The following is a 144,179-nucleotide window of genomic DNA, read 5'->3' as shown; positions in this document are numbered from 1 at the left end:
TGAGATGAGCCACAAGATGCTCTGCTTTTGCTGGTCATGTTGTCATCTGGACATCTCTGCTCTATCCTGATGCTCTCATTTCTCTTGAGACTGTGGAACCCATTCCCCGCATAGCTAGTGTAAAGTCATCCCCACTGTTTTAGCAAGCTCATTTGCAAAGACATTCCAGCCCTGCTTTGTCAGACTTATCCCACCCCTGCTTGCTCCTCAAAAAGGGTCCTGTAGTCAACAGATGCCAAAATCTTGCCTGCAAAACAGCCATGCAGCAAGTTGCTGACCCACCTGATAAGCCCACTTCTATGCAAGCATTTTATTTTTTTTTTTGCTGGCAGCATCAAAGGAACATTAGCTGGGCCCTTCACATTTGTCCCCAGAACTTTCTAATCACTCTAGGTACCCTCCAAGACTTCCTTGGCATTGATGTACACATTGAAAGGTAGCAAGATAATAGTCTGAAGGCCAAGCCAGCCTTAGCAAGCTCTCTGTGACATCCTGGATCCTGGCCTCCAGCAGACACAGTCTCAAGGTATCAGGTCAGGTCAATAGATAGGTGCCTCCATACCCTACAGGAGGAAGCCTCCCATCACTGCTGCTTGCCTTTCCCCTTTTGGCAGACACAAGGTGCAGTCTCACCTGGTTCTGATGCATCCTCTTGTTGAGTGTCCTCACCAGTGCCAGGGCACCATGCCTGCTCTGCAGATCTATGGGTGCAGCAGAAGCCTTCCCACTACTGCTAAAAGCCAGGGCACTTACACTGCTGGTGGCAGAGGTCATGCCTTTGCACAACACAGATCTTCATATTGCAGCCTCCGAACAGCCCCGTATCATCTCCAGCAGCACACCCATGCCCCTCTGCACACTGCAGCCCTACAGCAACCACCAACACCAGATGCTGGTGCCATGCTTGTGGGGCCTGGCCCTCCCTCACTGGGAGGCACATACCTCAGAACCAAAGTCCAGCTATCAGCAAAGGCGTTTCCATGAACTCTTCTAGAGGGATACAGGCAGAACAGATGATGTAGCAACATGCTAACAGGAGCTGCTGGGGTGTCCGAAGCCAGGAACACAAGAGAAAGACCATCGGACTCATTAATTTCTCCATTAACAGCATCCATCAGTGCTACAGCTGAACTTGCTAGCCCCACTGAAGGCTCAGCTCTGGCTAAACAGTCACCAGCAATATGTCAGCAGCCTTGTACTAATGCTTCTTTCCACATTTGAAATGCTAGGAAGATATAAACTTTGTAATCCTAAAATTATTTGGATTAGTCTGTGGAAAGATGACTTGAAATCCTTTACTTGTCATTCCAAGCTCTCATTTCTTCTACGCAGGAAAGAAAAGTGACATGCTATAGATGTTACCCACAGCTTACATTGATGACTGTGAGATTGGGGCATGTGCTGTGCAGTTCAGTTCAACCCCCACAGGACAGGAAAGAAGTTAGAATTAAGTCTTCCCAAAAAATTACACTATGCCTTTTGAGACTTTCTAGAAAACTCTCTATTACTTCATTTGCAAGAACCTTTGTGGTGACGTCTCATATACTTTTAGATTAAGGTTCAAGCTACTTCTTCGAATACCTTTTGAATCCACACAGAATGGCAAAAAATTCAGATCTTCTCAGAAAAATCTGTTCCTGTATTGAATTTAATTCCACAGGCTGCAGAGAAGTGCCTGCTGCACCATGGTTACCTCCAAAAGTGGCAGGTAATTACCTGCCCCACCATGGTTTCTCCATGGACTGCAAGAGTCTCTGCTTCAATGCCTAGAGCACCTCTTCCCCTTCTTCTCTGACCTTGGTGTTCACAGGGCTGTTTCTCACAAGTTTTTCCTCACTCCTCACACTGCTGTGTGATGTTTTGCCCTTCCTTAAATATATATTCATAGATGTGTCACCACCTTGGCTGATGGGCTCGGCTGTGTCCTGCAGTGGAGCCGGCTGGAACCACCTGTGTCCTTTTCTCACAGAGGCCACCCCAGCAGCCCCCCTCTGCCAAAACTTGGACACCCAATACCACAGAAAATATCAGAAGTTTTGCACAAAAGCCCGAATCAAAACCACTTTTTTTTAGTGCTGCAACATAGAAGGAAAGTGCAAACCTTCAAAAACACAGCCATGCTTGTGGCTTTCTCACTGTCTCTGCCATAAGCAAACACAGCTATGCCTTCTGCTTTTGAAAAATAACAGCTACCACAAGATGGTAGCACAGATAGCATTAATCAGCAGCAGGTATGTAACGTCATCTCCATAATGAAAGGCACATTACAGGGCACTTACGTAGCTACTGCTCAAAACTGTCTACTACCAATTTTATAGGAGCTTACTGGATTGACAGCACCTCATCTGACAGACCTCCTTTCAGTCTTTGGACCTAGAACAACAGCTGTACATTGCTTTCATAAAAGCACCATAAGTTCAATTATTTTCATGTGTTTAGTTTAAAAAAAAAGTCAGTTGTTTTATTAGGAAGTGGTCTTGTTACTAAAAATAACATAATCATTCCAAGTGTCTGGCATTATTAGGAAGCATCCTAAATATCACTCACCTGTTTTATGCCTGTGTCCTGGAAGAGAGGGAAGTTGGTTATTTGAAAAAAGCATGGAATGCATCCGGGGGAAATCTCAATTAAATAGGTAAATTCAGAGTAAGTTTGCCAGTCATATTGGGAATTTTTAGAGAGCTTGACTCCAGTTTAAATTTTGTAAATATATTGTAAAAATACATTGTAAATGTAGTTGCAATGAAGTTCCAGTGTCCCTAAGAGCTCTGGAAGAGTGGGTGACAGCAAGAAGCTTCATACAAGGCTTTGGTGGCTACCTTTAAAACATTGAGTAATTGCCAGATGTTTGTTAGTTCTTCTGACTGGTAATTTAAATAATGTCTTTTCCTGGTTGCTAAGATCTTGTCCTATCACAACAGTACAACTAATAGGGCTTGTGGAAATCAGGGAAGTTTTCCTCTGTGCCAAATTAACATCTTCTTAGGAAGAGATTTTAAAAAAAGGTTACACTAGGGCCATCACATCCCATTGCATAATGCTAGTAAATATATTTTGCTTCAGCTTTTGTAGAAAGTGACTGGTAACCTGTCAGAATTTATGTGCAAGTCATACTGTGGATGACAGTACTCAATATAGACAACGATGTTCATATGCTGGATCAACATCCCAAGCATGCAGGACATTTCTCAACCACAGAAAATGTTGATGATTCTCAACGCACATTTTTCAGTCTGAAGAAATATGAAGACAGACATCATAGGACAGCAGATGACAAAATATGGAAGAAGCTCCTGGCAAGAAAGCATGTTATTTATAAATTCTTGGGCTTTGCTCAATATTAAAAACATAAATTTCATCCTCATAGTACCAGTAGCTAAATCCTCTCAGCTTTTACAGCCATTTCTACTAGTGTATCCGAGTCTTCCTAATCAGATGAGAATTTCCATCTTCAGATACAGCCAAATAAAATCTGGTAAAAAAGTACGAGTCCATGATATCTTTTATTTTGTCTCCTGCAAATATGGGCTGCTTGAAGGATTTAAATAATCAAAGACTGACCTGGACAAATAAACTCTTTCAGAGAGAGGGACAGACATAAGATTTTAGATTGTCTAGGTTTCCAAGCACACAAATCACACACAAACTGTAGCACTGATCATTTTTTTAGAAGTTGCTTGCCAGCTGCCTCTCATTTTTGTAACTTATTATAGTAGCGAATTCAAGTAGATAGCAATACCACTGTATGGTTTATTATCCCTACAAAGGTAAGAATGTGCCACAACTTTTAACCTCAATCAATTCACCTGAGCACTTACGGGAATGAGTCTTCTACTTCAATAGCCCAAACTTTTCTTTCCCTCTATTCCTGGTAATTTCAAAAGAATTTGCTTTCATGAATGGCATATTTCTATTAATTACAGATTCAATCTGGACTCTAAATAGTTGTCTTCAGAAAAAAACTGAAGATCAGATCTTTTAGATTCATACAAAAACAGTTTGTGCGAAGCATATGCTTATAATATCAGCAAGGTTTAATCTTGACATGTAACTGAATTCTATTACAAGAGAAAATACAATCAGGTTATTATTATTCTGCTTTTTCTCAACTTTATTTTATAGCAGTAAAACTGAAGATGCAGAATATATAGAGATGCAAGCGAATTTAACAGTAGTAGAGCAATTTAGCTGTATTTCTGAAATACCTATATACTTACACAAAGGAGAAAAAGGAAAACAAAGTGCCTGATCAAGGTGATGGAGAGAAAGTATACATTCGGAAGTGGATGACCAATGCATGGACAAACACCAGTTGAAGTGTGAAAGGAAGTGGGAAAGTAGGGAACAGAAACTTGCACCAGCTGTGCAGAACAGCTCTCCATTACAGAGGCATTCTTCTCCCTGGCCATTTTAGCCAAGGGCTGCAGAGACAGTGAGCAACTTGAAAGCATGAGATAGGTGACAAAACCATTCTCGTGACAACACTCCAACTTCTTCTCTTATCCCTGTGCTAAGCAGCATCAGGATACAATACTTCTGGACCTGGAGCAGCCCCCAGCCAGACTCAAGACTGGCAGCACAAAGCTCAAGTAGCTGGAAGCTGAACCAGTTTGCATCCCCACTGGGTACTGGCTAGCAGCAAGACCAGGCTGCTCAGCAGGGAAGCCAGGAGCCTGGGCACAGAGAACAACCGGAGGGGCTGAGGCGGCTCCTAAGCAATGGGGAGGGCCCCAGCACGGCCCCTGGCACCTCTGCTTGCAGCAGCCTGACCCCAGGCTACCCTGCTGGATAGAGCCACCAGCACAGGCAGGAAAGCCCCAGGGAGAGGGCTAGAATGGGGTGCTCTCAGGGCCCTGACATTAACTTCACATGATCCACATTCTGCCCATATTGCCCTATCTGGTCAGATATTCAGATGTTCAGGGCACATACAGAAAAAAAGGAAGATGCTAAACGGAGAAAAGGGTGAAGAAAGAAGAGAAGGAGTGGAGGAGAAATGTCAGCTCTAGAGCCATCATGCACTTTGCAGAGAAGTTAATCACTGATGAATTTTATGATTCATGAGCTTCTTTATGTTATCTCAACAGGAAGATGTTCCATGCAACATCTCTGCTGTCCCTTCAGGAACACCTTCGCTAAGTGTAAACAAATGCATCTATGTAACTGCATGCAGATTTTACCAAATACTGTTTTTTGAATATCAAGTGGTATGACCGCCTTGCTGACATATGTTTGGAAGGAGAAAACTAGACATTCTTCTTTCTCCAAGGCTGTATTCACCACAGCACAAAAAACCCAGAGCGGACTGGTGCAAAGAGGGTCTCAGGCTGTGGGTGACACTGGGTATTTGCAACATTGCTGCTGCTGTGCAAACTGCTGCCCAGTCCAGGGGAGCATGGTCTGCCCATCAGGAAGCATGCATAGTTGAGACTGGATGCAACATCAGCTCTGGTAGGGTCACAACAGCATGTCATCTAGCAGAAGGAAGCTGATTCTTCCTGGTGCCAGTGAAGACAATCCTACAGCCTGGGACAGTGGCTGGATGGATAGATGTGTCACACAGCCTGAATCATGACTTTCATAGAAAAGAAATCTGTCAAATGCTATCAAAAACAAGCAGTCCAGGAGCGGTGCTGTACATACAACAGTTATTCAGCTATTTGTATTTTTTAACTCTGGCTGGGGATGCCCTTGTGCTGCAGATGCCCAGAATACCATAAACTTCTGTCATTCTTGCATTACCCCCAGCTAACAATTCTGTGTAAGTATCCATGGTAACTAAGCAACCTCTTTTGGAAACTGTCAAAGCTTAGATTATGAAGTGTTTTATGTTTTTAAGATTGCCATTAAGCACTCTTAAATATGTTGACCTTGCAGCAGAGCCTATGATCTCCTGGCAAGAAGCAGGGCTTTGCTGCTGGTCCCCATTCTTTATCCCAGACTCTAGAATGCAGAAAGATGGCTTCACACTCCTGAACTGTAATGACTCACTACTTGTGATGAAGGAGCCCATATCTTCCAAGGTACGTATATAACTTCCACTCAGCTGAAGGTCTAGAGACCTATATGCATCCAGGATCACACTAAACAGCACAATATTCATGTGTTGAACACTCAAACAGGGAAATGGGCCAAGGCATTCAGTTAAACATGAAGCCACCATTCATCCTATATCCACTTACGAAACCTTGGCTCTCAGACCACATTTTTAGGAAGTAAAGGTACCTAAATTAGTCTCCTTGTCCCATGCTGTGCATAAGGAAAGAAACGTTCCTTCCTACATCTACTATATATGGTCTCCTATATATCCACACATGATCCAAATTCACTTCGGACAAGACAATGTTCAAGATTAAAAATCCAGCAGCCTAAGGACATGGGGCAAAAAGGAAGCACGCCCTGAAAGTATGCTAAAGATGGCATGCATCTCATTAAGCACAATTACTCAGAACTTGTCACAGCACTATCAAAACTAGGTGGCTACAACAATGCTTTTACCATCACATACCAGGTTAACTTCAATAAGTAGATCCCGGACCTTACCCTGGCACAGCCACCAGTCGCCCACAAGGTTTCAAAAGTTCATCTACTATCCGTGCTATTTCTTCATCCTCTTCAGGCCAGTCCATGCTGCTTCTTGCCTCTGCTGCATCCAGATTCTTCCTCCTCCTGGCTCCTCTTCCAGCCAGTCTCTCCTCATCCAGACCCCCTTCTTCTCTCTGCTTCTCCTAGGGCCTCTCCTACATCCAGGGATGCTCTCTCTCCTCCCTCTGCTTCTTCCAGGTCTCTCTTCATCCAGCACTCCTCTTCATACAATCCCTTTCTTCTATACCCCTTAGAGCTATTTAACTACTTAGCAAGAACCAGCCACAGCTGTACCTTATCCACATCAGCCAACCCACCGCCCCTGAAGCCAGCCCACAGCTGTATGTTATTAATGTTAATTAACCCAGCTTCAGTCCTCTACAATTCCCCCCTTTTTTCTTTTTTCTTTTCTTTTTATTCTTAACATTTCATACCTTATATATTTAACAATCATCACAACCTTTTCACAAACTTTTCATATAGTCCAGATAACTTGTCCCTGAACTTATACACATATTCCTTCTTCACTTTTATCTTGGGCTTTTCAGCTTCTGGGAACTGATCACCTTTCTTCTCACCTGCTTTCTTGACATCTTGGATATTTTTTTCTTCAGAGGGAGGTTCTGATGAGCCTACAGTACCTCATCCTTTCATCTCCTGGGCCACACCGGACAATAACCTGAGTGAGCTTTCAGCAGCAGCAGATCTAGAATACAGCACTAACACATCATTCCGTGTCCTGAAAAACTTCTTAACATCCTTGTGGTCGCCCATTTCTTCTATGAGTGGAGACACCTTCAACGAGCACATAACCGCTGGGAAGAATAACACCAGGCCGAGCAGCAGCAGCAACGGTGGGAGCTGCCCGCAGCACCGCGCTGCTCCCGCGCCTTCCCCCAGCACAGCCATCACTGCTGCCTGGCCAGACCCCCTCTGGACCTGCCACCGCTGCAGGCTGCTGCCATGTCTGGCCGTGTACTCTGCTGCTGTCCCCCGTTACCCTCAGCCTCTTAGATCCATGGTGGTCAGGCTTCCTTCTTTTTGATCCCAACAGCTCACCTTTACCCGTGTCTGTTTAGGCTCTCCCCACCTATCTCAGTGTGATCTGGATCACAGGCTATCCCCACCTGTCCCCGCTACATTGGGCACTGCCGTCACCGCTCAAAACTTCAAATGTCCCCCAGCACAGCCATCACTGCTGTTGCTGCTCATTACACTCAGTCTCATAATCTGAGGGTCCTGAGGCTGAGCCTCACACAGGGCACCAACTGTCGCAGCAAGAACTGAGTTGCTATCAGCAACTCAGAGCACAGGCATAGGCAAAGGCTGACCTTCATTTTCTAAATAAATTAATATCACTGGAGGAATTAGATAAGGAAGTGGCACTGATAATGATAACTTCTAATTGGTGACAACGAGGCATTGTTATAAGAACGTATCTCACAGTAGTGGTTACAGCACAGGTAATGTGCTGCATAGTATTTCAACATGTCTGTTCAGTGCTGTGTCAGAAATGGCATCATTATTCACCTGTTTCACCTATAGGACATGGTATGGACATTTTGTGACATCGGTTTGTTCTTTGGCAATCTTCACTGTGGTGTCAGCTATTAGCATTTGAATAAGGCTATTTTCATAGGTATTGTACACCAGTGTTGTTTTCTGCCATTGCGCTGTAGTAATCAATAATCCTATACAAAAAGAGAAAAACACTGCTATTAACTTCTGACAATAGTATAAATTCTGGCTTATTTAAACAAGGATTATTAATATTCCCAGGGACAATCACCCTAACCTAATTTAGCCAACCACAAAGTACAATAAAATACAGCCATGTAAATCTGATAGCAAATATTAAAGCTCACATAAAGCAATAGAAAATTTGGAATGAAAATACAATAAATTGATGGTCTTTAATCATTCTTCAAAGTGCTGGAATTCTTGCATTATTTTTCAAGCTAGCAACAATACCTAGTGTGTAATGATGATTGCAATCTCTCACACTCTAAAATTGAGATGCCAGCACAAAAGACCTTGCCATCAAACAACATGAGGCTCTGCTTTGTGGCTGAACTCTTTTATCTTCATAGCTCTATTTTCCCCCTTTTTTTTGGCCAGAAGGGACAATTTAGTCTGTTTATTTTGATGCACTCCATAGCAAAAAACAAAGAGCCTTACTGGGTTATTTCTGCATCAAACCTATAACTTCCCACAAAACACGAACTGTAGAGATTTTCCCTATTGTTCTTACAAAAAATAAAGAACACAAAGGGACTGATAAAATCTGTTTCCACTCATTAATGCCTAAGCCCAAAATTACTGGTTTCTTCTGCAATGATCCTAGTAATGTGGTCTGAAGTATAGCTGGCCCCCATGAAAAAAAAAAACCCACTGGGGCAAGGGGGCTGGAACTAGATGATCTTTAAGTTCTCATTTGACTCAAACCATTCTATGATTCTATGACCTACGGCTACAGGTAAGGCAGTAGAGATCACGTGTATAGTACTAGAACACAGCCCGATCACTAACTTGTGATGATCCATTGTATTTAATTATATGTATGAGTCATGCAGAGTTTTCACATAGGCCAATTCAAGCAGGAATGCTGGAAATTACCAGTCACAAAGGAGCACCACCTGAGAACAAGGACCAAAAAGACAAACAGTTCAATACAAGCCTCACAATGACTGGTTATTTTGAGATCCAGCAGGCTGCTGCCTGGTCCACGCAGGAAAATGACAAATGAATGGTGTTTAACATTTTGCTTGAAAAGTTTTTCCTTTCAGAAAATTATTTGCAATACAATAATGAGAAAAGCAGAGCTGTGAAGAGAAGCATTTTATAAGGCTGATTACCTTTCTAGGGCATAACGTCTGGTACACAGTTTGTTTATCCAGAGTGAATTCAGTGGTTGAAAAGATTAATTGAACCTATTCTATGTTACTTGTACATGCTTTCACAAAGGAAGCGACTCAAGCTTTTTCTTATTGACTCATGCACAAGAGCCTGCAATATACCAGCAACACCAAAATGACTTTTCTAAATTTAGCAGTTCATAAATCTTAGAAGACACGAGCCCATCTAGCGGGGTTTTTTCTCCTTCTTTCTTTCAGATCATTCTCATATGTCCAAAAAACATAAATGTGCATGCAGAAGATGCACAGCATCGGCCTCTGTTTTTCTGTTCTGCACTTCCAAAGTACAATAGGCATCTGACAACTCACTCATACTCTCTCACTCCCTCCCCATAAACACATAATGTGTGCAAGTGTGCAAGCACATACAGACATACCTACACACATATGTACATTTTTTCTGCTTCAGCTAATGGAAGAGAAGAAATTGCTATGATTTCAAGGCACAAATCCCTGTGGTTTGACGGAGTCACGTGATCTTGGTCACGTAGGTGGCTAAGAATCAAACTGTTATTACCCCAACTACACTCACCAGGTGAATGATCTTAAAGTTATTCCACAGCTCTGCATCTCTTTGTCCCTATGCGCTTAATTTTCATCTCAATGCTTTGGACAGCAGCTTGTCACTTAGTTGAGGCTCATTCTGCATGTAGCATACTGGATACACAATCTCTAAAGGGCTACAGGTTTTCAAAAGATAAATGGTAATATTACCACACATACTGGTTCACATGTTTTTGATGAGTGGCCAGCTATATTATTCAACAGAATTGAAGACTAACCTAGTTGTATGCTGGTTCACTCTACCCCTCAAGCAAACAATTTCCTAGACCTAAGCATTTAACAGCATCCCAAGGAAGAGGGCTTTTCCTCTACTTTCCATCAGCCTTTTCTAATCCAGAATATTAGTTTCAGCTAATTTAGTTCTCCTTTTGGAGACCACTGAATATGTGCCTAAATGAGCAGATTACCTAGCTATGCTCGGGTCATTTCCAGGTCTCTGTGACTCCACAGCAAAGGCTGTGAAACTGACTGAACTGCAGACAGCCCCAACTTACTGGAAAGTGAAACTTGAAACTTCTTGAAACCGAGGCACTGAGCATCTCTGACACTGCCAATGATTGATCTACCAGTTAAATGTTCAACAGATATGCATGCTAGCAGCACTGGTCAGCCTTTGGATGCCAGTCCAGTTTGGAGGCAGGAATGTACACTGAAACATGACTCTTCCCCACAGAGTTTCTCTACAATGAGATGAACTACTACGTACCCATGGAATATCCCTTGGTCTTCAAGTACTCATTTGAAGCACAGCATGTGAATGCTGAAGAGGGAGATCCCTTTGCAGTGCAGCCTGGATTGTTATTGATTCATCACAGGATGGTCCTCAGACAAGATCCCAGTCCTGTATTGACAGGCTCTGCATGCATGCAGAGCAAGAGACACCTTCAGGGGATTTATCTGCCAACATACCTCTCCTAAGATTCAAGATGCCCCAGGTCTGGCAAATAAGACATCTTCTTCCTCAAAAGGCACCTGGAAGCCAGGCAGAGTATCCAGTGAATCGCAAAGGCACCAGGTAATGATGTGTGGGCCACTAAATTCAGCACCATTGCCTGTAGAATTCTTCTGATGTACAAAATTACAAAACCTACAGTTATACCAGGTGAACACTGGAAGAGGTGTAACAGGTCTCATTTCTACCCAGAGAAAATAAATGCAGCTTGGTTCCCTTCAGCAGAAGTAGGTTGCTTAATAGCAGCTGATGTCATGAATCAGCTTGCTTGTTATTCCCACTTTGCAGGTGGGCGCAGCAAGCGTGATGAACTGGTTTACCCGAAGCAGCACTGGAAAGCCATGGCTGCCTGTGGCAGACTTCTGATTTCCTAAGCTGAGCTCACTGCCCTTGACAGAGAAAACAATCCTTTGCATTTTAATGTCAATTTCCTAACAATGCATGTTATGAAAAACAACCAAAGTTTCCCACAGTGTAAACGTCTCTTTGAAATATTAATGCTTTTGAGAGTTTGCTCTTTTCTAGTATTTGTAGTCCATGCCATGCAGCATGCAGCTCCCTGCATCACTGAGCTGTGCAGGGCACCCTCACTGCTAGCAGCAGAGTACTGAGTGTGCAAGGCCTCCTGCCTGGGGCTGTTCAGCCTTGCTGTGCCACAGAGCAGGGCTTTCTCTGGGATTACCTACCAAAAACACTGGTAGATGCAGCTCTGTTTTTACACAGAGAGCAGCGTCAAGCCATGGTGCTACATACTGAGGCCATACGGAGCAGCATGAGTTGACAGAGGTGCAAAGCCCTGAAATGTGGGGGCAGAGGACAAGGAGTGGAGGTGGCCAGGCCTGGGGTGACAAGTGATGGGGTGTAGGCATGGCTCTGGAGACCCCCTGGCAGCAAACGCCTCCCGCAGGACAAGCTGCCAAGATGCAGCCCTGGAGTTGAGCAGAATTTACTCTCAGGGGAGAAGCGAAGAAACAACATCTGGGCTACCTGGAAGGAGCTGTCAGCATTAACAGCGCACCTCCTGCGCAGCAAAGGGCTTTGTGTTCATGCCCCAGCTCCCTCCAGATGATCCCATCTACCCTAGGCTGCAGTGGACACCGGAGGGGAAAGGTGAATGCAGCACCAAAGGCAGACCGGAAGGAGACAGCAATGCCATCCAGACCAAAAGAGACACCAAGACTTCTGTAGTTTTTATTCTTTGTTTTCTTTCTCTAGTAAGCAGATTGAGGCAAGTTGGAAAGCCTCCTGGCGTGCCTTGGCCCCTGCTTCACCAGCCCCTGGGACACCTGCCTACTGCCGCCAGCAGGGCTGCCTCTTGCAGGGCTGGGGAGAGGCCTGGGGGTCGGTGGCCCTCCTCTTTGCGGGGTGCTGGGGCTCCCCCAGTGAGCAGTCCCTGCCCTGGCCAGGAGCGGAGAGGAGCTGCAGCTGCAGCCCTGGGCAGAGACCAGCCACCACCGCTGTCTGCCCTGGCTCCTCCTGGGTCTGCTGCCGCTCTGCAGGGCGAGGAGCAGATGGGAGGTGGCCAGAACCCCTGCAGAGGATGGCCTCCAACATGCGCATGGCTTCCTCCTCCCCATTGGAGCCTGCAGGGCTGGCCCAGCTGGAGTCGGGAGTCCCCTCCCAGGAGTGATGGGGCTGGGGCTGGCTGCAGGGCTGTTGTCCATCTCCCCAGCAGCACAGGGGTCCTGCTGGTCCAGGTGCCTGTGGACGTCCCTGCCACACAAGCGCACAGCAGCAGTGATGAGCTGGTGGATGAATGTCCTCGTGTGTTCTTGCAGGCTGCTGCATCTACACCTCCTCATCCTGCCCGTACAGGCATGGGTGGGCCTGACGTATGGAATTAGACTCTATAACTCAAAAGTTATAAAGTAGGTATGTTTATTGCACGCAGATGCACGGGGGATCGCTCCACCACAAGCGTGCATGCCCAAAGTGATGAACCATCTCATATCTATACAATAAAACAAATGAATGTTCAACTAATGCCCATACATATTCGTTACCTAAACCCCGCCTACTCTTGCTTCGTATGTTAATTAGCTTATCAGTCCTTTGCCTGGAATGTGGTGGTCTTGCAGGTTTGCAGCTAATTCATGTCCTTGTCGGCCATCTAGCTTTCTTTAGCGAGGAGATCTCTAGATAACATTAGAATGTTTCTCATCATTTTTATAAATAGCCCCTTTGTTAGAGGAAGAAGAGTAGGTATTTCCTTAAAACTATACGGTTATGTGACCAATCACCATACCTACACTCCTTGAGCAGACATATACAATCACAATCGATGTTTATTGTCCCTATTTTGCACTATTTCTCCATATCAGGCCACAGTAATGCCCTTCACCACAGCCAGCTCCCACCATTGGCCTTCAGTGAGGACCCTGAGCTGCCGTCACAGCCACAGCTGAAGAGGCCTGATGTTATTTGGGTGGCTTTTGAGAAAGTCCCTCCAGACTTCAGGAGGGAAGCTGCCCATCTGAGGTCTAGGCACTGGCTCCACATCTCCTTGCTTATCCTGGAGGTCTTCAGCCAGAGGCTCTATGGCACCTAGGATGTCAAATGTCAAATAATCATCAGACCACACCGAGAACAAGATGACTTTCATCCCTGACCTGCACAGGGGACAGTTTACTTTATGCCATGCCCAGCACAGAGCACAGGCCTATGTAAAATTCGTGGAGACAGGGTGACACGTAGGTGATATCCTCTTGATTGTCATGGCAGATGGGGCAGCTCTACTTGCTGTCAGTAGCCATACTCTGTGTGCTGCAGCAAGCTGGGGAGTGCTGAGGACAGAGGACTTGCTCCCTCTTGCTGGCACCACAGCAGTGGGTACTGCACACTGCAGAATAGAGGCCATGGTCATTCACTGTCCCTGGGGAAGGGAGGAAGAAATGCCAAGGCCCCTGGAGAAGGACATTGTCCCAGCTCCCTGAGCCTCATCACCCACCCCATGGACACCCTGAGGGGACGTTTGCCCACACAGCTCTCCTGTGCTGCTGCAAATGAGCTCCATGGTGCCCAGCTGCCTGATCCAGGCAGTGTCTGGGCAACACAGGTGATGGCTCTGGGATGGGCACCAAGAGCTGCCGGTAGCAGCTGCTGAAGGACCACCCAGCACCAGGAGATGCCTCACTTCACCCTTCAGACCTCATAGGCATGCTCGGCAGGAGGCCAGGCCCAGGCTCTGCCAGCACCTCAAGATAAGCAGCTAGGGATGTGAAGTGACATATTACTCAGTGACATCAGAGCCCACTGCTCAGTGACATCACCATCCACTACAGAGTAACATCTGCCACCCCAGAGCTCCCCCAGGCAGTAGTCTGGCTGGCTTTCAGGGAAGAACTGTTCTCACTGTAAAAAATTTCTTCCTTGTGTCAAGATAAATCCTCTCCCACTGCAACTGGTACCCATTGCCCTTTGTCTTCTCCATATGGCTCCTTGTGAAGAGAGAAAATGAATAGTATAGTATAGAATAGTATAGAACAGAGCAGAACAGAATATTATGTTCAAGTTGGAAGGGACCTACAATGATCATCCAGTCCAACTGTGATATGGAGAAATAGTGAAAAATAGGGACAATAAACATCGATTGTGATTGTATATGTCTGCTCAAGGAGTGTAGGTATGGTGATTGGTCACATAACTGTATAGTTTTAAGGAAATACCTACTCTTCTTCCTCTAACAAAGGGGCTATTTATAAAAATGATGAGAAACATTCTAATGTTATCTAGAGATCTCCTCGCTAAAGAAAGCTAGATGGCCGACAAGGACATGAATTAGCTGCAAACCTGCAAGACCACCACATTCCAGGCAAAGGACTGATAAGCTAATTAACATACGAAGCAAGAGTAGGCGGGGTTTAGGTAACGAATATGTATAGGCATCAATTGAACATTCATTTGTTTTATTGTATAGATATGAGATGGTTCGTCACTTTGGGCATGCACGCTTGTGGTGGAGCGATCCCCCGTGCATCTGCGTGCAATAAACATACCTACTTTATAACTTTTGAGTTATAGAGTTTAATTCCGTACGTCAACTGCTTGACCCCACTAGGGCTGACCAAAAGTCAAAGCATGTTATTCAGGGCATTGTCCAAATGCCTCTTAAACGCTGACAGGCACAGAGAATCAACTGCCTCTCTAGGAAGTCTGTTCCAGTGTTTGACTACCTTCTTGGTAAAGAAATGCTTCCTACTGCCAAGTCTGAACTTACCCTGCACATGTTTGAACTACTCTCATACATTCTATCACCAGATACCAGGGAAAAGAGAGCAGCACCTCCCTCTCCACATTACCTCCTCAGGAAGCTGTAAAGAGCCATGAGATCACCCCTCAGCCTCCTTTTCTCCAAACCAAACAAACCTAAAGTCCTTATCTGCTTGTCACAGGGCATTCCTTCCAGCCCTTTCAACCAGCTTTGTTGACTTCCTCTGGACACATTCAAATACCTTCACATCCTTCTTAAATTGTGGGGCCCAGAACTATACACAGTCCTCAAGGTGTGGCCCCACCCACGCTGAATACAGCGGGATAATGACCTCTTTTGATGGGCTGGTTATGCCATGTTTGATGCACCCCAGGGTGCGGTTTGCCCTCTTGGCTGCCAGGGCACCCTGCTGACACCTGCTGAGCCAGCATGCTTGTGGGTACACTGTTCAGCTCAGCAGGAACTGTTATGCCATTTCAGAGGGGACCTTTCTTTTAAAGGGATGAGGAGGAGCTCGGGTTTGAAGAGCAAAGCCAAAATTCTAGGGAGGAAGCAGTAACAAAAAAAAGGGTAACTGGTTTCCCCTGATATCTGTTCTCAGGCCTTCAAGTGATCTAGTCCAACAGAGCCAAGACAGGCTCTGAAGAAGGTGAAGCTGCTTCTGTGCAAATGGAAGATCCCCTGAGCTCCACTTTGGCTGGCTTGGCACCTCACATACAGGCAGGGAAAGGGAAAAAGCAGAGAGCAATGCATTTGGGGACATCAGTAGATATGAACCTGCTGCCCCAGAGCATCCCAGAATCGGCCCTCTGTGTCAAGCTGTGGGATAACATCAACTAACAGTGCTGAAGTTTCTTTGTCTTTCTGAATCTTCTGTCTCCAGCACAAAATCAGATCTGAATTTAGACCAACAGCACCAGCACACAGCCCTAGTACAGAGGCTGCAGGGTGTGAACTCTTTCCTGCTATCTCTGGGTCTGCTAAGAGGACACTAAGGAGGGGACCACAGCAGAGGGACCAGGTAGAGACCTGTCAGACAGCCAGTCAGTCACCTTGTTCAGGATGGACACAGGGTTCAGGATGTCCAGGCTATTCTCCTCGGCAGTGGTGGAAAGGCTGGCGTATCACAAAGTGCTGCTTTACGGGCATATGATGACACTCTCTGTTGTTGCTTTTGGTCCAGCCTTGTACCTGCACAGAAGTCCCTGTCAGCTTTACATCCCAAGGACAGGCAGCTGTCCCTGTCTCTCAGCCTGAAGCACAAAGGCTATAGAATTGTACCAGAGGGGCTTCTTGGGGCATTTAATTTCAGTCACATCCTGGGAGTGGGGCATTTCACAGCCCACCAATTAACAAGGACTAAAAAGTGATCTCATGGGTGACTGGGAAGGAGGAAGCACACTGCTGCTCTGCCCCTCAGCTTCTCATCCTGGTCAGACCTGGAAGCCAGCCTTGAAGGAGTGGCTGGAAGGCTCAGCCCTCAGCAACCCCTCCTGCCCTGCCTGGGGGATCACTGGTGCTGCCTGCTCCCAAAATCTTTTGGGCTGCTGAAGCTTCTCAAAGTCTTCTGGAGCAGAACTGGGCACCTCTGTGCCTCTAGCTCCAGGGAGCAGCTGCCCCTGGTTTACTGGGGCAGCAGAATTTGATAATGATGGGGCACAGTGCCCCATTTTCTCAAAGAAACATGTCTCTTTCCTTGAAAAGTCATCCTCCTCTTCCTCCACTTGCCTGTCACTGGGATAAAGTTGCTCAGAGAGCCAGAACTAATTATTGTCTTCCCTAGGGATAGGTAGAAGGGTGGGCTGCAGCTCTGACACTCATTGCTCCTACTTGTAGCTACACAGCTGCAACCCCCAGAAGCACTTGCCTTTGGTTGACCTGGTGATGACTTTGAATGTTAATGTGTTGATGGCTTTACTGAGGCACTCACAAACGCTTCAGTGATGGGGCTCTTGTCCCATTCACACATTTCGCATCCCATTTAAATTCAGGAGTGGAGCACACTCTCCGGGATTAGCAGGAGGGTACACACACATCCACAATCCAGAGGGGAAAGCAGTGCAGACAGGCAACAGCAAACTGTCCAGCTCTTTCCCAGGCCCCAGGGGACCTGACTTCGATGGTCTCCTGGCTGTGTCCTGGTGGTGGGATTGCTGTCCAAAGAGTGCTTTCCCTACAGCTGCTGTTCTATGGGCAGGCTCTCACAAGCAGGCATGAGGTCCTGAAAAAAATCATGTTTGCTTCAGTCTTTCACTAGTCTGTCCTGATCCTTGGATCTAGGACATCTTCCTGCAGCTGTCACCCAGAGGGATACCTAGTCTCATACAAACAACCTGAACTTCTGTCTTACTAAGAACAATTGATGGAGGCAGAAAAGCAGCATGTGCAGAGCACAAGGGAAACCAGAGGAAACACTCGCACACCCTTGGGTGCAATCCCACTCACACCCACCCTGGTGTGCAGGTCTTCAGCTGGCAGGACAGAGGCTCGGGAGGGATGAGGTTCCCAAAGCAGGAGTGGTTATCCAAGCAGACACCTTTTGCTCTGCTGGGCCACCAGCCTGCTTTCCTGCTGGAAGCTGCTGGGCGCTCAGGCCAGTTGTCCTCTTTACTCAAATAGCCAAGGTGAAAATGAAGTATGTAGGAGGCAAAAAGATGCAGAGTGGTGAAATAACTTTTTTTTTAAGATCATTCACCTGGCAAGTGTAGTTGCAATAACAATAGCCTGTTCCATGGCCACCTACCTGAACATGCCAAGCTTCCTGCCTGGGATGTGTAAATCCCTCTTCCAGGGCTGGGGAGGCAGGGTGGTGGCCACTCCCCACCCTAGGCCAGGCCTTGCTCCCTCCTCCTCCATCATGCTTGGGAAGCTATAAAGCTCACCTCAGTCCCTCCAGCAGCACACCGGCTGTCTAGGAGGACAGCATCTCCTCCATAACCCTGGCAAGGTCCCTGATGGTGGAAGCTCAGGTCTGGGTACCAGAAGTTTCCCCTCCCTCGGGTGTCGTGCCTCCAGTTCTGTGATCAGTGGTCAGTAACACTGGACAGACAGACCTTGGCAATACAGAGCTCTGTATACACCAGTAACGGTCTCCTCTCCTACCAGCCCCAAAGACTGATCTTCCACACCAGCCTGACCCTCTGTGAGAACACTCATTCTCATACGAATCCTTCCATCTCTCTGCCATTGCAGCAACTGACTCAACAAGCTCTCGAAAAATATCCCATGCTCCAGGGAGAACAGCACCCTTGGAAGTGAGGAAAACCTTAGAAGGTGTGTATGTCACCTCATTAATCCAGAACAGTTATGAAATCACCACCAACTGCAGGTAACAAAGGAGACTGCAACACATGTTCAGTAGCTTGCTGAACTGACTTGATTTGGGATTTAGATAGTGAGTCTCCAGTGCTGTCAGATGTGCTCATCACTATCTCTGCACAATCAACTAACAGCTGACACATGGGATCAACATCTGTTAAACCAGAGCGTACTGGGTTTACAAGGTTTTGGTAGCAGGGAGTGCTGCCGGGTGGCCTCTGAACCCCATGCCAGACAGAGACAGTTCCAGCTGGATCCAAACCAGACCCACTGTGGGACACAGCTGAGCCCATCAGCCGTGCTGGTGCTGCCTTTGTGAAAACATATTTAAGAAAAGGAGCTGGGAGTGAGAAAAACAAGAGAGAAACAGCCCTGCAGGTCAGAGAAGATGGAGAGGAGAAGGCATTCCAGATAGCAGAGCAGATTCCCCTGCAGCCCCTGGAGAAGACCATGGTGAAGCAGGCTGTCTCCCTGCGGCCCATGGAGGACCACAGTGGGAGCAGATATCCACACTGCAGCCTGTTGAAGACCCCACACCAGAGCAGATGGAGCTACAGACCATGGGGTCCCCATACAGGAGCAGGCTCCTGGCAGGAGCTGCAGCCTTCGTTTAGGAGCCCACACAGGAGCAGGTTTTCTGGCAGGACCTGTGACCCTGTGGGGGGATCACACTGAAGCAGTCTGTTCCTGAAGGACTGCACCCTGTAGAAAGGACCCATGCTAGAACAGAGGCACAGTGTAAGAAGAAAGGAGCAGCAGAGACATGAGTATTACAGAGTGACAACAACTCCCATTCCCTATGCCCCTGCACTGCTGGAGAGGAGAAGTAGAAGAATTAGGAATGGAGGAGTGAAGCTAAGCTTGAGAAGAAGGGAGGGGAAGGTGATTTTAGTTTTGTCTTTGTTTCTCATCATCATACTCAATTTTTAATTGACAATAAATTAAATTCATTGTCCTTGAGTCCATTTGGCCTGTGATGGTAATCATTAAGTGACGTCCCTGTCCTTACCTCAATCCACAAGCTTTCCCATCTTATTTTCTCCCCAATCCTGTGAAGGAGTGGAAGTGACAGAGCACCTTGGTGGGTATCTGGTAGGCAACCAGCCAAGGCCAAACCCAGCAGACAGAGGCAGTAATACAGGAGAGACCAAAGACAACTTCCTGGTTCTGCCCTGAGAGCTACTGCTGTGCACGCAGCGAAGGCCCAGATCTGGAGAACAAGACCTTGCCTCAGCCCTGTGCCTTGCACATACATGCAGCAGGACATCTAGTATGAGCTGAGCTGAGTAAATGTTGTCTAAAGCAAGGAAGTCAGGAGGAGCTGTTCTACTGACAAAGCTACAGAGAAAACAAATGTCTTCAAGTATTTAGTGGTACACCATACAGAAGAGGAAAACAGGCCCCTCAAGAGCTGCACAGCAATAGGATGCAAGGTAGAAGACACAGACTGCAACAACAGAAAGACATTCGGAAAAGAAATGTTTCCCCCGGGAATACACAAACATTAGAAGAGGTAGCACAGAGACGCCATCCAGCTTTGGGAAAACTCAAAACTGAACAGGTCAGTTCAGTGATCACAGTAACCTGAGCAAAGTTGTTCCTGCTTTCAGTGAAGGCTGGGACCTGATTACCTCCAGATGTCCTTTTCAACCGGGAGTACTCCTGACAGCACAAACAACAATGGTCTGTACTGGTAAGACACCCAAAACTGAAAGATAAATTTTCTGTTTGAAAAGTACACAGTCCACAAGGTACAGTGTCCACACTTACGAATTCATTTAGAAAACAGTCTTATTGCTTTATTCAGATTTTGACATAGCACACTTTCACATTACTGGAAGTCCTTTTGAAGATCTTTATAGAAATCGCTGGATTTCACCAGAGATCAGCTTAAACCAAATAGATTAAAATAACAACAGAATTCAGCCTAAATAATTTCTTATGAACTAAACACCTTTTCCTAAGATAAGCAATCCCCATAAAATGCACTTTCTAGCTTTTGGTTTGGGCTCCTTTTTTGTTGTTTGTTTTAAACAAAACTTTGAAATACTCTGTGGATATATTTTACCTACTACAAGAATACAGGATGGCTTTATGAAATTAAAACTTGCAAATATTCTTCTTAGAAACTTTAAGACTTATCTAATGTACTATCCATATTCTATCTTCTTTGACTTAAAAGTGCATACAGATTTGTAAGTTTTACACATTTCCCAGACATATTCTACAATACAGGAACGACATCAGGTATTTTTGTTCTCAAGGTTAAAAAAGAAATTAAAACAACTTCACAATTTTAAGAAGTGTTCCATGGAAAGTGTGCTACATTTTTTCTTTTGGAAAATCAAACCAAGAGGATCTGTTGACAAGTCTCTTTGGCAGTCTTAGTATCAATGGTTGTCTCTCTGGACGCTCTAGGAAGGAAGTCCTAGGGGAAGGCAGCTGACCAGAAGGTGCTGCTGGTGCTTCTTGAAAGTAGCTGGTTACAGTTTCCCTGTGAGGAGTGTTACTGCTGGTATCCACTATCGTAAGATTCTGATCAGCTACTGTGTCTCGAAGTTCAACATCAGCATTTTTAATGTCACCATCTAAACCTCCCCTTCTGGTAGGAATACTGCATTTTTTGGCTGCTCCTCCAGTTCCCTCACCAACTCTGTAAATATCTTCACATCCTGTCCTTCCCAGAAAAGAAGATGGAGACTCGTTTTCCCTCTCATTTATCTGAGTTGTGCCGGTCCAGGTAACACTGCTGTCACATTCAGTACTTTCTGGCTCCTTGCTACTATCACTATCAATTGTAATCACTACTGGAGAAGAATGTGCCGTGTTACTCATGTGATGTTTTCGGTGTTTCTTCTTATGCTTTTTCTTTTTCTTTTTAAGATGTCTTGTGTGTGTTGCTTTTCCTTCATAGACTATCTCCACACTTGGACTCCTCATCTTTTTTTTCTTTTTCTTATGCTTTGTCTCGCTGCTTCCTCGATTGTCTGAAAGGCTATCTTCATTTTTGTAACAGTCACTGAATTTTGAGAAAGTTTTCTTAGGGTCATTTTCTCTTTCTAGACTTGTGCTCTCCACGAATGCATTCTCCAGGTGGCGAGTTTTGTACTTCCTTTTTCCACCAGGCTTTTCACTTTTCATTCTGTCAGTTCCTCCAGAAGGAGTCCTTGACCTGTTGCTTGATCGACTCCTTGACCTGCATCTTTCATAACAGTAGTAGTGTCTCTCATGGAGTCCCCTCTGGGTATGTGGATCTCTCTTTTCAATAAATGATCGTATCCTGTATTCTGGACTAGAAGATTGCCTTGAGTAGAGGTTATTAGACTGAGTCCTCCTCCTGCTGGAGGACTCATAGCCATCACCAAGTGTCTTTCGACTACAGAAAGCATAACTCCACTGGTATCTACTTTTATAATTGTGTCTTACATAATAACGATCACTGTCTCTGCTTCTTGATCTCCTTTTGCTGTGGCCTTTGCTACGTGATCGTGATCTGCTTGCTTCTCTGGATGGCGTGCTCTCACGACTTAGGGAGTCTCTCTGGCTTTTTAGAGAGATTCTGGTGTCATGAGCCCTTGACCTCCTGCTGCTTCTTTTGCTCCTGTGTTTGCTACTATCTCTGCTTCTTGATCGTTTCCGTTTAGATTGGCTTTTGCTACGACGCTCCCTCCTAGACTGATGGTCATGACTACCTCGATTGTTCCGTGAACACGATTGTGGGCTCCTGGACTTCCTCTTTCTGGACCATCTGTGATTCCAAGGGGAGCATACTGTGTCACTCCCTGGAGAGGGGCTCCAGCTTAAGTTCTGTGGAGACAGATCTTTTACCTTGTATTTGTTGTCAACATCTTTTGACTCTGTCTTCTCAACTGCAGGAGATAAACAGCTTCTGCCACTACCGATACCCTCCTTATATGTGGGGGAACATGGTGAGAAACTCCTGCTTGGTTCACTATCACTCCAGCTGCCACACTGGATTGGCTGCTGTTTCTTCACATCTTCCCTCTTCTCTTCCCTGATAGATTCCTCAGAGTCCGAGGACAGCTCGACCACTTCTGGTGTCCTCTCAGCTAATGGCTTAACATACCGAACAATAACACAATTGTCTGAGGAAGAGTCACTATTATTTGAGTCAGCGTTAGCTTGTAACTGAGTTTGCAGTTTGGTTCCTCGATTCTTTGTAGCAGAGTCCCCATCAGAACTTTCTGACATCTCCAGAGGAGAAGCCATGGTTGCACGAACCTCTTCTGAAATGGAATAGGAAGGCCCCGGAGTTTCATCATCCCAGGGGGCCTGACCAAGACCAGTCACAGCAGACAAATTATTATCTGGCCCTTGAGAATATGCCATATCTGGAGATATTGTAATAATTGATGAGTCTGAGTGGCTTCCTTCATCATATGATGGTGCAGGACAGTCATAATTGGCATGTTGATCGTATGCTTCTAAGTTAAAAGGACAACGGGCAAAACTGATGAATTCATGTAAGAAGTGTTCAGTCCGATTCAGCAAAAATGGCTTTAAGTCGTCAGCAAAGGCCTGACTTTCCAGATCATACCTAGTCACATTACTCATGATAATGTGCTGTACAATATTAACCAAAGATCCATGGGCACCAAAAAGGACTGTAAGTTCTCGCTTCAACCAAGGAACCAGCCTGTGAAGGCAAGCAGGGTTGCGGCGGAAAAACTCTGCTGAAATGTCTCGATAGCGGCCACCATCCTGAATACTACGAATACGCACACCAGTACGGTACAGAGCTCTGCGGAAGTTGATCATGTCCTCCTCCTCAATCTGCCGCATAGATCTGCCCTCTGCACTAGCCTGCCTCCTTGAGGCCAGCCTCCTTATCATCTGCTGAATCTCTCCATCTCTCTGCCGCACTGGTTCACTTGACAATCCTTCAAACAATATCCCATTATCTGGAGGGGACAGTGTCCTTCGGAAAGCAGAACCGCCAGTGCGGCGTTCCCCTGTCATGGTGGTACGGTAACGAAATCTCTGGCCATCAGGGCTGGCAAAAGAGTTATTTTCTGAAGGGCTGAGTATGTACTCTTTAAAGTCATCTTCAGCACGAATTGTATGGAAAATGGAAAAAAAGGGTTGCTTGCAGAGGGGGCACTCTGCTTTGTTTTTTGACCACTCCTGGACACAGCGGAAACAGAACCTATGCAAGCAGCGATCTAAATATGCAACATTGTCAAATGTATCCAAGCAGATGGGGCATTTAGAGTCAGGAGACGCATCTGTTGGCAGCTTGCTGGTGCTGGCTTTTGGTGAAAAGCCGCTCTCTTCTGAAAAATCCTTATCTGCTGAAGTCATGTTCTACAGAAGAAAGAGACAAAAGACTATTCTAGTCTCAGACAAGACACTGAAACCCAGAACAGTCACCTTTCTGGTTGCAAAACCCAGCATCAGCACTGACAGAACACCAAACAAAGAGGCAGCACGACCTAACTACCTTGCTTGGCTTCTCTTCACACTGAGATCTAGTTCTTCAGTGTTGCAAGTTTTAAACAGAGCTTGAATCACACTGGCGCATACGAAGGTAACAACAGGCAGGACTCTCTCTTCATCCCCACTCATAAATAACTGCTTTGATGTGGTCAGTAGTTTATAATTAACATGGTACCCTCCAAAACATACTTCCAAAAGAGACCAGTTTTCACATATGAAAAATAAGAGAACTGTTAATTCTGTCCTTTAGGAACCAAAGTAAAAACAAGTAACTGCACTTGAACTAAACTACCAGTTTCCAAGTTCTGCTGGACCTGTCCCGTTCCTGCACCCGCTGCCCCTGTTTTGCTGCGCACTCATGCTGGACCACACTTGGCTTGCTGGACTAGAGAACCCCCAGGGATGTCTTCCAGCCTAAATTATTGTTTGGTTTTATGACTGAAGCAGGAGCCACCAGGTGTCATTCCTACATTCATCCTCAGGTACACGCTGCCTTTGTGTCTAGTCAGGCTGTCAGGCGTGGTTAGTAATAAATCCATCTATCTTAAAGTTATTTTAGGTACCACCGTTACCGTTAGACATTATAATTCGGTGTAAACAAGTTACCGTGCTACTTCAGAACTCATCACCCCACCTCCCAGCAGGCCCAGACGCAGGTCGTAGCCACCTGCGGGACACCGGGCACGAAGCCTGTCAGGCTGGCAAGCGGACACGCACGGACGCGGGGCACAAGCGCGGGGACGCGGCCGGCCGCGGCGGCCATCACAAGCCCAAACGCGGGACGCCACAAGGGCACGCACGCACCCACGGCGGGGACGGGCCACACGCCGCCCCGGTGCGGCACCACCTGCCCCACGCTGCGGGACGCCTCCCCGCCCCGCTCCCCTGCGCCGCGCCCCGGGCCGCCGGCCCGGCAGCCGCCAGCTCGCCCCCGGGAGGGCCCTGCGCCGCCCCGGCCCCACGGCCGCACTCACCGCTACCGGGCCCTCGATCCCCGCACGGGCTGGGGCCGCGTCCGCCCTCAGCCTGCGCCGCGTCCGGCAACGCCCGGAGCCCGCGGGCTCCCGCCGCTCCTCCCCGGGCGGGCGGCGGCGGCGGCGGCGGGCGCCCTCCACCAGGCGCCGTAACGGTTCTGCCATCCGCGGCGGCGGAAGCGGCGTTGCCAGGGGAACGGTTGCCCCCCGCCACCAGCAGCGGGGCAGCGCCGGGCCGCCGCGCTGCCTGCCGGGAGCGGAACGCGGGCGCTGCTTTATGGCGTCACTTCCGCTCGCTGTGGCGACATCTTACCGGCGGGCGGCGGCGCTGCGGAGCGGCGGCCGAGGAGGGGGCGAGGCTGGCATGGCTCCACCGGAGCGGCGGGACCCGCGTCCGCTCTGCCGCCTGGTGCGTGCCGGGGCCGGGAGCGCGGCCAGGGGGGCTGGCGGAGGGCGGGTTTGCTCCCTGGGGGAAGGGGGGAGCTGGGCTGGGTGTACCTCCGGGTGAGGGCAGCGGGCACCAGGACCTGGGGGATAACGGGCTGCAGACCTGCTGCCGCCGCCGCCAATGCGCAATGCACTTTGTTCCGCAGGTGCTGGCTGCTGTGGTGCTCCTTTCCTGGGGCTTCCTCGTCTACGGGGCACGGGTCGCTGCCCAGCGGCAGCTGGAGAGCGAGCTCCTGGCCCGGGGGCTGCCCTAGGCTATGGCGGAGCCCGTGAGTCACCACCAGGAAGGAGCTTGGCATTGGCTCCGAGGGTACGGAGGAATCCATCAGAAGGCTGGAGTAGCCCTGTGGTCAGTTTGGCGAACAAATGATAAGTAGCTTTTAGGAAAGCAAATAAAGCATAAACAGTTACTAGGAAAAAAAGCTCTCCTTACTGATCTGTACTAGCGCATATTTGCAAGAGACACATACCCATATGCGCAAAAAAAAAAAAAAAAAAAAAAAAGACATGTGGCCAGCTCTGCAGACTGTCACAGACAAGGTGCTGCGTTCTGTAGCACATCTATGTAGTACCACCACAATTTGCATAAAACGTGAGTGCAGCCAGCCATGTCCCTTTTCTCCTCTACAGCCAATAAGGATTGAAGTTCAGTAGTGAAAGCACACTTGGGTTCACAGATCCCCTGAGTACCAGCACAGCCCTTCTGTCCAGCTGATAACCCTGCCCCATATCCTGAGCCCTCTTAGTCCTACACAACAGCTGGTCCAGCTTTCTGCTCACAAGCAAAACACACATGTTCACTGACACATTTAGCCAACGGGCACTCCACACCCACAGATCTCACCAAATACCAGCACAGGCCTGTGCCTGATACCCTGCCTGGACCCAGGGACTCCTACTTGGCAGCTAGACCACCTTGAAGTTTGTTAACACCCTTACTCCCAGCACTTCCCCTTGGTGGCTGGGGGAGATGCAACTGCTTTGGATCCCCAGCAGGCAGCACCAGGCATGTGGGCTGTGACCTGCAGTCCTTAGCATGCTGGTGCCAAGACTCACTCACCTTACTCATCCTGGTTTCCCCAGTAGCTGCACCTGGGGTATACATACCGGTCCTGTCCCAGCAGCTGGAGCTGAGACCCTCACTGTCACCTGCACCCTTTGCTGGCATTAAGACCCTTACACACTCCTATCACTGGCACGAAGGTAAGAAGGATCTGTATCCCTAATAGTCCTTCCTACTCAGTTGACTTGGTAAGTGCAGTGTGCATGTGTCAGCTCTTAGGCAAGGTGGAGAGCCCTTGGAGACACTAGAAGAGTCCATATCTGAAACTCTCTGAGTTACCAAAATGGGAAGATCAAAGGTGCCCCAGGCTTTTCGTAGGGGGATTTTCATTTATGAGCTGAAAGAAGCAGCTGAAAGTTATATGGGTCTGTTTTGAGGTGCTGGTTTTCTACACAGCTGAGAATACCAGAAGTCTTGTGGCTCCCACAGCCTACACAGACCAGCAGCACCCCATCCCACCCACAGACCTCTTGAAGGCAGAGAAAAGCCTTCCCATGGGAGGCCTGGCCCTGCTTCCTGGGCCATTGAGTCCTCTGAGGTGCCTTGGCCAGCATCAGGGCGCTTCCTCACCAGCAGCTTTGTGGGAATGAGAGAGTCAAGGGGCCTTGGTCTCATGTCCTCCTGAGCAGCAGCCACAATACCAGCAGTGCCCAAGCCATTGACAGTGGGACCCACAGTCTATGGAGGGGGCAACCCCCAGCCCCTCTCTGGCTCACCCTGACATCAGGGATGATGCCCTCTTAGGCAGGGCAGCAACAGCTCCTCTGGGGAAGGAGGTCAGCAGAAGGCTCAGACTTGGATTCCTGGGGGTGGGGGGAACATTGGCATCACCCCACAAATACATGAAAGTTGTCACATATGGCAGCAGCGCCCCTACAAAGGTTTCTGTGCTAACAGAGCGGCTCTCCACCTCTCCATTTTTCTCTGAGCCAAAGTTGAGTGGCCAGATCATCCTTCGCTGTCCACACAATAAGAGCTCACCTTACGTGCACTGTTGCCCTCACCATGGTGCTCAAACAGTTGCCAGGTTTCTCCTTCCCTGGCCAGCTGAGCACCTCCAGCGGCATAGCGCCTAGAGCAGGAGTGACAGGCACGGGGCTGGCCGGCCATGCTAGAAACAGTCTCTGACATGACAGTTAGCTTCCCTGCCTTCGGTCAGGTGCCACCACTGGCATGCACCTGGAGCTGCACGTGGGCAGGTATCGGTCACTGCAGGAGTTTGGGTTGCTCCGCTACGCTGCAAACCTTCCAAGTGTCGTTTTGCAGCCACCGCGACTGAAATCGCCCATCCTGGCTTTATTTCTCCTGTGTAGCCAGTGTTTGCGACGGGTGGCCTGCCTTTGCCATCACGGCAACCATCAGGCTGGTTTACCTGCGAGCTGCCACGAGATGGCAAAATGCTCCCCCAGCATCGCTCCCATCCCGCTTGCCAGCACCGCAGGCTGCAGCCGCGCAGGGCTGCGGGGAAACCGCAGCATCGGCTGAATTTCTCCTCCCTTGGGTTAACTGCTGCTCTGCGTGTTCTGCGGGCCTTCTTTAACAGCCCCTCGAGGACCGGGACCCGCCCGTTGTCTCTGGTCCCCACAAAAGAGCCTACGGCTGCTCACAACAGAGATTAAATGCCCGAAAATGCTGCTGGCTAGGACCTTGCACAGTGACAGCAAGGAGGCAGAAAGCAAACTTCCTCTTTTTATGGCATGGTCCTTAACTAACAGAAAATCGTGGGATGTTTCTGCAGATACTAAGAGAACTTACAATCTGAAAAGCTTTTTCTTCTCTGCTCTGCCGTGACTGTTCTCCCTCTTCTCTCACCCGTGCTGCTCTTACGGCACCTTGCCAGAGTCAGTCTCAAGGGTCTAAGTAACATTCTCAGCCCCACATCCTTACATTTGACTGAAGCCATGTCAGGATGACAACAGCAGCAAGAAGCAACTTTTTTCTCTCAGGTAACATGGGAGTGGGATCAAAGCCCCACCAGAGGTTGGGAAATACCTCCTTCAAGTTTAGCGGGGAGGACACAGCTTGCAGCTTCTGTCTCTGCAGATCACCGAAAGGTGCTTGCCTCTGCTACTTGCCCAATAACAGCAGCTCGTTCAGGAAAGCAAGAATTAGAATTACGTCTATCCTAAGGTTTTGAAACTGCCACTTCAGCAACAAAAGTCTCTGTGTTGTGCCACTAAAATCATCATAAAACATACACAGTTCTATGTAATGACAGGAAGACCAGAAACTTGAGGTTTAAATTCAGCTCAGATTCCCACATTGGAGTAAATCTTCACTCTGATTCCTCTGCCTAGAAGTTAAGCATTGTCTTGAAGACAAGGATATAAGGTTCATTGTCCGTGATCAAGCTCCTGAGACATGGATTGAGAGTAATTTAAGATGATCTCTAGTAGATACCTAGTCATTAGAAATAAAGAGAATATAAGTCCAGCATATCACCACCAGCAGTATTAAAAATTTACTTCCTATGCAATTTTGATGCCAGTTGTCTCATTTCTTAATACACTGAGCTACCCCTCTCTGAAGAAGTTGTCTCTGAAGCTGCTCACTTAGAGTGTTACCACCTATGTTAAAGTTTCATCTCCCCCTCCCTTTCAAAATCTCTGTTCAGCTTGTGCTCATGTGCTTGTTCATGTAAGTCAAGAAGCACATGCAAATCTCCTCAGCTTGCTTCTGGGATGTCCTGAGAAAGGCTTGGACCCAGTGCTCAGCATCCCTCATCCTTTCCTTACCCACGAAGATGCAGCGCTGAGCAGAAATCATGTGTTTCCTGATACATTCAAAATGGTACAGCAAATAACTATGTTTAGGCAGCATTAACCATTCAGATGAGATCACTGGAGACGGCTAAAGGAATATATTCATAATGCTGATGAAATTCCCCTCAGATCTTTTTTTTTCTTTCTTTTTAATCCTTTTTAGTAAAGCATAGATGATTTATCAGAGCAAGACTGGTTTATTAGTCTTGAAGTGTTTTGTTTGGTTTTTTTTGGTTTCAGGGGGCTGTTTGGAAAAATTGTGATCAGCACACTTTTGATTAGCAATGCTAAGAGGACTTGTTAAATGAAATGATTAGTTGATTCAGCCAAGTATGCAGCCACACTAACAGCTGCTTTAACAGATACAAAAGATTCTCCTTCAAATACGACCTTGTCTCACCGTTATGAGGCTGTACCCATGGATACATGTTAATTATAAGGTTGATAAGAATATGTATGGATAGTTAATGTTGTAGCTGAGTTGTTTAATGAAGTCTATTGAAAACAGTCAAAAACAGAAACAAAATCATTACACAGGCAACTGTGGGCTAAATTCAGCTTTAAATCACTTTAACGTACTGACGATAATAAATTTCTCGCAAATTACACCAGCAAGGAAGCTGGAAAATAATTGTTTCACTCCTGCATTACATATTGTTTGAAAATGGAGGAATTATGCAAGTTCAAACTAGAGTTTAATAGAGCCCTCTGCCTGCTTAATAATAATTATATGCCTTCATTATCCTCTCTATTATTTATACACTACCACCTGTAACCTAAAAGCTGTATAAATACAATTTTTTGTAAATACATGCAAGTTCATGGTAAATGGAAACCTAACAATCTTTAAAATCCCAAAGGTGACCAGACATACATATAAACCTAAAGACAGTACTTCAAACTACAAGTAGTTCCCAGGTTACCAGAGACCAAGAAGCAAAAGCTACAAATTCCGTGGTGAAAGAGAAAAAAGATGTATGCATGGTAAGAGACAGAGAAGCATAAGGGTAAGAGACGCAGGAAAGCAGAGGACACCACTGATCCCAAAGGAGGGTCACGTGTCAGAGGACCCTGTCCAAGGACATTACCTGTGCTTTGTGATTAGCAACACTGAACAAACCTGGGACCAGTTTGTCTCGGTTGTGGTGCTGCCAAAAATCCCATGAGAGTTTGGACAGATGAGTTTCAGTTCCCTATCTGCAAATGCAGGCTGGGAGCTTTCTTGCTGATTGCCACTTTGGGCCTCCTATACTGTTCACTGCAGCCATGTGCCATGACACACATGACCTATCCCATGCTGTGACCACTTCAAACATTTCTGTGGAAAAGAACACATGTATTTGAACATAAAGTAATGCTACAGGACCTTGACTCACCATTGGAAGCTTGACAAAGCTGTGTAACACACGAATGTTAGCAACTAAAGTGAAGCAAAGCATACAAAACCTTTGCAAAAGCTAGAAGGCAGCAGTGACACAGGCTCTAAGGTACAGACGAGCTACTGCTTGTATTTTGCACAGTGGCCTCTAACTGTGGGTCCTCCATTTGCAGGAATCAGTTTTGGACCTCCTTTTTTGTCACCTGAAGAAAAAATTTTTTAGCATCTTTGAAATTTCAGCCTCAAGAACAACCACCACAAAAGAGGTACTTGGAGCTCATGGGGGAAAGCAACAGCCAGACTCAAGCAGAGCTCCCAAAGCGGAAAGAACACATCATTTTCCTTAATAGTACAAAGATGTTTTTCCCTCACCTAATTCATGTTTCCATGTCAGTAGATCATACAACTTAACAGTGACATACCACCAAATGAGCTTGTCACTAAAAGGAAGTTGCAGTTTTTGAAATGGCATTTTACATTCAAATGAGATTAACAGAGAGGTGGAGGGCTCTGCCACAGATACTGGAAGAGACAAATGGTTAAAAAGATAAAGACCTTCAAAGACCATATGTTGCCCCAAGCAGCCTTTAATGAATTTTATTGTGGTTCAGTGAGCATGGTTTGCTGTTAACGGTTCGTTTGGCAAGTTGTTGCTGCAGCCATTTCTAATAAAAATGTCACAATAATCTTTTAACTGGTACAGCTTTGTGACTATACAGGATTGCTCTAAAAGTGATTTCTGGACTTGGTAAGATGGAAAAACATATGCAGAAAGTACCTTTAGTTCTTTCTTCCATGTCACATATCACACTGAAGAACAGGAGGAAAAGAGTCACTCCAAGGAAACGCAGAAGGAATTCTTCACTCATGTGAGGATTATTTTGAAATTATAGCAGCTAGAGTGCAACATTGCCAGCAGATAGGGACAGCATTTACTTTACCCTTTGGTTGCTGTTGATTACAGTCAATGACAATATATTTTTACCCAACATAATAGTGTTTTGATAGCATTATCTTCCTAGTCCTCTCTTCCAATTTGACTCTATCCTTGTGCTGATTCAAGTAGAAAAGTAATAAAAATTAATAAAATAATGAAGTGATGAACTGTAATTAAAACTAAATATATATTTTTTATCATAAGCCAAAAGCTTAGTGCCAGCAATAGAGCCCAAAAGGACAAAAGATTTAAACTCAAACTATTGAAATAATTTGCTAGCTATGCAGCTTGATAACCATACCTTATGTTTTTTCATCAGATGTAGTCATTTTGCTGTCACTCCACATTTCTACAGAGGCTCTCAAACACAGCATAACACACTCTGTCTTCTCTGTTGTCATTTTTCAGATGTACCTGTGGGTGGACAACGTATTTTGTAGCAGGTAGAAATGCCTAATGCAAGAAGGAGAAACCTGTAGTGCAGGAAAAGGGAAAGGAATTGAAAAGGAAACTTCCCCTAGGAGATTAAATCCCGATCCACACAAACAACTCATCATGATTTTGGGCAAATAATCCTATCAAAGTCAATGAAAGCATGCAAATTAAAAAATAGTGCTTTGTGTAAACATCTGCAGTAGGCTTCAGATCATGGCAGAGAAGGAGCTTGCTACAACCTTGACAGTTGTTCCCAGTGACTTCGAGGGAACTATTCACATACAAAAGCACACGCTGAACTTCCAGAATCTGGATATAAAACCAATTAATTCAGCCTAGCATCAAACAAGCTCCCAAACAAGCTCCTGACTAAAATCCTTGCAGGGCTGCTGTTTATTAATCAGTATTTCTGTATCATTTGGTGGTACCCTCTAATCACTTATCTTAAATTCCCATACCATACCCTGTTTGCAGGATCAGACCACAGGGACGAGATGTACCCAAGTACTGTACCTCCCAGAAGGGGTCACACCTAGTGCACTGCACTGCAGGTAGCAGTGGGCCCCCAGGTCCTGATGGCCCACAGGGTTCAGCTGGTCTCTGCTTGCTCAGTATCTGTATTCCAAAGGCTTGAGGACCACATATTGTGTGAAATTTGCAGCTGAATTCGTCCATTACCATCCCATCACTGATTAAAAGAAGAAAGTCCATGACTTCATTTCAACAACCCCTACGTTTGTAATGCTGAGCACTATTTTCCATAGAGAAGCTGTTTGGGTATTTCTCCTCCACAGAACTAAACTAAGCCATGTTAACATTCCAGTCCTTGTTTCCATTTCTGTGCCAATAGACGGCACCTATTAGAAGTTACGCTTTGTTTCAGACATGTAGCATCCAGCCACAGCCTATAGATTTTACTGACTAAAACCAGGAGGGGTTTGCTTCAGTGGAGAACCAAGGAATTTGGTCTAGTGATAAAGGTGCCATCTTAATAATAAAGCCCTCGTCAAATAAGTGTAGATCATTAAGCATTTGATCCAAAGCACAGCAGCAAGTAACAACTTCAGGGAGGTCTGTCAGCACTGTTGTGTTGGTGGCATACATAATTGTAAGACTGAGATGCCCAGATTTTTGTGGGAGTGTGAAGAACAGCATACATCCCATGGAGTTTACAGTCTGATGTAGAATTGCTGCAAAAAGTGAAGGGGAATACAGTTTTGACTGCTTGCCTGAGTAGAAGGTGAGGAGAGAAGAGCTCATAAGAAAGCTGGCTGTGCTCACAAGCAGGCTGAGAGCTAGCAACTGACTGCAGTCTTCCTGACGGTCCCATGCCAGAGCATCTTTCCAGGCCACATAGGGTTTTAAAGAGCCTTTGAAAAAACAGCTAACATACACTTTTTACTAAAGCCTTCTGAAAGTCTGCTAAAACAGCCACAGCTGTGATGGGAACGCTGTGCTACAAATGGATGACAGCAGAGGGATGTAGAGATTAACAGAAAAAAATCCTGTAGTGTCACAGTGGACTGCCCAAATTGAAAGGCAATGAGTGATGTTTTAAAACCTGAGGCAATAGTTATTTGATGGCTACCATGGCAATAAACTGGAAGAGCAAAGAAATAAATTTGTTCCCTCAAAATCTGCAGTCATCTGCCTCTTTCTGCAGAAAAGCTCTTTGCATTATGTATGTCCAGGAGACAAATGCTCGTAATCATGCCATGCCGCCAACAGAAGTGGAGCAGGATCAGTTTATCACAGTTTATGTAGGTTTTGCTCCTGAACCAGCAGTCTGTAGCAGCAGAGTCACGCTGCTGTCCCAGGATCATCCTAACTGTTTTCTCAAACCCACTGACAGATTTTTCCTTTTCCTCAAGAGCTTCTTTGATAACAGCTGCTAGCTCACCTGAACTCACAGAGAAAGGAGCAAATTTCACCTTTTGCAAATATTTTTTCTGCATTGCTTTTAAGTTGTCTGTGAATTATTGATAGTCTGTGTTTATTACAGCCACTGACATTTCTGTCACTCTCTGGTCTCTCCAGGTGCTCTTTCTGCCCCCAGTGAGTCTTCTCCTCTAACATTTTCCTTGCCTTTCACTCCGAGCCTGGAGCATGCTGGAGAGCAAGGTGGACAGAGGGACAATCCCGGTCTGAGGGATAGGATAGGAGGGGAGATAACTATACCTGACAGGCAATGGCAAACTGCCTTCCCCAAGATGAAGCAGGTTGGCAGGGAGAGGTATTCTTCCATCCCCCGTAGGCTGCCCAGCACAAGTGACTGTGCGGGACCATCAGCTGCTCACAGATGATTGATTTGCATCTTTCCTTGCAGAGATTGTTTCTTTCTGAATGGTCCATTAAATCTTCCTTCTAGCAAAAAAAAAAAAAAAAAAAAAGGGGGGGGGGGAAGAAAAAAAAAGGAAAAAAAATAATATGCATGGTGATAAAAAGAAAGGTTTTACTCCAAATGTTAGCAGAGTGGAGAATTCAGAAACAACTATTTAATTACTTTTCCAGATATACCAAGGTATATTAACATGTAGTAGCACAAAGGTTATGTAAAAATATATTTTTTCATATGCTTTATAGAGTGTTGTATGTCAGATCACTAACTCTTCATTTGAATGTATGTATAATAAATATAATTTTCAATTTTCTCAAAATAGTAAAAGCTCAGAAAACCACAAATTCTTAACAGATATCAGTAGACTGATATAAACTTCTTATGGTGTTTTCTGTGCAAGATTCACTCACAGTTCGTCTGTGAATAAGTATATTGATTGCTCTGCCAATTTTTCTTTAGATAAATTCAGATAGACAGAAGTCTTTACCCAACAGGAAGATACATAACTACACCTCAAAACGACTTTGCTCATGCTACAATCTGTCATTGGCCAACATATCTCTCTCAGCCACATTAATATTGATAACAATTACTAACCAGCTCCCTCTGGGAAAAGAGTACCCAATATTCATTTGAAGAATGCATACTCATAGCTTGGGAAGCAATTTCAGAAATAGCTTAGTAGGAATCCTTTATTATTGCTTAATAAGCATATGTTCTTTTATTTGTTTGTTTGAGTTAAACATAGCTCACCTATGTTGAATTTTGCTGTTGAAGTCAGATAATGACACTAAGTGATGCTTTAGTAACCTGTATAAAGCTTCAGTACTGAATTAAATGGACAATGTTAAGTGCTTAATAAAAGTGAGTTACAATTAGTTTTAGAAGACAAGCTATGCCTGCAGCCAGCTGATAATTTACATTTTCACAATCATATTTTTCACTAAAAGAAATTATTCTTTCCCTGTTAGTGTTGAGCAAAAGGCCCAAATGAAGAAAGAGTAAGACTGATGATATGCATATGAATGTAGAGAACTGTCAGCTTTAAATCAGGCACATCTCCCAGTGCCTGCCAGGGGACAAAGTGCATCAGTAGAGGCTTCTGAAACAACTTGCCCCTGAGAAAATGAGGCCACCTCCACCAGCTAAAGTTTGACTGTCTTTCCTGACACGACCAGCTCAGCACACACAAAGTCATGCCTTTGAAAAGAATTAGAAAAAACCTCCTTACTGTGCTACATTTAGAAGTTTAAGCAAAACTTGCCACAAATTTAAATTTTAAAACTCAAATTGAAGTCAGGTTTTTGCTAAGTTCACACAATATTCTTTTCAAAATCGTAAAGCATAAGTTCTGAAAATCCAATAAGAAGGACAAAGGCCACAAAATCTTACTCTACAGTGTAGCAGCCTCATATTTAGCCTCACTTAACAGAGGTGATGATGTCTTTCACTGTTATTAGAAGCCTTGAATGAAGCATTCAAGCAGCATACAGAACTAACACAGCAATTAAAAGCCACAAGATAGTACCTATTTTACACTCCACGTTTACAAATCTTCAACTATTTAAAGACCTCATTCTCCTCTCACAACTCTGTGGATAAGCTCAGTTACTGTGGTGTGAAGCTGATGAGGCCAAGCTATGAGAACAAAGACAGGCAATGTGTCTTATCACATTAACACACCCAAGAGTTAAATATCTAGTTTAAATTAGCCAGCTAGGTTAATTAGTTAAATTAGCCACCATCCCAGGCCATCTAATTTTTGCTGAATGATATGGTGTCTTCGTTTTCACTCATGGGCCAACCTCAGCTGGCTTATGGCTGGCACCTCAATGAATTATTGCTTTCTTCTCTAATTTCTTGGGAGTGCCTGAAAAATGGGAGTCAGGCATAAATCATTTAGACCTGCATGAGAGCACAGACATCCAAGGGCAAGAGCTATAAGGCGATCTTGCTACACCAGAGCAATGTTAACTCCAAAATCTATCAGTGACTTCAGTTTAAGCAGGGGTGGGAAAATATGCATTAACCACTGTCTGAGTTTGGGACAGCACCTGCACTTTTTCTCCCTGAAACTGCCCAGCATTGCATGTACAGAAGCTTGCAAAGCAAGAGGGTTATATTGCAACAGGCAAAGATCATGGACTTCTCTTTGCACAGACTCAGTGTGGAGGTTTTATGTCTTCTGAAACAAAAGATTTTACCAAAAAAAATGATCAGAATTAATGAGTTTTTCAGAAGAAATTTAAGGCAAAGAGGTATTTCTGGGATGGGACAATTTCAAAACCAGAAATAGAAAGTGAGTTTCTGCTGAGCATCTCATCTGTTTGCAGCTCTTCTTTCCTTGGCTTCCAAGATGCATGAAACTAAATTAATTATCCTTAAATGATGTCATTTATTAAACAGAGCATGTGAAGAGGAAGAAGCCAACGCAGAATTTAACCTGTGCGTGGTGTGAGAGTATGGACACTCTTCCTGTTCACGTCTAATGCCTTTTGGTTTTGGTAACATTTGACATATGAAGTATAATTAGCAACTTAGCCCTCTAGTTTGCCTTCTTGACTTGCTCCTCCTGCCTCACCCTAAGAATTCTGCATCTGTCAATGATCTTTTCATCCTCCTATTGACCTTGAAAAGAGACAACCTGCAACAAAGCTGTGTAAATGCTGCAAAATCATCAGGTGAGCTTCACTGTTCAAAGACAAACCCCTCAATCACTTTATAACGATAAAGAAGGTAACAAAGATTCAGGAAGGTATTATTTTCTAACTAACCAAGCCCAACATATTCCAGCATGCTTAAGTACCTACACAGGCATGTTTTATATAAAATATGTTCAGTTTCCTGAAGTCTGAGCTGACAGTGCAAAAATCAACCCCCTTGCTTTTCTTAGCCTTTCATCAGGGTCTGCTGATGTAGTAGAACTGTAAGCTGAACAGAAAGGTATGTCCTTAACTTCTTCGTCTTATCTCACACCTCTCCTTCCCAACACAGACTGCAGATCCCTCCACTCCCAAATCCTCCTGTGCACACAAGAGGTGCCATGTTTGGCTTTTCCTGTGTGAGGACAGAGCTAGCATAAGAAGGAAATATCAGGAGTGCTTATCTAGGGTGAGTTGTATTTGGCACTAACCATTCACAAGGGACAGCTGGCATGTGAATTGTGTATCTCTAAATAAAACTTGTGAGGACACAGGAGTGAGGAGATAGGCAAACTCCATGTGAGGTGGGTTTTTCTACTGTTTTTTGACCTGGAGGAGACCAACGCTGTAACAAACTGATTTTTTTTTTTTTTTTTTTTTTTTTTTTTTGTCTCTTAAGACTGGGCAGCATCCCCTAACACCTTCAGGAATTAAAGAATGAATAGATTAGTATTTAAGCAGCAGGTATAATCATATCTCTGCCTAAGAGAAGGCGCTTTTCAATGGCCTTGCTTGCTGAGCTGATCTTCCAGGCTGCACCATCTGCCAGACCAGGCAGTCTGACTTCTAACAATGAGATCCAGTCATGCAGTGAAGACATTAATTCACATCAGTTATAAGTCCTATTGAAGCAACTCATTAAATCAGCCAGGTTGTGCCATCCAGCACACCTGATGGGCTTAATCTAATGTCTCATCCTGGCCCTGGGGTTATCAGCAGGCAGCTGAAGTATAAGTTATTGAAAAGACATTTTCCCAGGGGACCTTCTGTTTCCTGGAGCTCAGGCATCGCCAATTATTTTCCTTGTGTTGCCCATTCCAGTCTTTCCATCTCCTAGAGGGCCTATGCTGCCTTTTAGTGACTTGAAATCAAGATATGAAATCAGCAATATTCTGACTACAGGCAAGCTCTGAAGGCAACATATGTGGGCTTGTAACAGTACCATGTTAGCACTGTATCAATCTACAAATCTGGTAGTGCCTCTGCAAACACAGGAGATGATTCACCTAAGAGGTCAAATTTTGTTTCCCTATTCTTGTAAAGCCTTGAAGTGTGTTACACTTGGAAGATGTAAGGAATTTCAATAATTCCAAAGTATATATGCACACATTTTGCAGAAATTACAGACTTCTTTAAACATTAGTCTCTTCAAAGAAAATTGAGCCACCAGGTACACCTCTCTCAGATAACAGAAAGCAGCCAGCACCCAACACAATTTAAAATTACCATTTGGGTAGTCAGGTCATCGCTGCTGAGAAGCACCTTGGAGCATGAGTCACATCTTGGCCTGTGGAATGACAGGGTGAGTTTGCTCACTGAGACAAGGAGTCTTTCCAGGCAGAGAATACCATGTGTGCATCTTCCCTCTCTGTTCTTGGCACTTAGCCAAGGGTGCCCACAGGGTCTCAACCTTCAGGAGAAATTAGAGGGGCTTATTATTTTTGCTTTCCTTCAGTTTCCCTTCAGCCTCAAGGACTGGACTTGAACCACCATCTCATTCTGATGTTAGCTTCAGGCAGCTGTCAGATGGTAACATCGCTCACATGTCAATGGGAATTGAGTCAGCAACTTGGAAAGCAAAGGTTTAGCTCCCATAACTTCTTCTTTAAGCTGCCAGGTCCCTAGAATCTAGTAAGCTATTTTACCTTTAAAAATAAGTATGTTACTGGGGGAAAAGGGTAAATGGATTTAAAAATAGAATTGTTAACTTTAAAATTATTATTCTCTAAGCAAAACCACACAGGTTTGGTCTCCTGGGTGGAAAGGGCATATACAGTCTAAAACAGCGCCATAATCTAAAAGACAAGATGTGTACAGCATGCAGAGGGGACCAAAATTTTGCAAAATTACAAGCCGGCCTTGAGGAGTTCTCTGGATAACAACTGGAAAGGAAGATACAAATACCTTTCAGCATGATAGCATCTGCAGAGTTTTATTTCTGGACATGGAGTAATTTACTTAATGTTCCCTGGCACAGGCTCTCCTATGCAAAGCCTTCAGGTTCTGAGACCAGCTGCCTTCTACCAGTAAGTTGTAGATCCCCCCATCATTCCTCACACTGCTGCAGGGATGCACATGCAATGGCTGAACAGTGTCAGCATTAGCAACCTGCTGCCTTAAACATATTCAACACCTGCCCTTTGGGTGGCTGATGGCAGAGAAGCAAGATAAACTGGAAAGGTCAAGCGGAAATCACTGAACAGAGTGAGCCACATAGCAGACACCAAGTAAAGCATGCAATGAGTTCTCAAGCCCTGGAAAAACTGGGTCAAAAGGGTCTGAAACAGAAGATGCTAAGCAAAGTGAGAAACCAAGGTTGTTATTTCAAAGCTGCTCTATGAGACAATATTGCTCTGTGGCTGTGATGTGCTTTGCTTTTGGTTGTGCTCTGCTCAAGACTGAAGGCAGTTTTGAGTTGCAAGAAAGCAGGAGTTGTATAAAGTAGACACAATCCACACTGGGAGCAGCAGCCATTTACAAAAGCAGGAAGGCAAGGAGAAAAAAACCAAGAGCAACTATCCTGACAAGGCAGGGAAATTAAATCATATGCTTTCAAAGATAGGCAAGGACAGCAGTGAAAACCTCCCACACTCACTAATAGGTTTAAAAAAAAAAAAAAAAAAAAGAAAAAAAAAGGCATATAGAACTTTTCACGCATGCAAATTATCCTTTTAGGTGACAATATCTCCGTTTCCAGTCTACACACACACACTAACTGCCTAATGCCTCAAAAGGAGAGGAATAAAACCAGCAATGACTCCATCCTTCTTGGAGAGGGATGCTAGCAGGACAGTACTTACAAGGCTTTCTACAGTACCCTTTGGGAGGGAATTTGAAAGCTTACAAGGCATAACTTTGTGTGATCCAGGGCAGCAACAGGTGCTTGAATGCAATGTGTTCAGAGCACACAGCCCTAAATGCAGAAACACAGGACATTAGAATGGGGGCTGCATGGCACACCTGAACACTGATGAAATACCCATGCTTTCCCTGGTGGGGTGAAGTCAGAAAAAGCATCCCATCATCCCATCCCTAGGACTGAAGGAGCTGCGGTAAGATCCTGAGACAAGAGCAGAACTGTGCACTGAAGAATTTACCTGGAAATTTGTACAGAAATACAAACGGCACAATGATTTGACTAGAAGCCTTAGCCAGAGTCATCCTAAAATTATCTGTCCTTATGTCTTGGCTATCTTATGGGGAAAAAAAAGCAACCAACAACTGTGAAATACCTGTAAACAGAGATTGAAGTGACAGAAACACCCGTCAACGGAGACTGAAGTGACACTCTACTGTAATAAATCCTTACAAACAGGATGTGCCAGGTCCAGCAGAAACCACAAGGGAGAGGAAAAAACAAAGGTGTGTGGTCACTTGCATTCTGTCTTGCTTCCACGACAGCTGAGCTCTGTGCACAGCAGGGCTTTCAGGGCTATCCTCCTGCTTCTTGTGTGCAGTGGAAATGCAGATTTTGGGTATGTCACCTCATTACATTGCATCTGGAGAAAGAAAAAAAGAAACCCTTCTCTTACCCATCTGTGAACAGTTAGGCCATGACAGATATAAATCACAATAAATTATGAGGTCCCATTCCAACTGCAGTTCTCTATCAGCACAGGATATTTCCAAGTAAGCAGCGGAAATGTGCCAGCTGCCCAATTAATTATCTATCTATCTATCTATCTATCTATCTATCTATCTATCTATCTATCTATTAAAAAAAGGAAATATACTTTAGACATCTAAACAGCAAGTTTGGAACAGCCTGGTTTTGGGAGCCAGCATGCTCTGCAGCTGTGGTGAGTTCTCAGAGTCAGACTGATACTGCAAAGCATGACCTCTGTTAATCATATACATTTAAGTTATGTAAGCGACTCTCACTGAGGAATATCAAATGCCCAAATCTAGTTCTATGCCTTATGTTCTTCTGCTTCAGAGTTTGAACACCCAAGTGAAAAACTGCTGCAAAAAAATATTTTTTCAGGCATATCAGTACAATCCACATGCTTTCAGCCTTAAATGTTTGAGGACTTAAGGTGGCCTTTCATGCTGAAACATGGGGACTTGGGAAGGTTTCAAAGTCTGATTGTTATTTCATTTCAAATTTTAATTTTAGAATTCCTGGAGTTTGGAAAGTTAGGTGTCCAGCTGGATCCCACAGTGCTAGACTTTTTTTAACTCTTAGGCAAAATAACTTCTTTTGACATTCACAACAATGCAATTTACCCATAGCTTCGAAGCCCCATGTGCTTCCCATTGCAAGTGCTGGACCTTCAGTGCCTACAATGGATGTGATTTAACTGGCTGCTAGCACAATGGCTGGTTAAATGCTGAAAATGTTTGCAATTGCCCTTCAAAAAATCTACCCCCCAAAAAAATTATATGCCAACGTACTACATAAAAGGATATCATTATCACTGAGCAGAAAAGAAACCACGTGAAGTAAATGCAGTAAATATTTGCTTATCCAGCTGTTAAATGAGGAAAATGCAACTTAGATTGAGTCCCTTTTTATTTATGATGCAAACTATTATCAGACTCTTGCTTAAAAAAGCCATGTGAAAAAGACAAACTTACAATACACTGGGCAGGGAGCACAGGCATGTTCATGTTGTACCACATCAAATTCGTAAGCGTCACAATGCAAGTGATCTCACTTCTTGCAGCACTTGTGAAAGCAGAAGGAGAAAAAAGAGATGAGGGTGGGGGAAGAAGGGTATTTGAAATACAGAAACAGAACAAAACCCCATACTCTTCTTTAAATTTCCTGGCATACTCATTTGCATATGCATATCTGAAAACATGTTTCCTCCTACCCTTTTTAGACATGGTATTGTTAAAAATCTGGGACAGGGCCACAGTCTGAACAGACACAACCTGGAGTCCATCCACTTCTGAAGCTCTGGAAGACAGGACTTGGGCAGGGAGGCTGCAGCCGAAACCAGCACATAGTAGTGGGTCAGACCTCCTTGGCTTGGACCGAGGCGCCTGTAGTTCAGAGAAGGTAAAAAACAGTGGCATGTTTTTCAGAAAGCATCAGCCTTCTGTAGTGCTGCAGGTTAATGATATTCTGTTAAGGCCATATGGATCTGTGTCATGCAGGTGCTAATGAGAAAGGAGAAGAGGACAGGGAGATGAACAAACTGAGACAACAGAGTGGGAAAGCTGAGGAAGAGGACAAGGGGAGCTCTATCTCCACTAGCTCTTGTGACTATTGCACAGAGGCAGGAGGTCATCCCAAGAATGGCAATTTAATATCCGCACACCCTTGGCCCGGGGGGTAAGGCTGGTGCCAGTGTCTGCCCCTCACAGGGATTCCCTATCTGGCACATCGTGAAGAGCAAATTAAGCTCTGGCTGAGCAGCCCGTAAGCCAAAACTAAGCCCTCAGCAGCTCTTCTGGGGACCAGTCACCTTCAGGGGCCTGAGAGTTGCCAGCCCCTGGCATCAAACACAAGCACCAGCGTACTGTAGCACCAGCTTTTTACACCCCTTCTCCTCGGCAGAAGATGTCCCCGGTTGCTACCCCTGCTGGGGCAGGTGCTTGTGTGGGGAGGGGGCCAGCAGCCTCACAGCCCACCTTTGGTGAGATGCAGACCTGTATGGAGGCAATAGATAAGACCAGCACCTCAGCTCAGGTGAGGCACCCCCTCTAAAAGTTTTGAGGTTATGTACAAACCTTTGTCACCATTTATGCAGGCATCTAACAGTGAGGTGGACAGCTTGCGTGCTGGTTTTGGTTGAGGTAATTTTCTCTATAAGAGGTAGTACAGCGCTATGTTTTGGACTTGTGCTTGAAACAGTGTTGAAAATTCAGATGTTTTTATTACTGCTGAGCAGTGCTCGAAGCCCGGCTTTCCTGGAGCTGGCTGAGCCCCTGCCTGCCAATGGGAAGCGGTGAATGAATTCCTTGTTCTGCTGTGCTCGTGTGCAGAGCTTTTGCTTTGCCTGTTAAGGTGTCTTTATCTCAACTCATGAGTTTGTTTTACTTTCTGCTTTTACTTTTACATTTTTACTTTCACTTTTACCCTTCCGATTCTATTCCTCATCCCACTGGCCGGGAGTGAGCGAGTGGCTGTGTGGGGTTTAGTTTCTAGCTGGGGTTACACCACAACAGCATGTCATAGAGACCTGGTAAAAGTCGCAAGATGCTGAGGGGTCACCAGGTTGCCCCCATAGGGACAAACTTCCACGAGGCTCTGGGAGCTGGTGTGGACAGAAATCAAACCTCTGGATCAGGTGTGGAAGAGGAGTTGCAGAGCACTGAGGGCCAGCCTCCCTGCAAAGCAGGGTGAACAGGGAGCAGGGTGCCATAGAGGTGCAGGTGCGAGCAGGGACCTCACTAGCAGGTGCCAGGATGCAGAGCGGTAAGTGTGGGTCAGGTTGGCATCAGAGGCAGAGGTCTCAGTCAGAATCGGCATCAGGGAGGTACAAGACTGGGCAGAGATGTCTCTCACTGCAGCTGTGACGCAGTGTGGTGGGGGCCACCAGTACAGCTCAGCCCCAAAGCATCTCCCCTGGGAAAGGAGGTGCATGTCTTTGCTTCCAGCTTCCTTCACAGCTGCTGCTATCAGCAAAGGACCTGACCATGGATGCAGCCAGCCAGACTTCAGCTTGGTCAACTTGCCCCCTGGCAGGGAGATGTGCTTCTGGGTCTGAGAAGTGCTGGTCTCACACCTCTTGCATACTAAGGCAAAGCAGGAATGCAAAGAGCAAACAGACCACATCCCTAGCACCAAAAAATCAGAAATACTTTCACTTTGCAACATCATGGTACCCAAGTGCCATGCAGGTGCATTTATGAAGACAGGCAGATGAAGAAAAAGACAGTATGATTCCACTTTCTTATGTGAGGAACTCTGTTACACATGTGAAACAAAACCTGTTTTCCTAATGGCTTTAACTAGCTCTCTACCCCCTTGGTCAGTTGCTCCACATCATGCCTTGGAAGTTGTCATGGTTTAACCCCAGCCAGTAACTAAGCCCCACACAGTCACTCGCTCACTCCCACCACAGCGGGATGGGGAAGAGAACTGGAAGAGTAAAAGGGAGAAAACTCACAGATTGATATAGAGTCTTTCATAGGTAAAGCAAAAGCCACTCATATAAGAAAAACAAAACAAGGAATTAATTTGCCACTTCCCATGGACTGGCAGGTGTTCAGCCATCCTCAGGGAAGCAGGGCTCCATCACGTGTAGCGGTTACTTGGGAAGAGAAATACCATAATGTTGAATGTCCCCACCTTCCTTCTTCTCCCAGCTTATATATTCAGCATGACATTCTTTGGCATGGAATGTTTTTTTTATTTTAAATAACCATCTGATGTTGTAAACAAACTAATAAACATACCTTAGCCACATGTGCAGCATTTATAAATCAGTATAAGCAGCAGCGTTCCTCTGATACATTGGTGCGTATTGATTTCCATCTTCCACTGATCAGACCTGCCTGCATGAGAGTAATCCCTTGCAATTATATTGTCTTTGAAAAGTGAATTTGGCCTACTTCTTTGCAGGACTGGGTAGCTTTTAATAGGAAATGTCAATCCAGCATTCTGGGTGCTTTTGGACAATGGGTCATTCTTTGGCCAGTTTGGGTCAGCTGTCCTGATGCCCGCTCCCTGTTCACTGTGCCCCTCCAGCCCTCTCGCTGGCAGGGCCTGAGAAACTGGAAAGTCCTTGACTTAGTATAAACATCACCAACAACTAAAAACATCAGTGTCCTATCCACATTGTTCTCACACCAAATCCAAAACAAAGCATGGCACCAGCTACTAATAAGAGATTTAACTCTGTCCCAGCTGAAACCAGGACAGAAGCCAGCATGCTTGGAGGAAGCAATGTTTCAGGGCTGACAGGCTTTCCCCAGGAAGAATGTGTGCTGAATGTGTCCACCTCCAGACTGAGCTCAGATGAAATGTGAGTTGGCTGATACTGGCAGCACATGCAGGAACGGCAAGCTCTCCGGCTTTCTGGTGGCAGGGCACATGCCACCAATGTGGCTTCAGCCTGTGCTGTGGTCAGAGGATGTTAGTGTCACCATCGGAAGAGGGGTCTGGTAGGATGACAGCTACTCCTGCCAGCCAGGCAGGAAGGAAGCTGTAAACCAACACTGAGTGAGACTCTCGTGGACATCAGAGACACCAGCACAGGACACCCTGCACTGAACTTCTTCCCCCTCCCAGAACTGCCCCACCTGCCAAAGCCAGATTGACCCAGAAGCTGCTAGCTGAAATCCTGTCCTTTGAGCAATACAAGAAGGTGAACTGAGCCCTTCGTGGGCTGAAAGATAAATGCATCCACAGGCACAGAGGAGACAGAAGTGTGGATTATCCTGGCCTGCTGCAGCTCCACAAAACAAATTCTCCCCACTGCATCATGCAGACCTGGCTGCGTATGCTGGGGGTTGACACACACAACTGGAAATCCCACAGCATGTCAAAAAGGACCCCCAAAGGTCAAACAGCAAAGTACGTGGTAGAGAAACTCCCCCCTCTGATCCTTCTCATACTCAGCTTTATTTTTGTGAGAACCTCTGTCAATGCAGGCCTCCTGCCGTGAGCTACTGCTGCAGCAGTGCACAGGTCCCACCAGGCAGTCTGTGCAGCCTGGGGGTTACCTCTGGGCAGCACACTGCTTTTCAGCTGCTCAAACTATAACAGCAAGAGGCTGTGCCTTTCAACCCTGATGTTGGAACAGCCTCTCTACCACAGCAGTTATGATGGGGGCAAGCTTTCCAAAGCTGGAGAAGACCTGGAAAGCCCTCTATTCACAAGCTCTGAGCACTGATGCAACAGCTGGTCCCAGTCTGCCAACAAGCATCAGTGCGACGAGCGAGGGGAAGCACGCAGCCAACTCAATGTGAGTGATAAAGCAAGCTCCGATTTATTATGGCGCAATTATGATATTTATACATTTCCAGTTAATTATGCCTACTAGTCATTTGTTGATAGGCTAAGCCCTAACGGTTACGTCTTCGTACGGCCTCCTACTTGCGGTTTCTGCGGTTAACTTGTCACGTAGCTCGGCTCCGTGCTCTACGTGCCTTCCTCAGAGTTAGTTGCAACATCTTCTGCAAGCTCAGCATCGACCTTTTCCTTATCTTCCTTGTCCATTGTCCATTCTGCAAGCTCAGTAAATTTTTCTCTGCGGCCTACTCTGGTTCACTCCAAACTCATGTCAAGTGCTGTGTCGCACAGTCCTTCCATGGATCCGTGGCCGTTTTCTCTCATCCATTCTGCAACAATTCCCCCTTTTTCTTTTTGGACAAGGAAAGATTGAGTAACACGCTCAAACAATCTTCGAATACAAGAAAAAATACAAGGTAGCAAAAGCAATAACAAAACAATAAACAGCAATACAGATAAACCCTGTTTTAACAAGTCTCTTAACCATCCATTTATGCCCAAAGAAGCAAACCAAGAATCTATGCCTGATGAACCTTCTTTGACATGATGCATACGGTTTCTTAACTCCTCCAGCTGTCGATGAATACTTTGTGAATGATCAGAAAGATTTAGGCAACACATGCCTTCAAAATCCTGACATCCATGTCCATTTGCCAAAAGCAAAAAATCTATAGCAGCTCTATTTTGCAAAACTGCATGGCGTAAGCTATCAACATCAGTGGCAAGACCTGATAAAATGTCTGTCGTAGAATTAAATTGTTTCACTGCCCAACAAGCTAGAGTCTTTATTTTAGCCCAATTCGCAGCTGCTGCGCCACCGGGAAGAAAAAATGAAAGAGCTACAGTTCCAGCCACTGTACCAAGATTTACATTATCATTACAATCTGGCTTTAAATCATTAAGACTGCGTTTTGCTCTACTCTCATTCACCTGTCTTACCAAGTCACGCATGGCAGGTGCAAACATGGTTAGCTTGCCAATATAACAGGGTCCTCCCACAGGACGAAATGGTATGGCAGGCCACGCCCTGTCTCCACATATTAAAAAATATCCTTCTGGTAATAATTTTGCTGTAACACTTTCCACATCAAATTCACCAGCATATTTTGAGGTGTTCCAATGGTTAGAGTTCCCTGATACATTCTGATATCCTAAGTAAAATTGTATTACATTGTCACGGTGCATGATGCGTTTCCATTCTTCTCCAAACATGACAGCACCTGAGCCATTGATAGGTCGAAATAGGGGGCGAACTCTGGTACAACTGAGTTTTTGACTAACATTTACTAAAGGCCCAGCGGCTGGAAAAGAGCCCCATAGGTCTAATTCTTGCTGAGGTAAATGGATTGATTCATTTAACTGGTAAATCAACTGTTGTAAAAAATACGTATTTTTAATAAGTGTACTATTCCACCAGGTACAGTTATCACCAAAGCCAAAATTCATGTCATTATACTTCCAGTTTAACCAGGCTAAATATGATTGATTTATGGCTGTATAATTTACTCCCAAAGGTTCAAAATCAGGCCAATGTATATAAGGGTAACCAATTAGACACGTTCGAAAAGGATCACTTGCTTTCTGCAGGGAAAGACAAAAATCTGTAACTCCTGATTGATTTGCCCACGTAACCCACATATTCTGTCTAGGCTCTATACTATGTGAAGCAAAAACAAAGACAATATTCACTAGGCTAATTCCCAGAGACAATGCCATCATCCACGTTTACAATGATGCTGTATGATATGAGACTCAAAACTTTTCTTAATAATGCGAACCCAAAAGATAAATTCGTTACGTAATTCTGCCAAAAATAATTGTTCAAAAGCCTCATAAGATTGTAATGCTTTGTTGATAACTGTAAAACTAGGAGCAGGTGTTTCAGTCAAAAGGGAATTTCCACCAAAGCCAAAACGTAAAATGCTATTTTGACAGGGTGGGCATACCCAGGAACACAAGGTCTTTCGTCTAAACACTCCAACTCTTTTACAATATCCACAATAAAATATAATTTTTGAATTACAAACAGTTTTACATATAGGACAAAATTTTTCAATCTGTATTGGTCCTTGCCCAAAGAGGTCTTGCAAAGTATGCAAAATACGGGTAAAATGTAACAAAGACAATCTATCAGAGGGTAATTGATATTGTATCTCCCGAGGCAGTTGCCATAAAATGGGAAGAATAATATATGTTAACTTTTCTACAAGTCGTTTTTCTTCATCTGGTCATGGCAGCCGAAATAATCTGTCTCGATGCTGTGTCCATTTGACAATTTTTGCACCATAGGTGGCGCTCTCGACATTGACGACGTGTATGTCCAGGACGCCCACAACGAAAGCAAATAAAGTCTTTTCGAGGTGGTTTCTTACTTTGCCGTTCATCTGACGTCTTTAAAGGAGCGAGGGCTGCAAAAGCTTGTTGCTGAGTTTTAACTAAATTGTCTCCTACCTCTTTAAGCATTTCGACTAACAAAGCTTGAGGTCCTACAGGCACTCGGCTCATTCTTTCTAACATAGTTTCAACAGAAGCATCTAGAGGAAGGGTAACTAAAATGCCTTTTGTATAAGTGTTACAATTTTCTAATACACATTGCCTCAATAATGGTCCCTTCATAAAATCCGCTATATCTGCTCGATTGATCGCATCAGTGACTCTGTCTACAAAAGAGGCAAAAGACTCATCCCTGCCTTGTTTAACTGACATATATGAAGGTGTAGCAGGGGTTGTTCTTACTTTCTGCAAGGCTTCTCGCGCCAATTTCATAGATTCTAACAGTACATCAGGACCAGTTTGCATCTGCATTTCTATTGAGGCAAAAGGTCCAGACCCCATCAATTGTTCTACCGTTACTCCTGCTAATCGGTCACGCGACGCATGTACAGAGAGTTCACAAAGCCTTTGCCAATGAGCTTGCCACAACAATTGTTGTGATTGTTTCAAAATAAGTCTCATAATATTTTTTATATCTTCCGGACACAATATTCCACTTCCCCAAATATAGTTTAACATTTGTCGGGTAGGTTCACCATGTAAACCTGAGTCATTAACTGTACTTCGCAGTTGATTTAAAATTTTCCAATCTAAAGTATGATGTTCTCCTGTCATTACTCCTGCATTATCGATAGTGTAGATCACAGGATAAGCTTGACAATTAATTTGAGTTACAGCATCAAAATCTTTCTGTTCCATTGCCTCTCGGACTATTTTGTCCCAATCGACCCGAACTAACTGTGAATGCGGGGGTGAGTTAACCGGCTTACTAAATGTTTTATCTTTCAACTGTCCCCTTGTTGGTTTTCCCTCGAGCTCAATGAACTCCTCCTCTAAATTATCATTTTGTGCGCCATCCAGCACCTGATCTTGAGACGGTGCCGAAGGACAAACTTCTTTCTCTGTGTGAGGGGGAGGAGGTGGTTGATTTGAGGGCTGACGAACAACAGGGACAGGAATTCCTGAAGCAGGAGGACTGAAATAATCTCCTCCTGCTGTAAAACGCCCCGCTGTTGAATCAGTTTTTTCGAGCCGATTAGTGGCAGCTGCGGCCATTTGTTTTTCAACTTTGTAACGTTTTAAACAGTTAATGACCTCTCTCCAAGATTTCATTAACTTTTTAGCAACTTTATCATCGTCGATCACTAAATCCCATAAACAGTCCCCATAATTACGCCATTCTTCTATTTCAAACATACTTTCAGGATCTTTAAAGTAACCTTTTGCTTTGCCTAACGTAATTAGCCCAGCTAAATCTTTCAAAGGGCTTACCCCCCGCTTTTCTAAAAAGCGTTGTAAAAGAGCGAGTGCTACCTCTTTTTCCATAGCGCGCTTTTTTAAAGAATTCTTCCCTGATTAAGAGAATTCTTCTCCTTGATTAAGATGCAGCCTTTTTCCCCTGGGTAGCCTCTGACGGACGGCGAACCTTTCCCTTGATTAACGTGGTTCAAGCACGGATCGAGATACGATGCCAGCATCAGTCGATCTTTGCTCCCTGGTCGCTGCTACCAGTGCTTCTCCGTCCTCGCTGTCCGGTGAAGAACAGGGATTGGGGGTCCCTGTTCGGGCGCCACTTGCGACGAGCGAGGGGAAGCACGCAGCCAACTCAATGTGAGTGATAAAGCAAGCTCCGATTTATTATGGCGCAATTATGATATTTATACATTTCCAGTTAATTATGCCTACTAGTCATTTGTTGATAGGCTAAGCCCTAACGGTTACGTCTTCGTACGGCCTCCTACTTGCGGTTTCTGCGGTTAACTTGTCACGTAGCTCGGCTCCGTGCTCTACGTGCCTTCCTCAGAGTTAGTTGCAACATCTTCTGCAAGCTCAGCATCGACCTTTTCCTTATCTTCCTTGTCCATTGTCCATTCTGCAAGCTCAGTAAATTTTTCTCTGCGGCCTACTCTGGTTCACTCCAAACTCATGTCAAGTGCTGTGTCGCACAGTCCTTCCATGGATCCGTGGCCGTTTTCTCTCATCCATTCTGCAACACATCAGGCATGAGCACTGCAGCTGATTTTACAGACCACGGGAGTCGCATCAGATAATTACAGTTGAGAACTGGTGGTCATCAAAACATCATGCTGCTGCTGCAACAATCACACCAAGACCTGGCCAAAAAAGCAGAGGTGAAAACACTTTCAAAAGAAAAAGCAGAACAGGCACCACTACAGCTGTAGGCTTCCCATCTCCACTAAATCTCTGGGGTTTTACAACCCTCTTTCACTATTGGCGGAGAACAGCCAACACACTGATGTCATGGGTCTGTTAAGCAACCTGGATATAACTAATTATTTCAGTAGTGAGTGCCCTCTCTAGTATTCAGAACAGCGTGTGCCATGTGAGTAAAGCCTCCTGGTGTGTCCGACACCTCTGGCAACATGCCACCCTTTGCTCTGAAACCTTGCTCTCATATGGTGATTCAAGATCCAGAAGAAAATTTAACCTGCAGGACTTTCTCCTTCCTCCCATCTTCTCTTCTGAATGAGAAAGCCAGTAAAGAAGGATGAGCAAAACTAGCAGGACTAGGAAGACCATAATAAAAGTATGCATAACTGATGTGCATTTTTCTTGGAGGACTGCAAGCACTGAAATCATTTGGTCTTACCACAACAGAGTGATGTAAGGGAATCAGTTCACACACCACTGAGATGTATTCATCGTTGGGGGGAAGTACAACAGCTGTTCAGCCGTGTACAGTGGCAGCATGTAACAATTTTATGCTAAGAATGCCTGAATTAATTGGATATTTGGGAGAACCGAGAAAGGCAAAGTGTAATTACTTGAGCTGGAATCTATCCAGCCTGAAAAAAACAGCTTATTCCTGGAAAAAATTATTATGGGAACTTCCATAACGAAACGCATTGTCCAAAAGCACCCAGAATGCTGGATTGACATTTCCTATTAAAAGCTGCCCAGTCCTGCAAAGAAGTAGGCCAAATTCACTTTTCAAAGACAATATAATTGCAAGGGATTACTCTCATGCAGGCAGGTCTGATCAGTGGAAGATGGAAATCAATACACACCAATGTATCAGAGGAACGCTGCTGCTTATACTGATTTATAAATGCTGCACATGTGGCTAAGGTATGTTTATTAGCTTATTATAACATCAGGTGGTTATTTAAAATAAAAACAACAAGCATTAATTTTTTCATTCCTTTGGCAACCCTGAAGGCTGCTGTCATGTTATGGCTGCTCAGAAGCCTACTGAGAAGTGACCTACAGCTAATGTCAGACTGTGAGCTACTGAGCAGGCCCACATCTTAATCACCCAGCAAATTTTGCACCAGATGTGGTTGGTTTCTTATTTAAATTGAGCCAGTTAAAGAAATATTAAGGTAATGGATGAAGCTAAGCCCCTATTAGGCTGAAAGAATAATACTGTATAAAAATTTAACTAGTACAAACCAGGTAAGTGAAGCAAGATGAATTGATCCTGTTCTTGTGTTTAGACAATGAGAAATATGCCCAAACTCAGTCCTGAGACTTCCTTTTCAGTAGCAGGTTCTCTGCAGATGATTCATTTGAGGCACACGGTGTTTCAGTTATCTAGCTGTCTATGCAAACCTGTGTAAATCATGAGCTGTCTGAGCTTCACATACTGTTCAGCAGCTGATCAGCTGCCTAGCACATGCAGGTGAGATGGGCTGATGCTGATCCTCCTAGCAGAAGCCACCTGGGATCTGATGCAACTTGTGTAGTGCTGACCTACCAGCCCTGGGGTCTTGTCACCTTGTTCGGAAAGAAATTCACTTGCAAAGAGCAATTCAGGGCATGGCCTCACTGGAGAACGCTCTGCTGTGAGGTAACAAGAGGCAATCTTCCAGGACACAGTGTCCCACATCTAAGATGAGTGAGGCATTTTTATTATTAGGAAGCTACAATACATCTTTGCACGCTTCCACCAGGCCTTTTTACACTATCTCTGTCGAACTGAAACTCTGAATTTATTCACGCTGGTCTTTTTGTGATATGCTTTTTGCAAGCATAAACCTAACAATTACATGCTTTATTAAAAAAACAAAGCAAAATTTGCAAAGAGAATACTAAAATTTTTCTTTTTCATTCACACACATTTATATACAGACTGAGGTGAGCATGGGGCAAACATTCAGAGATCATGTACTTATAGATAGCTGGAATTCATGGAAACTTTCCACTTACATCAATGAATTACACTTTTGTTTGATTAATGGAAGTTGGATGTCCCATTCATCACTTCAGATCTTGTATGTACTTTCAAGAATTTGACCCAGTTAATGTGCACTTAAGCTTTGATCCATTAAAAATCTCCCTGGGACATATGGATTGACAAAGCTGATGACACTATCCCCAAATCGGCTCTGTGGTGACAGTGGGCAGCTGTTACACAACTCAGTGCTGAAAGCTGATCTCTTTTCATCTGCAGGCAGCCAGGGAAATGCCTGCCCTCCAAACAGTTCAGCAGAAAGGGATCCCAGCCAAAGGAAATGAGAAGGTGACAGGCATAAAAAGAAGAATCAGCTCGCATGCCACAGAGGGTGATGGAATGAGTCTAAACACAGGCATGGCTTTGCTTTTGTAAGAGGCTTTCTTCCCAAAGTTAACTTTCACACAAGGGACTATCTCAGCTCACTCTAAAGAAGAAATGAAGTGTTCAAAGGCATTTCAGGAATACAAGAACAATTTCAGTGCTAACATCAAGGGGGAGAGAGCTACCATCAGCAAAACATTTACTCTGCTAGTGCTGAACTTCATCCCTTTTCCCTAAATACATTTAAGACATATTCCAAAAATATAAATCTCAGGAGAAGACAGAGTAAATCACCTCAACACTCCTTCCTCTACCAAGTCTGTTAGGAAAGAATAAAAAGAAGTGGAAGCTCTAAGTTGGGTTCTGCTGCACCAGCACCTGCACAGACTAGAAATGCATGGCTACGATCATGGAGGTAACCTTAGCTCAGCTCTGTCTAGTACGACTTCAACTACCACACTCAGGGCTCAACACATGATGGTGAGAGAAACTACCGCAGCACGCTCCTCTGACACACGCTACACCAGCTACTGCCTCAGATAATTGCCAATTATGCGAACAGGCATCATCCAAAGAGGAAGCATGATACGCACCTCTTCCACCCACCCAAAGAGTAGGGGAAGGGATTTAATTTCTCCCAAAGCTATGATGGCCTTGTCCACAGCTCAGGGAGAATCTGATCCTGCCTTCCTGAGGTTATTGGCAAAATGTCTATTAAATTCAATGAGACCATGACAGGGTCTTTGAGCACAGTGGTTGAATCTGTCAAATAAACATTGCTGAGAATTTCTTTATCCAGTCTTTCTCCTGCTGCCTGGCTATGTGCTGCAGCTAGCACCTGGATGGGAAACATGGAAAAGACCCTGACAGGGACACAGGGTCTGAATAAATTCTAAAACACCATTAGAAACTTGCTTTGCAGAAGACAGCAACTCTGCAACAAGCCATGGGATAACACAGCAGCTGGTGGCTTCCCTTGGGCAGCACAGGGTGGGATTTAGGACAGGGATATACAACAGGAACCAGTACCCTTGGTAGAGAAATAGGATCACACTCTCCGGTTCAAGCCCCAAGGACTACATTCCTCATGGCCTGTTTCCAGCATGTTTAGCAGGAGACTGCACTCTCCCTGAGAGAGCCTGGTGCCTGCAGGGAGCCAGGAGTCCAGAACAAACAGAATGCAACTGTCTGGGGCCTGAAGGCAAGACAGTACCTAGCAATTAAAGAAGCCTATTTGGGGAGAGTCTGAAAATCACAAAGCTGCATAATGAGGTACAATGCACTCTTCAGTGTTTCTGCTGGGGCTGAGCAAGCGTGTGCAGAGAAATATGTAGCACAGTGCGTTGTGGTCACTTGGAGTTTAGACCTAGCTCACCTACAAGACTTTGCCTAGAATCATGGACCCATGAAGATTTTCTGCTCTGGGAAATCAGCAGCAGACATCAAGTCAGCTTCAGAGGCCAGGCAGACTCTTAGGCACTGCAGTGGGCCCAAAGTACCCCGCCTGTTACACCAAAGCAAAAAGAACGTGTGAGTTTACCACCTTGGGGGTGGCCTTACACACACAGAGTCCTTATAAACCACCCAATATTCTTGGAAATGGCTGTTTAAAGTTGAAAGAGGAAAAGAAACCAGCTGATGGTTTTGAAAGGAGTGACAACTGCAGCTCTGCCAGCTGCACTCAGCAGTGGACAGGAGTGCCCCTTGTAGACAGATTTGCTACCCTAGCAGGCTAATCTCAGCTGAGAGAGCAGTGTGCTAGGTAGGAGTTAGTACAGCAGGACCACTGACTTCAGGAGGCCACAGTGAAATGCTCAGAGGATCATCCAGAAAAGGCCCATGGTGCAAACTCCACCAATGTGGCATAGGCCACTTAAATAAAGCTACTCCTCAGAAAAAAGGTCTAGAAGCCTCCCTGCCTAATAGGGTCCTCAGAGGCTTCTAGCAAACAGCACAGGTGGGAGAATTTCCTTGGTGGGAAAAAAACAAAGCTGATAGGGCTGAGCGTTTACACCTGCGAGTAGTCTGGCCTCGTGAGTTGAGAGCACGTTTTGTCAGCAGCCATGGCAGAAACATCTGCTGGGGAGAAGTACGCTGTGTGCCTTTCAGAAGCAATTGTGTTCAACCCTTGCTGCTTCCCAGCTGTCAGCACTCAGCTTCAACAGAGCCACTGGGCACTGCTGCTACCCTATGCTCCATGATGCCCTCAGACTTGGGAAGTGGGTCACCAGCATCCCAGCATCCAGCTTTGGGAGAAATCATCAATGGCCTTAAGGATTAGGAGGGGGAGAGCAGATAGCTATGGCAAATGAATCCACGTTTGATATTTGCTGTAGCTGCTTGCATCCAAAAAGGGTCAGAGAGAACTGGGAAGAAAAAGCTTACACACTGCCAGCCTGCAATAGTGGATAAAAATTGTAATGCATGTGGCTTTGTGGAATCTCCACAGCATAGCTCTGTTGCCATGAAACAGGGAAAATGTTCCCATTTCTGCTCACATAGAATTGCTGGGCAGGGGGGTGCACGGGGTGCGGGAACTGAGGCAAAACCGACACACAATTAGGTGCTGAGAAATGCAAATTGATAATCCCACTAATGTTTTGAGTTTTCACTACCGATAAGCTAACCTAGACAAGAATCTAGGGATTCTGGTTTGGGGCAGTGTTTTATGAAGAAAAGCATGAAAATGCTCCCCTTCATCAACAAACAAGGATCTGTACACCTGAACAAAGATGATCTGTACATCTGAACACGTGACTCTGAGCAAATGACCTGTAGGGAGGCATCCCTAGCTTTAGCAATTCCTCCAGCAGAATTGTTCTGTATGCACATTCACAATGCAGTTTCAACCAAATGTAAAAGAAAAATTAATCTCTGAGGCTCTAACCTAAGTTTCTACCAGTGTTTAAAAACAGGCAACTGGGTAGTATTCCCCCTGAAAAAAAAAAGAAAAGGTAATAGGTGCTCAAACATTAATTTCAAAGGGACCTTCCCAATTAATCCTAGTGCTGACAGAAGTACCTGATCTCAGTCCCCTGGGGAATTCCACCCTGCAGAAAACCACACAGAAAATTTTGTTGCTGCCACGGTGCCGCCCTGCTCCCCCAATAAGACCTTCCAGTTCTTGCTCTCTCCTGTCCAAAGCCCCAGTTCCCTTCCTAAACTGCATGATCCCTTGCTACGTAATGTCTAATCTGCTGTCTTTGCTGTCCTCCACTCACTCTTGATTTGGGCTCAGACTTAAATATTTTACCCTTGCAGCTATACTTTGAAAACAGAGACAGTGCAGAAGCAGTAAGGGAAGGTAAAATCCCCCTGCATAAGTTTTCCCATTAAGACAGGTCCTGGAGCAGAGATAATGAGGTTGCTTCTAGGTTTCGTGTCAACCCTTGCCCCTGCTCTGGTCAAGATTACATCCGAGACTCCTGCAGCATCCTAAAGACAAACCGTGTTTGTGCAGTTGATAGGCAGGGTCAAGCTTAACATTTGAGAACAAATGTAGAAAGGAAGGACACTCCTGCCTGCTATTTGAGGGACACAGGGCCCTCTTCTGATTCTCTTAGGCTTTTGGGGGGATCCTGTGAAACCCCTGGTGTTGTACATGCATCAGTGTTTGCCATGGTCACAGACACGGGAATCACAGGGGTAGCATGAGGTTTGGTTCCTCAGCCTCCACTGAGATGCTGATGCTGAAGACACCGATAATGGGGTGCACTCAGTGCTCATGGTGCTTGGTCGGCAAGCACCTCAGATGACCTGGCTGGACAACTCACGTACAAGGGTGCCAGGACATTAATCTGTTCCTAAGAACCAGTACCCACAAGGTCACCTGGTCACCTTCAGTTTTGAAGGTCTCTGGACTTGGTCTAAGGTAATGTCTGAGAACAAATGACACAACACAAAAAATCCGAAGGAACCAAGTGTTTTGCCTTGATAAAATCAGAGTTCTCTTCAGCAAAGTTGTCTGAGCTTTTGGTGGCTGGGAACACAAAATGTCTATCCAAGTTCCTGCTATTTGCCCCACAAATTAATCTAATGAGTCGCCCGTGAAATAAACCATTAGAAAAGCTTTTGTTAATTTGTATCAAAGTAAATGGTTATCTAAAACAGACACCACAGGGAGGTTCTTAATTAGTCTGTTCTCAGCTGGGACTGGAAATGCTTGTGGCAGCACGAGGCTAATTAATTACTCATCTTGCCACATTGCAGCTTCCTGTCAAAGCACAAGGCACTTCTCAGCATACACCGATGGCTGGTTGCTTCTTTTCAGAGACCATGGGAGCAGCAGATGAGGGTCCCAAACTGATCCGTGCTCACTCTGCGTAGGGAGGTGGATTGAGGGGTGTTCAAGCCAAGCACCTGTGCCTGGGATGAGCTGTCTGTGCAGATGTGGAGTCTTTGCTGCCCACATCCCGCAGCTCCAACTGAAGGTTGCTTCCTGAATGGAAAATGAAAATGAGTCTTGAGAAAAGGCCATTTGGGATCAACCGGAAACCCAAGGAAGTGCTTACCTAAGGGCTCTTACCCTGCGTCAGAGTGACATTGCACAAGCTGGTGTAGCAGTCGGAGAAGCAGGGAGCACTGCGGCTCCTCCTTTAGCAGTGCCTTCACCTGCATGCCTTGGGGCTGGACCTCTGACAGCTGTCCTGCTGTAACAGGGCTTATGGAAGTGGAGGTGTGAAAGCCTACCTCAAGAGACAGTGCCCACACATGTGGTACACTGGGGACCCAAAATGCTGCCAGAGTCTGTGGAAAAGGCCTGTGATTTGCAGGAAGGAAAGAAAAGCCTGCTATGAAACTTCTGTTACCATGCCTTCTGTACCACCACAGCAGTGCAAGGTGTATTCTTTGGTGGAAGTGAATTAAAAAATCTTGACACGTGCATTGCACAATACCTCACAGCAGACTGCAGAGCAAGAAAGGACCCTGCCCTGTGTCCCAAGCACCTTCTCTGTAGGCTGGAGATCCTTTCACAGAGGACACAGGGCACCTCACAGCTGATATGGGAGGTAAAGATGGGAACTCAACAGCAGGTGGCTTGTGACGGGCTGGGAAGGGCCAACCACAGTAACCACATTGGGTAAACATTCACTGGTGCCCTCCAAACCCAGCAGGAAGGCTAAACCCATCTGTGGGGGACAGTAAGCACTGTCCTTGTCTGAGGGGAGCTGCCTCCATGTCAGGCAGAGTGCTGGGGAGATGAGGGTAGGCAGGGGGGCAGGTTTTGCCATTTTAAGCCCATGTTCAGAGGCTTGGTTTGCACCAGCTCCTCACTCTCAGGGGCTGGCTGGAGACCTTCCTGTGCTCTTCTCCTCCTCTGCAACATATGTAGTGTAGTTGTTTTTACAGCATCCTTTCCTGTTTCTTCAGACACAGGTCTGTTCTACAGAAAGGGAGTGAATTAGCAGCATGTGTACACCCACACTTGCAATCAGGAGCTGTTTGATATCCCCTGATATTAGCAACCAAGCTTTTTACCAGCTTTAAGTGTTGCAATCAGTCCAAGTGCACAGCAATAAAAACTTTAACACACCCCTCTGCAGTGAATGCCTTTGAAATAAAAGAACAGCCTATTATACTGAAAGGTGTGTAACTGGCAAAGTCCTTCCCCATCACCATCCTTCACCCTTTATGGTTACACATCTCCTCATCTAGGTAAACACTATAATGTATTTTATGCCTAAAGCATTCACACAGCTGCTCTCCCAGCAAATGAACACATAACCCTACCTTTAAACACTGCTGCTTGACACAGGGCAGCACTGTGACTAGCTCACAGTCATCATCATCATCCAACCATTGGCAATGGCTTTGTTAGTTAGCGGGTAGTGTGGGCCCAGCTGCAGAAAAGGAGGTGAGTGCACAGAAAGGAAGTATCAGAACGTGGGAAGCTGCCCCCATAACTGCCCAATTAGTTGGCAGGGCACTGAGGTCAGTCAGGTACACATTTAGCCAGTACAGAGGCAAGAGGGCTCTTATGAATGGTGCCTGCACAGGTCAGTTCTTGATTTTTAGACAGCCAGAGGCATGCAAGGGCCATGGTGATGCGCAGGCATTTTCCTGTGGACAACAGAACATCTCCTGATTTTTCCGCACTCTATCACAGAGACCTTACAGCTACTACCCCTTCTCACCCCTTTGGTGCACTATCCACGGAGGAAAACATTTCCTCCTTTCCTTCTTCCAAAACTCCTCGTGGCTAGTACCTGTGGGTACAAACCTGAACAGCATCTCCTCTGCAGTCAGTCTCCAGCAGCTCACAGTGTGGGAGCCTGGACAGACTTCTGTCACTCCCTGACCTCAGTCTCTGGCCCACCTGAAGGTCAAATACAAGAAGTGGAACTGCACAGTGCAGACATGCTGTAGGTTTGATCCCCAGCCACCCTAACTGCCAGTTCTGGGTATCACTCACCAGGACAGCAGAGCTGACAAATACCTGTCTTGGAGTACATCGCTCTCCCCTGGGACTTCAGAAAAGGCCTGAAAGCCCTTCACAATGCCCATCACCAGCAGCTAGCTGGGCTGAGGCAAGGTATGTCCTCTGGAGGACCCTGTGTGGCCCCACAGCTGCTGGAGGGCATTGCCAGAGGAAACACCTGAGATACCTGGCTGGCGAGGCTGCAGCAGGTGAAGCAGCTGGTATCCACCAAAGGCAGCGGGAAGGGGAGTTGCCTAGGAAGTGCCCAAGAGTGGGAGAGCCACCACGGGACTGCAGCAAGCAGCTCCAGTGCCTCCAGCCATGTGACAGCAGACAGTCCCATGGAGAAGACGGTGGAGGGAAGCCATCAGCATTTGATGGGGATCAGACAGGCTGCCTCCTGAAAGAAACAGATCTGACGTTATTCAGGCACACAGCTGCCCCTTGCCTTGTGTCACATTGCACTCCTCCCCACAGAGAACTCCTGGTGCACCAAACAGGTTTCACCTCCTTCAAAGAGAGTGGGTTGCATCCTTTTCTCTGGTAATACATGCCTTGCCCTTCTCCTCCATCCGGTGCCCCTGCACATGTGGTGAGGGGCTGCTCAGCCCATGCATGCACACATGTTCACAGTCATCCATCATTTTCTCTGCCATTACAGAATCAGAGTGGTGCATGTTACAAGGGATCTCTGGAGGTCATCTGGTCCAACCCCCTGCTCGAGCAGGGTCACCTACAGCAGGTTGCCCAGGACTATGTCCAGACAGCTTTTTAATATCTCCAAGGATGGAGACTCCACCACCCCTCTGGGCAACCTGCGCCAGTGCTTGGTCACCCTCATAGTGAAAAAGTGTTTCCTGATGTTCAGAGGGAGCCTCCTGTGTTTCAGTTTGTGCCCACTGCCTCTGGTCCTGTCACTGGGCACCATTACAAAGAGCTTTGCTGTGCCCTCTTTGCATTGTCCCTCCAAGTATTTATATACATTGAGATCCCCCTGAGACTTCTTCAGGCTGAACAGTTCCAGCTCTCTCAGCCTTTCCTCATAGGAGAGTTGTTCCATTCCCTGAATTGTCTTAATGACCCTTCAATGGACTCTACTGTACTGAGGAGTCCAGAACTGGCCACAATACTCCAACTCTCAGTAGAGGGTAAGTATCACCTCCCTCAACTAGCTGGCAACACTCCTAACACAGCCCAGGATACCATTTGCCGCCTTTGCCACAAAGGCACACTGCTGGCTCATGGTCCACTTGGTGTCCACCAGGACCCCCAGATCCTATTCTGCCAAGCTACTTCCCAGCTGGGCACCCCTCAGGATATATATCGGTGTCTGGAGTTGCTCCTCTCCAGGTGCAGGACTTTGCATTTTGCCTTGTTGAGTTTCATCCTTGCTAAAGGTTTCTGCCAGCCCATTTCTCCAGTCTCTTGAGGTCCCTCTGGATGGCACCATGACCCTGTGTTACCAGCCACTCCTCCCAGTTTTGTGTCATCTGCAAAATTCCTGAGGGTGTGCTCTGCCTCATCACCAGATCATTAATGAAGATGCTGAAGAACCCATTATTGACCCCTAGGGTACACCACTAGTCACTGGCATCCAAATAGATGTGATACTGATCACCACACTTTGGGTCTGCCCATTCAGCCAGTTTTCAATCCACCTCACTCTACTCATCCAACCCATACATCAACAGCTTGTCTATGAGGATCTTATAGAAGACAGTGTCAAAAGGCCTTACTGAAGTCCAGGTAGATATCCACTGCTCTCCCCTCATCTACTATGCCAGTGATTTTGCTGTAGAAGGTTATCAGGTTGGTCAAGCATGACTTCCCCTTCGTAAACCCGTGCTGAATGCTCCTGATTATTTTCTTGTCATTTGTATGCCTGGAAATGATTTCCAGGATTAGCTGCCACATTTTTCAAAAAGTAATGTGGCACAAAGTAATCAGAGGGCAGATAAACAGGATTGTTATGACAAAGATTTCACTGTTTCTTTCACATCCACAGCATGAGATGTTTTTTTAAAAAGAGATACCTACCTTTTTTAAATCAGACACAGACTAGGGATTTGATTGTATCCATTCCCATTTTCATTTTCTTCAAGTTTAGTTGGTTTGGGAAGTTAAAGTCTTCCAGAGCCTGCAAGTAATATGAATTGCTGGTACTCTTTTGATCAGTTAAATTGGGTTTTTTTACTACCTTTTCCTAACCAGACAGGAATGGTGTCAGCAAGCTTCCCAGAAAGAATGATTCATTTCGAGTGACCTAATAGGTGGTTCATTTCTACATTAATATGGTTAAAACTGTTCTAAAGGTGTTTCAGCACATCAGAAATCATTAGCTGCCTCTGTAAAGATAGATCAAGACAACCTGACAAGGGTTATTTTCCCTCCCTCTCTCTCCAATTAGAGACTCCAATTAGAGACCCCTTTTAAGAAGTGTGGGCTTCAGTTTGCTGTGTTCTTTGGGACAAAGCAAGATACCTATTATTCACCATTATGCATAACACACAGTACTTGTCAATGACTTCCCTGAGATCATTGCATCTTTTGTCTGAGTACTTCTAGATACAAGAAGTAAAGCATATTCGATCAGAAGTACCCTTAAAGAAAAAAGTACAGCAAGCAGAAAGATGCAGATACACAGAGTTCCCATTGAATTATAGGGACAGGGTATTGCTCCTATGGTGCAAATTTCCTGTCTGGTGCTGTGACTTATACAACAGCTTGTACCTCTTCCACAGCAACCCTGCTGAAATCCCCAAGGTCACCTCAAGACCGATGCATGACTCATTACCAGGGTTTCTGAATCCCACTCCTAGTGTGATGGCTTGGTGGCAAAGCACAAGCCCTTCAGGCATCTGCTGTCTCCCTCTTGCCACTTGTTTCTTGATTGGACTTTCTCATTAGCAGAGTCCTTTCACATCTGATCTATGGCCAATCAACCAGCAAGCAGCGGCCAAGCACAACTGACTGCCTGAAAAGATCAATACCTGGGGGCATTAGTGAACAGCCAGAGTCCAAAAATTCTCTGTCAGGTGAACTTCTTGTCCTTGAGGACATGAAAACACAGAGAACTGCCTGGGGCTTTGATAGCTGTAAGGAGGGTTGGTAGAGCCATAGGATCCGGCTAGACAGACCCCCCTAAAAAATATAACTAAGTTATATACCAATATATGTTATTTGTTAGTATTTGGAGTTGGGTGAACCACAAGCTTTTTCAAACGGGGGAAAAAAATTTTGCAAACTGAGGCATATGAGGACCACAGCACACATTTGCACAGCACAAATTAGCTAGTATTTCCTTCTGTGGGTGTGGCCAAGAAAACACACATTAAAGAAGGCTTGGAGATGGATATGGCATTCAGCACCCACCTTCAGCAAGGAGTACCTGCTATACATAGTAAACTGGGATGACTTTGTGAAGCAGTTCTTGAGCCAGTTTGGAGTGCCAATGACCTCAGCAGGGTGACATAGTCTACAGAAGTGAATGGGGTGGCTCAAATATGTGCAGAACAACACTGCTGGAAAAGCTCGAAACTTGAGCATCCCAATTCACACAGAACTTGTCAGCAAAACAAGTCATGTTCATATCCAAATTATAGGTAAATCCTACATGATCCCACCCTTAGAAGCAGTATCAAGTTGTGTCAAGTTTTAGCATTGCCTTAAAGCTTGGAAGGTGGAAAGAAGTGTCTGATTCTGCCTGTGATGTTACTAAGGGCTTGTGGAGTCTTCATATGGTATGACTGAGATGTTATAGATAGGCCAGCTGTCAGCTGTAATGTATTAATTCAAAACTCCACCTCCCAGATCTATCTCCCTTAAGGATACTAACAAACATGCTACACACACCTTTCCATGTTCTACAGTATTGCCTGGTCAGAGAAAGGCTCCATTTTTACAAAACACCACTGAGTGAAGTGGACAATCAGATCAGCAAAACAAAAGGTTCAGAAAAGGGTTTAAGAAAGAAGTTCCAGGAAAATTTATTTAAGTGTCACTCAGCTGGTACCCTTTTCACTACATCCATCTTGGTCCATTCTTTTCTGATCTGTACCATCAAACCTACTTACACCAGAAATGATGTGACATCTCTAAAGTTGTTTATCTAAGTAGCTGTTTATGTTGCTCCACGGTAATTAAGAAAGGTAAAAGAAAGCATACCTTCCCCCAAAGAAAATGACTGGCAAACTGGTAACAGAACAGGATAAGGCTGAGGTACTGAACGACTCTTCCGCCTCAGTCTTCGCTGGCAATCTCCCCCAAGGCAGGGACTGGGGGGAGCAAAGCCCCTCCCGCTGTAAGAGAAGATCAGGTTCGTGAGCACCCAAGGAACCTGAACATACATAAGTCTATGGGATCTGATGAGATACATCCCAGAGTCCTGAGGGAAGTGGCTGACGTAGTTGCCAAGCCACTCTCTATCATATTTGAAAAGTCATGGCAGTCAGGTAAGTCCCTGGTGACTGGAAAAAGGGAAACGCTGCACCCATTGTTAAAAAGGGTAGAAAGGATGACCCTGGCAACTACTGACCTCACCTCTGTGCCTGGGAAAATCGTGGAACAGACTTCCCTAGAAATCTGTGGTACGGCACGTGGAGGACAGGAAGGTGATGTGAGACAGCCAGCATGGCTTCACCAAGGGCAAGTCCAGCCTGATCAACCCAGTGGCCTTCTACGGTGGAGTGACTACATCAGTGGACAAGGGAAGAGCTGCAGATGTCACCTATCTGGACTCCTCTAAGGCCTTTGACACGGTCTCCCACAACATTCTTCTCTCTAAGTTGGAGAGTTATGGATTTGATGGGTGAACTGTTTGGTGGGTAAGGCATTGGCTGAATGGTCACATCCAGAGAGTAGTGGTCAATGGCTCAATGTCCACACAGAGGACAGCGATGCATGGTGTCCCTCAGGGGTCCATACCGGGACCAGTCCTGTTTAATACCTTCATCAATGACATAGCCAGTGGGATCAAGCGCACCCTCAGCAACTCTACACACAACACCAAGCTGAGTGCTGTGGTTGGCACACGTGAGGGATGGGGTGCCATCCTTGTTCTTGGGATGGACAAGCTTGAGAAGTGTACCTTATGAGGTTCAACATGGGCAACTGCAACAAGGTCCTACACCTGGGTCGGAACAACCCCTGTATCAATACAAGCTGGGGATGCAGGGATTAAGAGCAGCCCTGCGGAGGAGGACTTTGGGTGCTGGTGGATGAAAAGTTGGACATGAGCTGGCAATGTGCACTTGCAGCACCCCAATTGGCTGATTCTTGGTATTTCAGCACCAATACAACTGGTCAGCAAAGGCAGACTAGGCATTTGCATTGTTGAGGTGGCAACTGCTAAAAGTAGTGGAAATAAAAAAGAAGGTGGGGTCATCCCTATCTGAGGGATCCAACTGTTTTGGAAGGACGAGTTATTCCTATATAGATGCCCTGGGCTCAGACCACTACACGAGACCAGGGCTACTGAAGACTCTCAGGTCTTTGACACATTGAAGTTCCCACCTTCCTAGCCAATGCTCAACATCATTTTACTCATTTGGGGCCACTCAAATTTATATATTTTACATTTGACCATCAAGATTATAAAAAAGGGCGTTGAGTACTTTTGGGCACCCATGATATTTAACACAAGTAACGCTACAATAGTCACTGCACTTTGAATTAGCTTATTTTAACTCTTTATTTTCTATTTGAAGTCAGCTCTAATTTGCAGTTTTCCAGCTTCCACACCACAGCCATAACGAGCAGGGTAGGTGACACCTTGTAGTGGCTTTCAACCTGCATAGTGGTTACGTATTTTAGCAACAGTGGCCACTACTTCCAGTTATGAATTTCAAATAGTGAGAGGAGGGCATACACTACCTGATTATCAGTTACACTACACCGTTATGTGGCACAGGAAAAGGGGTTTGTATCTAACTGAGTATATAGGGGAAACGCATGGTGAGCAAGCTGAAATTAGTGCCCCAGTCCAGAACATGGTGGCTTACCATTTAATATCCTTATTCACGCCTGACACGTAATCCGTGTCAAGTATCAGCATACTGCCTGCCCTGGTAAAGGATGTTTGTTCACAGCCTTCCCTTAATGAATCCTGGATCGTCCCAAAAGCCTCTTTCCAGAGGTTAATCCAATTAGACCAGTACTGAAAGAGCTGACAAAATCATAGTGCAGAGTAAGAACACACCTTTCCCCTGAATTCAGCTCCAATTTTGCTTTGAGTGAACAGCCTAAGTTATGTATAACAGCAATAAAAGATCATTGATCACTGTCATCATCTGTTCGATTAATACTTTGGATTTTCAGCCATTGCACTAGCTAACCCAAACTTGTGTAAGGCGCCATAACAGAGAGATGCTTCACATCAAAGGAGTCTTTTCTCTAGTTATGAGCAGGATAGAAAATTCAACCATTGCACTGCTGCTCAATGATGTAAGTGGATACTTGCTGATACCTTGATTTCTAGCTTGGAAAAACAATGTTAACAAATGTAATATCCTTTCCTGGAATAGGGTGGTTGGTTTCCCTTCTCTATCCCCGCCGCCCCCCCCCCCCCCCCCCCGGCCCCAGGAAGCATACAATCTTCATACTGTTAGTCTAGGCAACTGCTTGCAAAGGGACAAATTGGAGGCGTTTAGTTCCACCTTTGCCCTGACATTTTCTATAGGTATTTTTCTGCCCACTAAGAGCTTTCCATTCCAAAGTAGATGTTCTCTCTTCCACCTCAGTAAACCTGTCGCTTAGATTTGATGGACCATTTTTATTCCTGTTAGATCTTCTGACATGTACTTCAGTTCTTACAGTATTTTTTCCCCTTCACTGATGCCACTAATGATATTTACATTTCTGTGTCATCTACTGATGCAGTTCTACTTTCTCTGAAGGACCGTTGATGAATACAGCTACAGCTAATAGCTATTCCCAAGCAACACAGTTTTTCAGCAAAAGACCCAGTTTCCAACACAACACGAAATCTTAAAGACTATTCAAATGTTCGAGGGGAGGTGAAGGATGGTCAGGGAGCAGGAATGGTGAGTTTCTAGGCATTAGTTACCAAGATAACCCTGCTAATAACATAGCCTTTACAACATTTTAGCTATGTGGGGCAGACTGGCTGAAGTTTTCCCTTCAACCAGAATTTAGCAGATGGGTAAAAAAGGCATTATTCATTCTAACATGAGGACACAAAAGCTGTATATCTGAATAACAGCAGATGGAAACAAGCAGTAAATTCTCACTCCAGAAAATACGAGCTGAGATGCTACAGTTGTTCCTCACCCTGCTAAATCCTGCATGCTGAAGAAAGTAGAAGTTAACTGGTGCTGAAATCTAAGTGGAAGGTTTTGATTTTTAAGCCTTTTAGGCAAGATGGAAAGTATTCCTAACAGTTCAAATCATTCGCATTTCAGCCCACTCTGCAACGGCTCAGAGGCTTAATGTGGGTTTTACTGGACAACTTTCTGGAGGACAAGTTCAAACAATGACCATGGTTTTTACAAACTTTTAATCTCAAAACCAGGCCATTGCCACCGACTTAAAACACCTCTCCCTGATACGAGTACTTGTGTTCCCAGACTTACCCTTCCTTCAAATTAAGACAGCAAAGGCTTGTCACCCTGTTTATGAATAAAGTGTCCAGGAGTTGTGCCCATTAACAAGAGGATATTCTCAGGCTTGCTCTCTGCAAGGCACTTTGGAAATCTAGAACACAGAGGTGCTTTGTTCATGATGTACTGTAGGGAGGATGAACCCAGGCCTTTTCTTGGCTGAAAGATGAGGGGTATTTGTGTGTTTTCGAAAATGGCTTCTGTGAGCTTTCCAAATTTCTAGTATGAGGAAAAGGAATCACATTAACAGGAAAACTTACAGAAACCACAGTTTAGCGATTTAGTTCTGAATATCCTTTTTTATTTTCTTAATTCTCTTGGATGCTTTCTGGCATCACCCCTTTTTCTCTCCCAGTATCTCTGCCCCAGGTAAAAGCATTTACCCCTTTATGTCACTGGCACATGAGATGTTGAAGCCACCTGCCCAAACATGCTGCTGCTCATAAGGTTCTTCCTGTGTTTCTACATTGCCACACATTTCAGATCCTCTCTTATATTAATTCAGATAGAGCGACATCCTTTGAATTACCATCACCCATATGCATCACATCACAGAGGCTGAACACCACCCTCACAGTCGGTTTATTGCTGGCCTTAGACTTCCAGGGGAACCCCGTGTGGTGCATCCCAACAAGCTAAATTCATTCTTGGGGTCTTGGGGAGGGGATAACACCGGGAGAGGTTTACCACTAAGGGCCTCCTCCGGGATGAAATTCAGCGGCATCACAGCATCTCCTGAGCCTCGTTACTTGCTTGCCCCTACCGCGGGGAAGCAGAGTTTGGGACAGGACCGCTCTCTGTCCGGCGGGGGATTTACTCCCCAAACCCCTGCCCCACAGCGGCGGGGGCTCTGGGGGCGGGGGTCCCCAGCGCCGCGGGGCAGGGCGCGTGTCGGGGTCCGCGCGGGCGCCCCGGACTCGCTCCCCGCCACCCAGGAGGGAGGGGGAGCCCGGCCGGAGCGGCCGCAGCTGCCAGCGAAGCCGCCGCGGCCATCAGGCGGGGGGACCCCCCCGAGCCTCCCCCGAGCGCTCCCAAAGCCCGGCGCCCACCGACCCCGCAGCCCCCCGCGCCGCGGCACGCCTGGGCGGCGCACGTACCCTCGGCTGCTGCGGGGCTGCGCGGCGCCGGGCGAGGAGGAGGAGGAAGGGCCGGTGTCCCCCGCGGCACTCGCCCGCCCGCCCGCCGGCGGCTGGAACCCGCCCGGGTCTCTCCCGCCCCACCCCCGCGCGTCCGCAGGGCTGGAGCCGCGCGGCCCGTGGCTGCCGTCACGCGTGAGGGGGCGCGGCGGGGCCGCCGGCGGGGGGGCGCTCCCGCCCAGCGCAGCGCACGGCGGAGCGGGGCGCACGGCGGAGCGGGGCGCACGGCGGAGCGGGGCGCACGGCGGAGCGGGGCGCACGGCGGAGCGGGGCGCACGGCGGAGCGGGGCGCACGGCGGAGCGGGGGACGCGGCAGGCAGCACGGCTCCTGGCCCCGGCCCCGCCGCCGCCCCTGCCCCCGGCCGAGGCCCCACCGAGGGGCAGCCGAGCGGTGCCGGCCGTCGGGGGCCGCCGCGCTTCACCGTCCGGGAAACTTCAGCCACTTTGCCGGCGAGCGCCCGTCCCCTGTCCCCGGGGCCGCCGCGGCCAAGGGCAGCGGTCCCTCGCACGCCGGCAGGATGGCGCGGACCATGAGACCCGATGACATCAACCCCCGGACGGGGCTGGTGGTGGCTCTCGTCAGTGTCTTCCTGGTGTTCGGCTTCATGTTCACCGTGTCTGGCATCAAGGGGGAGACCCTGGGGGACATCCCGCTGCTGGCCATCGGGCCGGCCATCTGCCTGCCGGGCATCGCCGCCATTGCCCTCACCAGAAAGACTGATGGCTGTACCAAATGGCCCAAGAACAAGTGTCCATGCTGCAAGGAAGTCAAGGACCGGGATGTCATGGAGCTGCTGAGGACCCCCTCAGACCTGGAGTCCGGCAAGGGGAGTTGTGATGAGCTGGCCGAGAAAGCGTACCGGAAGGACAGGAGGGTGCTGCAAGGCGAGGACTCCGTGTCCATCTGCACCACCACCACCACCACCACCATGGGAGAGTGCAAGAGTCTCATCAGAAAGGTGGAGCAGGAGGAGATGCTGAGATACCTGGAGACCTGCTACCCAGAGATGCCGGGGAATGTGTTTGTGGGAGATGGCTCCATGTACAGTGCCTTGGAGAGGAAGAGCTCTTCTCCCACCAGGGACAGCGCTGCTTGCCCTGATGTTGAAGACAACATTTTTGTTGCTCCTAAAGATAGTATCATTGTCTGCTCTTACAAGGAGAACAGCCCTTACGACAGATACTGTTGTTACATAAACCCTGCTGGAGTCAGCTCAGACCAGGAGACCATAGTGTGAAAGACGCATACTTTATATATATGTATGTATACAAAAACTACAATTTCAACTTCTTGATAGGGGATAATATAGCTGACTGCACTGCATGGGACAATCCTGATACTATTACAATTTAACCTGGTATGTGACTGATACTCAGACCTTTTGTGCCTGAAATACTCTTTCTGTAAGTAAACAAGCATGTTTAAAGGTTAAACAATTCAGTTCTTCATCTTGGAAAAAAAAATTACATTTTAATTTGATTTTCTCCCTTTCCCTCTTATTTTGTTTTCCTGCTGCCAGTTGTACCCAAGCCCATAGACACACTGGCAGGAGGGGAGCAGTGGCTGCCAGCTGATACCAAGAGCTGAATCAAAACTCTGGAGCTGTATGTAGGAAAGAATGTCATGCTCTATAGATGAATGGGTCTTAGCAATAGCATCGCTCCATTTTGGGAGGGATTGAGAGATGTCAGCATGCACTCCAATAGCTGGCTGATGTTAGGGAGCGTAGAAGTGATTTGTCTCTTTTCTTCCTGGCAGTATTTTATTTTCCTCTGCTTCAAGGAATCCATGTGCTCACCCTTTGGGCTCTTCTAAAAGTCTCCTAGCAGCCAGATAGGCTCAGAGGAGTTTTCAAAGGCTAATCCATCATCAGTACCTGCAAAGTACAGGTTTTAGCTTCATTCGCCACCAGTATTGAGTTCATTGGAATGTTGCTAACACTTTTGGATTCTATAGGCATACTTGACAAGGAGATTACAACGTGATCATGACATAGTTCTTGCAGAGACTAGGAGCAGATGTCAGTGGACTCAGATATTAAAAATACATTTCAGTACCTCTAAAGTTGCCTAGGCAATAGAATTCTATGTGTTGTGTTCAGAGCTGGATCTGACTCTTCTGAAAACGTCATTTTCACGTGCCTTTTCTAAAATGCCAGATGTTTCTTTATGGTTGATAAATGGTTACAGTCCACTCAGGGCTCTCAGAGCCATGCTTTGCTGGGGGGAGGGGTCCACTCAGGGGTCTCAGAGCCATGCTTTGCTGGGGGGAGGGGACAGAGGACCTGGCTGACATGGGTTTGTTCATGGCTTATGGATACATAACAAGAAAAATATGAAGTGAGTAATGAGGATTAACCATTCAAAATCTGAGCCTGCAACTTACAGAGACAAAAATCCTGGCTATTCTATCCAACAGTGAATTGCATGTTCCATGATGTGTATAAAAACTTTATCTGGCCGCTACTATGTAGGTAACAAGAGATGTGCTATAATACGATGTGAATGCTAAACAGCTGCTCTAAGGGTTAAGTTCTTAGAGTTACTAAAGCATAGAGTAATTTGCTAGCGTCTCACAAGTCCCAGTTCCTATAACTAAACTCTCACAACTCCAAAAAACATTCCTCTGTGAGGGAAGTCTTAACAGCTGTTCTTACTTACCTGGGGTTTTTTGTCAACCATAAGTTGTACCAGACAAATGTATTGAGTTACCAGGGTAGGAAAGAAGAAAAACTCTCTTTTTTTTGTAGCAGCCTTGAATGTGTAGGAAGTGGCAAGGAATTTTCCACTGAAGCAAGACGTTCTTTGCTGTCCATGGAGTTGTTTGGAAAGTGAATGGAAACTTTATGCATCTACCAGTTTATTTGTTTGGAAACTTACATCAAATCATTACAGACAACCAGTCTCTGCAGAGGTTTCCAGAAGGAGAAAATAAAATTTTTTTAAATGAGACAGTTTGGTTTCTTTCAGACCAAACAAGATGTTAATGCTTTGATCAGGCTTTGGTGGGGCATCAGAATACTATTAGGATAAATTAAAAAAATACTAGTTAGTTTGAGTCAGGTATGGCCTCTGAATAGATGACTACAGGCAGTTTTGCTGCTCTGGCCTGCAGCAATGGTACTGTACAACCTAAGTTTTATCCACTGAGCAAAGGAATTCCACAAAAACAGATCCTCTCCCTGACATGCGCAACTCCCACTTCCACATAAAAGCACTCTGTTGTTTGGCAGATTGTCTCCTGCAGGACTTAGTCACTGCAGGACCTTATTCTGCAATGTACAGAGCAGCTCTTTGATGATGCAGGCAAGTCGTTATTTCATGACCCTGAGGCCAACAGCTAAAATACTGCTGATGGACGTGATGCGGAGTAGGGTCTTTCATTGCATTCTGTTCCCAGAGGAAGCAGGTAAGGGTATCAGGGTGTGCCCATGGGTGCTGAGCATCCCTGAAGGTCAGACCCACCATGAGAAAACAGGCTGCCAGGTAGCTGCGTACTGCCTTTGCCGGGTTTGTTAGCAATTGCTTGCCTTGCATAAGAAAGCAAAGTGTCAGCCTGCTGGGAACCTAGATTTGTACAGTTCTGCAAATATATATAGGAAGGGGACAACTTTTTCCATTTTATCTAGGATTAGATGTTCTCTGTCAAAAGTTATATGGGGTTTTACAAGGCAAGACAGCAAACTCTAGAGAAAAATGGAATGATAAACATATGACTTGAGATACAGCCATGCAGATCTGAGTCGTGCTTTATTCCGTTGTTAGTGTAAGACCAAGAAAGTATTTGTATTAAAGCAAAGTTTAACGGGAGTGAAAAATTCCCACGGTAGAACAAAATGTATGTTTAAAACATCGTATTTACAGGCAATGTCCTTCCTCCATTCATTTAGCTGAGGTAAGATTTTGTAACAAAATACAAGTTTAAGCAATATTTCTAGGCTAATCCACCATAATCCACTGAGGTTTTTTATTGAACGTGTGAGAATTTGAAGTTACAGAAATAAATTAGTACTGCCTCTGAAACCTCACTGTGATTTTTATTTTCTTTTCTTCTAGTTAAGCAGAGAAATAAATGGGAATAGGGTTTTTTTGGCCATTTTAAATATAAGAATTTGGCCATTTAAAAAGGAAAGTTTTTGGGGGGTTGTTGTTTTTTTAAATAAAGTACACTTTTTTAATACACTGTAGTTTAGCCAGTAGGAATCTACTGCTTATTTGATCAAAGACAGCATGACAGAAGCTTCAAGCTTTTTCTGTAGATTCCATGCTCAGGCCAGAGAATTACTGGGGCTTTATTTTTGTTCAGCTGATGGGGTCTCTCCTGATGGCCGCTAGAACTTGTAGGAACAGCGCTGATTGTGGAACAAACAGGAATAATCACGTTGCTTTTCAGAGGCAGCTTCTAGTCTTGGATCTGAACTTGGCTTCAGGATGCCACAGCTTGGGTGATACCAAGCCGTGGCCTGGAGGTGAGAGCTTCTTTCTGTTCTTGCTACCTTTAAAACACCTCTGGGTCTAAATCCTGCTTCTCTCCTCAATGCTACCCTCCAAACAATGCATGCAGTTGTAGTGGAGCTCTGTTTGTGGGGTTAACACCTGGTCTCATTGAAACCAATTGCCAGGTGTTTCTTGGTCCTATCGTATGGGTGGCAGGGCACATATTAGTGTTTGAAGAAAACCAGTGAGCTGGACATTCAGAGAAGGTTCGTGGGATAGATAAGATTTATTTTTAGAATAGCATTTGGCATAGTGCTACAGTGGAGTTTACCTTCTTTTAAGAAACAATGTGCTATACAGATCAGCTGTACACAGGACAATTTTGTGGTTTGTTTTTTTTATTATTATTTATTTCTATTGTCATACATAGCATTTTTACAATTATCCAAGCTGATCACTGCCTACCCTTTAACAGAAAATTGCCTTTTGTCCTCCTAGAGCACTAAACAATATCTGGCCCTTTTTGCCTGGAACCAAATGAGTCAGTGGTGAGTGTACTCAGGTCAGGACCAGTGTTTTATTCTTGATCTTGAGTTCTGCAGAAATCTGGTGCTCTTCCACCAGCAGTTCCTCCCTGTCTGATCCAACCTCTCCACAGTCCTGGTAGCACTAACTGTTTATTACGTTGTCATTAGCAGAGTCACATAGAGAGCACATACCAGACAGTTTGCAGAGTGAGCTCCTGCACTTGACTGGAGTGGTAGAATCTGACACTGCATCTATCCCATGGAAGTTGTTATGTTGAGACATCCAACTAAATTGTCAGTTCTTGCAGCAGAGGCCTGGGATTTTGCGTATCCATCTAATATCTTTCACACTAAAGGTGCTGTAGAGATGAGTTAGTCATGGGTGACTGTCAGGCCTCAAAGGCACTCGCAGCCTGGTTTCCATGAGCATTTAGGGACTGATCTATTTAAAGGCAGAGCACAATCTGCACTCAGAAACTTGAATCTCAACACATTGCCAGCAAAGCCATACTGCTAGAGAATGCACTTCTGACATGGGAGATTTTCTGAGTCTTGAAAGGTCTCTGTGTAATTTTCTACTATCAATCATATTAAAACTTGCAGAAGAGTTTCATGTTATATAGATTAGAGGAGTTTTCTCAACACATCTTTAATACACAGCATGGGGCATCAGCTGCACAGCAGCTCATGCTGAGCCCATTTCCACTCTGCAGCAAGCCTGAACAAGCCACCCCTACCAGGCCAGCTGCCTGCAGGTGTGTTACATCTCTGGTACTATAGGCCTTTTCATCTCTGGGTTTCAGAAACAACACAGAGAATGGATCTAGAATTCATTTTTAATGCTCTTTTGCAAACTTTCAGCAGTAAGCATTACCTATAATTTATCAGTCCTCTCAGTGGAGGAACTCCAAACCCTTTATCAGGCAAGGAGATCCAGCTATCATTTGGTTTTTAAATCACAGTTCATTTTCTGTTCAGAACAGTTGCATGGATTAGCCCTGACTATCCTGTTTCAGATGCACACAGAAGTGTTTATACTTGATGTTTTTACTTACAAACACTGCACCATGCATAGGTGTATATACATTACACGTTTGTCAGAAAAGGTCACAGAATGCACAAGCACAGCAATATATTGAGATCTGCTCAGATCTGCTCTGTCTTTCTGACACCTCACCCACATTTTCTGCCTCAAGTCCATTGTTGCAATTTAAAATCCCTTCCATCCTTTATGAGAATTGTTCTCAGAAGAACTCCATTGTGGCTTTTTAAGGACACAGTTTTTTTCCAACAGGAAAAACAGAGTTTAAATGTCCCGGGACTGTGTTTCATTCCAGCCACTGTGAAATCCTGGCTCCTTTGCCCATGGCGAACTGAAGTTTTCTAGTGCTCTGCATTCAGCATTTCCCCAAACTATTGGTAAAAATCTTGATCCCTTGGTCAGTTTTGACAGATTCAGTACTAGTATTTTTTCAACCTACAGTTTCATTACTTCGGGAGTGAAAAAGGGTTAAATACTTTGAAAATATGTCTCTGTACTTTGTTGTAGTGAGGAAAGAACAGAAAAAGAAGTATTATTCATGAAAGTGAAAGAGACCAAAAAGGCTTCACAGGCAGTATTTCATGACTTTGATAGATGAAGTGTGTTATATTCTGGGCACACAGGCAATATGTTTAGTGCATTCTTCCATACATGTAGCTTCTTTTTAGTAGCTTAACCTAAACAGGCTTCTCAGGCAGGAACAGAGAGTGTTTTTCTGCCTGAAGGCAGGATGCAAAAGCTACAAAAAAAAAAATAAAATAATGGTATGCACTAGAGATCTGGTGCAAGGAACACTGATTTGTTCTCAGATCTCATCAAAACGCTTATTTTCAGACCATTTTATTTTGCTATGAAATGCAGTGATTAGCGATTATGTGGACTCATGAACACAAGGATACCACTACAGTAGCTTTGTATTTGGCATTCAGTGGCTGGGAAGTACATATTGCCATTGAAATCCAGGGCAAAATTCACAAAGGTGTAGGAGTAAAAGGAGCTCCAAGGTCGAACTTGGTATTGTGTGAAACTGTTCAATCCAACACCAGAAGTTAGTTCCAAAAAGGATGGATTTGCATGTAAGACAAAGTGCTGTGGAAAGGTGAGGTGCAAATACAGAACGTGGGGTAGCTTAATTCCACGTCTGAACCAAAGGACCATGGTTAGTGTACTATGGGACACTAAATAACATCATGTACTTGTGCATGCTCATTGGAAGGTTTCAGCCATGAGGGTTCGCACACAAACAAATTCTACAAAACTCACTTTCTCACGTTTCAGACTGGTTTATATCTCTATATCAGAAAGTGCATTTTAGCAAATTTTAAATTAGGAGGAAAGGGATTTTCCCCCAATTTTCTGGAACATTGGATTGCCATTGATTTTATCTTTTAATTCCAATTTAGAATGTACTAATGTACAATCCAATGTTTTACACTGACTGGTGTGAAGTAGGGGAAATTCAGACAGGAATTATGAGGACAGAGTACTCATTAGCTGAAAAGCAGATGGTAGCCAGCTGGAGAATAATCAGAATTATCTTGCATAGCCTTGCCTTTATATTGGTCTGAAAGGACAGCCCCAGAAAGACACACTTAAAAAACCAAAGACTTGCTATTGAGGTCAATTCAGATGGAAGGGCTATTGATAACTTTTAGCGGTCTGAGTGGGGTGGGAGAGAGATGTTCTACATGCTGGGGAACCTCTTACTAATCTGTTCTTCATACACAGATCTTCAAGAGACCCTGCATCTTCTGACTGCACAGTCAGGCTCAACACTATGCCCTTGCACTATTTGCAGGAAACACCTGATTTCATTTGACTTTCCTTTAAATAAATTATTTTTTCTGGTTTGACTAATTAGCTGTAGGAAGAAGCAGATAACTTTCCTCCGTTTACACAAAAAGAACCATGGAACTGGAGACCCTCTGAATATATCGATAACAAGCTAATAAAAAAGACATTTGCTACCTAGTCTAGGGGATAAAGAATAACTTTTCAGTGGCAAAACAGTCTTTTTCCAATGCCAATGGTTTGAATAAAATCTAGGAAGTTTTACACCTGGAAATACCTTAACTGGGTTTTTTTGGGTTTTTTTTTTACTTTTTGGAATTTTCTAAAATATTGTGGTTATTCAATCTATTCCTCAACATTCAAACTGAAATAATATAGTGAAGGTTTATCAATCTAATTAAATACTTTCATGAGTCTGTTGTTGCATTGTGTGATTTATTTCATATACCTGCCTGCTTCCTCACCTGTATGTAGATGGAACTGCAATAAACAATACAAATGCACAATGTTTCCAAAAAATCATCACATCATGAATACCGTATTAGTATCCTCTGCATTATTTTGTGTAACCATAGACAATGAATGTCCACGGAGTGAAGAACCAAAGTGATCGGTCAAGTACATATCGCCTTCAGTTCTTCAGATATTACAATTGCTTTCCCATTTTCTGGTAGGGATATAATCTCCTAGGAAAGGAGGAACACATCACATATTTATCTGTATAGAATGCCATTTTAGAAAAGAATACTAGCTAGATTTGCTGAGTAATTCCACATCTGGGGCGTGAATCTCTGTGGATTTAAAGCATCTCACAGATGGGCACCATGCTGGTTATCACGCTTCAGCTTTACCAGCTGGTGAATGCTTTCCTGCATTGGCAAGATTATCGAGACTTTGGTCAGCAGTACAGTGTCAGCCACAATAAGCTTCCTTTACACATTTCCTGGGCAGTAAAAGACACCAGGAGCTATGGCAGTACTTTCTGGAGATCTGAATTCGCAGTAACATCAGTCACAAGTGCTGCCCCACAAAAGATACAGATTGAGAGTGGTGAAATGGGACAGCATTTTGGTTTGCAGGTGCTATGAAGACCACCTGTCCTTGTACATGAATTTCTGTGCAGAGCAGAACCTGATGCTTGCATTGTTCAAAGCTGAGGCAACAATTGTCAACGATTTTGTGTCTGTATACTGGGTATTGATTTGCACTAGCCTCTCCCCATACAGTTATATTTCTAGCCAGACATGTTTTACATATATAAGAATACATAATTCTCCCTATACTATATATATTATTGCACATAGGTATGTCTGCTTGGGCACAACAATACAGAAAAAAATGATCTCTGCATCTGTGCCATTCCCAGGATGTGAAAGCAAAGCGTATCTCACAGGGTTTATTCTGCAACCACCTTTGCTGAATTTGCTGTGTCATACAATCTCTAATGATGGCTGCATTGTAAGTAACTTCTAGTAAAAATCTGTGTAACCAAGTAGAGCTCACGTTCCCAAAATTTGCCTGTTGCGTCAGTAGTTGACAATGAAATACAGCAGTAGCCATTGACTACATCTGTCAAAATGTCTGAGATAGATCTTAAATACTCGCCCATCAACTGAGGACACTTCTGTCTTCTGTTTGCATCTATAACATTCATTACCCTGTATTTCTAAAACTGACATTACTAAGGACTATTGCTTGAAGCCTCAGGAGAGATACTGCAGATTCAACGGTCCTTAGAAAATAATCTGATTCAAAAGGATCAAAAGATAACAGCAAAACAGAGAGGTAGGCTGACAATGGTTTTCTTCAAGCTGTACTTTTTTTTGTAGATAACCACCAGTTTCCAAGCCTTTTGAAGTCAACATGACTCTCGCTACGGTCTTCAGCAGAATTTGAATACTAGCCAAGCACATGTCAGTGGTGAAGGCTGTCAATCAAACAAGCTTGCAAATGGTCACTCATCACTCATTTCTGTTTGGAAGACTTTAAACTCAGAAGACACTCATTTTAAAGCTTTTAATTCTAAAACCAACATTAAAATACAGCAGAAGGGTTAAAACTGTACAGATAAACTGTACTGCTACAGATAAACATAACAAAGCACATGCTTTCACATTGACATTTGATAAAAGATCATATGACATGCACCTTTCTAATAAAAATTTTAAAAAGCTAACTCATTAAAAGTATAATGTAAAATATATATCATGCAGCACTATAATAGAACAGAGAGTTTCACAATATCTAGGTCAGATTTGAATAAGGGCAATGATAGTATTTAACAACACCTCTGGGCTCTGGAGAACTAAAAGCTTAATTTTGCTAAGATTACAAATAAGTTAACTGTACTGTACCATATACTAATATGAAACTCAAAAATAGTGAAAGGAATCTTTTAAGATCAGGAAGTTATGTGAAACCAATTAAAAATTTTAATTTTAAAGAATTTGGCTGGGTTCTGCCTTGGGGTCTCAAGTGTCAAGATCAGCTCTATGTCCCTTGCTGAGGTTCTGGTTCCATTCAAGTGGCAGTATTCCCACAGACTTCTGAGACAGAATTTCACTCAGAATGTTCTATATTTTTCTGTGGATTTCAAGTAAGTCGTCCATAATTTGGAAGGATTTAGCTTTCTAATCTCTGTTAGGCACCTCTGAAAAATCTAACATTACCACTGCATTTACTTTGCACAGAAGCTGAAGAAGGACTATACTGTGACTCTCTATTACTATCACACAGCACATATTCAGCATCAAAATTATGCTAGCTACATGGGAACATGGACAACTAACTCATCAGCTGCTTGTTTAAGATGCACAAATTTATACCAGAAAAACTGCATGTGCATGTGTGCTTCTGTACTCATACCTAGAATCGGGGACAGGATGGAGGATAAAGAAGCAGAATAAGGAGGAGCAGATGGTACTTTGTTACTCATAGTACTTCCTTTCCACCTCTTCCCACTTATCTTTGGCCAGTCCAGTTCACATTATGGTGGAACTGCTGTGACTTTTGGTATCCTTCCTTTCTGCATTTCACATAACTAATTCTGTTGGACCGTGTGTTAATCAATTCGGCTGGACCTGGCTAAACTCTTCAAAATAGATTAGCCCTGAAAGTTAATGTATTGCCGTAAGTAAAACACTAAAAAATATAAACAGGGTCCACTGTATATATGCTTTGTCTTTAAAGAAAGTCAACACCTGCAATGCTTATAGATCCACGCTCATCAACAGATCACTACATGTGTAGTGCTGGGTCTCTCTTTACAGGAAATGCTTGCTCAGGAATGACCTTTTCCAAACTGTGTCCTAAATTACGGAGTGACTCAGAGAGCTGCCTGATTTTGCAGTCAGACAGCTCACCAGCTACAGTAAGTTCACTGCCACTTTAGTCAAAGCAACTCCATAACGTAAGCTAACTTTAGGAGCTTTTTTTCAGAGAAAAACCAGAGCAGGCAAAGAGCAGCTGAAATGGACTCTCTTCTGCTTAACAACAGTGTGCAATGTCTTTCATTTCTCTCCCAAGACATTCAGATCTCTGTACCATGATGGCAGGTGTCACTAAGTGTTGACTCTACGGAAATAGTCTGGCCTTTCTTCTTAATTCTTTTCTCTCTGCTCCAGGCAATGGAGATGACATGGAAGCAGGAGCACAAATTCTCATCAATTTGTATCCACTATGACAGCACTGCTTCATCCTCCTCTTTCAGTGGGCCTTGCTCTCTAACACAATACACATCTCATTTTTCCCTTTCATAGCACGAAACCAGTCACACCCGCAAGGTTTATCATTCCGCTGAATAGCAGCACTACACTGCTTCCTTCTTTCCTGTGGGAGAAGCTTACAGGCTGGAATGTCCAGCCAGCTGGCTTTGAGGTGATGGAGGCTTCTGGCAGGGGATTACCCAGCAGATCCAAACCAACAAGTAATGCTGGGAGCTACCTTCAGCCCTAGTGTCTGGTGGGTCTGTCTTATATATAATTTCTGAAGACGAATTTTTGCTTTTTTTGTATTTTTCCTGCCACTGATGGGAAAGCAATACCTGTAAATAAAATCTGAGCAAATACATCTCCAAAGCCAAAGGGGCGGACTATTTCTTTTCTTACTTTCTAATTCAGCAGGACGACCTAACAGACTAACAGGAGGTAGCGAGTGGCTAGTAAGCAGGACTTGAGAGAGGGTCACTGGGAGGAACACCTGGTAGCAAACTAAACAGAGCTCTGTTGGGGTCTTGAAGCATCACGGAAGTGCTGGTGACTGCCTTCTGGGTGGCAGAGGCTTTCTTACCTTCAAGCCAGTATGTTACCATGTCTCCTTTCCCCTAAGGAAGAAAATGAGTCATGGGGTTATAATACTATGCATCACTTTTGTAATAATAATCTTTTTATAACAACTCAAAGCAAGTCCCAAAAAGAGACTGATGTGCCTGTCAGCCATACAGGAAAACTGAGGCATAAAACTTTTTCTTAAAAGACAGTAGCAGCACTATCAATTAAAATTTTTCTTTGTAGTCCCATCCAAAACTGCGTCCAGAGGTATGTTAGTCCTGAACTCTTATGACGTTTTATGATGTCTCTGAATGATCTTTTTTGACTTCAAGCCGTTATGACAAAGTGACGTGCCACACACAACTTCCAAGTTTGACTAGGTCCTTCATCTCTGAATTACCAGGGCTGTCCTGTGAATGAGCTCATGGAATTGGTCTTGGTTTGAAACTTAAGCCTGCTCTCTTCAGGGACAGGAAACAGTTTAATGCAAGGACTCAGACATAGAGGACTGCATGGGCTAAAATTCAGGGACTCCAGAGTTCTTTCACACTCTCCTTTCTGAAAAGCTGAGTATAAATGTTGCATACACACCTTGACTTGTAAATTCCCGCGGCATACTAACACGTACTCCCCAATCTGCTCCAACAGCTGGTACGCACTTGAACTGCACTGTATTTTAAGAGCTGGAAAGAGACAACTGTCATCTGGTAACAATTTAAACATCTAACACAGACCCATCCCCCTCTATGTGCCAAAGACATCAAGAGTCATTAATGAAGCCCCCCTTGCTTTTTTCATGTTTTTGCTGTCATTCTTCTGTTACTTGGAATGATAGCACTCAGGCTCCAGTATACTGGCCTCTTTCTGAGAGCATCTCAGGACAAATAGGTGGCTGTCAACAAACACTGCTCTTCACATCCTGCATCTAATATTATTTGTCTACTCTTCATAGCTTCCTGGCTGGAGTTACTGATAAGCACGCTTTTCATCTTGGGGAGAATACCACATATAGTTCTACCTCCTGGTCAATAAAGAACTAGCAATTTCTTCGCAAATAGTTTTCAGCAAACTCTAAACTTTAAAGAAACTACCATCCTTGCTCTGCCTCCAAACCTGTAAATAAAAACATGACGAAGAGACCACATTACCATAATTCCACTATCTTTTTTTTTTTTTTTTAGAATGTGACGTTTCCTTAGGTGAGCATTTATTGTCATGTAAACCCTGGCTGTCTTGCCTTTTCCAAATGATGGAGGAAAGACCAAGGAGGAGGAAAAATAGAACAAATTCTGAATACTCCTACTTTTGCCAGAAGCAAATTTTTGCCAAAATGCCAAAAAAACCTTGGTGTGTTTTTTGGGGGTTTTTTTTGCCTCTAAAATTCTGCAACACTGATTAAATCATTTTGCTGCCTTGAAAAAGATCTGAGATTATAGCAGAACTGGCTAAGATTTTCACACTTATTTTTCTTATAGCAGAAAATGATAGTTTTGTAATATACACCTTGGTTTTGTTTGTTTAAATGTTTTTATTGGAAGTCTCAAAAAACCTGACACCTGTTCACCAGGAAATGAATGTTTCAACATATTGAGGTACATATCTCTGAAATATTCTTTCCAGTACATATTGGTATCTTAACTGGTCATCCAGTGATCCCATCTTGGGAACAAGACACTAGCACTCAGATTCCAGCTGATAGCAATTTTAATTTACATTGCTATTAATTAATTTATTTATTTTAAAGTTATCATCTTAGGGTTAAACAGATTAATGTAATGAGATCCTCAGGCGTATGTTGCTGGAGAAAGAAGGAGGTAGAAGACTTTAAAGATAAAAAGCTCTGTCTTTATATGTAAGTTTATAGTGTTGATGTGCCATAGGAAAACCAGACTGACATACAGAACAGAAAAGGATATAAGAAGAAAGATGGAAGCAGATTTTGAAGGCATTAGTTCTACAACAGTTCAGATGAGATGACACAGGGACCCTGAAAGGAGGAGGAGGAGGAGGATGAGGAGGGGGAGGAAAGGAGTTTTCTAGGACACTGACAGAAAACTAAGTTATGTGTGTTCCATTCAGTCTAGCATTTGCTTTTGAAAAATGTATAGAACAGTGAGAAGGAGTAGATCCTGGCTGATTCTCAAACCCTCAGGCTAAACCTTCACATCTGTCATGTAGGACCATTCTGCTTTTCTGGCTTGTTTTCAGTGGATCATGATAGATGTTGAAAACATCACTTTTTATCATGAAATTAAACTTGAAAACACCTTAGATTTTGTCTAATTCAAATCAATTTACAAAGCATTGCAATGTGAGCCATAAAACTATTCAGCTTCATTTCATGAATGAAAGAAACAAAAACAAGCCCTAAAGGTTGTTTGACCTTGAAGCTTTCTTTCCCCACCCCCCCCTTCTTCTTTTATTTATTTATTTATTTATTTCCCCAGTTCTTGTAGATCAGGCTAAAGTATTTCAGAAGTTGAGGTTCAAATGCTCATACAGGCTAAATATGAAGCTTGCTAACTAAACATGGAGCTCTGTTATCTCCTGGGAAGAAGTGAAAGGGAGGACATCTCCATGATTTAATCTCTAGAGATTTATGTCTAATCTCTTTGCTGGAGGACATATATATATATATCATCTTTATGCTGCTTAAAGGCACTTACAGCTCCCATGGTGTCCTACCACCTCTTGTACTCTTCGTTAAAGAAAGTTATCAGTGAAAAAGAGGAGTCATGAGAATATTTGTCTGGGTGCCAGGAATGAATAGAAACAGTGAACATATCCACTTATCTCTTATTTTATCTGATTCATATCCTTTTTTATTGTAGAAAACTTCAAAACCATGAAAATCCCTCTCTGAGACTTGGGGAATGAGGGAAACTTGTTACAAAGATTGTAGTGAGTATCACTGGCATGATTTGCCTGTAGGCAGATTGGACCCAGAAGTCAACAGCCTCCTGAGAGGATCTGCAGTCATTTAAACAGGACAGGACTCCGCATAACATTTTTTCAGAGCTAATTAAGGGATGGTCAAAACCACATCTGCAGTTTGTTCCTTGTTACCTTCACTGGTGGATTCCATCCTGGAAGCTGTGTTCACGGTATCTCCAAATAAACAATACCGTGGCATTTTGGTCCCAACAACTCCAGCTACAACTGCCCCTGTTAAAGAAAAGAAAACAAGATATTTTGTGGTTTACCATCACATAGTCAGTCATACAGCCTCATAGCTGCTTCCTACATTACCTTTTATCTCGTTCATTAATGAGAGACTGGTTGTCAGTATTGTTTTACACAAAGACAGATGGCTTCCAGAGCATGGAGGAAATTGCAAAACGGCCTCAAAGGAGAATGATGGGGGAAGTGATGATGGGACGGAGGTAGTGTGCATGAATTAAGGCATCTGCAGAATCATGTTTCAACATGACAATAGAACGTTTTGAGGAGCAGTGAGATGGGAAAGCTGCCAACAGGAGCTATGCATACAGTGCTCACCACACACATGGTGAACAAGACCAGGAAGTAACCTGTCCCTGCTGAAGGCAGAAAATGAGCATTTTGATTCCTTCATGTCAGCCCCATTAAAATACAGAAGATATGCTCTCTTTCTGAGACAATGTAAGCTGCTTAATTTGCAGATGCTGAGCAATGCACATGTCCCACTCTGGCTGGCTGTCAAGAAGGAGCTGCAGCCACACAACAGTTTAGGTCAGGGAGCTGGGAGTCTGAGAGTGAAGGCTAGATCAAAGAAGCAACTCACTGTTTAGAGAACAGCTGAAAAGGACAACAGACACAGAACGGCAGTCCTCACTCATATCAGCAAATACACTGGGGGTATTTAGTGTTTCCAATGTTGTATTCCACATTGTGTTCCCAATATTCCAGGTATCCAATATTCTGTTGGGATGACTTCTGTGAGGTGTTTCACCCCATGTCCAGAAATCAACTTCATTTTTAATAGGAAATGCCACTACAGGAACATTTGTTAAACCAGAGAAGGACTCTTGCAGCCCTCTCAACATACCTGAATGGATTCCTGCTCTTATCTTTAGGAGGGTGTTGGGCTTGTGTGGGATCTTAAAAGTCTTGCAGACGTCCAGAAGGTCTAAAGCCATGCTTGCAATCTCACCAGCATGAAGGATCCCATTCTCTTTGGGTACTCCTGATACCACCATATCTTAACACAACAATGCAACTGTGTTAACCTTCAGCATTACATAAGCATTTACCAAAGGATGCTGCCTAAGTTAGAAAAAACAAAGCCCTTTTCCTTCATATCCTGCAGCACAGTTGTGCCTGCTGAGCAGAGAAAACCAGAAACAAATGAAGGATAGGGCAACAGCTCATATGTGTAATTACCCTACCTCTGAAAAATGTTGGATTTCCTTCTTAATTTTCCATAAGATTTATTCCCTCCTGCCTTTTCTTCCTCCCCCCTTCCACTGAGGGTTCTTGAAGTGGGACAGGTAGTGGAAAAGTGGCTTTTGTCTTTGGGTAGATATTATAAAGACAGATAATGATTCCCACTAGGCATTGTGCTATGCTTCCTGCACTGACTTCTACTGTGTAGGACAAGAGGCAGGTTTCTTCAGGATCCCTTGGGTGCATTTGTTCAGGAATTCTATGCTTCAGAATGTGCTTAACCATGCAACAGGAAAAAAAAGCAGGGTTTTTTCCCACATCTTACAGAATTTCCTGTTCCATCCAAAAGTCCTGCTAAATTCTGCTAGGTGTTGGATGGAACTTAGTTTTAATCCCCAGCAGATTCCTATGGAAACAAATCGAAAGCCATTTAAAAAAAAACCAAAAAAACCCAAACAAACAAAAGAAGAGGCATCCAAGCCCTTAAAGAGTATTAGGAGAGAGGTTTGTCATGGTCTTTGCAAAAAAGACAGATAATAAAGCTTATGGAATGACATCTGTTCTGTCATGTAGAAGGCAAATTTTTCAGTTGTGCTCTTGTGAAACAGACATTGCTAACTGGGATTAATCTGTTGCCAAGGTTTAAAGTCAGACCTTACAGGTAACAGGAATCAAAAAAACCAAAATCAAATAATCAAATAAAAAAATAAAAAGCGGTAGTTTACTCAGCTCGTTTGTCCCATCCACAATATCCTTCAATTGTAGAAATTATGGAAGGTAGGCAGGAAAATGTTCCTAAATTTTGTTAGGGCTTTGCTAGGACATCACCCCTAATTGTTTTGTGTTGTCTTCCCGTTCATAATAAGCTTTCCAAATTTCATTCATCTCTTCTTCCTTGTCATCAAGTCAGTCCCTATCCTGATGAAATACCCATGCCCCATCATTGTCCACCACTCCAGGAACTTACAGGCATCTCCTATTGTCTCCACCTTATAGACATCATAGTTATCTATGATTTCATCAAAAGTGGTGTAAAGCTTGTTCAAGAGATCTACCACTTCATAAGGTGTGCTGCTGCTGGACAGCTGAGTGAAACCAACAATGTCACTGTTAAAACACAACAGAAAGAACATACTCATCCACTGTCTTAACTGTTGCAGATTGGTGATCCTAAACACATAGCAATCATTTCTCAGTGGAACTGCCTCAACCTTCTTTTTTGCAGTGTTTCTTTCACTGAGTAACTTAAAGAATCATTTTGTCTTCAGACATTTACTTAAACTGAAAACAGACTTCTTCCATTTAACAGGACTGACTGATCTAAGCCTTTTTGCTCACCAATGCAACAAACCATTTTCTACAGCTAGACTCTGCCATAAACTAAGTTGTCTTCGGTTTTGGGTTATGTACAAATGAAAAAAGGGAACTTAATATCTGTCCATTTATGACAAGTGAAGACATGCAATTTATATGTTGCTTCATGCACACTTAACAGGTCACAGACTAAGTCCATGTGGACTCTAAGGATAGACAATTTTCCTTCACAGCTAAATGCTGGAACCTTTACTCAGGCCTGCTTATGAAACATACATGCAAATGTGTGTAACACACATAGAGTGATGTGTTGTTGTGTGTTAGAGCTCCACAGTAACCTCATTTTTAATTTAACTAATTATAAGGAAAAATGGAGAGGCATGAGAATATGGAAAGACACTGGTTTGCAGAGTCAGATGTTGCTACCTGGTATGATAAATGGCAGTTTAGATAGAAAGCTTGTACTTCATTAGGATCTTCACCCTCACTACGATCCTAGAAGTTTCTTAGTAAGATAGTTCTAATCCTATCTTTCATTTTTGTTTACCTGAAAAAAATGGTGGCACTTAAGTAACTTTGAGCTTGTGCATGTTTTCCCTGCCTGAGATCATCTGCTACTTGCTTTGGCAACATACCTGTTGTAGAAAACAGAGCATTGTTACTCTTTTGACATGGATAAAAGCACACAAGAAAGAGAACAAGTTTGTTTAGAGGTATAAAAGCAATGTTCATAAATGTGAAATATTCTGAAGGTGAAAGCACTCTTTAGCTTCAAAAATCTTTGCTGTAATGTTAGAATTTACAGTAAATCTCACTGATAAAAAGTCCAGATTTTTCAGATGACCCGTAACTTTCAGTACAAACAAACCAGTATTTATACATTCCAAGCCAGAGTAAGGTGGGATTCTAATAGTGTGACTTGGGATATTACTAACTCCTTTTCTGTCAACTCTGTGTTACTGTTTTTTCCTGTGTTAGATTTGTTTACTATCTCTTCTCTGACTTTTTTTTATCTTTATTTCACCTATCTTGCACGTTTACAGTGCAAGTCCTTTTTCTCTCTAATGTGTTATACCTGTTCCTTTATACCTTTTTTCTTGTGGAATTCTGGAAGATGCACTGCCATCAGAAGTAACGTCAGTCCAAAAGCAGTTCCCTAATATTTATAACTATCGAGAAGGACTGCCAAGCAAGATCAAAGTGAGAGCGCTACAGATTCTGGAGCCATTCAGAGTGCATTGATTTTCAGGGGGAAAATATAAAAAGTTGCTAAATATCTTTCCAGTTTTGCAAGGAACAAGTATATTAATTCATTGCCAACTAAATGTTATCTATTAAATAATCACCTATCAAAGGGCTCCTGTTTGTAATTAGACAATCAAATTATTATTGAGAATATACAGTAGTTTTGTTATATAACTTACTATACAACAGACGATCAGTCTTCTGTTTTTCATGCATTAAATCCTGGGTTCTCTCAGAAACCAGTATCTCCAGATGTTTGCTGTATTTCTCCATCTAAATAACATAGAGAATTGCATAAAGTAATCCTTTTACTGAAACAGGTTTGTAATTGGATAGGATTTAAGCATTTGAATGATTCTGCTTTGAAAACGTTCAGATAAGCAAAGGCTCAGGTCTGAGATAACTAATTTTTTCTTACAGAATCCAAAGACCAGATTTCTCCCTAGGAAAATTTACAGTTCTGTATATAAGATAGTTGCTTACATGTAAGAGGGCAAAAGCCAATTCCAGACTTTTCAAAGTCTATGTAAACATTAGGGATCAAACCCAATGTAGACACCAAGCTGCAGATATAAATTAAAATATATTACCAAAACCAAAGGTATCTGACTCTCACTCCTTTACCAAAAGCTCACAATGCTGTTTCATAAACTATCCTGCTATGCTATGCTATGCTTTTTGCATCCTTGTTCTGTGTGAGCAACAGCCTGTGGAGGCAGAAGCATCTTTTCTCTGCTGATGGGCTTAAGATGCTCTGCTCAGAATGCATCTGTAAACATGCCAGTTGTGGCATGCACGGATTCTATACCCCCAGTACTGTGAGAACACCACCAAGCCACTGGAAAAGGGGGATGTAGTTACCTGTGAGTGCATTAAAAAACAAACAACACTTGACTGAAGAAACAAGAATGTTGAGCCACAAAGAAGAGAAGAAAGTTAAGAAAAACTGACAGAAATGGAATGAGAAGGAAAGCTGGGTCTCAAGCAGAACTGCCGTTACAATCAGCCCACCAGGGCTGAATGAAAGACTGTGGAATTTCTTACCAAACAAGGGGTATGAGATTAAAAAACAAACGTGAAGGATAGAGGTGAAAGTTAATTGCAAGGGAGCATATTGACTTGGATTAAATTAAAAAACTAAATTTACCAGAGTCATCATCATGTCAACAGGGCTAACTTTATTAGGATTCATCTTGTACAACATTTTCTTGACTTGTTCAAATGTAGGCCTTTGGGCTGGATTATATTTTCTGCACCTTCTGATTAACTGCAGCAGGGAAAGAGTGAGAAAAGCAAACAGCCCTTTGTCATCCCAAGCATAGGCAGTGTTTCTAATTAATACTACTATTTTCTCAGTGCAAACCGTGCATGCAGAAACCCTATCTGCAGCTGATGAAAAGTGGCAGAGTTATACTGATTCAGGCTGAACAAAGGGTATTAGTTCATGAAACTGCTGCTGTGGGAAATCATTAATTAGATGCTCATGCCCCTTCTGCCAAACACTGCTTAAGCTCTTGTCTTGTGTTTTAAGACAGTATTATGCTGTTAGAGTCACGTACTGTCTTCAGAGAATTTGTCTGTACACAAAATTCACAGAAGATTAAAAACTCAACTACTTAAGAATGTTAACTCCTGACTAACATCCAGTGCTGCTTGTGAGGTTTGTTGCATTTGGGTTGCTACAAACCACCAAATGTGAATTATACAGCTCTTTAGCTGAAATAAGGATGCCACAATGTTATTCTGTTCTGATTTAATTGAACTGGAAGGAGGTGTACTTTATTTTATTACTGAACACATAGATCTCATGCATGAGAATCAAACCAAACTCGTACTTTGCCTGAGATACATACTTCAGTATTTGAAAGTCCTTTGCCAGTAAGCTAAATAGATATTAATAATATAAAATATGTATGGAACTCAACACTTTATAATAAAGTGAAAATGCACAAAAATCAACTATTGAATATTAAAAGCATCATTTAATACACTGACAGTTTAAGGGGACTGCTGAAACTTTCAATTTGTCAGAATGACAGTTTTTTTTATTAAGGATATTAAAGCATTTCATTGCGCCTTGTTTGAGATATACTTCTTGATTTCTGAGTTGTTTACATTCATCAAAGTTAATATTACCATAAAACTTCTGTGACATGCCTTAAATTCACTTCAGTTGCAAACTTTTGTACACAACATTGTCTCTTACTCACCTCTATGTAATCTGTGGGACATGGGCAAGAATTCTCAGCCTTTCCTGAAATTAATTCCGCCAGAGGTGGGCACCAAGAATATTCAGCTGTATGCACATCATCTTTCTAGTGTAGAAGGTATTGGAAAATGTTGAAACAAGTGTTGTGTTTTTCATACCACCCATTGAAAATAAGTTACTACAATCACAACTACTTTTATGATGTCTTCCCTACCACTTCCAGATCAGCTGAGAGTACAAGAAAAAAAATAACAAACTGGGATATAACCCAGTCTAAACTGGGTGGCTTTGTCTAAAAGCTTTTTCATGGTTAAAATAGTTTAATCTCAGTGTTTATATGAGGCAAACAGCTTTTGAAACAAATGAAAAATTGGTAAGATATTGGGAAACTTTTGAGAAATCACAAGGCCTATACTGGTCTATTATCGTAAGCTGTCAGAAATGGAAGGATGGCAGCTTCAGATCTTCATCATTAGAGATCTTGTTAAGCAAATTATTGAGACAGAACATAGTTACATATCCAGAATATCTGGTTTCAATTTTAAGGTCCATTTTTTCTGTTTGCTATTTAGCACTGATCACAGGACATGTGCAAAGATGACATTTTCCTTATAGACGGCAGTTTACTTGCTCTTCTAGCATATTCTTATCACTGCAAGACTCCACTGAAAGTGCTGATGCATGGCAGGAAAGAGAAGAAACAACAGGAGAAGACAGAGGATGTTATGGCATACCTTCCCTCTCCACCCCGCTGTCATTAAGCTTCACAGAGCTAACCAACAGGCAGTTCTGGGGCTATACTGTTTTTTGTCATACACTCTTCTTCAGAGTCCTGAAGGGAATACTGGTAGATGCATGAGGAAGCCCTGATTGCATGTTCCTTTCAAACTGAACTTGCACCCACAAAATCAAGAGGAAAATTCATGCTCAAAAAACAAATCAAAGATGCAGTTACTCAAAGTTTGGTTTGTATCTTCAGCAGAAACAGCATAAAAGTCATCATGCAAGCTTCAAACTTTATCTTTACTTACTGGCATAGGGTCATTTCTTGTGGCAATTTCTAGTAAAATGATGGCGTAACTGCAGAGTAAAACCAAAACAGAATCTTAATGAAATAACAGTTAAAGAAGTCAGTGATTTCTTCTTTCCGTGATTTCTTATTCTTCTCCATTTTATGTCTGAAAGCCTAGTATTGCAAAAGGGAGAATGGCAACAGTGCTGCTATCTGTTACTGCTCTGTGTTTTCAGACATCTGTGACTGATCATTTCATAGCAGTCTCTTCTCACAGTTATTGGTCTCAGAGATGATGCATTTGAGTTTGGTAGACAGCAAAGCAATTTCCTCTAGAAGAATTAATGGAATCCAGAGGGGTATATGCAGGGACTTACATGATACCTACCAATTAAACATACAGGTCAGGTTTGTGCTGTAATCAAGGGGCAGAAGCAGGTTCATCAAGATCATCAGCTGGAGGATTGGCTTCTTTTCAGTATAGATCATTCTTCTGGAAAATCTCCATAAAGTCAATGATGAGACAGTGTGTCCCGAGTAGATCTTTTACAGTAAGCAGTTCTGCTCATTCTTTCTGAATGATATTTTTATCATCATCATTTTCCTCAGATGAATCAAGGTCAAGCACACTCATCAAGGGTGAACAATGGAAAAAATGGGTTAACAGCTGGGTATTCAGTCTCCTTACTGAATTCACTAGGATTTTTTGAAACAGCTATATCTATAGAAGCCAGCACCTCCTCCAGCCAGCACTCCTGATAAAGGTGCTCTTGCCTCTTTGTATATTGAAACTGTGTAATAATTAACTCCCTAGATGCATCTCTATTTGATAACATTTATTTTTACAGGAAATATTCGTTTGCAATCTGTTGTATTGCTAATGGTTGCCATGTTCTGTAAGGCATTCTGGCAGTATAATGGGGTATGTCTATCTTTCAGTCCACTCACGGACCACCACTGGCACATAAAATGATGCATATGTAAACCACACTGAATAATGTAGAAATTAATCTGATGATATTTTTATGTTAATTTTGGATTGATCTGGTAGTAGAAAGGGATACCAGTCCTGGTGAGACAGCAAAACTGAAACAGATTATCAAGGAGAGTAATTAGATGATGGTAATTCAGATAAAGCAGCATTGATTTCATTCAGCTTCAGCAGCACTGGTCAAAAAAGTCCTAACACAGTAGATAGTGAAATTCACATCACGATTATAAATAAAAGGAGCCAATCTAGGATAAACTGTGACTGGAAGCAGCCTCTTCAGCTCAAACAGGAGGTGCTTTCATGCTCTGTTGTCATTTCCATTTTAGCTTTCCCATCTGACCAACACATTCCCTGGAGAACTTTAAAAGCAAGTGAATCATCTGTATGAGCACACAAAATTACAAGTTCTACTCCTGCAGTTTCTACTAATTTTTTGTTTGGGCTGTACCTTCAGGAATTTTAATGGAATTTTTGCACAGATAAAAGCTAAGGACTTCAAGACTGGGACACTGCTCCCTGGCCAGCAAGTCCACCACATACATGCTCAGGAAGGTTTAGCACCTGCTCATATCATCAGCACAAACTATGTTAAATGCAGGTTCTGAAGAACAACTCAGTTAAGAAAAGAACCTTTCTAATGCTACAGGATACATCTCTTTCTTTCTTCCCTGGCTGCATATTGCTCTTTTCCGTTTTCTGATTTCATTTCTGACTGTTTTTTGGTTTTGACCAAGAAAGGATTAACTGCAGTACAACAAAAGAAGACCTGGATTTTGCAGACATGGGGACTGACAGCAAGATAGATTCATCAAGCTTTCACTGAATCTGTCAAAAGTTCATTGCAGTCACCTATGATACGAGCAAATCAGCTCTTAGCACTATTTTAATGGGAGTCCTTGGCAAGAAATGGCTTCAGGAGGCCAGGTTGCCTGCAAAGTCAAGTAATGATACCTAACCTGAACAGGGGTAAAGTGTGAACCAGACAAGCACCAAGGAAACATTTTCTTGAATGTGTTTTGTCTGTGGGGCAATGATAGACTGCAATGCATAAGGCAATCCAAACATTAATGTTTAGTTGGAGGACAGCACTTTCTAGGACGAGCACACGCTGAAAAAGTGAAGACTGACAGAGGATAAGTGACAATAGCCAGAAATACCCGTTCAGTGTATTCATCACAATACAGTGATGAACTGCCTTTAGCTGAGCTATTCTGAAGCAAATTCTAAGGGCATGTTTAAGCCTATGGATATAAATACTGTTGAGACCTTAAATTCTTGCTTACATAATCTGATAGAATGGATTACAATTAATAATGTTCTGGCAAATAGTCATACATTTCTTTACAAGGGAATAATGTGCATTAATCCAGTAAATCTTATATATAAAATCATGTCGTCAGCCAATATAATTTTTAATGAATCCTAATTGAAAAAAGGGGAAGACTTAAACAACATTCTCTGTTTCTGCCACTAATTTTTCAATATAGCCTGACAATAGTCACCTAAGGCAGTAAACATTTGTTGTGGCCTAGTGTAGGCCAGAGGAAAACTCAGAGCTTTTGATAAAAGGCAGTAATAGCTGCACTTTGGTAAATGTTGTTGATAAACAATGCTAATAACCATGCCACCTTCTGCTCCAGTGTGCTGCATTATCAGCATTTCAATCTTTACTTCAGTTCCAGTTCTTTACATTCTGCTAGCTACCAAAGTCACCAAGAAATAGAAGACTTCTGCGCTGGGAACGTGGCAAGAAAAAGTAAGAGAAAAGAGCCATAAAACATCATGTAGTACCATTCTGTATTTCCCCCTTTCAAATGCTTTCAGCAAACTACTAGATATAAGCTGACAGAGGAAGTGTCATTGGTATGAAATAGGGTACACCAAGAACACAGTGATTTTCCTACTTTATACAGAAAAGTCATGCAATAACCAAGACATGTAGGTAATTTTTTTAAAATCCTAGTTCAATGATTTTTTCATTGTATTATTACTCCCTGAAAATTCAATTGTAGTCCCACTTGTCTGAGAAGTGATTGGATAGAAGCTATCCATCACTGGCAAGTCTAAGCCTGATAGCCAAATAGGCCATTGTGAAGTGATCTTCCATAAAAGAAATGGATTTATTCACTAGTGCATCAATTCCTTTTCCTACCACTATTTTTTCCCCCTGAAAACCAAGCATAACAATAATGTATTGACACTAATTACAGAATTATGGGATGCAGATGTGCATTATGACATTCTGGAAAATTGATGCTATTAACTTTTAAGGTAGTACCATTATTGAAAATAATCTACTTTTTCATAAGAAACAGCAACAAAGATGGTTTACTAGATAATAGCAGATATTTATACCTTTTTTATTTACCAGTCCAGAGTAACTCCTTATAAATCATTAGACGAACTCTGCATTTACATAATGTCAGTGAATTCAGTATTTGTTTATCTACCTTGAAAGAAAAGATCCTCTACTATTCATGCTGTTCTGTATTCCAGGGTCAATCCTTTTCAAAATACAGTGAAACATATACCTGGGGTGACCACAGAATTACACTGAGCCTAAATGTCATGAAAGAATATCCAGCTTGATATGAGATTATTAAGTGCAAGGAACAGGAAAAGTTAACTACCTGTAGACGTCTGTCATAGAATTGGGTTCAAAGTCTGAAAGGGAATGGATTTCAGGAGCTGTGTAAATTGGTATCAAATGCTGCTGGTGTGAGCTTGATTCCTCAGGAGAATCTTCTTTTCTGTATGACTGCAAACCATAATCTACCATGGAATAAAACAGGAATTAAACTATTTAGTAGGTACTTCTCTGAAACATGTGCATTAGTAGACAGCACAACTAGTCTAAAGGAATTAATTTTCCCTATTTGAAGTACACATCTTAGTTTAAAAATAGTGTGTATCTGGTGGTCTTGTCCCCCTAAAGCTATTGCAAATATAGGATCTGGAAACCAAATATTTGAGTGACAATGTATGGCAACAGGGAAGTTGAACTACATGACCCCTTCCAATCAGAATTATTTCATGATTTTATAAAATTATATCCAGAGACCAGGCTCACTTCAGTGCAAGAGTTAGCATGCAAATGCAGTTTTCTGTTTCAGCCATCCCCTGATCCTTATCTGTGGTGGCAGGTTGCTAGAATAATTACAAGTTAGATAGGCTAGAACTACTGAAAGATGGTGGGCTTTGCTTGCACCCCCCTAGCTTCAGAATAAAGGCAGTATAAATGTGAAACATCTTTGCAGCTATACTTTTAGCCTAACATAGAAGAGATTCTCAGCCTGTGATTCAGCAATGGAGAGGAGGAAAAAAACAGCTCACTTTCTGATATAAAGAGCACTCTGTTGAGTGTATGGGACAGGACGCATATGTCTGATTTTGTCTGGAGTGACCTCTAACTAAGATGGTCCTAGGGCTTCATCCTTTATGTTGGAGGTCATCGGAGCTTTTCAAATAGCTCCCACATGGGTTATTTGTGGGATTTGTTTAACGTTATTGCATCCAGATAAACCAAATGAATTCAAATGAATATTTGAAGTCTCTACAATGCTACCAGTTAAATTCTGAACAATGTCACAGAGATCCCATTTAATTCATAGGAGCTGTGCTAAGGTGAGACAGTTGATGTAATCAACTACCTCAATTTTTTTGTGCTTTTCTCCAGAACAGGCTCTAAGCAAAGTAGGCAGTTCTGAAGGCAGCAGGATACTACATGAGTTGGAGCAGCAGGCACGACCCTGTGTAGGAGCCTTAGTCATAGGACGAACCCCTGAAAATCAAATCTTTTGCTGCTTTTTCTAAGATGGCTACAGGTTAAAGAGCGTGATAACTTCTTTAGGGAGGAAGTAGAAGAGATGATCAATGTTTTCATTCCCTTTGCTAGCTGCAAACTGAACTAGACCCTCCAGTGGTTTTCCTGTCCTCACAGGCTGCCTTCATGCACCAGGAGCAGCCCAGCCCTGTAAGTCTGTCTCTGGGAGAATGTGGTTCAGTTTTGTGTACAGGACTGAAAAGGTCTGAGTTGAGTCTGCTTTTCTCCATGAAACTACCTTGTGTTTACCAGTCAGTCAGCATTATTACATGTCTATACAGCACTGTCCATGGCTCAGGTTTTCTCTTTGTATCAAAACTGAGAATGAGATGGAGTTTCTGCTCAGACTGATGTTGGTAGACTCCATCATTTGTGGGATCAGTTGTGTGCATCCATGGCATATATTAAATGACTTGACCTGATAATGTAACATGAAACTTGCTTCAGCACAGGACACTTCTAGTGAGGGTTGATATAGTCAGCATTTCCACATGAAATGTCAGCATGGAGGTGCTTGTGAGGACCGTTGAGTGTAAAATCTATATGCATTAGTGAGTTAGCTGGACAGTTTTGAAATTCTGTTTCTTATCTTCTCTTTACCTGCAATTTTACAAACCCATCGGTCATCTATCACACAGTTACTAGACTTCAACCGTCCATGATACATTTTGTGGTGGTGAAGATAGGCCATTCCTTGTGCAATATCAATAGCAAAAGAAAACCTGAAAGACAAAAATCAGTGAGCTAGCATTGCAATGAAATGTTCACTTAAGTGTGGCTCCAAAGCCTGCTGAAGTTGACAGAAAGTCTATGACCGCGATAGCTTTCAGTTTGTGTCCTCATGCCCATTTTTCCAAAGCACTTAAGGTGGTTTTCTGGAAGCCCATAACTTCTTTTCAGCCGTCTGAGTCCACAGGCCTTTAGCCTCTTTTAAGACAGTTGAGTTTCTCTTAGAAATTCTCAGTACCTTTGTATCATTGAGAGTGCTTTCAAATGTTTACAAGAGAATCATTTTTTATTAACTTTCTCACTTTACTTGGAAGGCTTCCTCCATTACAATCTTTTTCTTTGCTGAAGACAAACATAAAGCAGAAGTAGAAGGAGTGTGCCAAGAAGATTATTCTCAGAAAAACAGTGTCATTGCCTTTGTGGCAGTTTCATTGACAATGTGAGCCCATTTTCTGTATTGTAAATATAATAAAGCATTTTTAGGTATGCTGGTCATTTCACCAATGTATCTTTACAAAGGGAGATGCAGTGATTTTTAATTAAATGAGGATGCCTAAGATATTTGGGAAAAAAAATGAAGTTGGGAAGAAAAGTTTAAAACCAGTTCTGCAGTGTAACTAGAGGTGGGTTGAAAAGTCCTTGGCTTAGAATGACCAGTACTAAATATATGATTGCTCAAAAACCCAGAAGACAAGTTGGGCTGGATATTTGAATTTACTTTTTTTCTTCTTCATTCTCTCCATATCACAGTGCAGGCCTCTCTATCCTAGAACTTAATCTAAAATTAACATTTTTTCCTAAACAGCACATAGCACAGTTGTTGTCATTCAGCTTTTCAAAAGTTTTTTTATACCTGAAGCCCCAGTTCAAAGGTATGTCTTCATTGAGGAGAACATCACTCAGGCTGCCTTTGGGGCAGTACTCTGTCACAATGGCAACATTTGGCACTTCTATACAACCTCCAATGAATTTGCAGAGATTGGGATGGTCAAGTTCCCTGTGAAAATCAACAGAAATCACAGCACACCAGCAATTATCATGGATGTCTGTCTTGTTTTTTGTAGGGTAAATGGAAAACCAAGTGCCTTTTTTTCACAGTGTAGAGAGAAAAGTAAATCAAGCATACAGAAATTCTGATCTCCTGTCAAAGCAAAGGTTGAAAGAAAGAGGAATATGAATTTACAGTCACATTTGGACAGATCGTAACCCCTAAAGAACCAGTGTAAAAATGGAACAACAGTCACTTCTCAGGTTTTACTTCTTACCTCACTTGCTTTACTTCTTTACGTATAGATTTGGAGAGTGTGAATGCCTTCTTCATTACTTTCTTTATGGCCACGGTTCTACCATCGCTGAAACAGAATGAAATGCTGTTCACAGAGTGTTAGGCCAACTTCGTAAGCCAGTCAGACTACAAAAGTGGACTGGATTTTTTTTCTACAGAGGACAGCTTCATGTCTCTGGAGATGAGGCACAGAATTTAAGTGTGTCCATATGTGGGTGCAAATCTGAATCTGAGTACAGGACAAGTGACAGGGCCCTCTTTCTGTGATAAGGGAAGCATTAGTGATTATACTCAAGCATCCCTGATCTGTAGATGACATGTAGAATGTAAGAGTGTTAGAGTCAAGAGACAGTTGGATGATGGAGTAGCAGAAAAGGATGTGTCAAAGCTAGTGAAAATGTTCAGCAACATCCTTGCCATCTGTTCCTTCTGCCTGATGTTTTGGAGATCCACCACTGATACTTAACATCTTTTTGTTCTCATGGGATGAAGCATTCTCAGTAATGAAGTAGATGGGTTTGATAGACAGCAAAGCAATTTGTCTTGGAAGGATAAAGGAAGCCAATGGAGGTATATGCAGGAAATTTAAGTGATACTGACTATATAAATACAGAGTGCACAGTCTGTGGTATAGCAGATGTAGGTGCTTTGCCAATGAGACTGAATGCTCCATTCTTACACCTTTCATCCTAGATGAATGCATTTGACCTTGATTCATCTGAGGAATATGATGATGATGAAAATGTCATCATTCAGAAAGAAGCAGTAAAAATGCTCACTGTAAAAGATCTAAGCTGGATGCAGTGTCTCATCAGTGAAGTGACTGATTTTCCAGAACAGTGATCTATGCTGAAAAGGCAGCGGCTCCCCCAGCCGATGATCCTAAGTTCCTCTATCCTGCAAAGCACAGATCCTGCCCTGTGTATTCAAATGGTAGGTATTAACTCCACCTTTGCACGTTTCCTCCCCTACCCCTTAATTATATTATTTTTACGGGAAAAATTTCTTTCTGGATAGCAGGATATGACTATATTGTTTGCCCATATAGTTACAGGATATGCATGTTTATAATGTGACCCAGAGGTGAAATGTTCTATATCTTCAGTCACATCAGCTGGTTTAAGGACAAGATTTCTCATGTGCTACTGTATAGGATGCTATTCTTTAGTGAGAAGAACCTAGCCATGCTTTGCCTGCATTTTAGAAAAAGGAATGCATTAAAGCCTTGCTTTGAAACATATCTGAACAGCAAGGATCATTTGTTAACAGATGCAAGACACATTATGCAGCCATAGCCTTTTAATAAGTCTCCAAGACAAAAGGGAGAAATGACAAATGAAACAGAAGCCTGGCATGTAAAATATTCCACAGCCAGTATGTGTGCATAAGTCGGAACAATGATATTAACTTACTGGATTTGGCCTGACAAAAGAAGTGGCAAGAACCAGAAAGCAAGGTGGAACTATATTACAGTAGGTACTGCAGTAAATGAGAAATATATTGACTTACTATCTCCCAGTCTGGGTGAAGTACTGTTTCCTGGACATGTTAGCAGCTGCTGTGCAGGAGCTCAGAGTAGTAATACAGCTGGCATTGGAGTCACTGGGCGCTGTGGGAGCACTCATCATGCTTCCTGTTGCTCTCCATACTATGTGATCTAAATGGGATGTGGGATCAGAAAAGGCACTGAAGATGCATATTATTGTCAAAGCAGAGACTTCAGAGGAAGGCAAATATAGGGAAATCCCCAAATCTTTGCACCTCAACTGGTCTTTTAAGATAGAAACCTATTGCTTGGAATGTGACTGCTGCATAAAAAGTAAAAAAGTTCCAGAGGTGATTCATTGCCAGAGATCTTTCCCACTAATCCTCAGGATGTGATGCCAGTTTCACTTTCTGCTCTTGGGATGATTAGCCCTTGCTGCTACTTAGATGTCAAGGACATAAGACAGCAAAGCAGAGCAAGCCCTGTGCTGTACTTTGACAAGTCTATTTGGAGCTTCTAGAAGACTTAAGTTACAGGGATGTGGGAAGTGATTCTGACACCAGAGGGAAGTCAGAGAACAGCAACAATACAGTCAGACAGAAAAAAGATCAGTGATCTCAACATACGTTTTTTAATCTCTGTTGACCATCTCAAGGTAACAAAATGGATTTTAAAACTAATTTAGTGAATTAAACGTATCATTTCACCATCTCCAATTAAAACCAGTCTCAGCATCACTGAAACCTCTCAACTCTCTCTGGTGTCAGTATCCAATAAGGTGTTGCTGAGGAAGTTCAGTATCTCACCTTCCGTCAGGACTGCCTGTTCCCACAGCATAATACTATCCATATGCAGTTCAAAATTGCGCTGACATTTGGAGTCTTTCTACAGCATTCCACCAGAAATATGTTACAGATCCCTGAGACAGCTTTGAGAATAAGAGTGTGCGTGCGTGTGTGTGTACGCACATACACACACACAAATATATGTATGGTGCAATGCACCAATAAAGAAGTTATCTTGCAAAAATAAAGCTAATTTTTCACAGTGCAGGCTACATAGTGTGGGTACACCGCTACTGATGTGTTTCCATTTAGATAACTGTGCATTTCAGGTTGCTATGGCTGTCTTTGAACAGTTCTGCCCAGAGAGACATACTGTTTCCAAAACTCATCATATTACCAGTCCTCATTACTCTTAAGTTGTTAACTATCACTGCTAGGCCTTAAAAAGTATCGATGCTTCATAGGCTCCTCTCCAAGAAAACTACTTCTTTCATCTTGGATTTTTCAAATTAATTTTTGATCTGTTATATTTTGATGATGGTTCTAATTTTCCTCAGTCTCTTTCTGTTGTTTCTACTCCCATGTGATGTTTATGACCTCTTCTAATTCACTATCAGCTGAGAATTTGCTCATGTTACTTTTTGCTATACTGAAAGACACTTTTCCTTGAGTGTTCTATTTCTGTTTTCACAAATCTGGACTGAAATTTAGTTTGGTTTATGTACTCAAATTCTAAGCTAACATCTCTTCTGTACAGCAATGAAAATATCATATCAAAACTACACAGAAATTGATGTTGAAGTCCAAGATTGAAAGCATCTCTACTATATATTAACACAAGAATGTCTTGACATTTCTACTAGCAACACAATGATGTAACGCAGATACAGCAGACATCTTTCTAGCAATTCCTCACAAAGACAGAAAGTGAGAGTGTGCGTCAGCACAGAACTATCAACTTCAGCAGATTTCTACAAATTTACCCTTTCTGAAGATCTAGGCATTGTTTCCCTTCTGAATGTTAAAACAATGAACAGCAAAGCAAATAATCTATACCTATTTTAAGTGCAGCATAGTAGAGCATATATTAACATCTGAATTTATTCTGAACACACTTAATTAGAACCAATGAAATCATATTTTATATCCAGAAGGAAAAAAAAAAATACAATGGCCATAATGAATTACTTTTTGCAGCAAGTCTGTCACAGATAGCATACACTGAGAGAAATTAGTATCTCATTAGGTCCGTCATTATATTTGTGCAAGTCCAGGGCAACTTAGTGAGACCAATTATACAGAATGATACATCCACTGAAGCAGCTGTAATTTATTTTGTCCAAGTCCAGAGGTTATCTGTTTATTTTGGGATAGGCCTGTCTTTTTTAATTGACAAATCACCATAAAAAAGAAGGAAACTATTTAGAATAACTTTGACCTCTAAAGTTTCAATAAACAAAAAATATCAGTGATGAGCTCAGAGAGGTTACAGGGGTGAAACTACAGATCTGTCACAAATTGGTTCACTTTTAGGAAGATCCTTAAAACACAAAGATGTACTTATGATTGAACTTGTTTTCAAAATTATTAAGAAAATTGATCATAGTATCAAAATGACAAGTTACTAACCTTGTTTTATGCAGGTGAAGTCTATAATCCAGCTTTCATCCCAAAACATCTTTTGTTTCTGGTATTGAAACCACTACAAAGATAAATCAAATTCATTCCTGATGTAGCCCTACTATCTTTGAAGGAATTAAACCAGAGATTATTTTTTTCAAAGATGAAAGTTTATAAGAATCCAAACAAAATCTGATGTTTAAGTATCCAATATATACCTTATGAGTAACATGAGAACCAAGAATATTAATAAAAAGCTTAGAAGAAAACACCATCCAATATTAAAAACTGTCCAGTCTATACCCTAGGATCTAACTACATGTCACATTTTGCATTGGCTACAAATTCTCCATTATTGTCAATACTTCTTACACATTTACATCTCAGCCTGGACATCAGACGAGTGGCTTACATCACCTTGTGCCATGGAAATGTCCTGTGCTATGTAAGTGCATGACAAGAACACACTACATCCCAACACCAAGATAAGGAGGAGTACATCTTATATCCTGTAACAGAATTAGCCACCCATCCACAAATGAGGTCATATTATGTCAAATACTCTAGCATAAAGAACATTAGATAGGAATTCTGTAGCTACTTTGAAAAGGTGGCGTCAATCTAATAGCTGATTTTCTGTAGAGATGACGTGCAAAACTAACATAGAAAGTGTAAACACATGCTTTCAAAAGAGGAGCAGAAGATTATACAGCTGTTATAGCTGCAGTCACTGCCAAAATGTCAAACCAAAGCAGCATTTTATCATCATTATACCATTTTCTAGAGTGTGGAATTTAGTATTAGGAATTATGCATCCATTGAAACAGGTAACAAAACCCCAGATAGTACACAAGGAGCATGGTATGGAGTTTCTGCCAATAGTTTAGTAGAAATTTATGACAAACATAGAGGTCACTGACTCAAAATTAGGTAATCCCATTTATTTCAAAAGGTTTCTGAGAAAAGACATCTACATTTTATCTTGCAAAGGTATGACTGAGCAAAGGCATTTTGGCTAGAAGTGACCACTAGGCTTATTACAAACAGTGGTATCAAAGGAATCCTCTCCAACAGTTGAGTGACTGAAGAAGATATTAGTTTCCCAGATGGTTGTTTTTACATGATATTAATTACTGAATCAGATAAAAGGATCTTTCTTATCTTGTTTACTCATCACCTAACTAAAACATGAAAAAAAGAAGATGCTACTGCAGAAGTTAGCAGGAATAAGTACACAGAAATGCAAGAAGAAAAAACCCCCAACTTCAAAACCTACATACAAAAAAATATCAGAAATAATGGGTAAATATTGCTATAAGCCCTTTAGATAAACCTATGCAAGGCCAAGAAACTCCATTGCTCTTTCTAAAATGCCGATTGTTTAAAACTGTATGAACTCCTTATCTGTCCAATTACACATTTCTATCAGATCACATGGTTTTTACAGGACAGTTACTATAAACACATTGTCAAAACTGCCCTATGGATTATAAATGCTCAAATAGTTTTCAACAGTGCTTCTATTCCTAAGTCACAAAGCCACACAGAGGGGCACAGAGCAGAGAAAAACCCTAATTGTGATGCAGCCCTCCTGTAGTACCTGTTTGGTGGGCCACCAGCCTTCTGCTCATTCCCTCTCACTGCCCTTGCATACCTCAGATGCTCACTGCAACTGCAATATAAGATGGAAAGAGAAGGAACCCCCGAGGAAGTAGTGTATAAATTTACAGGCTCTATAAGCCAAACCCCCAATAAATTATGTTATGTGCATAGTCAATATAATGACTCTACAACTGCCATATTCACCCACTAAATCCTTGTTATGAGATTCAGAAATTTATTTTTTTGCAAGACGCAGACACATAAGGAATGTAGATCCTTTTCCCCCAAAGCACTGTGAGCTAATAAGCCATTATTGCATGCTCTTTATACAGACATTTTCATACAATGGTATCCCAAACTACTTCTCCCATATTCATATACTCCTCTCTCCTCACTCCTTTTTTGTTTTTTCTTCATGAGCCTGTTATAATAATTGATAACTGTTATGCAAAATTAATCACTTTGAACTGAACCAAACCAGTTCAGTTACACTAAGAAAATGAGCCTATTAAAAAACCCCAATCAAATAAAACCCAAAACAAAACAAAAAGCAGGAAAAAAAAAGAAAGATCCTCTTTTGTTATTTCTTTTGAGAATATCCTGAGTTGAAAGTTTTCCATTATAAGTTGTATTTGGACTTTGAGATTTAATGGCCTCTGGTGGAACTAATCCCTTTATGAATTTACCTAATTTATTTTTTAATTCATTTATGCCTCTGGCTTCCATAGTGTTTTGAAGCAGTGAATTTCATAACAGAGTTTTATTCTGAGTGAAAAATACTCTTATTTTATTGGCACACCCTTGTTCCCATCTTGTGAAAAACCTCTTCTTACTTTACTATTATATATCCATCCCTCTGTTACATTCTTCTTCAGTCTTCTCTCTTACAGGATGAAAATTCCAAGCCCAACGAGCTTCCCCTCATAAAGAAGCCAAAAAGGTTTTCTCTTCCTTCTGCTTTCTTCCATAGTACACAGGTTCTGGATGCAGGAGAAAAACTATCCCTCTACTAAGAGAGAGCTCCACTCTAACCAAACCATGGAAGTAAGAAAAAGGAAACAGAAGATGAGAGAAAGAATACTTACCATGACTGCCAAAATAAAGCCAGTGCAGACTAAACAAACTGGTAAGGCAATTGCTATCCTAGCATCAGCAGACAGTGGGCATTCCCCGCAGTCTGCTGGACAGATAGAGCAGCCTTCTTCTTCCTCACAAAAGCCATCTCCACAGACTGATTAGAAAAGAAAACACGTATCAGAACACTTTAAGTTAGTGTCATCCATCCACAAGGTTGTATTCAGATTTAAACACAGGTTCCTTGAGCTGGGAAACCTCAGAGTACCAGAAAGAATAAACTTTGAAGAATCCAGAGATAGCACCCCAGCAGCTGAAAGAATAACCTGAAATTTTAAAATGATACAGGATCTCTTTGATCAGATTGAATTGTTAATGACCTCAGAGACTTTGACATGTTTGGTGTGTAAATCACTTCATCACTACTCTGTTTCTCATTGTCCATCTGTTTTTTCTGAGACTTAAAGTTCCTCAAGGGAGTCATTGTCTTTTATATTCTTTGTACTTGATCCAGCCCTCGAGATCCCCAGAAGATGATGACCCTTCCTCAGCAGCAGCAGCAGACACTGGATACTACAGAATGAAACCCTGCAACCCATACTTCAAGTATTTCTTTTTCTCCAAGGTCTTATGAAAATAGACCCTTATCAGATGTGATTAAAAAAAAAAGCCCTAGAGAACAAAACTCTTTCTCCCTTGTCTTGAGTGGTGTTTCAATTTTACCTGTATGACTAAACAAATATCGTGCTCTACTTCAGCCTTCTGAGAAGAGCCGAAGGTATCATTCTGTCACTATGTAATAATTCACTGCTCAGTTGTAATTCTGCCTCAGTCGATCTATTTCCAGCATAACATCAGGATAATCACTAAGTCGCTTTCTGCCTCAGGGGTAGAGCAGCATTTTAAATTTATTTTCTAATAAATTGTAAGTTTACTGGAAAACTCAGCTGCAGCTGTCTTGAAATGAATAGCAAATTCAATAGCTAAATACTTCCATCCACACTGGAGTTGCTTTGGTTCTTTGTTTTTTCCATAACATTAGGAAATATATTCTCAAACTTCCAGAAGAGTACTGTGATGACATTCCTATTCTACCCAATATTTTTCTTCAGCTTGCGTGGTTAATTTCTTAAATAAAGTCCACTTTTAAGTTTTACATTGCTAAGAGAATTGTTATGGTTATTTCTGCTTCCCTGCATACAGCTATACCAAAGTGAATGAAAGATCGATTTCAGAGCCTTTCAGAGGACTCGAATTTTAATGTGAACAAGGGAAACAAATTGGGTTCCTATGTTTCCTATGTGCTTAAGGCTAGTGTGCTCCCCTTCAGATGAAGAGTGTCCAGATCCTCAAAACATACTAGATGGAAGAATATTTTCACATCCCCATCAACTGCAGACAAGCTTTGTAGTACCTGAAGCCACTCATCATGGTAGTTGACTTTACCTGTTTGATGAGTGGCTTCCAACTGTTCTAGGTTCAAACACAGGTTAGAAGCTCAGACACTTTTTCAGATGTTTAGTGTTATGTGAAGAAGAATTTTAGAAATAATTTTGTGTATTTTAAATGGTAAGAGGGAGTGGTAGGAGTCTCTTTTGCTCTTGGTAACCATGCATGAATGATAAAAGCATTGAGATTTGCCATCAATAAGCAATTCCCTCACATCTTCATTTTATATCATACCTATTGCAGGAAGGACTGTGGTTTTTGCTTCCAGAGCAACTTGCATTCTCCCAACTCTGATGTGTGCGATGAGAGAAGTCACACCCACGTGAACTAAAACAACCTGTCAAACAAGTGAACAAAGCAGCAAGTGTCAAAACTTCACCTGCATATAGTAGGTTATTATAAAAACAATTGCCTGATTGCGGTGTTTTGCAAAAGAATGTGTGCATTTTTTCAGAATCAGGAAGGAGGTATCCTTGGCTGGGGAGACAAACAGAAACAGGAGAGAGAATGTCTGTGGGAAAGGCAGGCCTGATTCCCCTTCTGGTGTGTGTTCTTTTCGCCAAGCAGGGTGATCAGCCTATGCATGCTGCCATGTTTGCTTCCTTGTTACTTCTGCTGGGTAGAAGCCTGCTAATGGCCATATTAACCTGTGACACATTCCAGACACATGCACATAACAATGTATGTGCAATATATTGTTAGCATAGGCCTCAAACAGACAGATTAGGCTGTTCTCTTCTCTCCCATGCCCATTACTTCTATTACCTACCTATGCAGTAGTAGTGTGTAAAGCTGTTACTTACATGTTGTCAGTCAGGAATTCATATTATCCAGCAATATGCATCATGTACACACAGAACACTTAAAAATAAATGAAATGGGGAAGACTTACATGAACCACACTAAACTAATAGCAAGTAAGCTCTGAAGAGAGCAAACCAGGTAAAATCCTCTGGGGATATGTGTGTGTATGTGTGCGTAGGTATGTGCGTGTATATGTATGTATAAAGTCTTATATAAATATACTTACCTTGGCAGTCCAGTTTCTTTGGGTCATTTTGCCAGCTGTAGACAAGGTGTGAGTAAATATCTGGCCATCATCTGGGATCCACGGACCACATATTCCTCCTCTACCCTTTATCAGATATATTGGTTACATCAGTAAACCACAACACAACAAAAATCCTAGCTCCTCCACTTTTACTTTCTTAAAATGATTTGTGTTCTTTAACAGGAAATAAAGTTATATTCTGTAACCAAATTTACTAAAATGTCAAAGCACAATCAACACTGTTCTGCCATAAACTAAAAGATAAAATAAGAGACAAGCATTTTTTCCTATATTGAAGTAAAATCTCAAAAATATAGTTATTTTTTAAAATACATGAACCAAAATGTGGTCCCAAATTTTAACTGCAGTAATTCTAAGAAGCTAATACACTTTTCCAGGATTTTCTGTATTAGAACCAGAAACAGAATCATATCATACTTTTTATATTTTTCTAAAGGGGTTTTGTTGCGGTTTCACTTTTGATACAGAAATGAGGAAGGAAAACATCTCTTTTGTGTCTGTTTGCAGAACATTTCTTAGTAAAGCTGTTAAGATGTAAACTTCCAAGCAATTGCAACCATAAAGGATTATTTTGGCTGTCTGATGATCTTGAATTTTTTTTTCTTTGAAAGAATTAAGTCTGTCTCCTAAGTCCAGAGATTTCTTCAGGCACTTCTTTCAATGCACCGTAAGACAGACGAACTCAAAAGAAATGGGGTTCATGTTAACCAAGATATAATGTTTTAAAACACATGACACTGAAAAAAAAACCAACCAAAAAACCAAACAAACAACAAAACCTCCTCTTGAACAATGGAAAAACCTTGCTTTGAAGTATGTTTGATCTTATACAATGATACTCATGGCCTTTTGCTGTATGACAGCTGTATGACAAGAACTGAAATATTTACAGTATTACAAGGAAGCCAGATGATGCATGTTGGCTACATGCTTTCACCTTTTCCACACCTTAATGCCATGCAGAACTAATTGTGAAAGCAAGAAATAATGGAGAGGCCACCACAGTGGTGGTGGGATGTTGAAGTTATTTGCTATGGTTCCAGACAAAAGTTTTGACATGATGGTTCCAGCATGGATTCCTCTTTTAAACCGAAGTCCTGGTATCAGCTAAGGCTCCCAGGAAATCATTAATAAAACAGCTCCTTTAGAAGAGACTGCCAAGAATTAAGCCAGGGGTGTTGTGGAGGCATTAAGTGTACATGAACTAGCCACAAGTCGTGTAGACTAGGCTTTTTATTATACCATCTTTGATCATGAAGAATGTGTCAGGTTGACAGAAGAGAGATCAACTAGAAAAACTGGGCAATGGTATGAAGATTATTATGCTTTATTATTATAATTATTGTTAAGGCTTACCTCACAGAGAAAAAAAAAAAAAAAAGTGTCCCAAACTGTATTGTTAGCATCAGAACCTTAAATGTTCATTCAGAGTGGGACAGGCTTTTTTGATGAACCAAGCAGACTCATTATGATAGATACTACTTACACAATCAGTATTTGGATTCCTTTTTTTGCTCTGATCTGATACAGAAAAATCATTCCACCCTAGGACATGTGTATACAATCTTCAATCCTACAAGTGACAGACAGTGATACTCATCCCACTCAACTTCAGTAATTTAAGCATATCATTCAGAGTCCCTCTATAAGCTGAAGGACAGTACAACAATTCCAATTGACAACTCACCCTGCTTGCTTTAGAATGAAATTATCTGTCTTTCTTTCTCTATTGACTGAAACAGAGATCTGAGTCAAGTAGTCTCAAAGAGATCAAACTGGCCCCACTAAATATAAAATGAGAGATTCTGAATACTGCCTTGTCCAAAAATTCAGCTATTTCTTTGAAGCGTCAGCATCCTGTGCAAAAAATCTAAAACTGGCAAATTTTCCCACAGTGATTTTAGTGAACTGTAGACTTGGTCTAATTGTAATTACAGAAAGACGTCACAAGCTTGTACCTCATTATTACAACTATGTCTAACCCAGCACATGATGCTGTACCATTATACTAACCATGAAGGCCAGAGGACAGGAGTGAATGTTGGCATGGTAGACACAGCAGTTCTCCCCATTTGCATCTTTCCAGCTGGCAGGGCATTCATGCTCCTCACAGAATTCCTTTGCAGCAGTAGCATTGCTAGACGAGCAGCAAAGAGAGAAAATTGTTATTCCTCATTCCCCAAAACTGCAACAAGCACAAGAGCCTATTCTTCATCCTGCACACAAAAATCAGTAGCAAAAACACATTCAGTGGAATAAACACTGTTACACCACATCTTTCTCTTTTATTTTGCTTTTGGCTGAAGCACTCCTAGAGCAATGAAGACTGTTTTCAACCCGACAACTGTCTACTGCCATGTGGTAGGGACTTCTGGCAAATTCTATGCCACAAGCAAGTACCAGCCTTCGTTTCTTTCCCCAGACTGACTTCATGACCAGATGGGATTACATGACACTGCTATATCTGACACAGAAGATGCAATTACTTCCACCACCAGAAACACGTGCCCCTGGCCACTTTAATTCTCAGTGTTTTTAATTATGCAACTTCATCTATACATGTGATTCATACATATCATTCAGCTCCAGCCTTTGCTCCACAACCCAAAACACCAAGGAAAATGGCAATTATTGACAATAATATCAGATATAAATCCCCAAATGAAAAATTTAGAGCAGAAAGTGGACCTTATGCATAATGTTTTGCAAAACAAGGTGGGCCGTTTGAAAGTTCATCCCTGAAAGATTAATGTAGTTACCTGCAAATGTGCGATGCAACACTTCCTCCCACTGTTTCCTCAGTTACACTTTCAGCTGCTTATCATCCTAATAAATCTGGCTTTAAAATAAAATCATTTTCCACAAACATGCTTTACTCAGTAGATACAGCCAGACTTAGTTGTAGGGTTTAAGTTTACATGTTATGCACTTTTGATGGGTCTCTATAAAACAGTGCCAGAACACCAGGATTTATTTTTGAGTTTGTATTTAATGAGAGAAGAGCTAGCCAGTAATGAGTAGATTTAGGACTGAAGGCTGTATTACAAGAACTAAACACAAATATCATTTGGGATCAGGTTGACATAGATTGACACGGCCAGATTTACAAAGGCATAGACACACTTGAAATCTGAGATAAGCAAATTTGTCAGTTCCTAAGGCACCTAAACAGATAAAGTATTAATTCACATATTTGTCTTTATGGCTACTTTTTAAAATTTATCCTGTATTCTCTGTTTTTTATTCATATCTTCATCACGGTTTTACCCAATTATGCTGATGCCCATATATTGACTTGCCAGGCTCAGCCATATTTGGGTCAACCACTAAACTTAAGAGTCTTCTAGTTAAAATGAGGTGCAAATTTAATCCCTTTGAAAAGTTGTAGCCTAGATTTCTCTCTTTTTAAATATTTGTCATCTGTCTTTATGTGCAAGATATGTATATGTACACAAAGAACAGAGTTTTCCAAATTCTTTACTGATTCAAGGGAGTAGGTCTCCCTGGAATGACTAGAAAACCAGATTCATCTCCAAGCAGTGAAAAAACCTGCTCTATGTTGAAGTCCTTGCAAATAATATAAGTCATAAATTTCGGAAAATGTGATAAACAAATTTTGCAAAACTGTAATCTGTACACCTGGTCAAAATACAGTATCAACCTTTTGCTATGTGAACACTCAGACTGGCAGAGGAAAATGTGAGATTTTCTGCAAACAGCTCTTACACTAACCAAGTACAGCACAAAAAGTGGGGAAAACTAAGTGCTGCCTCTGTCCCAGACATTGCTGTATATGGATGGAGAATTGCTATGTACAGACAAAAGTGTAAAATCAGGATGTATTAGCCTTTTAATTGTACACATAAATATTCTGTATTTAACCTCTGCTGTCTACAGTCACCAACTCAATCTCTGAGTTGATATATAAACTTTGGACTGATTTAAAACCCATGGAAATCAAAAGAAAATTCATTACTGAATTCAGTAGATTCAGGGTTGGGCCAGCCTCTTTTTCATATCCATGTTGTGCACTTAAAATACACTTATGATTAAAAGGAGTATAAGACACAGTTAGTGTTGGTCTGATGCTTAAACTTCAGTTGCAAAATCCATGTGTAGAGAAGTCAAGAAGTGATATTCAGAGTTGCACTGAGACAGTAATGCAGATACAGGATGATGACCATGTGGGCAAGTGTGCCATGATGGCTGCTCTGAGGGCAAAGTCATTGCAGAGGGAAAATATCAGGGCAAAAAGAGCTGCAGGAGACCTCAAGAGATGCAAGAAACTAGGAAGGAGCCCCAGAGTGTGTGTTCCAATTATGTTACTGAAAATGTACGCATAGAATCCTTACATACTCATGACCATGAAGGCATTTTTATAGAAGGTAATACCTGTGAGAAAGGATTTGATTTTGCACTGCATACTGATAAAAGCTGTCTGAAGCAAAGACTGCATAGGTCACATTGAAGAATTCCCCGCTCACAGCTGTTTCTGGAGGTCTTTGCACCCATGCCATCTCCAAGCCTAGAAACAACACAATCATGAGCTAACATATTTGCTCTACTTTTCTACTTTACAAATGCATACAAATGTAAAACTTTATAGTGATTTTCATCTATTGTTTCATTGCTTTTTATAAGCCCAAAACAGTTATTCATTTTAATGGTTTTACAGTTATACATAAATGCACATTAATTGATCATTTCTGACACTCACTTAGAAAAGAACAAGCTAATGGAGAAAAAGACAAAAAATCTCGTTACTTTATCTGAAGTAACTTTGCTCCCAGCATAATGCAGTGCTGCTTCCCCTGGCAGATTTGCTTGCCACTTTGATCAGTCAATAAAGATTTCTATTCATTCTTGGCTGCTTTCACTGAGGCACACCTCATTATGGAAGCATAGACAACACACATGAAATTCAGTCAAAACCCTTAGCCTCATGAGACATAAATTATATATACTGATAATTATATATTTAAGAAAGCATTTTCTTTTTATAAAACTGTATCACATCTAGAACAGAGGACAGTGGAAGAAGAGCTCCCCAATCATCTGTCATTTTCCATTTCAACACTCTTACTGGGAAAGATGATTTATCCCATTCATCTCTCTTGTCTCTGGGACACCATATTACCTACCTTGAGCCTGAGAATGAAATTAAATAGGAGATGGGAGAAGTTTTTAATCCATATTCTTAAACACTATCAAAATCATTCCACTCCATTCACCTACCTCTTTCTGTACTGTTGGATGAAGGTTTTAATGAAGGTTTAATTTGTATACCTTCAAATTATTTACATCACACAAGTGTGTAACTTTCAGTTTGTCAAAAAGTGTTAAATACCTTCTGCAGAGAATGGGTAAACCTGCCTTTCAAAAAAATCCTCACTTTGTGCTGTTGTTAAATTTTAAACTTTTTTCTTACTCTGGAGTTGTTTTTACAAGTGTATTCTTCACTTGCACTGTTAGTGAAGGTACTATTTCTTCTCTAAACATAAATCTGTTTCAGATCTATAGAAGTAAATTGTAAAATAACCTCTTGATTTCACAGCTCTTTTGAAAACTAAACACTCTTTATAAATGCTAACACTATGAGAAAAACTCATACAACACAAAAATTTACATAAAAATGCTAGTGTGATTTGCATTAAAAGGTAAGAGAGCTGAGCTTCAGAGAATGTGTAAGAATGAAGGCAAAGGTCAGCATACATTTCAGTTAAATTACTTTCTATTTGCCTTTAAAGGTTTCACAAAGATAAAAACCCCTCTTCTTTCAATGATAGATATCCCACATCTAAATGCTTTGAAGATCTTGTGTTAAATCCACAGCAATGAGGCTACAGTATATGCTTCTTGCTTTGCTTTTAAGAAAGCCCAGATGACAGGGAAAAACTACAGAGAAAGGCAGGACAGAGGTTGGAGTTCATTGTAAAACTGGTTGCAAAGGGTATATGTTAATTAAGCAACCTACTCATATTAGTTTTCCTTGTACTTAGTTTGCACTTTTATTATTAGTAAGAATAGCTTTAAACAAGTCATCTGTTCTGATGAATAGTTGAAGCAACAGTAAATTTATACAGGGATAAAAATCTTAGCTGACAATTATTTAGATTGTCTTTGAATTTCACTGTTTCAACAGAACTCTTGGAAAATGTTTAATTGAGCTCAGAGTGTGACCCAGCAGTATATGTTCTGGAGTGTTTTATCAGTATTATTTTCTCAGGTGTCCTTGCTTTTTCTAAAAACCTTGTCGAAACATATTGCCTCGGATCTTATATTTTACAACATAAACAAAAGTGTTGATTGATGCCACCTACTTATCAATTACAAAGTCACAAAATCACAGATTAGTTGCAATTGGAAGGCACCACTGGAAACCATTTGGTCCAGCCTTGTGTTGTTCAAGGCAGGGTCACCCAAAGCAGGTTGCTCTAGATTTTGTCTAGTTGGGTTTTGAAAATCTCCAAGGATGGAAGAACCACAGCCTTTCTGGGTAACCTGTTTTACTGTTTGATCACCCTTACAGTACAGAATGATTTTCTTTTGTTTAAATTTAATTTCCTATATTTCAGTCCCTCTATAATTATTTTTCAATCTCAAACAATCAATTTCCAACATAAAAATTATTCTATTATTTGTTATCTCATTATGTAAATTGATTTCTGAAACGGAGTGGACTAAATGGTTAAAGATCTCATATTTTTTTTAAGTACTCATGAAACACAGTTTTGACAAGGTGGAAAAGCATGACATGTAGAATCAATGATTTTGCTTAATGGCTGGAGGGTTTAAACAGTCCACTTTTGAACTGACACTACAAAATTTCAGCAATGACTCAACAGAATTTGCTGCAATGCAGAACTGCCTGCCTGCTTTGTTTGGATTAAGTTGCATTTGTTTTTCTAATGAGAAATAAAATGGTTTTGGTTTCTTTCTGGGGGAAGGGATTCAGCTATTGCTACTACTTTTTCTTTTGGAACCAATGAAATTAGACAAATAATTGCTCTGAAGTATCTTTTGTTTGTTTTCTTTAACTTATTTCTCTATGAAGACAGGTTGTCACTGATTCAGATGCTTTCCACCATGCATAACATTCATTATGAGTTAGTTATTATTCTGAGTACTGCAGTTTTGGGTTTTCAACCGTTCCCCAAGCAAGAGATTAACTTTTTTGAACAGCTTAAGGACTCACTCACCTCCACAGTCCATCATATTATACTCATCTGGTTTTTCCAGGGGCCAACAGTCATAGTCTTTGTTATCTAAATCATGCCACCCCTCCACCAATATCCCCTGCCAGAAAAAAAGCATATGAATAGACTCAAAAAAAAACCCCAAAAACCAACAGTATGGGAACAGGGAAAGGATGAGTTTCATCTCCAAAGTTTTTATGTCTTCTAAAGAAGTCAAATGAAATGCAGAAACACAGCCTGGCATATTTCACTCTTTTCTACTTCTAGAGCAAAAACTGACAGCTTCCTAGGGGTATGCAAACTCAATCAGTATATTATCTTGATTTATCCAGAAATTTTCTATGAAACAATGAGGGAACCTAAGAATCTTTCAGTTGCAGAAGGTTTTCTCTACAAAGAGTGGGTGGTTCTAGGACCATATTCAGGGAGACATTTTATTTAAGCAGGTTTTTTGCTTGCTTTTGAAATGCTGCTCAGTTTCTTTTAATCTTTTACACCTAAACTCTTTGAGTAAGTCTTTTTTGTTATACCGTTAATAACACAATACAACAGTTAATTATATAAATGTTAAACTATATAATTACAGATATTAAGATCACATAAGCCTATTACAGGAAGGATACAGCATCATAATAGCATACAGATTGAATTGCATCAGTAGCAGAATAAAATTATACATATATATATTACACATTATAATATATATATAAATAATGTATTAAAATATATACTCTAGCATATATATGAACGGAACAGAGTATGTCATGATAATGCACCCTGGTCTTATTCCACTTCCAGTGAAAGGTAATAGTTTCTATTAATATAATATGCTATCACTTTTCCTTATATTATTAGAGGTTAATCATCTACTGTATTATACAATTACTTATCACAGTACTCATGGAAAAAGATAGAATTATACAATGGATTTTTCCAAAATAGTTTTCTATTACTTTTATTTTCTAAATTACTAAAGTAACATTCAACAATCACCTGGTATAAATAGCTGTCTCGCTGCAGTAAGCCATATACATTTTGTTCAGTATGCACAGACCACTGGAATAAGTTCTGGTAAGCAGATCTATATAGTTTACCTACCAATAAACTGAGGAGGCTTCGGAGCCCTAAAGCTGGTGTTTTGACAGCTCTCATGTTCTCTAACATGCACCCAGCTCACCAGGTGTCAGAGCTGCTTCTGCTGGTGCTGTTGCTACTGAACTTGATGCCCTTACCTAAGAAGGGAGGTTGCTAGGCAAACTGATGCTGGCGACTCCAGCTGCTGCAGCTGTTCCGCCTCCTCCTTCCCTCTTCTCCACTACGCCACTACTTGGTGCAAGGTGGAAACACCTTCTGCACCTCCGCTGAACTGCTCTGAAAAATCAACACTTTACCTAGGGCAGCTCCACTGTCAGACCTTTGAAGTTTGTGCTCCTCAGCTCAAAGCTGGGAAAGCAATGGGAGGATTTTATTTTAGTGTCTTGTCAAACTTCTCCAGCATCTGACCCTCAGCAGATGAATTGATACTGTGGAAATAAAAACAGAGACACAGCTGGGCCAGGGGGGGGAGATATCTAAACTATATATAAACTCCAAGGCAAGAAAAGGTTATCTGTGTAAGACTAGAGGTTGCATTAGGTGATCTCCTGAGGTTCCTTCCAACCTGAATTGTATTAGACACTACGACTTCAATTCCTCAGTCCTCGGAGCTGTAGGACAGCTTTTACCTGAGAACTGTCCTACTACAAACACAGGTGAAACAGACCTCTGCCCAGCCATGCCTGTATGATAAAGACATAGATGTGTCCATGACTATTGCTGTTTGCTGAAGTCACTGCCAACACAAAACCTCAGCTGTGATTCAGCTCTCCTGAATATTTGCCTGTGTTTTCTCTGGAATTCTGGCTCTCAGCCCAAGCTGACATTAAGAATCTTAGTCAAAATGCTTGGACTTCACCATTTATTGCATCAAAATTGCCTGACAAAAATGCAGTGTTTGCCCAGTTTTCTTAACGGAGTTCTAGATCAATCAAAAAACCTGTTTGGCTTCACACATAAAAGAGATATTTGTATAAACTAATACAAATATTTTAGGTTGGAATTTCATGTCTGTACTGAAATTGTAAACCTCATCTGTGTTGCATTCTTGTGCTTCACTATGACCATTTCACCCAAATCACAGGTTTCAATATACGGAAGTCTTTAGAGTATTTCAGCTTGGCTACATAGTAGAATGAAAAGGGGGGAAAAAAGCTTCTTCTTTGGCTAGAACAACCTGCTTAAAAGAATTCTACAGAGATTAACATCTTAGAGAGGTTTTACTGGTGATTTATTTTAGGATATCTTGTGCTTAATGAGGAATTTGCTGGCAGGGAAGCTAAGGATTGTAACTTGTTAGACCCTACAGCAGGCAAAAGATCACTAGACTGATCCTATTATCTTTAATACAACTGTCAAATATTCACAACATTAATATCATGATTCAAGGACTGTAAAGATCATACATTACCTTTATAGTTATTTGTCTGTCACCAAGTTCAGAATTCCTAGAAAGTGGCCATGTACAGGAGGCTGGTCTGGGAATCTTGAGTTAAAGATGGATGGATGGATGGATCAGAATGGCTGGTGATTATCTCATTTAACAATCTATCCCGGCTATTTGAGAAGCACATTACCACCTCTGGATTAAGGCACTGGAAATTTTACAAAGAAAACCAGTGAGGACTATTTTGCAATATAAATATATGAACCTTGGTAAAAAGAAAGGATTGACAACTTAGTAATACGTTCTTCAGGTCTATCTACAGCTCTCTGCATATAAAGGAAATCAGAAACATATTTGAACAAAGTGAGATGATCATCTCAAACCTAATAATCTTTGCTTTACATATGCTTCTTTTTCTGTCCATAAATTATATGCAGTCACATAATTTGCATTAACATTTTACCATTGCATCGCACTACAAATGAGTTTATTAACACAGCCAGACTCAGTCTAGTGTAGATTAACTGAATTCTACCTACTGCCACTTAACTGGCTTAGAACCACAAGATAGTTCTTTGGCTGCTTCTCTTAGAAGGATTTCTTAATCTGAAAAACAAACAAACAAACAAACGGCAATTTCTACTGATTGAAAGGAAGTTTATTAAATAACTTTATGTTTACATATTCCTTTCTGTTGTGTGGGCTGTGCTCAGATGATCCATTAAGCTACATTGTTTCCATTTCCTTTGTTAAGGCAATAAGAACTTCTACTACCAAACAGAAGAAAAATAAAGATATTTCAAAGTTTTATGAGCAATATCACCGTAGATATTAGCAAAACCATTAATTTTTATTAATGTCTTGATAATAACATTATAGCTAAAATATAAATACACAATATTTGTAGAAAATAATAACAACTGTTAAAATATTGCTGAGTAAAACTTGCTAATTATGTGGTTTCAAATATTTTAGGAAAGCAAGTTCCAGCAATAAACGAAAACAATAATCACTGTCATGAAAGCTTCAGATATCCTTTAAAATATTTATATATTTTGGCATTCAAACTTTCCAGATGGTTATTGTCTTGATCACAAGCTGAAGTTTAAACAGACATGTTTAAACTACTTCACTTTTAATTAGAATACATTTTCTAGCAAGACACTTATTTTTGACAAAAAAAAATCTCAAGAAATCCCCACCAGGGCTCATCTGACATTTCAAAATGACGGAATGCCAAAGATACCATTATCAGAACTTTGTTGTCTTTTGTGAAGTCAGTAGTTAAAACCTAATTCCTGAAATATACAACTCCACTGTGCAGACTACGTTTGCCCTGAGCGCGGGGTGGCACCCCGCTCTGCCCCACCGCACGGGGCTCCCCGCCTCTGGCGGGATGGAAGGTCATCTGTCCGGTTCTCACTTAAGGTCAGATGAGCGGGATGTAAGATTACCTAGCCTATTCTCATTCTATAGCGTTAGGTATAATAAAAAGCATTTTAAATGACCGGGTCCTTGCTTACCGGGACCGGGACCGCCCTCTAGCGGTTTTTCTGCAGAACAGCGGCCGGCACTCGCCGTCTCGGGTGCTCCCCTGGAGGTTGGTGGCAGCAGCTTGGTGGCCTTCTCCCCCTTCCCAAAAGCAGAGTAACGCACTGGTCAGCCACAAGAAATCCCAGGGCTGTGGCGTGTGGGCACGTTACCACGGCACAGGCAGAGCACGGCAAGTGGTCACACCTCCTCCGGGCCGCTGCAGCCACTTGTTCACGCCCTTTTGGGCTTCGTGCTTGGAAAGTGCTCTGCTGCTCTGTGGAATGCAGCCCCACAGACAGGGTGTTGATCGTGTCTTCTTATTCCACATTGACACAAACAAGTACATGCTTCAAAAGAGGTCCTGCAGCGTGGACTCCTCACGTGCTCTCCCTGCTCCACCACGGGCTCCTTGGTGCTCTCCCTGCTCCACCATGGGCTGCTCACGTGCTCTCCCTGCTCCACCATGGGCTCCTTGGTGCTCTCCCTACTCCAACATGGGCTCCTCATGTACCCTCCCTGCTCCAGCGTGAACTCCTTGGTGCTCTCCCTGCTCCCCCATGGGCTGCTCGCATGCTCTCCCTGCTCCAGCATGAGCTACTCGGTGCTCTCCCTGCTCCACTATGGGCTCCTCGGTGCTCTCCGTGCTCCACCATGGGCTCCTTGGTGCTCTCCCTGCTCCACTATGGGCTCCTCTCTTGCTCTCTCTGCTCCACCATGCGCTCCTTGGTGCTCTCCCTGCTCCACTATTGGCTCCTCGGTGCTTTCCCTGCTCCACCGTGGGCTGCTCGCATGCTCTCCCTGCTCCAGCATGATCTCCTCGGTGCTCTCCCTGCTCCACCATGGTGTAAGAGTCGGTCTAAATGGAACAATATTGTCTCAACATTGCCAACAGAGACCTGGAGATGGAATGTGGTCCTCATGGACACAAGACACAAAGACCCTGGGAAGGAGAACTGCACGGTACGAGGAGTACTATGCCGCTCCCTGCTACCTGGGACTGAAAGGAACAGCTACACCCTGGGAAGGAGAACTGCACGGTACGAGGAGTACTATGCCGTTCCCTGCCACCTGGGATTGAATAAGGCCACATAACAGCTGTCCAGAAGATGGATCACAACAGTGGTCATAACAACGAACCATAAAACAATACAAGAACACACCTCCTGGTCTGAAGCTTCCTGCCTCTGGGGCAAGATAACCTGGCTCGAGAAGGCGGAGACTGGTGGAAGTCCATGGACCAGAGGAGGAGCGAGGTGTGTGGCTTGGCATAAAAAGATGCCTTCTTAGCAACTGAACTTTGGAGATCTTCCCCACCAAGGATCACGACGATCGGAAGGACTGGTGGGATGCTGCCTGGACCTGGGACCATAGGGACGCCTTGGACCCGTGGTGGTAGCTATAATCTTCTTTCCTTTTCTTTTTACTTTACCTTTTATTCACTTTCTGTCTTTCTACCTATTGCACGCTGCTTTACGGGCAAACAATAAAATTGTGCTGTTTGATTGAAGCATAACCCCTTGGCGTGGTCACCTTGATTTTTCCGCTTCAAGATCATAGTTAACGAACCATCACAAGTCCACTGAGTGGACCGTGACACGTGGCCTCCTCAGTGATCTCCCTGCTCCACCATGGGCTGCTCACGTGCTGTCCCTGCTCCACTATGGGCTCCTTGGTGATCTCCCTGCTCCACCATGGGCTCATCGTGTGCTCTTTATTCTCCAGCATGGGCTCCTTGGTGTGCTCCCTTCAGTGCTGGTCCTGCGTGCTTTCTGCTGGTTGTACGATGAACCAGACAATTGGAATGAATGTCTGATCTGGTTACTAGCCATTATTATTATTATTATCATCATCATCATCATCATCATCATCATCGTTGTTATTGTTATCTTTATTGTTATCATTATTTAGTTTTAACTGAGCCAATGTTTTTTCTTCCCACACTTTGTCTTTTCTCTTCTGTTCTGGGTGCAAATTTATTCAAGTAACATACATCTGTGCTGTTCTGGTTCAGTGAGACTCAGACCTCAACTGAGCCTGGATTAGCACAATTAAAAATCAGCGTTTGCTCCAGAATTCTTGGTAATTTAAATTAAACACTAAACATTGTCATATGTTTTGTAGAAGATCAGTGGCTTTGAAGTACTGAGTGCCCTCAGTTTGCTAGGAGTGCTGAAGAGGCAACAGGTGTGGATCTGGTGAAATGCTGGAAAGCAGTAAGGAAGCTCCAGAGCCTTGCACATACACCATCCCCTAACTTCATAGCATCTCTCCATTTCTCTCATATACTCTCCCAAATACTGGAAGTTTGAGAGAATTCCAGTGAAAGAGGCCTTGGGCTAAAAGACTGATAATCATAAAATAAAAAAGAAGTAATGACATATTCATTACTAAAGATTTGAAAGATTAATGTGAGATGAGTAATCTTTGATGACAGTTTAACTCATCTGCAGCAGAAGGAGCAGACAGTTACATAGTTTACACAAAGGAACAGAGCTAGGAGGCAGTATGAAAGCATGACAGATCAGAGAGAGAGTTTTGTAAAAAGGTAACAAGAGCCATTGAAAACCGCAGCAGAGAAACAGCTTTTTCTGATTACCGCCTATGATGTTACACATACCTCACAAACTCACAGAAACCTCAAAAATGCAAATGGTATTCATTGGTAATGTGGCAGGTAGACTTCACTGGATCCTCAAGTTACTGGGAATGCTGAACAAATCTATGCTTTTGTAGATGCATTCCTCGGGACCATTCTAGTTCAGAGGGTATCACAGGAAGCCTTATTCTGTTGCTGCACTTTGGGTTTGAACTGCAGCATAAACGAGTTTAAACATCTAATGCTTTTCAAAAATGTTTGAAAATATACCGAAACTTGAAACAGAAAGTGTCATGTATACTCCCTGCAGGTTGTATGAAGACTGTCATCTAGGATATGTTACGGACTCGAAGAAGAAATATTTATTTCTAAGAGTATGTACTATTCTCTGCTTAGAGGATTGACCACTATGTGGGCTGTTGTGGAAGGAAAGCAACATTCCAGGATTTTCAACATGTAAGCCATCTGTAATTTTTCTTTTTCTAAAGAGAAGGTGAAATAATAATGACATCTGGAATTTTGCAAGAAGAATATTCACAGATAGAAAACTTAACAGGTAACAGTAATTATCTCTGCTGAAAATGTTGTTGGTCCTAGTAATTTGATATAACATATGACTGAAAACCTCTAAAGAGACTGCATAAGAAAACTGAACTCACAATTCTCTGAGAAGCCAACAGGAACTTCACTTTCAAAGTGATCCAGGTTAACCTTTCAAAAATCCTAGCCTAAGTACATAACTTCAAACAGATTTTTGCATCAAGGAATTTGCTTGAATAGATAATTGGGTTTATGTTACTATAATGCAGCATGTCAATGATGTAGTTGTTCAATGGGCATTCAGCAAGTCTGAGAGTATGAGAATGAATTTCAGTTTGATAGGATAACTGCCTGTGAGACGTAAGAAGAGCTGGTCACATCTCAGGACAGAATGATTTGAGTTTTCTGTTTGGGAAGAAACTGAGCAGAAAACATCACTGATGTTCTCAAATGCCTCCCATCTTTCAGTCTTCCCACACAGGCAGAAATGTTACAGATGTCTGCAGTGCTCAAGAAAAGCAAACTTGGCTGTCTTTAAGATCTACTGTGGAGGATCTGGGTATCAGTGACAGAGAGCAGCTGACAGACATTTCTGTTCCTACCTGCATCATGCTCCTGAGATTTACTGGTCACTACTCTGGTTGTGGTGGCATTCATTTGAAATCTGCATTTTGCTTAATGGATTCTTCTTCCCCTCCTCACTTCTCACTGCATGACTCATTCCTGTTTTCAGAGTTCTTGAATGATTATCTGCCCATATTTTGATGCACATTAGCACTGCACATTTATTGACACTGCACAGTCTCTTTCTCCCCCCAAAAAAGACAGCCTCCTAAGCCACAAATTCCTTCCACATTTCTAGGGCCTCACAATCAGGAATGCCTAAGAGGTGCTGACAGGTCACTGAGACAGGGGGTCTTTTGGCCTTTTGTACCTGAAGGACACTTAGTGTTTTGGATCATCTCTTTGGACCAGCCCCAAAATGAAACAGAGATCCAAACTATTTCCTTTCCTCAAGTCATGATCATTTCTGCATATGTCAGGCTAGGGAGATGTTTGCCTAATCTGTTTTTAACAAACTTCAGTAGTGGAGACTACCCCTTCCTTGTGGTGTAGTCCAATGCTTCGCTACCTTTCCACCTTGGAAAATTTTTTCTATGCTCTCACCTACTTCTATCTTGCTATAATTTCAGGTCAGTACTTACCCCAGCTACACAAAGATCAGTTAGCATGTTCTGTACACTTCACATGTTTGAAGTCTTTACCGTTCTAGCTTCTGCCAGTTACTACATACCAAGATGCCTTACACAAATGTATTCTCACATTTCTTCACAGGGAGAAAGAGTAGAATACCAGAATAAACAGTGATTAAAGAAAATGCATAAATTTAAGCAGAACAGGTATTTCAACAGTGTGAATGAACACTTTCTCCTTGGATCTTTGGATACAAACAAGTGATGCCAAATACAGCTCAGGATCATAATCACGAAACCACTCTGATACTGTAATTAAAATTAATGTCACATTTCCAGAAAGAAGTAAAAAACAGTCTTTGTTTAACATCCCAGTCTTTCTGCTGATGGAGGCTTTGCCTCAATGAGCTTTTTAAATCTGTTCCTCAAGTGGAGCAAACTTGGTAAATGTTCATTTTGGCATAATGCCGTTTTGTAGACTGTTTTGTGACTGACTAGTTGCCAGAACTAGTCTAGTGGGAGAAGCTGAGGATTTTTCACATGCTACTGAAACTGAAAAGATTTCTCTGCCATTCAGGATTCTCTGGTTCTCTGAGTACATTACTTTCTCTGCTGAAGTCAGACATACCTGCCTTCTGTCAGAAAACACTGGGGAACCAGCAGCTTCTTTTCCTGTCATGTTTAGCACCCAGAGATCAATCTACCATTTGCACTGTAGCTTCGACACAAGGAACAGTGGCTCATATGTTAACAGAGAAGGAGAGACAGAAAAGAAAACCATTTTGAATTTGAAACCTAAATACCTGATGTGACTTACCTGTTGGGGTAAAATAAGGTATCCTTTTGTAGCCAGCTTCACTTTGACTGAAATCCTTTGTACATGCATTTTCTTTTTCCAGTGATATGCTAGTACAGAATGGAGAACCTGAGAACACACTGCAAGGAGAAATGTAGGCATAGTAAGTCAGTATTTATAAAGAGGATTTCTATTTTCCATTATTTTAGTATTGTATTGCCTAGGGCTACTAGCTAATAAGCTTTTCCTTTTGTCTTCTGACACCTTTCTCCCTTCAGAAAGCACAGTCCGTCCATAGTGCTGTCCTTAATGGTTTCTAGTGCAGACTGGTTAACAAGCAGCAGTATGATTCTGCCATGAAGTACTCCATTGCTCTGCTCTGACAAATACTAGTTAGGAGCTGAGCTGTGTCTTCTTATCTTACACTTCCCTCCAGACCCCTCACTTCCCTTACGCCTGGTGCCCACTGAACCCCCTCATGGTTTACTGCCACTTACTTCTTGGAAAAATCTCTTTTTTTCTGTGTGTAAGTATGTGTACAGTGAGAAATACAAGGAAACACAATCCTGACACAGGCGATCAGGGCCCTGAGTGTATCCCCTTCTCCTGGAAGCTGTGCTCACTGGGTTGAGGGCTGACACTGATAGTGCAGCTGTCCAGCCTTGAAGAGATGTGAGGGAAAGCTGCCTGAGAAGCCCTTGCAGGGGCTCTCTACCTTTCTCTAGAAGCTGCTTTTAGGCTGGCTTCTCACACTTGTTTTCTGCCACAGCTGCACTGCACTTATGCCCATACCTGGCCAGGTAACCTCTTGATCTAAATCAGGGGTCCCCAAACTGTTTAACCAGGGGCCGGCGCGGATGCAGTGGCAGGCAGCCATCTGCGGCTGCTTGGTTTCCCCCCCAGCCCCCGGCGGGGGGGGAGCAGGGAGAGTCTGTAAATACCGGGGGCCGGACTGAGGACCCTGGGGGGCTGTATGCAGCCCACAGGCCGTAGTTTGAGGAATCCTGATCTAAATCCTGACCCCAACACACGGATTTGACTGCCTGGCTTGACCTTGGACCTGTCTCATCATTAACTCGTCTGTCGATCTCCACTTTTGGCTGACCCTGGTTACTATCTCCAAACCTGCCATGCTTGCCCTTTTCAGGCACTGTAGACCTGGGCTGTAGTGTTTGGGGTGACACTACTCTGCCTGCCTTGCTGTCACCCTGGATCTCCCTCCCTGGTGGAGCACTCTGCCCTTGCTGCGCACTGACAAGGACACCTCAGCTGTAATGCTGCAGTGAAAAAAAAAAGAAGAAGAAAAAGAAAAAGAAAAAAAATGTTCAGGAGTACATACGCACTAAAGCAAAATTCTGCCCAGAAAGGAAAATGTAAATGCTTTGCTCAAAACCTCATAGATACCTCTTGACAGCATCTTTTGCTAAACAATTTATAATTGCAAGTATGCATTATTATAAAGGACTTATTCTTCACAAACAAACAAGAAATTGTTTTCATACTAAGTAGGTAATCATCAGGACAGAATTCTATGCATAGTTAACTTCAAACATGTTATCGCTATTTTGGGATTTTCTATGGTTTCTATAGCATTTTAAAATGAACAGTATTATCACTTGTTCAGTTTGATTTCCAGGCACACTCCTACTTCAAAATACCTGCTCCAGACTGGCTATGGGTTTAGAGATTTTTATAAAATTTATACAGGTACTTTAGTTTCTTAACAATGATAGCTTTTTGTTAATGCTTGACTACTAGCAATTGTTGCATTGGTTCAGAATATCAGTCTTTCCCTAGTCATAAAGATTAGGCCCTAGTCCTCTTCTCTGGCCTCAGGTGTTTATTCCATTAATAGGAGGTGACTTCTAACTTGAATTTATTTTGTTTTCTGTACTTCAGTGAGAAGAAAAACCCACCTTATTGGTGCCTTCTTTATATCCCATGGAAGCTGGACAAGCAGCTCCATACTTGATGGGAAAGTTTATAGATGCAAGTAAGCCATTTGGAAGAACAATTCACAAAATCCTTAGCCCTCCAAGCATGAAGTAGGACAAATCTCCTACCACTGTCAGACAACATGGGATTAAAGAGCCAGGCTACCTGCAGAAAGGGTAGGGAAACTAGATAATGCTGTATAGGCAAAATCAGGAAAGAAACTGCTCTTCTTTCAACTCCTGGAGAAAGTGCTGCTTCCCAGGGATCGTGAGGCTTCTTCATCTTTCTTTTTGTGAAAAAAACACCTTGTCTGTGAGGACTGTTTTCTATAGACCTTGACATGAGACTGTTGTTAGTGTATTCCACATTTAAGGAGAGAAGGGTTACATGAGAACCTGAACGTCCAGGGAACTGGTGTGCCTCTACGCTGGTGGGAAAGGGATGCCATTTTATGACATTTCGTGACAAACTCATTAGGACATTGGACTGACTCATGAGGACTATTATAGAATATTTCAGCGGGTTTTTTGCCCTTTACATTTAGCAGAAGGATGCTTTTCATCTCTGTCTCATCTATTTCTTATACTAGCTAGGGCATGTTTCAAGGCATTCTCCATGCTTCATGCAGGGTTTATGAAAAGACTATTTTTACCGCATGACTATTAGCAAGTCTTTCCAGTGCTCCTGCCTCCCTCAGGGTCAAATTCTCCCTTGAAAGTGTGCTCTGATTATGTAAGAGATATAAATTGAAACTCCACCAGGGAGCTGTGGCTAGCATAAAGCTGAAGATTATTTGTGTGGCTTTGGTTAAACACAAGTGGATCATTCTCTTAAATAACTCAATGGTTATTTTTGTTTCCTCTGATGTACCAGTACTGGGTTCAATAAATACCCAGTGCATAACTTTGGTTCTTAAACAAACTTACACCTTGTTCTGCTTCAAAAAACTCCCACAAATCTAACTGAATTAGTAAGCTTTTGTGAAACAGCTATATCTCTATGTATTATGGGTAGGATATATTTAAAACCTGATCTTTCTGGTCCTACAAAGAGGATTCTCTTCTCTCTTAAAAGCAGTCTGGGATCAGTTTCACTTCCAACCATGGCATGAACATGACCTATCATTAGCAGCACCATTTCACCGCATTACTCTCTGTTCACAGAATTTAGCCAGTGGGCCAGACTGACTTGCTCAAGAAGCAACACTTCTCACTTCATTCTTGCATGTTTGGGAGGTACTACTGTTTAAAACATAAGTCATAATATGTAAAAGAATCATATAATATGTGGAGCATTGCAATGTATGTATAGCAATTGTGCACAGAAACCTGGGTTAACGAGCTTTGGTAAGTCTGCCCAAGTAAAAGTTTTGGAGTATAAATGTTAATGCCTGGAGAAAAGAAAGAGGGAAAGAAAATTTATTTCAGAGTTGCCTGGACTTGTATGGCCAATAGAACTGTGTGGAGTCCTACAGGCTATATGCATTCTAAAATAATTTAAATAGCCAAAATATTCATGGTTAAAGGAGTCAGGAGCAGAGCAAAGAGTATCCAGGACAGCAAGCAAAGTAGAGTTGCAGTCACGGACCAGAGTTGTGAGGACAAAGTTTTACACTTTTACACGTGCCTGGCATCACACTGTGAAAAAGTGCTTGTACCTCCATGTTGAACAAATGTGTTTCACTGGATTTTTGGGCTGATAGTGACCTTGGTGGTATGCAGACATACTCCAGCTGCTCAGTTATGCTGTCCACTTCTTCCTGACTGGAAACCCTGATTGCTAGATGAAACTAGCTGAGAGGCAACAATTTGCTGCATGCTAGCTGCTGGCACATCAGAGACTGCAAGACGGCCATGTGATTTCATAAGCACTGGGCAACGGCAATGAAAATTCATGCAGAATACTTGACAGGCAAGCAAGGAAGCAGGTAGGACTGCAGAGTTTATTTGACCTCCCTGACAAAGGGTGTCAATAACAAGTTTGGTGTGATTTAGTTGAGAGGGGCAAAAGGACTTTAAAGGAAGAATAAGTCTCAGTTGCTAGGGCAGAATGGGGAAGTGCTATACAGAATTGTGAGATATTTATTTACTTTTTATTAGATGTATGAAATGAACAGTGACACGCACCAAGCACATCTCGACTTACCATGGGATGCTATCGAGGCCATCTTCTCTGTCATCAATATTTTTTACTGCTGCCTTCTGTAGTGAATGCAGAGTCTCCATTTTTCTTTAGGGTGTTCTGAAAGAATTGGTTTGTCTGAGATCGACAAGAAACAGTGGAGACTATGCTTGGTGATACAACAGAAGTCTCAGCTCTTAGGGTAAATGGCCAGAATCCAAGCAAGCAGCTTGTATTATTTAAATGTGTTTTAAGCAATGCCATGCAAATTATGTTTTCTTACATATAAAAGAAATTCTAGTCATATCCTTAATACAGCTTTTTCACATTTACAAATCCTTGGCTCTGCTTATGCCTTGTTTTCTTACTAAGGGATTCAGTTTTAGAATAGAAGAGAAAGATCCAGATCAATACCAGGGACATTAAGACACAAGAGCAAAAGAGCAATGCAAGTTTCTACCTGATCTGTAAAGAAAAATCTAAACTGTAAATAAATATAATAATGGCCATGCATGATTAATGTGTCACAGTGAAGTGCAGTAATGCAACATTTTTACAGATATATCTTCATCAATTTCCTGTAATAATTTTTTGAAAGCCCACTAACCTGGATTTAGCCAGAATAATTACTACTCTTACCATATGAATTTTCTGTTTTGTGCTTTCATTAGCCAAGACATTGCTCTTCTATTAATACTTACTTTTAGATGGTTTAAGAATATACTCATTTAACTCCTGGAGTCCTAGGATAGCAGGAATTACAAAAATAATTCTATATGTGACAATCATTTACTGTTACTGGAGAATCTCAATTCTGCCTCAGTGGTGAGTCACGTCTCACTTGTTAGACATAACAATACTGATGGATACATACAAAGAAAAAACACCAAGAAGATGAATTCTTTAGAAACAAGGAGTTTTTTTTCTGGGTTTGTCACAGTGTCGAATGGAAGGAAATAGATATAACAAACAAGTTTGTATTACAGCAGTAGATTTACAAGATGCGGATAGATCAGAATGGAGAAACTAAGTTTTCATATATTTCTCTTGGGTTGTCAAGCCTTGAGTTAGAGCTGCATGGAGAACTTAACCTGAATTTCTTCCTCCCTAGACTGCGTTAGGCATTCAGCACACCAAAAAATATTTCAAGCAATTTCTTCCAGAATTGTTTCCTGCTCCATGAGCTAATCACTTTTATCAAAGCTGTCCCAAAATGCATCATCATGCCACTGTATATATTTCAGGACTTTCTAACTTCTTTTATTAGCAGTTGGACTTTATTACCCTGCTAAATTATGGGGAGAAGGTATTCTATCTCAATTGCCAGAATGAAATTAATTTTCTTCTCAACATTTTTTCACTTTTATTTGAAATTTGGTAAAAAAATATTTGCATGATTCATTTGCCAGTAATTTTCTATATCTAGGTTAAAGGCTTTTTCTTCAGAGGATGTAAGTATTTTAAAAACACTTCAGTTTTCACCTTAGGTCTTATGAATTTCACTTATATCTTGTTTTTTCCCATTTATTTTAAAGCGGGGGGGGGGGGGAGCAGCTTTAACGTGCTTAAGAGATTGTCAGCAGCACTTACTCTAAGACCTATTTTCTGCAGAAAAGAGAAAAAAAAGTTCTAGGAAATGGAGGCTAGTGGAAGGGACATATTTGACTGATATTCTCTTTAATGGAAAGTGAATTTATAGTGGACTTAGTAAGTGCTGGTGTACCTCAAAACCTGCAGGTTTTGTCAGCAAGAAGGTAGTCACCCTATATTATCTGCTTTGAAGCTCCTAGGGCATCAGAGTAAAAACAAACAGACAAAACCCTTTGTCCCAGAGGAAAAAAACCAAACCCAGGCTCATCATTTTAATTACAGAACACAACAGTACTTGCAGGGGTTTAAAATTTGGCTGCTATTGAAACTGTTATGGCACGTTTCACCTCCCTATAAGCACAGCACAGCTGAGTGATACCAGTACAGAATCCCTTCTGAGACAATGCCAAGGAGGCAGCCTACAGCACTCGTGGATACATTTAACATACACTTACTTATGATGGTTGCTTAAATTAGGACTTTTAAAAGACTCTTAAGTAATGGATACTGATTTACCACAACTAGAAGGCTACTCAATGTCTTGCAAAGCAAGCTATTTTTTTATCCATGCTTTTTTATCCTGACTTTTTCTAACTAAATGATCCAGGTATTTCAATCCCTAGAAGTGCCAGTTCGAAAGATCAAGTCTTAAAAATTTCATATCCTAGTCTCAGTTGAGGGGTCTGTCAGAGTTTATACTAAGGGAAGTCTTTAATGGTGGATGAACCAAAACTCCCTAGAGGGAAGAAACAGAGGTGGGGAATAAGGGCATGTCAGGCTACAGGCTGTTACCACTGAGTCAGGTGACTGAAACTAAAATGCTCCTATGCCATTGCCAGTGAAAACCTAAAGGAGGTTTGCTATCCTTATATGCATAGAATTTGAATGGTCTGGTGGGCTACTTCCATGCCTTTATCTTAGCTTAAAAATGTAGATGGCATTATGCTAATATAAAGTTATGGGCCAGCAGACATGCAAAACAGTTCCAGCTCTGCCATAGACCTTCTCTGTGTTAGTGTAATTTGTTGAACTTTGCTTGTCTTCAGCTTTCCTATTTTTGAAACAAGGCTCCAAGTAACTGCCTAGATAATAGCCTAGAGATTAGAAAAAAAAAAAAAAAAAAGCTTTACAAAGGTGGAAGGTTGATTGCTGCTGAGCTGTACTGGCTTCTCATTTCTGAGCTAAGGTGAGATATGGTATATAACTACAACATGGATTTGCACACTGAAATCTTTAAAACTCATACAAAAACTTTAGTGTTCAACATAAGTCCTGCAGGTAAATGTTTAGGTAAGAAATCCCCATGAATTGCAAAAAATGGCTATGTATTTGACTTTTAATGGGCTCTCCAGAAACTATTTGTAACAATCCATTACAAATTAGTAATGCTAAAAAGCAAGAGTAAGGATTGTGAGAACTCCTTACAGGTGTGTGTACATTTGTTTACAGACAGTGGCTGCAAGCTGACATTAAATAAAATTCAGTATCCATATATATATTCATATAACCTCTTGGCCTCTTTCCTAAAAATGAACTCAAATGCTAGAGATTCTGAACATAGCTTTCAACTCGGATCCAGAAGGCTGCGCTGTCATCCAGTGACACCTGGACAGGCTGGAGAATTGGATGGGGAGGAACCTGATGAAGTTCAACAAATGCAAGTGAGGGTCCTGCACCTTGAGAGGAACAACCCCATGCACCAGCAGAGGCTGGGATGTGACCTGCTGGAAGGCAGCTCAGCAGAGCAGGACCTGCGAGTACCTGGGGACAGCAAGTTGCCCATGGGCCAGCAGTGTGCCCTGGTGGCCAATAGAGCCAGTGGGATCCTGGGGGGCATTGGGAGGAGCATGGGCAGCAGGTGGAGGGAGGTGATCCTGCCCCTCTACCCTGCCCTGGTGAGGCCCCATCTGGAGTGCTGTGCCCAGTGCTGGGCTCCCCAGTTCAGGAGAGACAGGGAACTACTGGAGAGGGTCTAGTGGAGGGCTGCAAAGATGATGAGGGGAGCAGAGCATCTCCCTTACGAGGACAGGCTGAGAGAGCTGGGCCTGTTCAGCCTGGAGGATGAGAGGGGATCTTATCCATGCATACAAATACCTTAAGGGTAGATGTCAAGAGGATGGGGCTGGGCTCTTTTCAGTAGTGCCAAGTGACAGGGTAATTGACAACAGGCACAAACTGCACCACAGGGTGTTCCATCTGAACAGGAGAAAAAAACTTGCTTACTGTGAGGATGACAAAGCGCTGGAACAGGCTGCCCAGAGAGTCTGTGGAGTCTCCTCCTCTGGAAACATTTAAAACTCACCCGGGTGTGACTGTGCAAACTGCTTCATATGAACCTGCTTTAGTAGAGGGTCAGACTAGATGTTCTCCAAAGGTGCCTTCCAACCCTGACCAGTCTGTGATTCTGTTGATTCTGTGATTCCAATATTGGTTTTAATTCGGGTGTTCCTGCTTCATCTAGGCTATGATTAACATAGATAACCAGGTGTTTGTTCTCAGATAGTTTCACTCCTTCCTAGAAGTCAATTTTTAGTGCCTGGGCAGCACCCCTCTTGTACCCCCCAAGGAGTCAAGCTGCAGCCCCAGACATTTTTCAAGAGCTCCACTGGAAAACCTACTTTCCTCAGGATGTTGTATTATCTCATGAATTTCATATCAGTTCTGGTTCTTGCTTTTTATGAAGAAATGATACCTTGTGATCAGTCCTGAGCTAAGAGCAAACTTTCTTCCTTGCATTTTACAGGGCTTTACCTGTAACATTTTTTGGCCTTGTAATAATTGCTCCATTGTCACTGTTTCCTTTAAAGATACAAAATAGCAAGGCCGCAGTTCTCTATTTTGGAAGAAAGTAGCTGTTCCTTCATAAACAATCAGTTAAGGACAACTAATCCCACCTTTCAAATCCTTGGCAGGTGTGACTGCTTTGATAATCCCTTCTGTTTTAAATCAGGTGGCTCTAGGTCACAATTCTCTAGAGTATGATGTTGACTTAGCAGTGTACCAGGTGAAGAGTTTGTCCTTCAGACGGGATACTTTCCACTTTATAAGGCAATGTCACTACGTTAAGCTGTAACTGCTAACCACTGCTCAGCCACTGTATTACCTGGATCATGTGTGTGCCTATCCCAAGACGTTTATTAATATTCTGCATGTCTATACATGAGATAACATTTTGAGAATGTCTTCTTGAAAGCTGGCTCTGTGATATGATTCAAAATAGTCTAACGTATTAAAGGACACTCCTAATAAAATTTGCCCTTTTTTAGGGTCTATGCTAAAAGATGGGAAATTAGGGCATGGAAATGTTTAGTGACCTGCTAGAGATCACAGTGCAGGCTAAGGATACATGGTCAGTGCCGTAGTTCAGTCCTTGGTGAGCAAGCCACTTGCTTGTGCTGAAATAGGCTGGAATTCTACATAGCTTGAACATTTGAAAACCAGAAGACTTGGAAGTTTAGTCTTCTAGTCTAGTCAACAGAAGTCTACTAGCCCTCTTGGCATTCCCTGTTTTTTTTAGCTATTAAAGTTTCACCTTCTGTGTTGCTGTTTTATTTTTCAATCATAAATGACACAATGGGGAATCACATACAAAAATTATATGGTATTCTGAATCAACAGCATGGTTTCAGCTCTCACTGGTATGTTTAAAATGTGAATACCTTATTCTAGTCCCTTGATACTATTATTTACTCATTGGGAAGAGTGGAGGGACTTAAAATCTATACTTCAGTTAATTATTACTAATTTATGCATTAGGGGTTAGTAACAGCAACTATCTAATAAGCCATTGCAGATGGTCAGATAAAAATGATTTTGTTAAAAAATGTAAACATGGAGTCGTTAGGTAAATGTTATGCCGTTCTATTGGACATGCGTAAAAATGGATACAAAAGTGAATGCATTGGGTTTTTTTATGCATAACCAGACTACACCACTAAGAAATAAACACTATGTTCTGCAGCAACTGTGAAATACAAAATACTGAAAAAGCAAGAGTAAGCATAAGGAACGTATTTTGGTGAAACCAAACATCTCAGTATTCCACACACCCGTTAAAACAGGAGAAACAATATCATCCGATCACAAACACAAATACAAATGCAGTTCTTTCCATTAAATTCAGCTCTTGTGAACTATCAGGAGAAAAATCTAGTAAATTACAGGCAGTGGCTTTGTAGTACATCAAAAATGCAATTTGTGTAGTTCATTGCTTCTTTAATCAATGTGATGTCTATGAGACTGGCAGTAGAAACATCTTGAAGTACTTGTGATGAAAATGTTATCCCATTCATACAGTGTCCACAGATTCTTTAAAACAGTGAGCTTCTTAGACATGTGGTGGCATGTTGAATTAAATGACTGGGAAGGAAATGCATGTTACACAGACTTTCTGTCTTTCAGTTACAATGTTGGCTTCAAGGAAATATCACATGCCAACAAAATTAGGATATATGTCAATACAAAAAATTAGGTATTAAAGAATGAAGAAGGCAAATTATTTTTCTAAACAAAACAAAGCCAAACAGATCAGACTGATTTCCAAAATGCTGCAAGAAGTTCCTTGCAAACTTGTTCCTTGCAAACTAGTTCAAAGCTTCTTATTTCCTTATATCTTTGAGGACAAATAACAGCAAAGAAAAACATTCAGAAACATCTAATACATTGGACTAGTAACTCGGTACGAGTCGGACTTTCCAGGGAGTGACTGAGGACAATATTTAATGACTGAGGACAAAATCTAGAAACACCTGTCAAGAATTTACCAGTCATACAGCCATCGACTGGTTTCCAGGACCTTGGCAGCATTTGTTGCTGACAGAATGATAGCTAAAACACTCAGATGTAAAAAATGAAGCTACATCTGATATGACAGCCAGAATGTGGTGTTACGATACCGTGTTACCAGAAGTAAATGGTAGTTGGCACAATCTGTAATGGCCATCTGCTGGTTACAAACTAAATCCACTGTTTGTCATAAAACATATAATTTAAAGTCATCTATAATCATAGATGGGTTTTTTGTTCAGCAATTGGATTTAGCTCAGTACAAAGTAATAGTCAACTAGTTAAAACAATGAGACTGTATTTATTACTGATGAAGTCAGTTTTGCTTTTAATAGAGAAAAGTCAGCATCACCAACAACCAACACATCTGGAGCTGAATGTCTGTTGAGAGGAGCTCCAGCAGAAAGGCTGAGATGTTTTCGGTATGGTTCCTTTCCTGCCCAGAGCTATAGTATTTCTTCAGGTCAAAAATGAGAATGGCTTGTGGAAAAATCTTCCATTAAGCTGAGGAGCTAGGATCTTCACTTTGCAACCTCCTGCAAAGAACAGCAAGGGCAGCATTTCTCAAACTTTGTTTTGCTGGACTTGAAAATTATTTTGCTTTCAGTTTTAACAAGCTGCCCTCTGATCAAGGGACAGGATCTTGCCCAGATTCCTAGGGCTTGCTCTCAGCCTTCATATTTCTCATGCTAACAGCACAGTGGCAGCCAGAGAAGAAGACAACATGGGAAGTGGAAGCCCCAGCATTTGGTGGGGAGAGGTGTCTTTCGGGGATGCGGAGGCCTCCAGGCAGCACCAGGGCCCGCAGCCTAGTGGGGCAGAGACCAAGGTACCCGGGGGGATGGGGCAGGGGTGTGGGGTGTTTGTACTTTGTGAGACTCCAGTCCCTGTGAGGCTCCAGGGATTTTACACTTCCCACCAGCCATGTCCAGCTCCTGGGCCTCTGCCAGGCCTGCCCCGTGCTGTAGACCTCGCGGCTGCACGGTTTTCCCCAGCCACAAACCCCCAGCCAGCCCCTGGCAGAGCTTCTGAGCTCCACAGCCTAGCAGGGAGCCAGGAAACCGTGGGGTGCTGTGCTGGCAAAGGCATACTCCTTTTGCCAAAAATGCCAAATCCCATGGATTGGTAAGAAGTATGCTGCGTGTAGGAGAAATCGTGGTGTGCTACACGCAAAACTTAAAAAAAAAAAAAAAAAAAAGACACCACAAACCAAACCGAAACAAAACCAAACAAAAAACCACAAAAAACTAAACAAACAAACAAAAAAAATCCGGTATTTTCGTTTTTTCCACTCTTTAGGAAACTGCTCAGGGAGCAAGGCTTCGGGAAGCATCCCCTTAGCCCCTATTCACCAGCAGGTGGCAGGTTTGCATAACGTATCGGCTGCGCGGGTTTCCTGAGGCGCGAAGGAAGATGGCGGCCGGTGGTGACCCGGGAAGATGGCGGCGGGCGCAGGGCGGGGAAGCTCGGGCAGGCAGGGCGTGCAGCGCGGTCTGCTCCCAGCCCGCGGGACGGCGGGCGATGGCGGGCAGCCCGGGTCGGCGGACAGGTCTACCCGCAGCGGCGTCGGGGGAGGGAGGGGTCTGAGGGCACCGGGCAGCCCCTCGGCGGTTTAGTCGGATTGCCCCACCGGGCGGTGTGGGACTGCTGCGGGGCTGGCCTGGCAGATGCCCGTAACGTGGCAGCTGCGGGCTCTTCAGAACAGGCGCTGCCCTCTCGGCCACCCTGATGGCCTGCTCGCTGGGGCTGCGCTAGCCTTTCCGCGGAGTTTCAGCTGTCGGTAGCCTTGCCTGCAGCTGTCCTCCGTCCTGCCCTCCCGCCCCTATCTGTGGGGTCCTGACAGCTGCTCCTGCTCCTTCCCCGCCTACCAGCGATAGTAGAGAAGTGTTAATTGCCCCAGTTTATAGAAGGCTGGATGAGCTGCAGAGAAGAAAAAAGTAATAAAGCAAACCCAGGCGTTGTGGATGTGCTGTGCTCACTCTGTGCTTCTGTTGGAGACCGGTGCTCAGTGACAGGCCCAGGGCTGCTGGTCCTGCGCCTGCTGTGGAAACCACCAGACCGTCCCCACCTGCCAAAGCTGCTCAAGGTCTGAGTCGGGGATCAAGGGTAGCTGCAGAAACTGCACCTCTGATTTGGTTTCCTCAGTTTTTTGGCGCTTTGCAGCATAATTCTCATGCAACGCGTGAGAAGGTGGTCTGTGCTCAGTTAGGTAGCTCCATAGGCTGTGTGGCCCTACCTGATTGAAAAGTGAAAAACACCTCTTTGTTTTCCTTCTTTGCTCTTTCTGTTGAAAGACAAGCTGATCGATCTTGCGTGAGCCAAATGTGCACTGTTACTATCACAAAATAAGATTTCCTCATACAAAAAAATCGTGTGGTCTGACTTGCAAGAGCTTTCTCAGAAAAAGACAAAGGCTATAGGTTCAGCATTTCTGTTTTTCCTGGAATTTCTGGAGCATTAGCAGCTAAGGCAGTTCCAGCAGACTAAACCAAATAGGAAAATATACTAAATCGGGAACATGCACTTCACAGGAGACAAATAGAGATCCAATACCAAACATACGGTAACTTATCCCAGATGGCACTGCTGAACTGAAGTAATGCGACATGACAAAAACATCAGTGTCTCTATCCAGTTCCTTACAAACACATTTTTCTACTAGCACGCCCATTAGAGAGTCCTTTGGCTCTCTGTTTTCTGGCCTTTTTCCAGGGGAATGTCCCAAAGAAGAGGAAGAATTGTTCAGTAAAGCATGGATCTCAGCAACCATTCTTAACGCTCCTAGGTTGTGCCCATTTTTTGGTGTGCTGTGGCTGTCATGTGGGTGAGCCAGGCTGCTTTGGAGGCATGGTTTCCCTGAACAGGGCTGGTCCTGTGTAGGTGTTGTAAGGACAAATTGCTAAGCTGGGTTTCACATGTAAAAAATATTACCACCCTGAAGTAGTATGAATATACTGCTCTGGTAAACTCAGAAAAATGTTATTAAAAATGAATGGTCTTTAATTAGCAGCAGTGATCTGTCTGACACTTTAATAGTCAATATTGCTCACAATTGTTAAAGGCAACAGCCATCTTTAGATGCTTCTACTTGCTCTTATTTGTGTTCCAGAATAACTTAGATGTTCTTGAGGCAGGGGTTTGGGCTGTGGTGGACGATGAAGAAGATCGGTACGTATGGTAAGTTGGGGTTTCACAGCTGTGCAGAGCTACTGGGTGTCTAATCAAGGCGGCATGTCTCCTGCTGATTGTGTGATACAAGTAAAACTCATGAAAAGCAACAGCATGAAGGTCCTGGGGGTCAACATGAAACTACAGAGCTTTTCTAGAAACTGGAGAATACTTAACTAGACTTAAGGTTAGTACTTTGTTCTGAAATGCATTCTTCACATTCACATATTCTGTGATTTCAATACTGTAGAGATAATATACTTCTCAAACTCACAGGAATTTCTAAGTTACATGCTGATTATATGTGCACTGAAAAGTATTGTTTAATGGTTAAAGAAATGCTGAGAAAAAGATTTTTCCTTATTTGCTGGTAGCTGGTATAAAGTCCCTATACATCTTTTGGAGAAGTAAGAGATTATCAAAGAAAGACACATAAGCAGCTATGGAAACACAGCTGCCATGTTGACACTTGTGTTAGCTATCCACACTAACAAATGGTTTCTGACTTCACAGTCTTCAGCATTGCTTGAATTTTTATTATAACACAGTCTCGGTTGTTACATAACCTCAGGGATGTGACTAATATGAGTAATAGTAAGTACAGAAGCATGTAGTGCTCCTTGTATTGCACTTTGAAGATTAACAGTATTAATCCCAGGAGAACAAAGTTAAGATAATTTCTATGCCAGGTTCAAGCAAGGATTTAATTGTCTGTATTATAACCTGTTTCTCTTTTGCTGAACTATGATCGTTGGAGATGTAAGAAAATGTAAAATGTGAAGGACTGCATGCTGCATAGGATTATGCATACATTACTAGGCTTCTTCCTGAAAGTCAGCTAATATGTCTGGAGTATAAAGAGTCTACTGTCTGCCTGACTAGTAAAAAGAGAAAGAAACTCTGTTGAGAAATAGATCATTTCTGTATCTTAATAAATGCTGTTGGGATAAAGTAAAACAGTTCTAAGTATGACTAAACTTTGTACAAAAGATCTCTTTGTACCATTTGGTAGAATTAAGTATGTGACAATAGCTTCCTATGATGTCATTTGTAATGTGTGAATTTCAGCTAAATTTAGTTTGTGATTTGTAACTTTCAAAAATTTGAAAATCAGTACCCGACAAAATATTCCGGAAATCTTTCAGTAGAACACTTTAAAATGCCTTTGTTAGACAGATACTGACCCACAGATGCACTCTGGAATGGAATTGCCTCATTGCTGGTCACCTGTCCTTGTCCCTTCTGTAAACAAAAAGGCACTTCCAATATTTTGAACTCTAGGCCTGTGTGGGTGAAGTTAACTGTGTCAGCTCATATCGTATGTGTCAGTAAGTAGCTGTTAGATAATAGCAGCTTTCAGTTTCTGCTGAGCTAGTCTGGATGCATCCTGTCACCTTAGAAGTCAGAGGGCAAAAGTAACTCCATTTAAAATGCAACTTTGAATCTGTTCAAAAAAACTTTTTCAGAAAATTGTTTCATACCCAGTTGCCACCTTAATTGTGTCTAGAAAATGTTTACACTCTCTACATGCACTAGACATGCATGTATCCATGCAAATACATACTTCAACAGTTGTTTGCTTTATACACCCAAATGTAGTTAAAAAAGTCACAACCAAACTTGTTTAATATAATGCGTTTCTTGGGTGGGAGCAGCTTGACAATTTTGTCACACTAACTGGTGGGTTAGGTTGATACAATGAGCTTCTGCAGACAACTGGTACGGACATCAAAGGGAAGTGATACATGGTCATGTGTTTTATATGTATGCGTACAAATCTACATGTGCATCCTCTTTACTTCTGCAGTAGGTCCATGAATTGCTGTTCCTCTTCCTACCCTTTACAAGAAAGGGCAGGAGAGAAGCAATGTCTTGAACAGATAGGTGTGTGGAACATTCAGTGGATCAGATGCCTTTGAAGGGTGTCTGAAGCAGCAGACATAAATAAATGATAGAGATTCTTGATTTTCTCTTGGGTGCTCAGTTGAGCATTTCGGGAAAAAATCGATATACTAAGTTCTGGTGAGCCTTGCACTAAATAGCAGCTAGCAAAAGTCATTCTGAACACACAGATTCGTGGTTTATTTTGAAAGAGGGACTAGAGTGTTCAAAGGTGTTCTTTACAAGTATGTGAATATTATAAAATAAGTTAAGCAAGTTATTTGAATAGTGCTTAACCAGTTTCTGTGTCTTGCACACAATATGAATTCTGTTTCTTTCTTGGAAGCTCTCAGATTTTTATTCTGAGTTTTAAAATGCAGTCAGGTTTTTTTATTTCATCATGTTAGTACATTTGACTGAACCATGTAACTTTAATTGAAATCCATGGCACAGCGCTCGGCAGAGATAGCCCTTACATTGCAAGGCTCACCAAATTGCCAGCATGTTGTCTTTCCTGTTGAGTTGCACTGAAGAGCACAAGAGTGACTCCAAGGATAGATTTGTTTTTCTCCTGTGTGTCCATGGCTTGCATGGAACGTGGGCTGCAAAGTGTCTGGGCGGCAAGAGACAATCAGGGTGGAGAAACATAGCTAAAAGATGAGAGAGGCTGGGAGGTGGGCTGGGATCCCCACAAGGTTTGTGCTAGACCATTTACTGCGGGACAATTTCTTGAGTGCACCCTCAGCAAGTTTGCAGGTGACACCAACCTGCATGGTGCAGTTGACATGCTGGAGGGAAGTGATGCCATCCAGAGACCCCACCAGGCTTGAGAGGTGAGCCCACACAAACCTCGTGAAGTTCAACAATGGAAGTGCAAGGTCCTGCACATGGGTCAGGGCAACCCCCAGTATCAACAAAAGTTAGGCAGAGAATGGGTTAAGAGCAGCCCTCAGGAGATGACTTGGAGGTGTCAACATGGCCCAGCAATGTCTGCTTGTGACCCAGAAAGCCAACCATGTCCTGGGCTGCATCAGAGGCAATGTGACCAGCAGGTCAGGGGCGGTGGTTCTCCCCCTCTACTTGGCTCTCCTGAGACCCCACCTGCAGTACTGCTTTCAGCTCTTCAACATAAGAAGGACATGGATGTGTTGGAACAAGTCCAGAGGAGGGCCACAAAGATGATCAGAGGGCTGGAGCACCCCTTCTATAAAGACAGACTGGGAGAGCTGGGGCTGTTCAGCCTGGAGAAAAAAAAAAGGGTCTGAGAGACACCTCAGAGCGGCCTTGCGGTACCTAAAGTGGGCTTATGAGAAAGATGGGGACAGACTTCTTAGTAGGGCCTGCAGCAACAGGGCAAGGGGCAGTGGTTTTAAACTAAAGGAGGACAGATTTAGATGAGATACTAGGAAGAAATTCGTTACTGTGAGGGTGGTGAGACACTGGAGCAGGTTGCCCACAGAAGTTGTGGATGCCCCATCCCTGGAAGTTTTCAAGGCCAGGTTGGACGGGGCTTTGAGCAACTTGCTTATGTCCGTTGGCAGGAAGTTTTGGAACCAGATGATCCTTAATGTCCCTTCCAACCCAAACCATTCTGTGATTTTGTGATTCAGTCTAATTTCAGCCATCCCTGCCCTCAGATCTGACCACAGTTCGATTTAGAAAAGTAAGGAGCATGTCACTTCTGACTACTTTGTGTGATGCCCTCATTCTCTGCACCTGACAGTACTCAGCAGCTGTGCCCCATTGGGAAGATGTCTTGAGAAAGTAACAGCCCTCTGAGCTGTTCCCTGGAGTCTCCCCTCTGTACCTCCTTACCTGGAGAGCAGAGAGCATGGACTGCCTGCATTGTGACCCTATCTAATCAAGGCAGTACTTGCATTCAGTATGTTTAAGTGTTTCCAAAAAAAAAAAAAAAAAAAAGAGGCTGGGTTTCAGAAAGATTCAGTTTGGAGCAAAGGCATGGAGGGGACAAGACAGGTTGAAGCAAGGCTGTGGCCAGTAAGAGTCCTGGCACAGTCTTCACTCTAATGTCACTGAGTCCAGTTCCCTGCTATCATAAAGGTTGCTATGAAAGCAGGTTTCTTTCGATGGTTTTTTTTTCAGCCTGTAAAGGTTTCTTCTCCAGCTCAGTCTGGAGAGGGTCCAGCGGAGGGCTACAGAGATGGTGAGGGGACCGGAGCATGTCCCCTGTGAGGACAGGCTGAGAGAGCTGGGCCTGTTCAGCCTGGAGAAGACTGAGAGGGGATCTCATCAATGCATACGAATTATCTTAAGGGTGGGTGTCAAGAGGATGGGGTCAGGCTCTTCTCAGTGGTGCCCAGTGACAGGATAATGGGCAATGGGTACAAACTGAAGTTCCATCTGAATATGAGGGAAAATGTCTTTACTTTGAGGGTGACAGAGTACTGAAGAGACTACCAGACAGGTTGTGGAGTCTACTCTCGACATACTCAGACCTGCTTGGACACTTTGCAGTGCAAACTGCTCTGTATGAATTTACTTTAGCAAGGGGGAGTTGGGCTAGATGATCTCCAGAGGTCCCTTCCAACCCTGACCATTCTGTGATTCTGTGAATTGTGGCCTTACAGGCTTCAGTAGTAAAGCCAAGTTTTAAATAGTGAACAAGGAGATTCTGCCCTGGTGATAAAATGAGCAACAGAAACAATCCATGCATTACAAAATTAGCAGTATTTCTGGAAATCTGTATTAAATAAGTCACCATTCTTAAAAGATAGCCATGAGAATTTTGTACAATATTGGCTGCAAAGTACAAGGTCTCAGATTTGCTTGCTTGATTTTACAGTCTTAGGGGAACAGAAAGAAAGAAAGAAGGAAAGAAAGAAAAAAAAGAAAGAAAGAAAAAGAAAGAAAGAACCTTTACTAAGTTCTTCCTTAAGAATTACTGAAGTCCAAAGTAGGTCCCTCAGGCATAAAAGGATACATCACGAGATTTAATTTTAATATAGGTTTTTATTTGCTTTTGATTTTAAGGAAGGGTCTAGACAACATAAAGCAAAGCTGTGCTTTTCTGTAGCAAGAGTCAGAGCTAAGGAAATGGGAAAGAAAGAAGGAATACAAACCAAAACCTTGTTTTACTCTTAGCAAGATTGTGTGCTCTCCTTGTGAACTTAGGGTACAATTTCTGGATCTCTGTAGCATGAAGAGTTTTGCCACAAAAGCAGGACTAATTCTTTCTGTGTTGGTAATTGTGACTATAACTGGAAATATATATTAAAGTTAAGAGATTTCTCAGAAAAAAACTTAAATTGAATGAATAACATAGATTTCAGAGCTCACGGCATCTGTTTAATTGTTTGATTTATGTAGAAGTGTAAATGTTCCAGTAAGATTATAAGTTGTCTGTTAAGATTCAGGTGTGCAACAGCTCTCCACTCTGTTAATCCTTGCAAATTTACCTCAGGTACTGGCATTTTGGCTATTAATGACCCCCTCCTGAGGCAACAGTAAGACATGTGTTCCCTTGAAAACACTGGTTTCTTGAACTCTTGTGTTGATCTGCATCTTTCTAACAAAAAAAAAATCCCTTTCTGAGCTTTTATAACAAATACCCAAGTATGAAAGATAAAGCTGTATTTGAACGTTTGAATCTAAGAAGCAAAATCCTAAATTTATAATTATCACATCCACTGAAGCCACTAAACCCATCTTGTTAAAATCTAGTTTTCCTACCCAGCCCCATTTGTGTTTCTTTTCCTTCTAATTTAAGAAATTTTTCTTTGCCTGTCAGTGTTATGTCATTTTGAATTCATTGCAAAACTCATCTGGAGGAAGTAAGGAGGGACAGTGAACCTGTGCCATCATAAGAAGGTATGTATGGGTGTATAGGTGCCTGCTTAATCAGGCAATGAGATAACCTTGCTCAAGCTTTCCCTGGGACACTGGAGGCCTTAGTAGAGGCCAGGTGAGCATGAGCTGAGTCTCCTTCTCACCTGTGAAGACTGAAATGCAGCATTTAGTGAGAGACATGCTATGGTCTCATATTCACTTGTCACCCAGAGCTATGCCCAGTCTGACTTTGGGAATTGGAAGGGTTTCTAGCAGTTCTCTTCCCTTACCCAAGTGAAGATACCATCATTCTTTCAGTACTGCCATGTCAGCACTGTCTACAAAGTGAAAACAGCATATCAATTTAATTATTTCATTAAGCACCTGCATCAACTAGCATAATTAGGTTTTTCTGGGTATAAAAGGAGAGAGAGAGAGAAGTTAAACTAGCATCTGAGTTAAAGATTTATAATAATATATATAATAATAAAGTATTACAATATTGTGATCAGAATGGACCCTTGGGTAATTAATTTAAAACTACAAGGTTTTAAACTGCCTGGGCTAACAAAAACCCTGGACGGCACGTACATGAAAACATTCAGATTTTCCAAGACTGACTGTTTTGACAAGCTGTGCCAAAAGAATATGTTGTAAACATGAAGACATCTGGTATTATGTTTGAATGATATTTCACAGAACCATAGAATCACAGAATGGTTTGGGTTGGAAGGGACATTAAGGATCATCTAGTTCCAACCCCCTGCCATGGGCAGGGACACCTTCCACTAGACCTGGTGGCTCAAAGCCTTGTCCAGTCTGGCCTTGGAAAACTTCCAGGGATGTCACATCTAAGACTTCTCTGGGCAACCAGCTCCAGTGTCTCACCCCGCTCACAGTAACGAATTTCTTCCTAGTATCTCATCTAAATCTGTCCTCCTTTAGTTTGAAACCACTGCCCCTTGCCCTGTTGCTGCAGGCCCTACTAAGAAGTCTGTCCCCATCTTTCTTATAAGCCCACTTTAGGTACCGCAAGGCCGCTCTGAGGTGTCTCTCAGACCCTTTTTTTTTTTCTCCAGGCTGAACAGCCCCAGCTCTCCCAGTCTGTCTTTATAGAAGGGGTGCTCCAGCCCTCTGATCATCTTTGTGGCCCTCCTCTGGACTTGTTCCAACACATCCATGTCCTTCTTATGTTGAAGAGCTGAAAGCAGTACTGCAGGTGGGGTCTCAGGAGAGCCAAGTAGAGGGGGAGAACCACCTCCCCTGGCCTGCTGGTCACATTGCCTCTGATGCAGCCCAGGACATGGTTGGCTTTCTGAGCTGCAATTTTTATATTTAATACAGTTGAATTTATAATCCTGAACAGTGGTAAAATGTGAGGAAACAAATTATTTCATTGTTTTTCCAGTCCAATAAAATACTCATCTCTGTGTAAAGGATGTGTGACTGCTTGAGCAAAAAAAAAAAAAAGGAAGAGATAAAACACACATTGATGAAGTGGGTTGAATAATCTTCTGCCCAGCAGGAACTACATTATCTACTGTAAGGGAGGTCTGAGTATTCCTGCAATGCACCTGGGGGTTATCGTGTTCTTTCTTCTCTTACGGAAATAAATTGGAAAATACTGTATTTGACTGAGTTGTGTCAAATGTAAGTCAGCATGGAAGTGCTGCTTAAAAACTGTGTGTAGATAGATAGAGGGGGATGTTTCGAGCTCTAACAAGGCTCATCTTGTAAACTGTGCTTTCCCATCATTCTCTAACTCAACAGAACCATCTAGTTTTACCCTGTTTCACCAAGCAGAATAAAGTGATAATTACATCTGTCTCTTCCTTCTTTTGGTGTAAGACCTGGGGTTTTTAGTATTTGATAACTGTTGTAAAAACAGGAACATCATTGATGGTCTTTCTTTTTGTGAGATGTGTAATTTCATTTGCATTGCTGCTTCAGTAAAATTTCCAGTTGAGCAATGTATGTTTATGTTTGTGAATAAGCTTAAATGCACTGAGGGATTAGAATCGTAAACCAATACTTTGTTGGGAGGCTTACTTTGGGACAGACTTCTAAAAAGCCAGAACTTGGGGACAAAATTGTTAAAAATAAGC

The 144,179-nt window shown here is 42.7% G+C and overlaps 3 protein-coding genes and 1 long non-coding RNA gene across 4 annotated transcripts; 2 read left to right on the top strand and 2 right to left on the bottom strand.

Annotated features, from left to right (window-relative positions):
- Positions 1 to 20,317: 20,317 nt before the first annotated feature.
- TOPORS (TOP1 binding arginine/serine rich protein, E3 ubiquitin ligase) lies at positions 20,318 to 25,233 on the bottom strand. Its single transcript, XM_055791409.1, has 2 exons — positions 24,976 to 25,233; positions 20,318 to 23,869 (listed from the first exon to the last, which is right to left on the bottom strand). Exons 1-2 carry the CDS (start codon positions 25,138 to 25,140, stop codon positions 20,867 to 20,869), a joined length of 3,168 nt encoding a protein of 1,055 aa, XP_055647384.1. The 5' UTR covers positions 25,141 to 25,233; the 3' UTR covers positions 20,318 to 20,866.
- Positions 25,234 to 25,259: 26 nt separating this feature from the next.
- On the top strand, positions 25,260 to 25,848 carry LOC129782771 (uncharacterized). Its single transcript, XR_008744873.1, has 2 exons — positions 25,260 to 25,384; positions 25,569 to 25,848. It is a non-coding gene; the product is annotated as an uncharacterized LOC129782771 (long non-coding RNA).
- A 42,690-nt stretch (positions 25,849 to 68,538) lies between these two features.
- On the top strand, positions 68,539 to 76,505 carry TMEM215 (transmembrane protein 215). The gene has a single exon (XM_027789318.2). The coding sequence runs from the start codon at positions 68,865 to 68,867 to the stop codon at positions 69,582 to 69,584; it is 720 nt and encodes a 239-aa protein (XP_027645119.1). The 5' UTR covers positions 68,539 to 68,864; the 3' UTR covers positions 69,585 to 76,505.
- Positions 76,506 to 78,177: 1,672 nt separating this feature from the next.
- On the bottom strand, positions 78,178 to 114,820 carry LOC101920659 (atrial natriuretic peptide receptor 2-like). Its single transcript, XM_055791022.1, has 23 exons — positions 114,767 to 114,820; positions 113,672 to 113,768; positions 110,865 to 110,997; positions 108,486 to 108,609; positions 106,431 to 106,535; positions 105,635 to 105,737; positions 103,963 to 104,108; positions 101,285 to 101,357; positions 98,894 to 99,041; positions 97,365 to 97,451; positions 96,953 to 97,096; positions 95,971 to 96,092; positions 94,178 to 94,319; positions 90,572 to 90,624; positions 89,546 to 89,631; positions 88,483 to 88,602; positions 87,515 to 87,608; positions 86,638 to 86,725; positions 85,744 to 85,883; positions 84,439 to 84,591; positions 83,478 to 83,576; positions 81,003 to 81,094; positions 78,178 to 80,464 (listed from the first exon to the last, which is right to left on the bottom strand). The coding sequence occupies exons 1-23, from the start codon at positions 114,818 to 114,820 to the stop codon at positions 80,300 to 80,302; spliced, it is 2,568 nt and encodes an 855-aa protein (XP_055646997.1). The 3' UTR covers positions 78,178 to 80,299.
- Between the last annotated feature and the right edge of the window lie 29,359 nt (positions 114,821 to 144,179).

This window comes from Falco peregrinus, chromosome Z, assembly GCF_023634155.1.
Source record: "Falco peregrinus isolate bFalPer1 chromosome Z, bFalPer1.pri, whole genome shotgun sequence".
In the NCBI taxonomy this organism is placed as follows: domain Eukaryota; kingdom Metazoa; phylum Chordata; class Aves; order Falconiformes; family Falconidae; genus Falco; species Falco peregrinus.
This window is presented reverse-complemented; position numbering and strand designations above follow the sequence as displayed.

Coding starts and splice junctions, on each gene's coding strand:
- LOC101920659 (XM_055791022.1), bottom strand. CDS start 114,820: ATGAGAGCTGTCAAAACACCAGCTTTAGGGCTCCGAAGCCTCCTCAGT. Junction 99,042..101,284: donor CTTCACCTGCATAAAACAAG/GTTAGTAACTTG, acceptor CATCCCATTTAG/ATCACATAGTATGGAGAGCA. Junction 97,452..98,893: donor TTCACCCAGACTGGGAGATA/GTAAGTCAATAT, acceptor ATTCTGTTTCAG/CGATGGTAGAACCGTGGCCA.
- TMEM215 (XM_027789318.2), top strand. CDS start 68,865: ATGGCGCGGACCATGAGACCCGATGACATCAACCCCCGGACGGGGCTG.
- TOPORS (XM_055791409.1), bottom strand. CDS start 25,140: ATGGCAGAACCGTTACGGCGCCTGGTGGAGGGCGCCCGCCGCCGCCGC. Junction 23,870..24,975: donor GGATCGAGGGCCCGGTAGCG/GTGAGTGCGGCC, acceptor TTTCTTCTGTAG/AACATGACTTCAGCAGATAA.